The sequence below is a fragment of the Xyrauchen texanus genome, chromosome 28, assembly GCF_025860055.1.
Source record: "Xyrauchen texanus isolate HMW12.3.18 chromosome 28, RBS_HiC_50CHRs, whole genome shotgun sequence".
NCBI classification, from domain to species: Eukaryota; Metazoa; Chordata; class Actinopteri; order Cypriniformes; family Catostomidae; genus Xyrauchen; species Xyrauchen texanus.
The window spans coordinates 24,188,654-24,332,832 of record NC_068303.1 but is presented as its reverse complement, the minus strand read 5'-3'; the positions used below and the strand labels follow the sequence as shown (position 1 = coordinate 24,332,832).

At 38.8% G+C, this 144,179-nt stretch overlaps 2 protein-coding genes across 2 annotated transcripts; both read left to right on the top strand.

The window, feature by feature from the left end:
• The first annotated feature begins 13,516 nt into the window (after nt 1-13,516).
• On the top strand, nt 13,517-22,167 carry LOC127622311 (uncharacterized). The gene is made up of 5 exons (XM_052096378.1): nt 13,517-13,557; nt 18,750-18,822; nt 19,929-20,155; nt 20,341-20,466; nt 20,828-22,167. Exons 3-5 carry the CDS (start codon nt 20,020-20,022, stop codon nt 21,298-21,300), a joined length of 735 nt encoding a protein of 244 aa, XP_051952338.1. The 5' UTR covers nt 13,517-13,557; nt 18,750-18,822; nt 19,929-20,019; the 3' UTR covers nt 21,301-22,167.
• A 39,635-nt stretch (nt 22,168-61,802) lies between these two features.
• nudt14 (nudix (nucleoside diphosphate linked moiety X)-type motif 14) lies at nt 61,803-131,267 on the top strand. The gene is made up of 5 exons (XM_052096033.1): nt 61,803-61,945; nt 104,854-104,897; nt 113,476-113,540; nt 119,407-119,710; nt 127,470-131,267. Exons 1-5 carry the CDS (start codon nt 61,865-61,867, stop codon nt 127,717-127,719), a joined length of 744 nt encoding a protein of 247 aa, XP_051951993.1. The 5' UTR covers nt 61,803-61,864; the 3' UTR covers nt 127,720-131,267.
• The last annotated feature ends 12,912 nt before the right edge of the window (nt 131,268-144,179 follow it).

Sequence of the window (144,179 nt, the reverse complement as noted above, 5' to 3'; positions counted from 1 at the left end):
TCTGCCCATGCCCTCGCCCCTCCCTGTGTTTTCTCCTTCTGTTCTCTCCCCAGGGCCCGTTACTGCCCCGCGCAGGCGTGGAGGCTTCCAGAGACCTGCTCCCCGGCCGTGGGAGAATGCGTCCCCCATTCCCGTCTTTCAGCCACTCTCCTCCTCAGGTGGGGCGCCCGCCAGCACAAGTGCGGCCGCAACGCCTGGGCCGGCCTGTTGGAGGTGCGGAGACCGGGCCACTTCCGGGATCAGTGTCCGCTGATGGAGGTGGGGACGGTGGTGCGGTCTCCGACGTCCGCAGGCTGCCCCTGTCGGGCTGGAGCATACGGATTCGGTAAGGATCAGGGGTATTTACCAAGCTTTGCTGGATACCGGCTGCAATCAGACCACCATCCACCAACGCTTGGTTCATCCCGGGCTTTGGGTTTATCTAAACTGGTGAGGGTGAGGTGTGTGCATGGGGATGTGCACAAATATCCCATGGTGACGTTGGCAATTATATTTAGGGGAAAAAACATAGTCTGGAGGCAGCGGTTAGTTCCGCCTCACCCATCCGCTAATCTTGGGTACTGATTGGTCGAATTTTAAAGATATATTAGAGGGTATTTGTGCGGATGGGTCCTGCATAAAGAGGTGTGCGGTGTGCGATGCTTTGGCAGGGAGGCGGAGCGGGACCGTCCTCGGCTGCCCGGAATGACGAGGAAAGGGGCGAGGTGGCCACCCCTCCTCTCAGGGAATTCCCTGAAGGGACTTTCCTCTAGAGCAGTCGCGGGATCGAAACTCTTAAACATGCTTTTGACCAAGTGAGAGTGATTGATGGTCAACAGCTCCGGCCGGGCGTCGCCATTGCATACCTATACTTTGCGTTGATTAAAGACCGGTTATATAGAGTGACGCAGGACGCTCAAACAAAGGAGGAAGTGACACAATTATTGGTTCCACGAAGCCGCCGGAAATGGTTTTCCAGGCGGCTCACTACAATCCTATGGCCGGTCACCTAGGGGAACGGAAAACACTTCTCCGTCTAATAGCCCGTTTCTATTGGCGGGCATTGGCGGTGACGTCCGCAGGTGGTGTGCGGCGTGCCGTGAATGTCAGCTGGTAAACCCACCGGCCACCCCAAAAGCGCCATTGCGCCCTCTACCATTAATCGAGGTCCCCTTCGAGAGAATTGGGATGGACCTCGTCGGGCCATTAGAACGGTCAGCACGCGGACATCGCTCGTGTTAGTCCTAGTGGATTACGCGACGCGATATCCGGAAGCAGTGCCTCTGAGCAACATCTCTGCACGTAGTGTTGCAGGGGCACTCTTCAAGATAATCTCCCGGTGGGGATTCCGAAGGAAATCCTCACCGATCAAGGCACGACTTTTATGTCACGAACACTTCGCGAACTTTACGAGCTCTTGGGCATCAAATCGATTCGCACTAGCGTTTACCACCCGCAGACAGATGGCCTAGTGGAACGATTTAATAAAACGCTCAAGAACATGATTCAGTAAATTCGTACACGAGGACGCTAGAAATTGGGATAAGTGGCTAGACCCCTGTTGTTTGCAGTACGAGAGGTCCCACAAGCCTCCACCGGGTTCTCCCCATTTGAGCTGCTGTACGGGCGACGCCCCGCGGTGTCCTTGACGTCATCCGTGAAGCGTGGGAGGAGGGACCTTCTAATAGTAAAAATGAAATTCAGTTCGTTCTCGATCTTAGAGCAAAACTCCACACACTGGGGCGATTAACACAGGAAAATTTGCTCCAAGCTCAAGAACGCCAACGCCGGCTGTATGACAGGGGTGCTCGCTACGGAATTTGCACCGGAGATAAGGTACTTGTATTACTCCCAACATCGAGCTCTAAATTACTCGCCAAGTGGCAAGGACCCTTTGAGGTCACACGACGAGTCGGGGATCTCGATTATGAGGTTAAACGTACCGATAGAGGGGGCGCACGTCAAATTTATCACCTCAACCTCCTGAAATTATGGAGGGAGGAGGCAGCCTCTGTGACGTTGGCCACGGTACTTCCGGAGAGGGCGGAGCTCGGGCCGGAGGTAAACAAAAACTACAATCTCAACACTCCGGTTACTTGTGGAGACCAACTCTCACCGCGACAGTTCACAGAGGTTTCTGAATTACAAAAGGAATTTGCGGATGTGTTTTCCCCTCTACCGGGCCGTACAAACATCATACAGCACCACATCGAGACCGAGCCGGGCGCGGTGGTGCGTTGCCGCCCTATCGCTTACCCGAACATAAAAAGAAAATAGTACGGGAAGAATTAGATGCGATGCTTGATATGGGCGTAATAGAGGAATCCCACAGTGATTGGTCCAGCCCGGTTGTTCTTGTTCCCAAGAGTGATGGGTCTATTCGATTCTGTGTGGATTACAGAAAAGTCAACGCGGTGTCTAAATTTGACGCGTACCCAATGCCCCGTGTTGATGAACTGCTCGATCGGTTAGGCACTGCTCGATTTTATTCGACCTTGGATTTAACAAAGGGTTATTGGCAGATCCCCTTGACACCAATGTCCCGTGAGAAAACAGCCTTCACTACGCCGTTTGGGTTACACCAATTTGTGACGCTTCCTTTCGGTTTGTTTGGGGCGCCGGCCACTTTCAGCGACTCATGGATCGGATCCTCAGACCGCACACCGCGTACGCCGCTGCCTATTTAGATGATATTATCATTTATAGCAATGATTGGCAGCGGCACATGCAACATCTGAGGGCCGTCCTGAGGTCGCTGCGGTGGGCGGGGCTCACGGCAAACCCTAAGAAGTGCGCGATTGGGCGTGTGGAGGTACGGTATCTGGGGTTCCACTTGGGTCATGGCCAGGTGCGGCCCCAAATTGATAAGACCGCGGCGATTGCGACTTGCCCTAGACCCAAGACCAAAAAGGGGGTGAGGCAGTTCCTGGGGCTGGCTGGCTATTATAGAAGGTTTGTGCCTAATTATTCGGACGTCACCAGCCCGCTGACTGACCTCACTAAAAAGGGGGCTCCAGATCCGGTTCAATGGTCGGAGCAGTGTCAACAGGCGTTTATGCAGGTTAAAGCCGCACTTTGTGGGGGCCGCTTCTTCATGCACCTGACTTCTCTCTCCTTTTATTTTGCAGACGGACGCTTCAGACAGAGGGCTGGGGGCCGTACTCTCGCAGGTGGTGGAGGGAGGAGCGCCGGTGCTGTACATTAGCCGTAAGCTCTCCTTAAGGGAGACTAAGTACAGCACTGTGGAGAAGGAGTGTTTGGCCATCAAGTGGGCGGTCCTCACCCTCGGTATTACCTGCTGGGGCGGGCCTTCACCCTCTGCTCGGATCACGCCCCACTCCAGTGGCTCCACCGCATGAAGGATACTAGCGCCCGGATCACCCGTTGGTATCTGGCTCTCCAGCCCTTTAAATTCAAGGTGGTCCACAGACCGGGGTGCAGATGGCTGTCGCCGACTTTCTCTCCAGGAATGGGGGAGTGGTAGACAGGCCAGATGGTGCCCCGGCCTGAGTCGGGCGGTGGGGGTATGTGGCAGCGGGGGCGTGGTCAAGCGCCCGTCCGGGAGAGGAAAGCGGTAAGGGCGCTTACACCTGAGCTAAATTATGCCTAACACCTGTCTCTAATTCCAGTGAGCACGAGGAGAGTGGCATAAAAACAGAGCCTCCAGACGGGGAGAGAAGAAAAAAGAGCAGACCCAGCGTTTGTGTGTTCGTGTATTTGTGTATGTAAAACATAATTAAAAAAGACGTACCTTGAGAGGAAGACCTGTTTCCTGTCCTCCTTCACTAGTATAGTGCTACAGTTAGGTTTAGGTTTGGGGTTTAAGTTACAGTTAAAAAAATATGCATTGCACTACACTGGATTACATCCTGTATAGCTGAAAAAGATTTGCATCATAACTAGCTTTTGGCGCTCCTCTGTGGACATTTCACCCAGAAAATGTAGCACACTGTTGCCCATCTGCCAAAAAACACTTACCTCTTTGGCCCCTGGAGTCAGCGTTTAAAATTTTGGTAAGCATAGTCTGATTTACTTACCTCTTTGGCCCCTAAAGAAAAGTCAACCTAGTGTTTCCGATTTATCTGTAAGATAGGTTTGGGGTTTAAGTTGGGGTTACAGTTCAAAAAATATGCATTGTTTTCTAGATTTTATTCATGATTAGAAATTAGTCAATTCTAGAGATTTTGGTATTCCGCCATTGAAGAAAACAGGAGCTGTACTTGTAAATACCTGCTTGTGGGTGTTAAGAATATGGCTACTAAGGGAACTTACTTGCCTTAAAGGAACTTTGGTGTGTACACTCGACTAAGCGTAGCCAATTGCCATCAATACTCTCTGTGTTGTCATAGAGCGGCTATGTACAGTATGTTGCAATTGGTACAATCCCTTGTATCTTTATATAGGACATCACAGATCCCAATGAGATTTTCAGAGATCAGTGTGGTGGTATGGCATTGTAACTATGGTAGAAACAGGGTTGGCTCTCTGTATCTCAGTGGGAGTTATCTCCCACTGCTTAGCACTGGAGGAGGGCAGAGATGCAGGCAGTAGTGGCTCAGTATGAAGCTGTCTCACTGGGAAACATTCAGCTGAAAAGGGCTGCCAGTATCCACTAACTTTACACAACACCCAGACATCCATACTTTTTTTCAACAGTATAATGTCACTGGGTAAGAACTGGGTAAGAACTGATAGATGTTAAAGGCATACTTCACTGCCCAAAATTAAAATTCTGTCATAATTTACCCTCATGTTGTTCTAAACCTGTATGACTTTCTTTCTTCTGTGGAGCACTAGGCAAAATACAAATAAATTCTAGACAAAATTTAGCCTCAGTAACCAATTACTCTCGTATTTTTCTGTACAATAAAAGTAAGTGGTGACTGGGGCTTTCAGTCCCCAACATTAAAAATCTCTCCTTGTGTTCCATGGAAGATAGAAAGTTATATGTGTTTGGTATGACATGAGGGTAAATATAGACAATTAAAAAAATGTAATTACATTTTTTTGGCTGTAGTAACCCTTTAACTTCAGTGTTTCTTTTAATCAATCTAGAAAGATGACATTTCATTGGTTCATTGGTTCATATGTTTAATAAGAACCCACTATTCTTCATCTGGCCTTTTGACCCCATATGCAGATAAGCACCTGCTCTTTGCTCACATGTGACAAAGCCAGTTTTTACACCGCTAATGAATGAGTGTTATGGGGCTGGTGTAGCCTAGTGGATAAAGATCTAGACTGATTATTGAAAAGGTTGGAGGCTCAAATCCAGCAACGGGTGGTCCATGAACTATCAAACATTGTGCCCTTGAGCAAGGTACGTAACCTCAGGTTGCTTTAGGACGGGGCTGTTCCTGTGATAAAATTATAGTAAGTCACTTTGTATAAAAGTGTCTTATAAATGTCCAGTTTGTAAATTATCAAAATAGCTGCTCATGCCTTTACAATTCACCTCTAAATGTACACTAGTTCACCATTCCAGAAACAAAGGGTTTGTCTGTTGCTTTCTCCTGATTTCATGACATGGAAAATTAAATCTTAGTCTTTTAAAATTGGAGAGAAAAATTATGGTCACAGACTAGGGGACTTCCAAGCCACTGACCCAGACAATCTCTGAGGAAGTTTGGTCCATGACCAACACATATTAGTCTCTAAGAAGTTTCACCTTAGGTAAACAGCACCACCTTGTGGTTACAATGAATTTGTTCCTTTTATAAGTGATAAGTTTATGTGAATTCCCATTCAGATATCTAAAATATGGCATAATAATATGTATGTTCCTGCATGGTTTTCACTTTTAAAAATTTCCCATACTTGTGCATCTATGCTACATATATTTCAAACTACAAAAAAAATGGCCAGTTTAATAGGTAACATATATTTTCTAAATACACATACAAATGACACACATACTTGTATATGAATTTCTGCATATCATATGAATAGATACATATATTAAATTAAATTTACAAAAATAATTGTCTGCTTGATGTTTGTACTCTGCTTGATGTTGATGTTTGTACTGTACTTTAAAATTATAAAAAATATAAAGATTTAAAATATGTACATACAGTATATGCACACATACAGTTAGAAAGCCGTCTCGGTTACTGACGTAACCTCTGTTCCCTGATGGAGGGAACGAGACATTGTGTCGATGAGTTGACACTAGGGGTCGCTCCTGCAGAGCCCAGACATCTCTGATCTTGAGAAAAGGCCAATGGAAATTGGGCGGGAGGCCTGCCTCCGAGGTGCCATACCTGCCAGAGAGAGAAAGCGGTGCCCGGTAGTCGTGATAACGACGGGTGAGAATGACTGCTTTTTTTTTTTTTTTTTTTTAAGAATGTGGGTACCGCAGCCCTTGGGGCATGCGGTGAGGTAAGAAAAGGAAATAAAGAACCTCCACCCAGCCCTCCACCGGGGGAAGGAGTGGTGCTCTTACCAGCTCCTGTGCTGCGGGTCTCCTACTTCCTGGACTGCCCATCTCGGGGAACGCTTTGAAGCCTTTCTTGGGTTCTTGGCGACCAGCCATGAGACGGGTGGCATCTGCTTTCTGCGGTTGGCTCGACGGCGGGTCCAGCCTACTGGGGCGGGCTGTGGCGGAGCCAGTGTTGCTGCCGCAGGGGGACGCCCTTGGCGACAAACAGACGGGGATGCGAGACATTGCGTCGCACCGGGCAGGATGTATTGAATGGTCCCCGTCTGCCTTTTAACCACTGAGGATTGCTGGGCGAAATCCTCTACTGTGCCGCCGAATAGGCAAAACTGGTTTGACTAAGTTGGGCCAAAAGTGGCGTTCCTGGACCACTAAGGTGGACATCGCCTGCCCGAAAGACCACGCCGTGACCATCATCGCTCGGAGGGCAAGACCATTCACTGAGCTCAGCTCCTGCATAAATCTCGGGTCAGAACTACCCTCGTGCAGTTCTTTGAGCGCCACGGCTTGGTGCACTCGCAGGAGAGCCATGGGGTGCAGGGCGGAGGCAGCCTGTCCAGCGGCACTGTAGGCTCAGCTCACCGGGCCGCGCTTCCCGGAAGTTCATGATGAGCTCACGCGATCACGGGGGCACCTTTTACTGCCTGGACTCGGTTTGCGGGTTCAGGGCCCGTGGGTTTACCTCGTCATTCTTAAAATAGTGATCTAACTGACCAAGACAGACAATGTTTTCTACGATTAAATGTCAGGAATTGAGTTTAAATGTATTTGGCTAAGTAACCTTCTGACTTCAAATGTATATGAACCTTAATTGTATATATGTTTATATATAGCCATATATCAGATTGTAAGATTTAGAACTTTTAAATATTTTAGTTAGATTTTAATTCAAACTATGTTTGTTAGTGAACAGTCAAAATAGCAGCATCCTTGGAATGCTGCTTGTCCAATAACAATAGTGAACCAGAACTAACTATTGTATACTTATTACGTTTTTTTGCTAATATAATTTTTTTTTTAAATAAAGCACTATTCTTCTGTTATGCATTTTCAGAACAACTGTGATTCTTGCAATATGAAAGCTGGTATGAATTAGTTTCATGCTGAAGGAATCGTAGTATTGTCAGAAACAAAGATATTTTTACAGTAAAGACTATAGGGGTAGATGAGCTCTTTTGTATCTGTAAGTTTTGTTATGTAAGAACATATTTCTTTCAGCATCTCTAAACATCTGTTTGAATAGTAGCTATCTTGTCCTGTTTTTCAGCATCTCTCATTGGTCTGGGAGATAATTATGCTCCAAGGATTTATTGAGATAAACCTCGATTATCCTGCTACACTGACACTTCCCAGACTATACTCTGAGGACCTTGGCATTTGCAAAATAGACGCCATCTAAAATCCACACAGATAAAAATACTCTGATGTGCAAATTACCTCCAACATACACTTGTATTAAACTCTCTTCTAAAAATATGTTTGTCTCAGAGAATTTTAGCAGAGATGGTTTTGGGGATTTTAACTGACTCTTAAACAGCAGCTTACCTGTGGTATTTCAAATTTCAAATTCAAATAAAAAAATATATATATTTTTATTTATTTCAGTCCTCAAATACAATTTTCCATAATAAATTAAAATATACAAAACAACCGAAAAAGGTGTAGGCTGAAGCCTTTGCTTATTGTGCCTACCCTTTTTACATATTTATCTAATGAGCATCACTTTTCTCAGTGAATTTGATTCATAAAAGATGAACAAAACAGTAACATAAGACATTTCACAAATGTGCATACATAATATTTAGACATTAATACAATAGTTTAAATATTATATACAAAAATTATTCATATTGAGGTATGTAGTTATTTATCATACTTTTTTTAAACCTTTTCTTAAATTTACAAAGTGAACTACACATTTTTAATTCCTTGTCACAATTATTCCATAGGTTTACCCCTTTCACAGATATACATCTATTTTTTATATTCGTTCTTGCCCTTATTTTATTAAACGTGTACATTACCCTTAGTTTATACTGGCTTTCTCTTATTTCGAACAACCTCTGAAAACTATTTGGAAGTAAATTATTATATACTTTATACATTATCTGCGCAGTGTAAAAATCAACCCAATCAACAAATTTTAAGACATGTAATTCAATGAATCAGTCGGCCCATTCTCCTCTGACCTCTAGCATCAACAAGGCATTTTCGCCCACAGGACTGCCGCATACTGGATGTTTTTCCCTTTTCACACCATTCTTTGTAAACCCTAGAAATGGTTGTGTGTGAAAATCCCAGTAACTGAGCAGATTGTGAAATACTCAGACCGGCCCGTCTGGCACCAACAACCATGCCACGCTCAAAATTGCTTAAATCACCTTTCTTTCCCATTCTGACATTCAGTTTGGAGTTCAGGAGATTATCTTGACCAGGACCACACCCCTAAATGCATTGAAGCAACTGCCATGTGATTGGTTGATTAGATAATTGCATTAATGAGAAATTGAACAGGTGTTCCTAATAATCCTTTAGGTGAGTGTATATTGGATTTATGTTGGCTTTATATGTATGACCCCATACCTCCACACAGTAAGTAATGTATGGAACTATGAGCGAACAATACAATACATTGTGAAGCTTTTCCACTAAGGAAGACACGGAAACAGCGTCGGCTTCAAAGGTAAGATTCTTTTAATTTTAATTATGTACAAGTCACTATACACTATGGATCTCTTCTTTTGTGTTGGCGTCAGGTTCTCTCTCTCGAGGCTCTGTTGCTGCTGCTTTTTATGCCGCTCTCCTCACGCTACTGCAATTAGACACAGGTGTTAGACATAATTTAGCTCAGGTGTGAGCGCCCTTACCGCTTTTCTCTCCCGGACGGGCGCTTGACCACGCCCCCGCTGCCACATACATTTTATGAGTTTTCATTCAAAATATGTTTTGTTCTATTTAAAAATGCAATGGATATAGACAATTTTTTTTCACATTATTTATATGTGGTTTCCAACTTAATTTATATTTAATCTATTATAACACCCAGAAATGTATTTTCATACCCTCTTTCTATTTCCTCATTATTAATTCTAATTTTAGTTTTAGTAATACATTGCCGATTACTAAATATTATGAACTTTGTTTTACTTAAATTCAATGAAAGTCTATTATCATCAAACCATTTTTTTAAGACTATCAATTTGATTTCCACTGTGTTCAGAAGCTGTTCCAAATTTTTACCGGAACAACATAAATTTGTGTCATCTGCAAACAGGACTATTTTTATAGATTAGACACACATATATCATTTATATAAAGTACAAACAATTTTGGGCCTAGCACCAAACCTTATGGAACCCCAAAAGTGACTTTCATTAATTCTGATTTAACATTATTTATTTGTACAAATTTATATGTAACTTCTTAACCAAGAGGAGGCTTTTCCTCTTATACCATATCTCTCCAGTTTCATCATTTATAAACTGTAATCATTGGTATCAAAAGCTTTTTTTTAAATCTAGGAACACCACCACAGTATAGTCATTATTATCCATAGCAGTGGAAATCTCTCCTACCAGTTCCATCACCGACACTGAGTTTGACCTATTAGCTCTAAAGCCATACCTATGATAGCTCAATAAATTGTGTTTATCTATAAAATTATCAAGCCTATGTACAAATCATTTCTCTAAGATTTTTGAAAACTGGGAAAGCAGAGATATTGGTCTATAATTGGTAAAAATATGTTTTAAAAATAGGAATAACTTTAGCTGTTTTCATATTACTCGGAAATATACCTGTTAAAAAGGACTGATTACAGATATATGTAAATGGTTTTACAATATATTCTATAATGTTTTTTAATAATGACATGTCAATGTCATTACAATCAGTAGAATTTTTATTCTTACAATTAGTAACAGTGTCAAGTATTTCCTTTTCATCAGCTCCCCTAACCTATATTGATTGGATGTTACTAGGAATATTCACTTCATCTAACCTATCCCCAGTTCTGTGCTCTACAATCTCTTTAGATAACTTACATACAATATTTACAAAATACTCATTACATTTATTGACAATATCATTCAGTTTATTTATAATTTTTGTATCATCATTTACAAAATGCTGTTAAGTACTTTCCATGTTGCTTGAGTATTAATCTTAAACCTCTCCAATAGTTTGTGATAATAGTCCTTTTTACAAATCTTATAATACTTATTAATTTATTTTTATATATCTTATATTTGTTTTCAGCTTGTTTTGTTCTTGTTAAGATAAATTTCCTATATAATGCATTCTTCTTTTTCTTGCCTTCTCTATTCCCTTAGTAATCCATGGCTTGTCGTCATTTTTGTGCATCTTTAAAACTTTCTTTGACAAACAATGTTTTTCATATTGCCCAATTAGTATGGCCAAAAAAGCATCATAGGCTCTATTAGGATCTTTATTTACATAAACCTCACTCCAGTTTTGTTTCCTTAAGTCCTCCCCAAGGGCAGCAATGGCTTCTAATGTTCTATGTCGAATCTTTTTATAATTATTTGTCCTATTTTCATATATTTTGTTTTTTAATATTTGAAAGATTGCAAAAACTGGAAGATGATCAGTCATATCATTTATAAATAACCCTCCTACTATTTTTCCTCCAATTTCATTTGTATATATATTATCTATCAATGTAGCAGTGTCTGTTGTTATTCTGTTTGGTTTTGTAATCACAGAAAATAGGCTTTTACTATACATTGTGTTAATAAAATCTGTTGTCCTCTTATGTCTGTTTGGATTTAACAAATCAATGTTAAAATTTCCACATACAATTTGTACCTTGTTCTCATTCCATTTGTCTAACACACCAACTAAGTTATTCATAAATGTGTCAATACAGGTTCCTGGTGTTCTTTACACACAACTAATAATTATATTTTTAGATCTTTCAATGTCGATTTCTATGGTTAAGCATTCCAATATATTTTCTATAGTAATTGACCTACTTTTAATCAAACTGCATCTTAATGCTGTATCAACATACAGAGCAACTCCTCCTCCTTTTTTATTAACTCTGTTAATCGTAAACAACCTATATCCTTCCAATTCTACCTCTTGTTCTTTCTCATTATCAAGCCAAGTCTCTGACACAGCAATCACATTCAACTTGTTAAACTGGCACAAATATATAAGTTTCTATAAAGTTTCTATAAAGACTTCTACTATTAAGATGTATTATTGATAATGCACCCTCCATTTTCACATTTCTTTTAAATTGTTCTTCTGTATAATACTCACAATTATTATTTACATTATTGAAAAAATGGTTTTCCGGGTCAATATCATTTCCAGTCTCATACATTTTATGGTCTGTGTGATTGAAAGTTTTGAAATTCAAATGTTCATACTTTCAGCTGTATCATCACAACAGGAATTCCATGTAGCTTGTATCTTGTTCTGTTTCCTCAGAATGCGTGTGCGTCTAGCAATGTCAGCGTACTTTTTTGTACGATTTTCATTCAGATACATCCCTGAACCCTTCAACTTCTTTGTCTCCCTCAGTAGCTCGGTCTTGTGCTTCCGATTCACAAACCGAACAACTATGGCAGGCTTCGTTCCGCTGTTTTTTCGGGGGAAGGATATAACAGGCCACAACGTTATTGCTCTGAATGTTCATATTCTTACTTTCAAAGAACATTATTACTTGTTTTTCCAGCATTTGTAGATCCTCTGGCAAAACATCTTCACCGACTTTATCTCTAGCCACAGTACTAGCATAAGTTTGGTGTTTTGTTTCCAATCCACTTATAATTCAATCATCCATTCTTGTAGATTGTTCCAGATCATCAATCCTTCTCTCTAATCCTTAAATTTTCTTATAATTTTCTTTCACAAGGTTCTTCAATTGTTTAACTTCATCCATCAGATCAAGTAGCATAGCTTGTTGTTTAGCGACTTTGCTCAACTCATCCGACATGAAGTTTAAGGATTTTCTGATCTCCTCAAACTACGTTGCTAATTTTCTTCGATGGCATTTTGTTTGTTTGTTTTGTAAATCTTAAATATGTCACTTACTTGATTTATATCCATTTATTGAAGATAATAGAAGAGAGAAATGTAGCTTTCTGCCTTTCACTCTCAAAAGCCTAAAGCACCAAGCTACTCTGCTCCTTTTTTAATATAAACAGATGATTCATCTGTGGGAAATAAATTTAAGACAAGCATTAAAAGTCATAGTTTAAAGAAAGTAACTTCAAAGAAATATTTTTTTTTCCCTAGGCAGTCAGGAAAATCAAAACAATGAAACAAACCCATGGGTCCTTCAGGCAGATTGGAATGTGCCAGAGAAGCACTAATTGAGTAAAAGTATAAAATTAAGTTTAAATCTTCCATTAATGAGGTGTTCAAGGTTGCTTACTCCATGCAAAATTAACTCTTGGCTGGAGACCTCGGAGAAATCATCCTGATTTAAAAAAACAGCAGCATGTTAATGAGCAATCAATTTGACCCCTCAGGCATGTGTGTTTGGAGGAGGAATTTGGGGGTGTACAGTACAGGTTTTAGGCACGGGCGAACAGGGCATTCGCCCGGGGCGGCATTTTTTCATGTCACATGGGGGGCGGCACGAGCAGTTTAAAAAAAATAAAAAAAATAAAAATCCTCTGCGCCGCGAAGCGGATTTCTACATAGAGGTTTTCTATTATCTATCATTTCACTGTGTGGGGAATTGGGGAATTGGCAAATTTGCGCCCCTGCGTGCTGAGAAGGTGCCGTGTGTGAGAAGGGGAAAGGGGAGGGGGCGCAGCAGGCAGGGGATAGTTCACCTCTGGGTGACTGATTGGGGGGGAGCAATACTCTAATGAAATTAGTGGGCTAAAGTCAGTCACACTCGACTTTCTTCCAAATAACGCACATTTTATTCATAATATTATAAATACAGGCCTATAGTTCCTGCACATTTTTGTTTTCTGTGTGAAATGGCTAATAAAAATAAGTAATACAAAACGATTATGTGGTCACCTCACCAAGGTGAATTGGTTTAGTCTTGACTTCTGGCCGTGACTCGTAACGTGAGTGACAGTGTTGGGGGGCGGGGGATGGGAAATCTGTTGATTGTCGAGTGCCAAATAAACAGGGATGGATAGGAAAAGGTCAAAGCCAGAATGGAGGTGTTTGAGACTTTTAGCATTCTGTGAGGGTGGCGGTTGGCAACACTGGGCAGTGACTGGAGCGTTAATGGGAGGAAGTGACGGTAGTTCCGGAAGCGATCCGGAGATGGAAGAAGATGCAGGCGGTGGGAGTGAGGGTTATAATCAAAGTAAATGGAACTTAGTAGAAAATCGGAAAAGGAAAAAGAGTGTAAGCCAAATATCGGGTACGGATAGTGAGAGAGAAAACCATCTGACTAGAAGGAGGAAAGAAGATTATAAGGTAATAATAAAATTCATGACAGAAGGTGTAAGATCTGTGAATCCTTTAAAACTGTCAAAAGCGGTAAAAGAAACGATTGGAAACATAGAAAGTGCTAGGATGTTACAGGAAGGTAAACTGTTGCTTTTCTGTAAAGATAGTAATCAACAAAAGAAAGCTCTTGGGCTAAAATCTTTGATGGGACAAAAAGTAAATTGCTCAGCAGTGGGAGATAAAAATGGGTGAGAGGGGTGATCACAGGAATCCCCACTAATGTGTCCGAAGAGGTAATTAAGAAAAGCATATCAGGCGCCTCAGTGATTGAAGCTAGAAGATTAAAGTATACCAATAATAAGGAGAGAATGGACAGCTTATCGGTGATGCTTAATTTTGATGAGGATAGAATGCCAGAAAGAGTGTTTCTAGGATTTATGAGTTATATAGTAAGACCATATATCCCCCTCCATTGAGATGTTTCAAGTGTCAAAAATATGGACATGTGGCATCGGTGTGTAAAGGGAAACAACGGTGCGCAAGATGTAGTGGCAATCATGAGTACGGAAAATGTGAAGAAGGAGTGAAACCAAAGTGCTGCAACTGTGGAGAGGAGCATAGTGCGGCATATGGAGGGTGTCAGGTGAGAAAGAATGCTGTCAAGATACAAAATGTAAAAATAACGGAAGGAATAAGTTACGCTGAGGCCATAAAAAGAGTGAAAGGGACAGAACAGAGAAATGCACAAGAGAGTGCGGATGAACAAAGAATGCAGAGGCAGACCCGAGAGATAATAAGTAATAACACCATCAATATAGACAAACTGGCGTTTACCACCTTTATGGCGGAAGTAATAAATTGCTCAGCACAAACAGAAAGCCGTACAGAAAGAATAAGAATAATAATTAGAGCAGCAGAAAAGTACTTACAGGCAGACGGATTAACAGTTGAACAGGTAAACGAGAAATTAAAGATGCAAATAACAAACTCGCGAGGCTTCATGTGGAGGATTATAATGGTACTGATAATATTGCAATGGAATGCTAGAAGCCTAATAGCAAATGGGCAAGAATTTAAAAAATATATTGATGAATATGAAGAAAAACCACATATTATTTGCATACAAGAATCTTGGCTAAAACCTCATTTAAACTTTGTTGTTCCTCAATATGAAGTATTACTGAAATGATAGGAAAATAAAAAATGGTGGTGGTGTAGTGACTCTAATTAAACAAGGATTAGAATTTCGGGAGATAGATGTGAATGGAGAAGTTGAATCGATAGTGGTGGAGGTAAGCACAAGAAATCAGAAAATTAGAATAATCAACTTTTATAATCCTTGTGATAGGATTAAAGAAGATTTAAAACAAAAAGTTGGTGGTGAGGGTAGCTTCAAATTAGTGTGGTGTGGGGATTTCAACGCACATAGTACAATGTGGGGTAGTGAAATTAATGATCATAATGGAAATATGGTGGAAAGTATATTAGATGATAATGATCTAGTGTGTTTAAATGATGGAAGAGCAACAAGGATAGATGTAACAAGAGGTCATCAGTCAGCAATAGATTTAACTATAGTGTCTCAAAGTCTGGCAAGACAATGCAAGTGGGAAGTGCTTGATCAAACTACAATAGGTAGTGATCATTACCCCATCAGATGTGTAGTAGGTATAGAAGTGGAACAAAATATAAAACAGAAAATCCCCAGGTGGAAATTTAAAACGGCGGACTGGGAAAAGTTTAAAGAAGTAAGTGAGGCTAAATTGTTAGGAATTGTAAATGATAAACAGGAACCTGAGGAATTAAATAATACAATTAATGAGATCATTTGTAGTACCGCTGAGGAGGTAATTGGGAAAAGTTTAGGAGAAAGAAAAGGAAAAAGTGTACCATGGTGGACAGAGAACTGCAGTGAGGTAATCTCAATTAGAAATAAGGCGTTTAAAAAGGTAAAGAAAACATATTCCTTTCAGGATGTGATAATATTCAAAAGATCTCAGGCAGTGGTTAGAAGAGTAATTAGATCTGCTAAAAGAAAATACTGGAGACAATTCTGCGATGAAATTGGTGAGAGTGTAGATATAAGTGAATTATGGGGAATGATTAGGAAAATGGGAGGGAATAAAATGTATAGAAATATACCTGTAATAATAGATGAGGACAAAAATATAATGATTGAAAGTGAAAAAGCAGAGGTGTTAGTAAAAGCATTTGTAAAGATACACAGTAATTGTAACATATCAGAGGATATGAGAAGGCAAAGAGAGCAAGCAATAAGAGATAATCCTAATATCATGGTCCAAAGAAGGCCGTCTGAAAACACTCTGGATGAAGATTTTACTTTATATGAACTCAAACAGGTATTGACAGGTTTAAGAAATACATCTCCAGGAAAGGATGATATATGTAATGAGATGATAAAGAAATTATCAGATATATCGTTGAATATCATATTGCATCTGTTCAATAAAGTATGGAAGGCAGGAAAACTCCCTTCTTCCTGGAAACATGGAGTAGTTGTCCCAATAGCCAAACCTGGGAAAGATCATTCCAGAGCAGTTAACTATAGACCAATTGCACTAACATCAAACTTATGTAAAATAATGGAAAGAATGGTAATAGCTAGACTAAATTACACAATAGAAAATAAAAATATTTTATGCCCACATCAAAGTGGATTTAGAAAGGGTCGCAATACAATGGATTCTATCATATGTCTAGAATCAGAAATCAGGAAAGCATTTATAAATAAAGAAGTGTTAGTTGGAGTGTTTTTTGATGTGGAAAAAGCATACGATATGTTGTGGAAGGAGGGACTATTAATTAAGTTGGATAAAATAGGCATTAAAGGAAGGTTGTATAATTGGATAATGGATTTCCTTTTCAAGCGTACAATACAGGTCAAGATCGGTTCAAGTTACTCAAAAATATACACAATAGATAACGGTACTCCTCAAGGTAGTGTTTGTAGCCCAATATTGTTCAATATAATGATTAATGACATTTTTTCTCAGGTAGGACAAGGAATAGGTAAATCCCTATATGCAGATGATGGAGCCATGTGGAAAAGAGGACGGAATGTTAAATTTGTTGAAAAAAGCATGCAGAGAGCAGTAGAGGAAGTGGAAAAATGGGTAAACATCTGGGGTTTCAAATTGTCAGTAGAAAAACGCAAGTTATCTGTTTCTCAAAAAAGAAGAGTAGCCCACAAATAAAAATAAAATTATATGAACAAACATTAGAACAAGTATCGGAAATTCGATATTTGGGGTTGTGGATGGATTCAAAACTTAAATTTGACAGTCACATAAAGAAAATAATAGATAAGTGTAAAAAGGAATAAATGTTTTAAGATGTCTGGCAGGGGTAGATTGGGGTGCAAGTCGGCAATCACTAAAAAGAATATATTGTGCAATGATCAGACCAATAATAGATTACGGATGCATAATATACAGCTCAGCATCAGCATCCAAGTTAAAGAAAATAAATGGTATTCAGTCACAAGCATTACTGAATATGTTGTGGAACATTCAGAACATCCCCTATTCCAGCAATGCAGGTAGAAATGGCAGAAATGCCTCTGGATGTTAGGAGGTTACAATTAAAAATGTCATATTGGAGTACTCTAAAGGGACACAATGAGAATCACCCAGTGAAAAAGATCCTAGAAAAATGCTGGGAGTATGGAAAAGGAGAAATAAATAGTTTTGGATGGAATGTAGAAAAGAAGCCCAGAACATAGAAATAAATAATATAAATATTAGTCCCACAGTGGTAATACCATCAATACCTCCATGGCTTTTCCCTAAACCGGATGTAGATCTAACATTGCAAGACAAGATACAAACAAAGGAAATAAGCATAACAAAGGATATAGTTGTGAAGCAGCACCTAAGTCAAGAATATTATAACAGTATTCAAATATTCACGGATGGATCTAAGAATCCAGATACTGGACATGCAGCAGCAGCAGTTTACATTCCACATTTTAAATATAGTATTGAAAAGAGAATTACAGATCATGCTTCAGTATATACTGCAGAGATGATTGGAATTTTAATGGCACTACAATGGGTGGAAGATGTTCATCCTATGGATGTAGTGATTTGCTCAGACTCCTATTCAGCTTTACTGAGTATAAATAGTGGAAAGTCAGCGTCCAGGCAGGATATCTTGTATGAGATACTACAAAATATGTACAGAATATACAGAATAGGTGTAAATATTTCATTTTTATGGGTTCCAGCACATGTGGGGGTAGAGGGTAATGAGGAGGTTGATCAGTTGGCAAAGAGATCTCTGAAGCGTAATGTAATAGACATTAATGTAACACTGAGTAAAACTGAAGTCAAAGCAATAATAAAATCTGCCCTAAACAAGATGTGGCAACAGAAATGGGACAAGGAGACAAAAGGAAGACATCTGTATAAAATTCAAAATAAAGTTGGGGGTGAGAGAAATAAATACGGAAGCAGAAAGGAAGATTCCATAATATCTAGGCTTCGAATAGGGCATACATGCCTTAATTTCTCAATGTTCATCATAGGGAAAAGAGAATCTGCAAATTGTGATAAATGTGGCTTGTCAGAAACAGTTGAACACGTGTTGATTCAGTGCACAGAATACGACAGAGAAAGAATCAATTTTGCAGAAACATTAAGCTACATAGGTATTGATACATTGTCAGTCAATAGCATATTTCAAAACGCACAGAAAGAGAAAAGGGTCTATAGCGCTTTAATGAGGTATCTAAAGGAAACAGGATTGGTTAACAGAATATAGGTTGATATATATATATTTTTTTTTTTTTTGATAATTTGCTTCACTCTGTTAATGCTTCACACTCCTGACCAGTTGGTGGCGGTAAATGCACCTTTTAGCTGGTTTGCCAACCGCCATAAAACTTTGAAAGAAGAAGAAGAAGAAGAAGAAGAAGAAGGTCAAAGCCATCAGGTGCACAATTTAGAAAAAAAAAAGAAAAGAAGAAGAGGAGAAACGAGCAAAAGATAATGGTATGCAACTATGTTCTCTCTGTGATATGATTACGGTATCCATGTTGTCATGAATGAAGGGCTAATGTTAATTGTTGGTAACTCTTACGTTTGTTAGCCTATTTGCTATGATGCTTGCTATGCTTATACAACAATAATTCGGTTTTAAGTCAACAAACACGAGATCTAATTTCACCATAATATTGTGCTTTGTAACCAAACTGTTACAAGTTCAGTTATTATTTATTTCCATCAGTTGGGTTACGTTAGGCCCTGTAATTAGCCAACTGAATTTTTTTTTAATCTATAGGTAGTTTCAAAGAGACGACATTTGCTATTTATTTACTACTTATTTGCTACATGACACATGCCATGAATATGAAGGAGGTTTTTATGCATGTTTATGACAACTGTCATTAAGTGTCACTCGCTCAATTCTGACATTTTTAATGCAAATATGACATTATTTGTTTGAGATGCCTTTGTTGACAACTTGACATTACCAAGACATCATAACCTGTCATAAATATGTCATAAAAAACATGACATAGCAGATTAATTATTAAACTTAAGAAACTACTTGGCTTTATGGGTTAACTTTACATTAAACTGCCATGTTGGTTTTGACATTGGCTGTCCTGAAGCCATTATAACTGTGTCATGAATATTTTTCTGACCACTTTTTTCCCAGTAGTACAAATTGAATGTCAGTAAAATGTCATTAAGTGTTAATACTCTGTCAAGTTGTTTTATAACAGTGTCATGTATACTTTTCTTGACCTCAAGTGGTACAATGACATTTTAATTACAAATTCAATGTGTACCACTGTAGTTGAGGTCAAGAAAAATATTCATGACACAGTTATAATGGCTTCATGACAGCCAATGTCAAAACCAACCACATGACAGTTTAATGTAAAGTTAACCCATAAAGCTAAGTGGTTTCTTAAGTTTGATAATTCATCTGCATGTTTATGACATATTTATGACAATTTATGTTGTCTTGGTAATGTCAAGAAGTTGTCATGTTTATGTCTCTCTTATTATGTTTGGGGTCAATTTGACTGGCTGTTTTAGCTGTTATAAAACATCATCATATGGTCTTTTAATTTCAATTTCAATTGCAGTTCAGGGGCACTTCTAAAATATTTTGGAGCATCCTCTGCCACTGGTCAGGATGAGCCACCCACCTCCCCCGCTACACAGGCCTCTTCTGGAATGGTCTCGACTCTTCAGGATGAGCTACCATCTATGTCCTCAGCTACACATATGTCTTCACAAATTTCTCCACAAATATCTGATATTGAGGATGAAGTCAACTTTGCCTCTACTTCTCTCCAGCATGAGCCTTCAGGTGAATTTTGTGTGTGTGTGTGTGTGTGTGTGTGTGTGTGTGGAGGGGGTATGCCTAGGCTACAAGACAACTGAACAACTGCAATTTAATGTAATTTTAATATTTCTGATAATTTCTGAGTAGGCCTATGTGTTATGTTCCACTGCTATGTGCTTTGAGTAATGTGCCAAAATGCTGTGTGATAGAAATGCCTGGAGCTGAACCCCCACTGAGCCCCACTGCTGAGGATGAGCCTCTGTCAACCGACCCTGCTAATTGGCCCTCACATCTGACTGACAGGATTCGGACTGAGCTGGTTCGCAGAGGACCATGTAAGGTGCCACCTGGCTTTGTTTTCCGTAGGAATGAGAGTGATGGGAGAAGTTGCCACCACCAATATTTTAGGAAGACATTAGTAAGTGGTGAAAAGATGGCAAGAAGTTGGCTGATTTATCCAGTGAAGAACAACAGCCTCTTTTGCAAAGTTCTTTTCTGTAATTCTGGACTGCACCCCAGATATGAAAGGCAAAAATAAGGGAGTTCAAGCCAGGCTCTTAGAAAAGAATCCCCGAGCTCTGTTTGTGCCATGTGGAGCGCATACATTGAATTTAGTTGTGTGTGATGCTGCTAAGGGATCTGTTGATGCTATAAGTTACTTTGGTGTCCTTCAAAAGCTCTGCACATTATTTTCAGCCTCCACCCAAAGATGGGCCATACTGAAGAACCATGTGAGCATCACCTTAAAGATGTGGGCAGAAACAAGGTGGGAGAGCAAGGTCAAGAGCGTCGAGCCCATGAGGTACCAGGGAGCTGCCGTGAGAGAGGCTTTAATTGAGGTGAAAGACCACACCAAAGACCCTGCTATAAAGGCTGAGGCCCAGTCTTTGTCTGAGGAGGTGGGGTCATACCGCTTCAGCATCTGCACGGTTGTTTGGTATGACATGCTATCTGCAATACAGCATGCCAGCAAACTCATGCAGTCTCCTAGTATGGATGTGGACCTAGCTATGTGTCTTTTGAAGAAGACTGAGCGAGATCTCCAGAGCTACAGGGCAAGTGGCTTTGTGACTGCACAGATGGCGGCCAAAACCATTTGTGAAGAGATGAATGTGGAGGCTGTTTTAAAAAAAAAAAGGCTGAGGTCCACAAAGCGGCACTTCTCATAGTGACTTCTCACCTTTCAGTGATGCACTTAGGAAGTTGGAGGTTGGATTCTTCAACATTGTCGTTGATGCAGCCATGTCAGCCATCAAGGAGAGATTTTCCACATTGGAAAATGTGGGAAAGAAATTCGGGGTTTTGACAAATTTCCCAAGTCTTGCAGGTGAGGAGCTGGCAGAGCAATGCGAGGCACTAGGCAGCACACTGCACTTTAAGGGGCACTCTGATGTGGACAGTAGAGAGCTTGTGCAGGAAATTAAGAACTTCCCTGAACTGCCATCAAAGACCATGAGCCTCCTTGAGCTTATCACTTTTATGCATGATAAGGATCTATCGGAGATCTACCCCAATTTTTGGACTGCTATCAGGATTGCACTTACACTGCCAGTCACTGTGGCTCAAGCAGAGAGGAGCTTTTCAAAACTAAAGTTGATCAAGTCATACCTGAGATCAACCATGTCCCAGGAACGGCTCACTGGCCTTGCCATCATCAGTATCAATCACTCAATAGGGGAGCAGATTTCATACGATGACATCATTGATGATTTTGCATCAAGGAAAGCCAGAAAAGTCAGGTTTTAGTTTTAGTTTGTGTTTTCTGTTCTTAGTGCAATAGTGTAATAGTGTAATCTCTTTAGTGTGTTTTCACATTTGTGTGTAATATATAATATATATATTCTATTCTATATTTTATTTGTATATTATTCTTAATGTGTTATATTATTGTTGCTCTCTGCACTTGTTACATTTTTTATATATCTGATTGTATATATGTTTGGCACATTTATGTATATAGTGTATATTTAAGTTCTGATAACTGTCATAGTTTGCCAAAAGACAATGAACACAATTCTGCACAATGTCGGATGTTAGGAAGGATATGTGCAATTGAGAAATATAAATTTCTCTTTAAGAGAAATGTTGTTATAAAAAAATATGACTGTTTGTGGATAATTTTGTGTGTGTGTTTTTTTGGGGGGGGGCGCTCAAAGGTGGTCTCGCCCAGGGTGCAATTCAACGTAGAACCGCCACTGGGGGTGTATGCATGATGAAGTCTGCATGATGAAGGGTTAATGCATTCAAATGTACTATAACCCATTATAGTGCCAAAGCAGAAGCGGAAAACAGGAAAATGTCAAAGGGCACAACAGAATTCACATTTGTTACCTCTGTTTCTATGTAAGTGCTCTATTCAGCAAATCTCATCCAGTAAAACTTCTTCTCTTTAAAGTCATTTATGCAGAGCATCCAGTTGTTGCCCTGTAAATACGGCAACAGTAGGTCACTTTCTGCTGAAAGTGGTTTGTGCTTACCAAAATTCAGATCACTGCCCCCCGGTGACTGAAGCTTTAAATGTTATTGAACATTTGGTCACATGTGATCTCCTAGCGATCCTATTTTTAGTTGTAAATTATGTAATACAGTCAACAGGAATGAATATTTTATTAACTCTATGCCCTAAAGGCCTGGTCACACATACCTTCACATGGCGAAATTCCACAGGTGAAGCTGACGTGGGTAGATGATAATCGTGTTAATTAATGCTACAGCTGCACATGATAATCTGTGAGACTTTAGTTTAAAAGAAACTCACCACTAACATAATATCCTTGTTTATTGTAAATATTCATTGTAGCTTTGTACGAAGCACCGGCCACACGGATGTCACTGTTAAATCCACAAGGGGAACCTTTTCCCGCTGAATTTCGCTGAGTGACCGCGCCTTTACTCAAATCGCAACCCTAAACGTGACCGTTAGTACAGTAAAAAAATTATTTTAGAAAAACAATTGCACTCACCATTGTTATAAGAATGCAAGTATGTCCTGGTTCCCACAAGAACAGAGCCCTTTGAATGAGTTTGTGCTTGACAGAAATAGAATCACAACTGAACTGATGCAAAAATGTCAGATGGGGGATAGGGTTGGGGAGTAACGGAATACATGTAATGGGATTACGTATTTAAAATACAAAATATAAGTAACTTTATTCCTCTACAGTTACAATTTAAATAATTGGTAATTAGAATACAGTTACATTCAAAAAGTATGTTTATTACTGAAGCGATTTCTTTGCATTTTATTGTCATTTGTGTCATTTCATATTTAGTCCTTTCAGATGGAAAACATTTATACATATAAATGATGTGATCCAAAGTGCATTTGAACAGTGGTGAAACACTTTCTTATGATGTGTTACATTCATACGAGCAGACAGAGAAGTACGTTTGAAGTAAGTTTGGAGCAAAAGAAATAGAAATAAACTTGTGTAAATTGTCAGCTTTATGCTAAACTAAAATGCTATTTCTAGCCATTTTACATGCAAGTTACAAGGCATGATCATGTTTTTTTTATCAAGAAAATTCACATTGTATCATAATTTCTTTTTTTATAGTAAGACCTTTGATATTAGGGCAAAAATCATATTCTTGATAATAATTTTTGTATTGTTTTCATGTAAACATATCTAAAAATCCTTAAAACAAGATCAGTTTGCTTTATCTTGCTTTAGAAGCAACACTGCATAAGATATTTAGGTTTTTCAGAGAATGTACTTTTAATATGTATTTTGTCTTAATATAGTCAAAACAAGTCAAAAAATTTACCAGCGCTGAAGAAGTAATCCAAAGTATTTAGAATACATTACTGAACTTGTGTAATCTAACGGAATAAGTTACAAATTACATTTTACAGCATGTATTCTGTAATCTGTAGTGGAATACATTTCAAACGTAACCCTGCCAACCCTGATGGGGATACTGCTTTTTAGTAATTTGGTCAAATGGGGTTGATTTCAGGGTAAATCAAATGGTCATTTTGACATACATTTTTTAAGATTGTTAAGATAACAACTAAGCACAAATGTAAGTTTTATTGATAAACACATTTGTGATGTGATTCAATGTGGCACAAGTTGAATGTGGCACAAGTGCATAATTCAAAATCACTGTACATTTTCTGAATATCCAAAGCTGGAACTACAGTTGTGGCTCACTGAATTAGATTGACATCATAACCTAACATCAGTTGCACCTGAACACTGTTCCCCACACCAACCGTACACAAAAGCATATGACCTTGCCCCACTTGTTAGCCTAAATGTGGTTTCTATAGAGGCACCATCATTTTCTGACCTAATAAAAGCTATTCTGTGGTGCCCAAATGCTGCGTAGATAGTCACAAGGAACTCTGTCTGTGTTCCACTAATGTTAGACATGTGTAAGTAGGTGTGCATAAAATCTGCACATCTGTTTACTACTCTCAAGAGGATGCTGGAAAATATAGTTCAATAAGATGGGTGTGACTGGGATCCCATAATTTCATTTATTCTGCTGGGTACAAGGAAGTGCCTCAGGCTTCTAGTGCATTCACATGTTGCTGCTCAGTAGACCGCCCCAGATTCCACTTGATGTAATGAAAGAAGCATGGGAGCAACAGCTATCCCTATTTACCTCTTTTTTACATCTTTTGTAGCACATGCAGGAATGGTTCAACCAAATGATGGACATGTAGCATTCCAAGAGTGCTTATATAAAAAGTAGTATAACAGCGTTGGGACTTCAGACATGATAAGCAGTCAGTCTGTACTTTAAAGCTTCACTATGTGGGGGCCTGGGTAGCTCAACGAGTATTGAAGCTGACTACCATCCCTGGAGTAATGAGTTTGAATCCAGGGTGTGCTGAGTAACTCCAGCTAGGTCTCCAAGGCAACAAAATTGGCCCGGTTGCTAGGGAGGGTAGAGTTACATGGGGTAACCTCCTCATGGTCACTATAATGTGGTTCTCGGAGGGGCACGTGGTAAGGGATAGCCACCCCTCAAGCCTCTCCTGCAGGAAGGAAAGCACTGATCCAACTGTGCATCTCTGTGGGTCTTGATGTCGGGAAGAACCCCACCTAGCAAATGAGCCTCCCAAAAACCTACCAAGATTGTCCGCAACCCACTGCCTTTTTTGGGTACGATGAAGTAGGGGATGTAAAACCCCTTCCTCATCTCAGCTGGAGGACGCGATCTCCGTGCCCATGGCAGCAGAGTTCTCGCCTTTCATCGAAGTGAAGCAGACGTCGTTGAAAGTGAAGTTACAAAGGAAGCATCCAGCATCAGAATCTCATTTCATGAGGCTTTGTTACTTCAACTTTACATATTGCACAGCAATCACTCTTAGGAGGGAGAGTCATAGGTTCTGTACCTGGCCACTTCACACATCCAATTGCATAAGCTCCCTCATATGCCACAGAACAATTAGAGCAAGAGGTATCATTTCTCTCAATGAGCTAGGTTAAATTTTAATACCCAGGGTATGTGTGATATCTGTCCCTGTCGACTCTTTGCACAACTGAGCCAAACGTGTAAACAGGCTAGCATTGGTACCAAGTATCACAGGAGTCTGGTCAGGGCTATTACGGCCAGGACAAATCAGTGCCAAAACAGAAATGCTCTCAGAGCCTCCAGTGATTTTCTCTGGGAATTCAGTATTCACCACAACATATCCATAACCCCATCCAGCCAAACCAGCCTCAGGATAGGACAGGAAAGTAAACAGCACTCTTTTTAGCTGAACAGGAGGTAGTGCTCGTTTCAGACTCACAGGGCAATTCTTACAGATCTTTCGGTTTGATTGAAACTATTTCTGAATGACTTTGTTCTTATACTCTAGATTTTGGCATCTTATTGTTATGTGCCCATCCTCTCCACAATAGTAACAAAAATACTCATCTGGCTCATTAGATTGCTTATTTGGACTGATGGGTGATTTTGTAGTAGTAGAGGCATTCAGTGAAATGGCGGAAGCACCAGCTTTGCGGTTGTCCTTATTGGTGAATTTTTGCTGCAAGCTTTGCACTTGTTTCTATAAAGCAGCAATTTAACCTTCCTGTAGAGCATCACTAAAGGGTCCCTTACAACTTGGGGTAGGCTTGTGATCTATCACTTGCTTCTGTTGGGACTGAGTCACCATAGCAGCAAGCTGAGACTTTAGCTCTTACAGCTCAGCCTTCAAGGACTGAATTTCTTTATGCTTTGTGTCCATCTCCACATTTGTACAGACTTTATGCAATCTTGTGGTTAACTACACAAGAAGATTCATATTCTTCTTCAGCATGAATTACAAGTTTAAAAGCTCCAAGAAATTGGTAGGTTTGATAATTCTTTCCTGAAGTCTCAGATGAAGATGCATCATATCTGCATTTACTGTACCTCTCAGCAGTTGCACAATGCAGACTTTCTCTTTGGCATCAACTGGTATGCTGACTCTCTGTACCACTTTGGTCAGTGCGTGCTCCAGCCTTCTTAGAAAATGTTATAGTTTCTCCACTGCCTGTTGCTGCATCAAACGAAAGGCAAAATACAGATCTTCCCCTGATTCTACAGATCAACAAGCTTGCTCAAGCGCATCCAAGTACGCCATATCAGAATCATGCACAGCTATTTTTTATGATTTCTAATGCAGGCCCTCTTAAGCTTTCAATGATCCTTCTCTTTTTTTCTTTTGCAGGGCAGTCACTTTCTTCCACCATCAGACAAGCTTGCTCCATCCCATGTTCAAACTGTTCCTCACCAGCAGGGGTAAGTATCTGAAAACTGAAACCTGAAAACATTCTCAATCGTCTATAACCTCCACTGTCACTTGAGGTTTTGCCTGTTTTTTCAAGCAGGTCTCCAACGGCACAGATAATAGCATCGGGGAAGAATTTTCAAAAAGGGGTGAGCTAAACAAAGCTTGAATATCTTCCATAGCTTATCCTTCAGTGTGCAGTGGGGTTTGCACTTTTTAAGAGAAGTCCTCAGCACCAGTTGCATCCCTGCTTGGCATAACAGTTTGCCAGAGTTCAGCTCCAGAGGAAAATGTGACTTCAGAGGGCCCTATTTTGGGGTCTATTTTCTCTTTACACTCACAAAGGACCAGAAAGCAATTGAGCTTGTCCTTGTACATCCTGCCTCTTACACTTACAAGACCAAGACATTTTATGGTCTGTATCGTTTCTTCAATTTGGGCTACCTCCAGATCTTCAGGTATGACAACCATCAGAGTGTAGTCTTCTCTCAGTGCCCACCCCCACCAGCCCCTAAGCTCTTCTCTAAGCTGTTGCATTTAGAATTTTTTTCATTTTACTTCTGTCAGCTATAGTTTTCAAAGACCAAAATCTGGAAATTATCAAGAAATGTAACAATAATTTAAATGTACAATCCCAGCGGAGCCTCCATTTTTATGTAGCACCCTATTCCCTAGGATTATGCAGAATGGGCCCTGGGGTTCTTTAAAAGTGGGATCTCTCCAAATAAAGATCTTTGAATGTATTACTGTATGTATGTTACTAAATAAACCCTTGTGACTGTGTATGTATGTTACTAAATAAACCCTTGTGTCTGTGTAATGTATGTCTAAATAACTATTTCCCTATAATATGAAATATTCACAATAGGATAGTATAAAGTAGAAAATTCTAAATCTTGTTTAAATGTTTACAGGTGAAAACTGCAAAACAGTTCAAATTCACATTTAAATCATTAGCAATCAGACCTCAGTTGAGGTGTAAATTGGAATCATATCTTTTCAATAGGGAAAACGTATAAAGGTAAACATTCGAAAATCACTCAGATGTAATAAAACTCTTGGTAAACCCTTGTTAACTCTGTTTAGTGCACTTTATTTTTTTTTTGATATGAGGCACCTTTTGATTAAACTTGAATATCACATTTCACTTTAAACATGAACAAAACCAACTTTTTAAAATAAAAATAAAATGTAGCAGGCCTGAATCGCTGCTTGTGGGAATTGAGGCATTAACAACTGCCACTTCACTCAATGAGTTTGGGCTGCTCCTCCATGCATCGCTTGTGAGCCGAGTTAATAATATGTCTGATTGGCAATGAATGTTGGATCGCCCAAAAATCCAGCGGTGCCAGAGGAACCACAAAGAGTCTCCGGTAGCTCTGGGTGCTATCTGGGTTGTCCCTGCATCTCCAATGTTCTCCGTCTCATTTAAAAACAGCCGAAAATACAAAGACCTCAGCGCTCTGATGGAACATTTCTATCTCCTCATGCTTCACTGACACTTCACCAATTTTTAAACAGTTCTCTTTTTGACAACTTATAAGAATAGCATAACTTTTACCCTGTTAAACCACAGCCATCTCTCCTCGTCTCCCTCGGATTTGCACACACCATTCAACCAATCCTGGACTTCAGCTGCAGGTAAGTATATTAAATAATGCACATATAATAAAATTAGATAATTTTAATGAAACTTTTCTTTCTCTTTACCACAAATAACTTTATATTTACTTTAAAATATTTTTTTACGCAGGGCTACACCTGTATGGAAATACTTTCTTACACCACATGATCTGCTGTTGCTAGTTCTAAAGATGCACCAAGCCTCTGTTACTAATTTGTTATTATCTGCGCCTGTTAGTTTAACTCTGTTTCTTAGCTGTAGTGTGATAGTAATCTGCTCTGATCGTGGGGTGATGCTGCCTTACATGCTATCAGAATTATCCTATGAGTATTTTTGTTGTTGTAGTGAAAACATGGAGGATGCAGTTTTTTGTGGAACTCTTTTTTTGACACAGATACAAAAAGCGTACTCTCCTCTGTCATGATTTAATTTTAAAACGTCTCCGTTCTCCCAACCCTGGAAACTTGGGGATCAAGTAGGTGGCTGAGCATGTTTGATTACTCCGTGTGTCGCGACTTTCAGCTGTGATAGGCAGTAATGCTGAAGCTGTTCTATTTCTCAGCTATAGTGTAGTAGTAATCTGAGTGTTCATTGAGTGAGAGACAATTCCAGATGACTGCAAATAAATTCACTGACTGACGACACACAGTTTGTCAACATCTGTTCAACTCGCTCATAGCACACACAAGACAGTCCTTTGTTGCCACCTGCTGGCTGAAATCTTTAATGTCACAGGGACGAATGAAAACATTCTGCACTGCTCGAACACATTTGGAACACCTCGAACACAGTGCTGATTGTTGGAGTTATCCGCACTCTCAGAATGCCTCTCGCCAATCAGATTTGAGGACCGTAACTAATTATAATGGGCGGCACATAACAGTTGATCCTGCTTTAGCTTAGTTTTGAAACCGTTTTGATAGCGGACCAAAAGTAGACAAAATAACTGCCTTTACTGTGTCTGAAATGTAAGCTTCTCAATATTAACTTCTTGTTTTTAGAACTGTTTTATAAAAGTTTGCGAGCAGTCATGCTTTATACTGAATATAAGAATGCTTTGAATACCTGCCATTCAGTAAAACTGCATGAAAAGCAGTTATTATGCAAAAGTTATTATGCGATTGACATTTCAATGCAACATCAGCTAGGACAGATTAGTGTGTCCTTTAGTGACCCAGGAGCACTGAGGTTCCACTAGTACTGTAGTTTCCCAGACAACTCACAGCAGGAGTCATGATTGGCAGAGCAGATCACTGCAGGGAGACTGATTGGATGCTATGATCGCCATAGGTAACCTGACTGGCTGCTAAGGGTTGATAATTACAGCTCTAAGTCTCTTTGCTGCAGTCCTCTTTCCAGCTCTGCTCATGACCTCTATAATGTTGTACCAAGTCAAGAAAAGCAGAGATCATCATAAAGGTCTAACTCTGAGGCCTCATCAAAGTCATATACTAATTAAAGGTATGTTCTGGGTTCAATACAAGTTAAGCTGAGTCAAAAGCATTTGTGGCATAATGTTGATTACCACAAACATGAATTTAGACTCATTCCTCCTTTTCTTTAATAAAAGCAAAAATCGAGGTTACAATGAGGTACTTTTTTTATATATATATTTTTTTTTACATTAAAATACTAACGTTTTCAAAAGTATAGCCACAAGACATAAAGGATATTCATGTAAACCTGAAACTCTAGAGAGTGTTGTATGACCCGTATCTGACCCGTATTTTATGCATAACACTGCTGCCACACGATTGGCTGATAAGATAATTGCATGAATAAGTAGGTGTAGTGAGTGTAAAATAGAGCCGATACGATATGGAATTTTTTTTAGTCACAATCCCAACTTTAGTGGGGGAAAATGCAAAAATGTTTTAGCTGGAATGAAAACAGACCTTTACTTGTGCACTGATTTTGCCACGATATGACTATAAAAGGTACTCAGCAGGCTGCTTTATAAAACAAATATATTTATCAAAGGATATGCTACAATAATGTTGGCCAACCATTAAATCGTTCAGGCACTACTGTAAATTACTGGTGATTGGTAAGGCAAGGCTGGTTGAATAAAGTTGTGCTATTACTTTTCTAGTGATTAGACTTACCGTTTTTGCTGTGACGAAAGAAAAAAATTGCTTTTAAAAAACATTGAAGGAGAGTCCCCAGGCATAAAGTACTTAAGTTTGGGCTTTTTTTTTTTTACCATCTAGCAAGTACATTTATATTTACATTTAAATTTATGCATTTGGCAGACGCTTTTATCCAAAGCGACTTACAGTGCACTTATTACAGGGACAATCCCCCTGGAGCAACCTGGAGTTAAGTGCCTTGCTCAAGGAAACAATGGTGATGGCCGTGTGGTTCGAACCAGCAACCTTCTGATTAACAGTTATGTGCTTTAGCCCACTTCGCCACCACCACTCTACAGTAGCAAACACCCTAGTAACCACACATCAACCCACAAAAAAACTTTGCAAACACATAGGCCACATTCACACTGTCAGTGATCTACAAACATATTTATTTACAGGTGTAAGTCTCAAAATGTCCTGTTCATACAACAGCTTACAGTAGTGGTTTGAATACAATCTGTATGAATGAATAACTGAAGTCACAGCCGTATTCTACAATCGCAAAATCCCTAAGAAACACCTATAACCATAGTGACAGATTGAAGTATCAAAGATGGTGAAATCCATTACACCAGAAAGTTATGTCAAAATTGATTGCGCGTTATTAAAGAAATGGAAACACTTTATAATAATGGTCCGTCACTAATAGGTAACTATGCAGTAATTAATGCAGGACAAGTGAGTTGTACTACATTAACTCTTAGTTACCACTATTAACACTTTTAACTAATCAGTAAGTAATAGAGGACTGATGACTGAGGTAGTTCGCTGTTAGGTAAACAATAATTACTGAATTTGATTTGCCTCATTGCGAACTATTAACTAACTATTGCTAAATTAAAAAAACTACTAATTAATTACCAATCAAAACATTAACATGTGTCTAAAATGTAAACAATTATGTTTTTATTGTGAACATGATCATGAAATGCACCTCACATGAGTTCTTTGTGGAAATTAATTTATGAACATAACAGCTAGCTAAATCAAGGCGTCTGGTAGAGTAACATAGTTAGCTTACCTTACAGAACTATAGGGATGTATGTGCCCAACCGGTGTATTCCTTGGGATATCTCTTCTTTTCCCAACAAATGATTTACTTCGACATGTTTGAAATTGCTGGAGGTCTTTTTTAATAATTTTGGTAACCCATAAGTAATGAGTATAGTGTTACCACATAAATATGAAGGAATTATTAATGATTTGGACCATTATTTTTAAGTGATGATCATGGAAACACATTATTAATGAATGGACATACACAAAAAAATATTTTGTTTACAATGAATTTTTTAGTCATGATACTGTAGGTTAATCTTACAAGAAGTATTTAATTTTATGTGAAGTAAATGTTTTTTAATATTCTGAATAACTTAATGGATCCAATGAAAAAAAGAAGAAGAATGAGTGTCACATCCATCAAGCTTCTAATCCAATCAGGGTTCGCCATATTCGATACTCGGGGTGAAACTGAAAGAAGAGCGAGTGTGATTTTGCTCTGCCCTCCCGTCGCTCCACCTGCATAGCGGAAGGGGCGGAGTTACTGGCAGCGATGTTGATCTGCCAAAACAATTGTAAATAATGGAGAATATGACATCTAGCAAAACTTCTGTAAAGACAGCACCTTTCAAAAGTGAGTTAAATACTTTACTATCATACTATGCTGTGTGAATATGTATATTATTGAGATATAAGAGCTATTCTGTTCTGTTCAGACCGAACATAGGCAAAGGAGGAAACATGTAAAATTTATTTAATAAAAACTACATATTTACCGAGTGGACTGTCTAGGGTAGAAGTGTACAGATAGGTGGAATCGGCCTCATAGCTACATGCTAGTTTTCTCTCCATTTTCTGTTGAAGCCTTGTGGAGATCAACGCACTTGTCTTTAAGACACATAATTTTAATATTTAACTTGATTCATTATTTTACTTTATGTTAACATGTAAGACTTTTAAAACATGTAGTATCCGTGAGCACCAGGCAATAAAATCATTATCCTGCTAAAGGTTTGCGAAAAGACATTGTGTTTAGTTAAGTATGCAATTGTTTTAAATTCAATGATTCATAATTTAATGCCATAAAATTTTTAATGTGTGTTATCTATCTGTTTCATAAAATGAATAAAATAAAGAAACAAACACTTGAGTATTCATTGCTAACTTACAAGTAACATCTCAGTTACTATTAATGGTTTATAATGTGTTTTTACTTTATAATAATGGTCCATGATAACCTTTAACTCCCAAGGAAGGAAACAGTAAGATCTCATTAATTAATAATGTGTTACCATGACCCTCACTTTAGAATAATGGTCCAGATCATTAGTAATTCCTTCATATTTATGTGGTAATACTTGATTCATTACTTGTGGGTCACCAAAATTATTAAAAAGACCTCCAGCAATATCTAACATGCTGAAGTTAGTAACTTGTGATGAACAGAAGAGATATCCCAAGGAAAACACAGGTTGGGCACATACATCCTTTTTGTAAGGTAAGCAGACAAAAACTCTCTCTCTCTCTCCTCTCCCCCAAACTCCTCCCATCCTCTTTCTGTCCCATCCCCACCCCCAGTAAACAGGGCAGTACCATGTTCAAATCTCTTCCCCCTGCTAACCCAGTCTCTCCCCGCTATCCCTCCCAGGTTGGCGAGCCCAGTCCCATGGGTGTGGTAGGGCAGTAGGACTGAAACAATTAGCCAACGTTATAGACAACGTCGACAATAAAAAATTGTCAACAAAAATGTTTGTGGCGAATAGTTGTTTGATCTCATTTAATGTAAAATGAGATCACATTAAACTCTAATGATGATGCACTGCAGTTTGCGCCTGACTGAGGAGAGTATGAATTACACAACTCACAGTACAGATGCACTATAACCTTTCCAAAGAGCTTTAGGTGATGTAGATCACAAAGTATTAGGGAATTATAATGCAAAAATACAAAATGAATAAATACAGAAGCACTTTCGTTGTGGAATAAGTGGAGCCGGAGCACTTTTATCCTCAATTTGGAATGCCCAATTCATAATGCGCTCTAAGTCCTCATGGTGGTGTAGTGATTCACCTCATTCCGGGTGGCAGAGGATGAATCTCAGTTGCCTCCATGTCTGAGACCGTCAATCCACACATCTTATCACGTGGCTTGTTGAGCACGAAAATGGGTCCTGCCAACTATCCTGAAGCATACATCGATCTTTTCGAGAAGATGGCTGAGGTGTGGAGATGGCCGCCAGACCAGTGGGTCAGTGGGAAGCTTGGGCCGTTCTGTTGGTGCTGCGGGGAGCCAGGGCATTTCCAGGACTGGTGTCCAGTAATAGAGGTGGGCACTCTGGTCCGAGTCCCCGACACTCCACAGGCCACACCCGATTGAGCTGGGGTCGGATTGAGTACCCAGGGGGATACATATCAATCTTTGTGGATTCTGCCATTTCCCAAACCTCAATCCACCAATGCTTGGTACAAGACAGGGCATTGGGCACAATAGTCTGGTAATGGTGTGGTGTGTGCACAGGTATATGCACTAGTATCTGGTGGTTACCACTGAGATACTATTCAGGAGAGTGGAGGCCGCAGTTAATTCCTGACTCACCAATCTGCTGATTTTGGGGAAAAATTGGCCTGATTTTAAGAATTTTATTAAGGGAAAAATGTGTGTATGGGTTCTGTGAAATAATGCCTCGGTGTGTGATGTGTGATGCTATCACACACGAGGTGAGTGAGGTGAGGTGGTGCCAGGGCTGTCTATGTCTGATCAGCATAAAAGTGATGCAAGGGAGGGAGTCCCCACCCACAGGGAATTCCCTGAATGAGATTTACCCCTAGAGCAGTCACATGATGAGTCCCTCAAACATACCATTGACCAAGTGAGAGTAATCGATGGTCAATAGCTCCAGCCTAACGTTGTGCTTGCATACCCATATTTTTCAATTATTAGAGATCGGTTGTATCGAGTGACGCAGGACACTCAAACAAAAGAGAATACAACCCAGTTGTTAGAGCCATTGGGAAAATCTCTTCCAGGCGGCTCACCATAACCTAATAACGGCCACTTAGGACAGGAAAATAAACAACTGAATAATGGCCCATTTTTGGGAGCTGGGCATTCACAGGGACGTTCACAGGTGATGTGCGGCATGCCCTGAATGTCATTTGAGTGAATCCACTGGCCACCCCAAAAGAACCATTGCGCCCCCCACCGCTAATCGAGGTACATGTTGAAAGATTTGGTATGGACTTCATCGGGCCATTAGAATGTATCTCATGTGGGCATCGCTTTGCATTAGTTCTGATGGACTATGCAATGCGATATCCAGAAGTAGTGCCCCTGCTCAACATCTCAGCATGCAGTGTTGCAGAGGCACTCTTCAGAATAATCTCCAAAGTGGGGATTCCAAAAGAAATCCTCACTGATCAGAGCACTACATTTGTCACGAACACTATGAAACTGAACATGAACTGTACAAATTATTAGGTATTAAATTGATTTGAACAAGTGTTTACAACTCACAAACAGAACGATTTCATAAAACCCTGAAAAATATGATTAGTAAGTTCATACACGAGGATGCAAGAAATTGGGATAAATGGCTCAAACCCCTGTTATTTTGCTTCAATATATCCACATAATTGTCCTCCTTATAATGCCATCTATTTTGTGAAGTGCACCAGTCCCTCCTGCAGCAAAGCAACCCCACAAAATTATGCTACCACCCCCATGCACGGTGTCATGGCTTCTGCCGCCTCTATGAAAAATCACTCTCAAAGTCTTGGGGTTTTGATGTTTTATTCTGATTTATTATCAGAGATAAAATAATCTGAGTTGTCTGTAGAGCAACTCTAGCATCTGGGTTTATAGCCGCTTACATACATATGATCTACCAAGGCATGGCTAATACATTTCATACATGTCACTACTATTTATCATATTTAAAAAAGAAAATCTGTGACTCCAGTCTGTTGTTTTTTAAGAAGTGGACAGGAAACCTCTGTGGAGGGGCCTCACCATATATTTTCTCTAGTGTCAAAACAGGAGACTCAGTTAACCATATGTGAGCACATTCCATTCCTACACAGTCACACACATTAAGATAAATGCTTGACCATTATAAATAATTGTAGAATAAAATGGCTATATTTAAATTGATTATACTTGATTAATTTATATTCAACTTTATACAAACATACTACATTACCCCCTTTGGGACTTACTTAAGTCCCACTTTCACTGTCTTTTACCAAGTGGGCAGATTCATAATTCAGTCACCTCAATTATGCTATCTAGTGACTAAGTCACACAGCTTCATTACCAATGATTAGATTATGCAACCGCACTCTGGTGGAGATTTCAGAACCAAACGTCTCCAACCAAGTTTGATTAAGAATGGAGTAAAAGATTCTGTCTCCGTATACCTTCATTAAAAAAAAATATCATATCAGCATGTCATAAGCATGAACATGCAATTGGTTCAGCCTTGCCTGTGGTTGTAACAGTTATTTAGATTATATCAAACATAAAACAAAATATTCATCATAATATAAGAAGTTCTTTTTTGTAGTGTAGATATTTTCAACCTAGATACTTTGTGCATCATAGAGGCTCGCCCATTGGGGAGCGGTTAGGCTAGCACTTACACCCAGTGTATGGCTCATCAATCATTGCCTCATACATATCTTCATTGGAGGAAATAATTTCCTCCCACTTTGGTCATTCTGTCCATCCAGGGTAGTTGTCATTGTATTGCATTGGACCTTTCACATTGATCAGTGTCATTTGCTTTGTTGTTTCTCAGATCAAAATGATTTGATTATTTTTGTAACACAACAGAATATTTTTCCTCCCACAAGGACAGTTTTTCCAATCATTATACCAATTTTAGCCATCCATGCACCCCATTTCTTAAACAATTCTATTTAAATTGTTATAAAGAGACAAGACAAGACAAGCAATCTTAATTTTTAGTCACCACCATGTTTTCTTTTTTCCATTCTTCATTACTATTCAAATGAACATGAGTTCAATAAAAGCAATAAATTATCTTTCAATCTTAATTATTCATCATATAAGCATTCCCACATTTGCTTAATTCTTCTTTAATAAGTTTCTCAAAACTTTATCCCTAAAACCAATCTATATATAATCTTCTACACATAGTATGAACCCCTGATGGCACAGTGATAGAATCCTTGGTATTTCACCCTGTGATAAGCTGTTTTAGTAAAGCGGTAATTAAAATGCATTTGGGTTGAGTGGAACTCACAATTTTTGGGCAGGTTTCTTCTAGACCTCCCTTTTGATGCTTCTGACCAAAGAGCATTCATCCACTTCCTTAAACCCATATCAAACCTTCTTGGGCAGGTTTCCAGGGCAGTGATGCCCTTCCTTAGCCCCCCCCCCCCCCTCTCCCTTTGCCATTATAGAGTCTTACCATCATTGCGTCATCACCTCTTGCCACTGTCTTGATACCGCTCAGACCTACTATCCAATTGATAATAATTTGTTATCAGTAAACAGACATTTCCTTTTGTTTCAGGAAGTATCACAGCCAACTGTTAAATTCACAAAGCATTTTTCAAAATTTAACAATCTATTAAAATTATCAAAATTGTTCTGTTTTACAAGTTGATTAATTTCAGATTATTTTATTTAGGATAGATCAGGGGTGGACTGGCCATCGGGAGAACCGAGCGGGCAGGTGGGTCTGCCGCAAAACAGGCCACGTTATGCAAAACGGACCACACAAAACGGCACCTCGATATTCAGAAAATGTCAGGCAGTTGCTATATAAAATCCCAGGCTGATTTCTCTTCCCAGTCCAGCCCTGATGGGAGGAGAAGACTGAGGTGGTGCTCTGGTGAAAAAAACGAAATATACATGTAAATTTAACAACAGCCGGAAGGAAGAATTTAATTTCATTAAATCCATATCAACGATGCCCAAGTGTGTAGCACTGATTTTAATATAGGACACTGTGGGAAAAATAACATTACTCGGCACATTAAATCACAACGGCACAATTTGTATGAATTTAGCCTGCCCCTTCATCCAGTACCCCCATACACCCCCTTTTTAAGAGAGAAAAACACATTTGAGGAGAAAATACACAATTTTATTAAGCGAGAAAAACAATTTTTTTGGAAAAGGAACGAACTGAGACACAATTTATTTATTTTTTCACCGTTTTTCTATTTTTTACCTTGTGGTTCAGGGCTTCCGTAGACACATACGGTCTAGTCGCACAAATATTTCAACATATCCAAAGCTTTCACTGTCTGCTACATTCACATACGACTTTTGTATTTCTACCCCTCGTGGCAGTCGTGTTGAACTGTCATTTTGCTCGCAATGGATTTTTTTCACTAGGAGATGCTAGGTTTACCTCAAAATGACATTACTGTATGTAATTATGATGAGCAGATGAATTAATTCAGTCAAATTCAGGATTAATATTCACTCAGTATTTAATATTAATAGTATTATTTATCATTATTACTATTTTTATATTTAACATTCAGATAATTAACAGCAAACAACAACCATAATTTATCATACAGGAAACAGAAATTAATAGATGTGTCTTTAAATATGGTTTTTCATGTGTAGAAATAAATTCCATGTTTACTAATTTAATCACACATTTACTGTAATAAAATATATTTACAACATAAACAATAATGTCTGACTTATACATTCATAACTGTCCAGAATACAGGCGTCCATTATAAAGTTTAGTTCAAAATCCATTGATATTTCTCACTTCGCACTGATAGCTTTGCATGAATACATTAATTCAGGTCAGGCAGTCGCATAAGTTCTAGTCATAAGAATTTAAATATTTCAATACAGCCAAAGCTCAAATCGGATCTGAAAATGTCACATCCAGAGACGGTCGGAACCTCACGCAGCCCCTGTTTGACTCTCCATTGGAATTGAATGACGTCTATCATCTGTCTTTTGTCGGATGCAGTGAAAAGGTGGCTTTAGTCCAGTAAGACGAAAGAAAATTATCTTCAAAAATGTACTTTTCAAGTTTAAATAAAATTGCAAGTAGTAAAAAGTTAAATGTTTTGCTCCAAAATGTAATTAAGTAAAAGTACAACTATTCTGTTTAAATTGCACTCGAGTAAAGTACAAATCCCCCCCAAAAAACTTGTATAATACTTAAGTATTTTTACTCAATTACTTTACACCCCTGCAATGCATACTAACATGTTTTTGTGCTGGGTTTTTAAGTGTCTGAATGGGCAGGAATTTGATAGGTCTGTCTCATGTGTTAAGGATGAAAGTCACATGCCTTTGTGGCATTGGGGTTACTAATGTGGCTTCCTGTAGAAGGATGTGGGAAACCAGCACAAAGCCTTTTTGTTTATTCACTCATCTTTATTTAGCTATGTTTAATGTTAGGACTGCACCGGTTCAGAATGATTTTGTGTACTGCATCAGTTCTCATTGATGGCACATATGCACTGACATCATAATTTGGCAGCCATTGTTTAAACAAAATCTCATTTATAAATCATCTTTTTAAATACTGGCTATTTTTCTATGTTTTGGGTCACTTCCATTGTGCTCATTGAAGGTAGAATTTGTCCTGCAGGATATGACACAACAAGATTATATATTACATGTTTTCTAACAAAATATGTGAACGTGATATTTCATATCTGAATGCCATTTCTGGCATCAAAAAGCAGAGTCAAACAAACCTACTTAAGCCTGAAAAAATTATAAAATTGGAGATACATCAGATTTGAACATCACAGCCAGGTGGCACTGTTACCAAACAAAATAAATGCTGTCCACTGACTTCTTTCATTGCATGTTCCTCTTCAGGAACTGAAGAAGGGCACAACAAGTCTTCACCTTGGATCACTCCTTTTTGGTATAAATTAAGTATTAAAAATCTGTGCTATCAATTTTAACAATGACCAAACACCCCCTTATATTCCTAAATTACATCAAGTTGTATGACATGACCGCTCTTAAAAAGAGAGTAATACAGTGTGTTCATTTGAGGAACTGTCTGCACACATGACTAGGGTATTTCATTACTTCATGTTCTTGTTTCTAAATATTTTCTTTTATTAATATTTAAAAACGTTGTTACTCACATAACCCTGGTTCTCTGATAACAGGAGTGAGGTATCTCACTATGGGAATTTGCCTCAGGCGTAACAGACACTGTAAGCAATGACAACACGTCTGTCAGCTGACAGGTCAATCGAAACAGAGACCCAATAGAAGAGGAAAAGTTCAAAGGATTTATTAACAACAATTGTCAACATAAACTGTGTTGGCGATTGTAACAAAGGTTCATAGACAGATAACGGAGGGAGCGGGAACCAGTTTCCACAGTTCACATGAGTCCTTTTATTCACAAATCACCAGCAATCGCTGTATAGCTTCACTCAAAACATAAGACGGCTTTTCAGCGTCACTCAACACAAAGACTCTGGTCTGTCTGTCTTGCTCCTCTCTCTGTGAACTGGCCATCTTTTTATCTCCTCTGACTCTCACTGTGAACATAGAGATGGTAATTAGTCACAATTCATCTCAGGTGGATGTCCTTACCGCTTTCTATCTCCCCAGATGGCCGTTCGACCACGCCCTCACCTCCACATACCCCGACCACCTGATCCGGACTGTCCGGACTGTCCAATTCCCCCCCTTTTCTGGAGAGAAAGTCTGCGATAGCCATCTGTGCAACCGGTCTGTGGACCACCTAGAACTTAAATGGCTGGAGTGCCTGATACCAACATGTGATCCGGGCTTTGGCATCCTTCATGCGGTGGAGCCATTGGAGCAGGGCGTGCTCTGAACAGAGGGTGAATGCTCATCCCAACAAATAGTAGCAGAGAGTGAGGACCGCTCACTTCATGGCCAAACACTCCTTCTCTATGGTGCTGTACTGTATGTATGCTGGACTATATATATATATATATATATATATACATACACACACTTTAAAAGTGTGAGGTGATGCCCAATTTGCAGCTGCATAAATATCCTGGATCGAAATGCCCTTAAAAAGCACCCACGAGGTAGCCATGCCTCTGGTAGAATGAGCTATCAAGCCCTCTGGAGGTAGCAACCCCAAACTATTACAACTTAATATAATAGCTTCCACTACCCAATGAGATAGGTGCTGTCATGATATGGGTCTTCCTTTATGAGAATCAGCCCAAGAAACAAAAAGCTGTTTACTCTTCATCAATTCCTTAGTTCTCTCCAAGTACAAATGTAGAGTATGAACTGGACAGTAACAAAGCTGCCTTTAGTGAAAGGAGCTTCAATCCCAGACTTTCAACCTGCTCAAAAGGAGGCATAGAAACCATGTTCAGAACCACAGACAGATCCCATGACAGAACTAGCTGTTTTGACACCCTGTTCAAATGCAGAGCACCCCTCATAAACCTGCAAACAAGTGGGTGTTGACCTGTTGAGTCAATTTCCAAATGACAGGCTGATATGGCGGCAAGATAAATCTTGACTAGAAAAGGCCCTGTCTTTGTCCAAACGTTCCTGAAGAAAACACAATATGTTTGCCACCAAACATAAAAATTGAACAATGTGTCTGTGCACACCACTGCTCAAACACACTCCATTACTGATTGTACACAAGGAAACATTGAGGTAGCCCTCCTGCTCTGTATCTTTTCAATCACCCTCGAAGAGTAAACCATTGACACTCAAATTTAGCCTATCATGGGCAAAGCCCAAAGAGCTACTCGGTCTGGGTCGGGGTGAAATATTTCCCCCATGCTTGTGACAGCAAGTCCGTGCCCAGCGGGAGGGGCAAAGGCTGGCCGTACAAGAGTTGTATTTTTTCTACCAGACACAGTTTCCCCGGCCATTATGGTGTGATCAATATGACTGAATGACTGTATTCTCTTACTCATCTTAGAGTTGGAATGATTAAACTCAGTGGGGGAAACAGGTAAAGTAGAGCGTATGGCCACGGATGCGCTGGAGCATCCACACTCATAGGATTACCGCCTCTTGCCAGAGAGAAGAACAGAGGGCAATGAGCATTTTCCTGCAATGCAAAGAGATATACGGCAGCTCGCCCGTATCTCTTCCACAGCTGACTCACCTGAGTGTGAAGCTTCCACTGTCCATACAGAGGATTCCCCCTGGACAGGATATCCCCCCCATATTCATCACTCCCAGAAAGTTCACCGTCCACAATGAGAGAAAGCAAGCACCGCACCACACAATCAGCTTGTGTGCCAAGCTCTGAAGTTGCTGTGAACGCATGCCCCCTTGCCTGTTTATGTATGCCACTGTTGTCATTTTGTCAGATCTGAATAGGCCATGGTGGCTTTGAAGGAAAAGCGCAAAGTGCTTCAATGCTAGAGACATTGTCAGTAACTCCAGAATGTTTATGAGCGTGTTGCTTAGTGACATGGGCCAAACCCCACTATGCAGCCACAATAGTCCCAATGGAAAGACTGATGCCATTGAGGCCATCAGACCCAATAGGCAAAGACACAGTCTAAATGAGACTTTTTCTTTGTCTGAAAAAGGGATAAACATCTGTGAATCAATCCAATGCGCTTCTCTGACAGAAATGCTCGATACAGATCGGAGTATAATCTGAGACCCAGATAGATTATGTCCTGTGGGGGCACCAGACAGCTCTTTGTCTCATTTATTTTGAAACCTATGTTCTCTAAATTAGACACTAGCACCCTCGTAACTATCTCTGCTTGCTGCCACGACAGAGCACAGAGCAGTAGATAGTCTAGGTAAGCAGACACTCTGAAACCCATTAATCTCAGCAGCAATAGCACTGCTCTCGGTGCTAATGACAGTCCGAAAGGCACTGCCAAAAAATTGTAGGCTACTCCCTGATAAGCAAACTTTAAGAATTTTATGTAAAAATATCCATCTTTCCGATCGACTGTCATAAACCAGTCTCTGGGACGAACAAATTGAGAGAGTGTTTTGAGTGTGAGCATTATGAATTTGTACCTTCTGAGGTGTTTGTTGAGTTTCTGCAAATCCATAATGGGATGGAGACCTCCCCCTCTCTTGGGGATGATGAAATACCTGGAGTAAAACCCTGCTGGCTGTCCTCTGCACCATCCTTATAGCTCTTTTGCTCAGCAAATTGCCTATTTTTTCATCCAAAACATGAGCTGACTCCCCCTCTGCTGTTGACGTTAACACCTTGTTGAAGAGAGGTGGTTTTACAGTGAATTGCAGTCGAGTTTCCCTCTGGCTGGTGTTGCAGAGCTCTGAGTGCCAGGACATCAAGGCACAATAACAGTTTTTACCCTCAGGCTATTTTCCTCATGAGCAATTAAACTACCTCAGGACTTCCCCTTAGTGCAATAATGTAAATACATATCTCATGTACATATGTAAATTCACATATTTAATTCAATAAATGTGCATAACCATATCTTGCACATACATTACCACTTGCACATATACATACAGCATTCTGTTATATGTCCTATTATTTGTATGCCTATTTATACTCTTACATTATTTTATAATCTGTGCCTCACTGTAATGTTTTGTGTGCACTTGTTTCTCCTATCACCAACAAAAAATCCTTGTGTATGTGAGAACAATTGGTAATAAAGCTCATTCTGATTCTGATAACCCGTTCTATTGCAGATAAAACCCAGGGGTGGACTGCGCATAAGCACCAACTTGGTCTGGGTCCTGAATCCAGATTGTCCACCTCTAAAATGGGTTGGGAACCCAGAACGTCTATGGAGCTCGAGTAGTGACTTCTTGGGGAAGGCAAGTTTCAAATGCCTCCCCATCTTTCTTCCTTGAATCGCACTTCTACCGCATCGTAGAAACCGTAGCCCTGAAAAGGGCTTTTGGTTCCCCCGGGACATCCTGGAATTCCAACTTCTCTCTTTCAGACAAACCCAGCCAAATTGCCCATTCGCTCATGATGGCGAGACCCACGCTGCGGCCGCAGCTCTGGACATCTCTTGACATGCACAGGTTGAGATCCGCAATGATGCAGATCTCCTCCCACAATGCCACGTCCGTTGCACCTGCATCAATTTTCTGTCCCATCTCCTCCATTAGCTCAGCCTGATATGCTGTGAGGAGCGAGATGGCATTAAGATCTTCAAATAATAGAGGCTGACAATCTCTCCATCCATCCAGACAATAAAGGTGGAACCTGGGGCCGCCCAACGAGTGGGTTGGAGGTGATTCGCCACCTATACCTCGAACGGAGGGGGGCTGGACATCCCTAGATCCATCCCGTGCACATCCAGCCTAGAGAAACCTCTAACAGGCACACTGTGCGAAAACGGCTTGACCTAAAAACATTGCATCTCTGCAATGCACGCGGGGATGGCAGGAATCAATTGTTTAACTGGGGCAGCACGAGAAGGCAGCCATTTACCATCATACAGGTATTTCTCTGCTCCCTGGCCTGCCTGCTGTGATGCCCGTCTACACATTTCAATCAGGTCCAGCTCTCAATTAGACATCCATCGTGCTGCTCAGACAAAAATGAGAATAGCATCATCTTCATTCTCCTAGCCATAGTCCTCCAAAAGGCGATCGTCATCATAATCTTCTTCCTCTTCTTCCCTGTCCACTGCCAAAGGGGCCGTTTCAAAGAGGCAGATTGGTGGACACATCATCCATTAATTCAGGGATCCCCTTTATTTGACGCTGCGACCCGCACCCCCTTTCCAAAACTCGCCTTACAAACCGGGAACAGTGAGGGCAACACTCGGGATTAGAGATTGCAGCCTGCACATGTCTGATCCCAAGACAGGTGATACAGAGTGGGTGGGAATCCTTGGGTGAGATCATTGATCCACACGTGCACTTACGGGAGGGAACCTTCCCCTTCGGTCCACCGCTTGGTGAGCTTGCAGTCTCCATTAAAGGAACCTCAGCTCAAGAACACAGAGCCAGTTCACCACTCAATTCTGTGTTTATAACCAGATATCTTCTTATGTGGTAAAACCAGCCGATCTGCCACACCACCGTGACATGCAGGAGAGGGTAGAAGCTATAACTGCTTTTAACTCTACTGAAAAAATACGTAACCCCATCTTAACAAGCTGGTTTATGCCCTGAACGGCTCTTTAACCAAATCCTTTAGTGACCACTCCTTACGAGTCCTGCTGAGGATAACTTCCAATAATCTTCACGGCAAAGAGAACAAGAATGAAGAACCTGTTGTCGGTGTCTTAAATAGGGAGTTGGGGCTCCCTTATCTCCGCTGTGATTGGTCTGTCAGCTAACAGGCATGGTATCATTGCTTCCAGTGTTGGATACACCGGAGGCGAATTCCCATACTGAGATACCGAACGAATGTCAGAAAGAGAACATATTTGTATGTATGGGCCCAAGTTACATTTTTATCTTCCTCACATTCTCTATATCTACATTATTTTTTTGCACAGTGAATTTGTGTCTAGTCTAAATTCTGAACTCATTCAGAGCTCCTGTTTTCATCTGCACCCAGGTTAATCTCCTGTTGTCATGAGGCATCAACTTGAATGGTGTGGTTGATGGATGGTATGGTCTCAGTCAGCCTTGTAATTTACAAGCTTTTGTTGGTGATCTTCTCAGACAGATTAACCAAGGGGTACAAATGATTTCCTAAATGTCTTACTTTGCATTTTCAGTAATGGGTTAAATTTGAGGCAGCATGTTCTAAAACAACTCAGAAGATGCAAATTCTGTGGTCATATGAGGACACGTGTCTCATATCTAAAGGAGTAGGTATTTTAAGACCTCTGTCATCTGTTCCAACATATTTGTTGTTATTACTGTGAACCATAAAACTGACAAGGAGGTATTATGCCCTATAGAAAAGGTTCATAAGAGACAGAAAATCTACAAAAGATACAGTAGCTCTCTAAAAACCTGATAAGCACCTTTAATAAGTTCCTAAACCATGACAATTGACATACATGTGTAGGTGTATATTTTGTGATATATATGGGTCATTAACTCTGTTACGATTAACTATTATAATTTAGAGGAGACATTTAACCCAAAAATTAAAAGTCAGTCTTCATTTTTACTCACCCTCATATTATTCAAAACTGTTATGACTTTCTTCTGAGGAACACAAAAGGACATTTTAGACAGAATTTTAGGTACTTACAGCCTCAGGCACCATTCATTTTCACTGTATGGAAAAAGATGCAATTAAAGTGAATGATTATACAGTGGCAAAGAAAAAGTATGAGAACCTTTTGGAATTACCTGAATTTATATATCTATATCAGATTATATTCTGGTTTGATCTTCATCTAAATTACAATAATGGAAAAACACAATCTGTTTGAACTAATAGCACACATATTATTGTATTCTTCTTGTACAAAACGAATACATCATTCAAACATTCACAGTGTAGGTTGGAAAAAGTATGTGAACTAGGCTAATGATGTCAACAAAAGCTCATTAGAGTCAGTAGTTGGAAAACCTGTCATCTAATTAATAAAATAAGATTGAAAGTTTGGGTTAGAGCTACTTTGACTTATAAAAAGCATTTAAACATTTTGAGTTAGCTATTCACAAGAAGCATCTGCTGAAGTGGAGAAGTTCTTTGAAAAAGAGATCTCAATCAAGAATTGTTTATTTTCAAAATGCTGGAAAGGGTTATAAAATTGTCTTGAAGTGCTTAGATATTCATCTGTCCACAGTTAGACAAACTGTCTATAAATTGAGATGATTTAGTACTGTGGCACACAGCAGAATGCTCAATGATATCAAAAGAACCCTAGAGTGACAGCAAAAGACTTGAAGGAATCATTGGAACTGGTTAACATCACTGTTCATGAGTTTAAAATACGAAAACATTAAGGCATGGTGTCAATGGCAGGACACCACGACGAAAGCCACTGCTTTCCAACAAAAACTTTGCTGAGTGTCTGAAGTCTGCCAAAGACCACCTTGACACTTCACTAACTAAGTTTGAATTGTTTGGGAAGAACATGCAGCACTGTGTATGGCATAAAATGGGCACCACAGACCAACATGAAAACATCATCCCATGGTGAAGTATGGTGGAGGGAGTATCAAGATTTGAGGCTGCTTTGCTGCTTCAGGGCCTGGACCACTTGCCATCATCGAGGGAAAAGTTAATCAAAAGTTTTTCAAGATATCCTACAGGATAATATCAGGGTGGATGTGTGCCAGCTGAAGCTCAGTAGAAGTTGGGTGATGCAGCAGGACAATGACCCTAAACATCGAACTAAATCCACTACAAAACAGCTGGAAAAAGACTGGCAGTGGCCCAGTTAGTGCCCAGACCTTAACCCAATAGAAATGCTTTGTAATGACCTCAAGAGAGCCATTCACACCAAACATCCTAAGAATATGACTGAGCTGAAACAGTTCTGTAAGGAAGAATGGTCCAAATTCCTTCTGAACGTTGTGCAGGTCTACTCCGTAGATACCAGAAACAATTGGTTCAGGTTTTTGCTGCCAAAAGAGGATCGGCCAGTTATTAAATCCAAGGGTTCACTGTGAATATTTAATGGAATGTTTAGAATAAGGTTATGAAAGATTATAATTGTTTGTATTTTGTTTGCTTAAGCACATTGTGTTAGTCTATAATTGTGACTTTGTTGAAGATCAGATAAAATTTGTTTTACAATTAATGCAGAAGACAAGTCAATTCCAAATGGTTTGCATATTTTCTTGCCACTGTATTAACATATCCTTTTGTGTTCCTCAGAAGAAAGTCATACAGGTTTGAAAAAAAATTGTTTGAGTAATTAATGACAGGAGTTTCATTATTGGGTGAACCATACCTTTAAAACCAATTTTCAAACCCTCATTATATTCAGAAAATGTATTTATTTTTAGAAGCACTATAAGTAATCCTGATACATTTTCACCCACCTTTTTTCCACCTTCAGTATATAGGTTGCTGTGATTAACATGTTAATGATTATTCCTTGTTTTCATCAGCATACCTCTGTGAAGTAATAACACTTATAGTTCTCTGAATGTGCCACAATATAGAGGCCTGTTTGCTCCCTTAAGCTAATCCCCTTTAAAAAAGAGTTCTGCTCTAAAGCAAACTGTCCACCTGGCGCCCTCCCGCCTTCTTGCTGCAGGACTGACATGAGGGAACACATCCCATTAGCCACCTATGCTTGCTCTTCTCCTCATGGATAAACCAGCTGCACAGCACCTCTAGTGCACCCCCAAACAGTAGCACCTAGAAGGCAAATTCTTCTCTATTCATGGGTTCTGTCACAATTCCCTTGTTGTCTGCCCTGGGTTTCACTTGTCCTTGTTAAAAAACTACACTTCCCATGAACCCCGGCCCTCATCACTGCCAGCCCTGTGTCATTGTGCTCACCTGATTGTAGTTTGTCATCATCATGTCTCCAAATGTATATAAACCCTGTTTGTTCTCCATTCCCTTGTTGATCGTCGATGTTTATGGATGCTTCTTTCCGTGCTCTCTGTTATGTTAATCCTGCTCGTGAACCCATTTAATGTCTTTCGTGTTTTTGTTTCTATTTTCCCATCGTGGATGTTTCGTTTGTTCCAGTTGTGTTTGTCTTATTAATAATAATAAAACCACTGCAATTAGATCCTCGCCCCTCGTCTGCCTTCCTGCTCATCGTAACAGGTTCTGTAGCCTCATAACCTACTGTATATGTCTCCATTCTCTCTATGATCACAAGGGGGAATCATGATTCACAGAGGAGGTCCTCCATTCTTGGATTGTGGATCATTAGGCTTCCTCTGTAATGCTTCGGAAAATCCTAAAAAAGTCTTGTCATATGATGGCTTTAAGTTAATCAGACATTCTCCCTTCTTTTTTCTGCTTATCATAAAGTACATGTTCCCTCAGACTGTCATGGTTGGTGGAACTGAGAATAGAGCCAAACACCATTGTCAGTAAAGCCAATGGATCCAGGAGAGATTGGGAGGACATTATAAATGAGCTAAGGCTGAGCAGAAATATGATCTCTTCTGTAACACTACCTCCCTAAAGTACAATGCAGCGATATAAGAGATTGTTGTCATCGGGGGAGGCAATTAAACATACAGAGGGAAGAAAAAAAAACTGAAAGAGAGAGAGAGAAGACAAAAGAAAGAGGTAAAATTAACTACAGTATATAGACAACTTTAATGTCAGTTGGTGGAATCAAAGCTCTCAAGGGAGGAAGCCAACTCCACTTCATTTACTGGTGTCAGTTGGTATATGGGACTGGCATTAGTTTCCTCTTAAAGAGAGCAGTGAGAGCTATCCAAGCATGTTGGCAGAATACTGTCAATAGGCCACAGCTACTGACCAAGTCTTTGATGTAGCCACTATGTTGAAGTGAAACGAATTTATGTGTCTTATGTAATTAATTACATTACATTTATTTACAAAATACATATTTACCTTTACAAAAACATATGTCATTATTAAGGCTGTCGATTTAAAGCATTCAGTGTTATTAATTATACAAGAAAGAGCGTGTAAAAAACATAACACAATTCATAATGCTGTTTTGTGTTTTAAATGTACTTCAATTTCATACTAAGGAATTTCTCTTACAAACGGGGCAATTTAAGCTTGAAGTACCACCATGTTTTTGCAAGTCGCAGTCTGCGGGGGACAGTCAGCACAACTCCATCTGTACTGGCAACAAAATTAATTCTGGACAGTGTATCACAGAATGCAGGGGTCTTGAATTCAAACTACATTTAACTTTACACATCATCTTAAAAACATGCCGTATATGGCTAGAGATGCTAACAACCAATGAAATCACAGTGAGATGCTCAAGAAGTGTCCGTCTGATACATATCTATCTATCTATCTATCTACATACTGGGATTTTTATTTCAGATATATATAGGGCTGTTTTAGTCGCATTTCTAATTATTCAGTTTGCACAGTTACACCAGTTTCATACACAAACCTGCAAACTCATCAACATCACTGTTAATTCTAAAAGAAGTACAAAAACCTTCATAACTTTGGACTGCCATCAGCTCGTTATGTGTGACATCTGCCTTGTTCATGCTGCGACCATCAGTAAATGTTATGACGTCCACTTGTGGTCTCCCAAAGCTATTACGTCAGACTACATTAAATGGATCACAACTGGCAGTGAATTGAAAGCACACAAATTAGGATTCTAATTTAAATAACGGCTGATATAATATATCAATGCCTCTAAAATGTCTTTATAAAAAAATACCGATCAATAATCAATATATCAATATATCAATATTATATGACATCCCTAATTATTATATAGTATGACATAAATTTGAGTGTTTCAAATAACTGGGATTTCAAGTAGGCACACACGTGAAATAAGTGCACATGCTTCATTGGAACCATAAGCCCTAAATCTATTTTGATTTAGGGCGATCCCTCCTTTACAAAGCCATTTTCTTCAGGATTATCAGAGCTGTGGCCTGATTGAGAGAAAAATGCTGCATGTATGGGCAGGCTGTCTGACCCCTCACTGATTTCTGGGCACACACAGGTGTGGTGATATACAAGAAACTAACCAATGGAAAACAAAAGTTCTGAATGCAATGCAACCCCATGGTGCAAACACATCAGCATTCAGCAAACAATCTTTAAGGGATAGTTCACCCAAAAATGGTCATAATTTACTCACGCTCATGTTGTTCCAACCCTATGTGCATTTATTTCTTCTGTGGAACACAAAAGGAGATGTAAGACAGATGTTAGCCTCAGTCACCATTCACTGTCATTGCATAGTTTTCCATACAATGAAAGTGAATAGTGACTGATGCTGTCATTCTAACTAAGTCACACAGGTTTGGTACAACATGAGGGTGAGTAAATGACAGTTTTTTTAATTTTTTCATCAAAAACTGCTTTAAATACCATATTTCATTGTTTTTGTGCTTATCTGACAAAACTGTGTAAAGCTTTCAAATAACCATTTAGCATAGAACAGTGCTTACCTAAATACAATTATTAATTCTTATTAAAAAGTCTTCCTCAGTAGTTAGCTATTTCCCAGTGGTCTTTCAAGTAACACTGCAAACAATGAAACAATAAAAAGCACTTCAAAACAGGATGATGATGGTAGTCATATTCTATAGCACTATATAATTAAAATTATCATAATGGGAAACAATCAAACTTGTTGAGAGCTTTTAAAACCCTGTTCTTTGTTGACACTTCCTACTGGTCACCCAAACCCCATGCTGGGACATGTTTGCATGGAGCGCCACCCTTATCAAGGCCTATCTACTAGAACTGACTGAGCCTGAGTGACAACAAGAGCACATACAGTGGGGTGTAGATAAAGGCAGTGCTGTTTAAATAAAGCCCGGCGGCAGTAAAATGGGCTCGGAGGAAGGCCGCATTCTACCTCTAGCACAATGAAATCATTCTTCAGATCTGGGGACAGAATAATATTGCCCTTCTGAAGCGGGTGGCACAGGAAAAGAGGAAGCCTCGAGGGAGTTACCCAAAACTTTCTGGCTTTATTTACAGCCGTCCGGTCACTGGCGTACTTCTGGCACCAATGTGAGGTTTGCAGAATCAAAAGCACAGCATGACAAAACACTCTGGCTTCGGATAATGGGCCTTGACTTTGGAGATCTTTTCTCAAGGCCTCGCAAGTGTGGCTGCCTCAACTAAGGAATTGTTGTATGTTGCCACTGTGCTGCAAATGGATCTGTTTATTCTTTTAAAGGGCTTGATGGATTTATGGCTACAGGACATTTGCTGGCCGAATGATTGATTTAGAGTTTTATTGAGGAGGCAGATATACAATAGCTTAGCATAAGATGTCCTTGTATGTTTGTGTGAGTAGTGCTAATCAGGAGTGAAAATGGCAGTTCAGGACTCTGACCAACGGATGGCGCTTATCCCTCATAAAGGAACAGGCTCATCACAAGAGCTTAAGGAATGTTCAGGGTTCAATACATGTTAAGCTTAATCAACTGTATTTGTTGTATAAATGTTAATTACCACAATATATCTATATATTTTTTTATTGTCCCTCTTTTTTTATTTTTTTATTTTTTTTTATTGCTTACTAAACTTATCTGTGTAAAGTTATATCAAATATAACAACTTCGTTGTCATGATGACATATGCCAAAAACAGATCATAAAACAAGTGATCTGGTAAACATCATAACAACAAGTTGCTCTTTTTATCACACTAAAATTATGTTACTTATGAAACAGCGTATATTTTAATGTTTATGGATGGCCCCATTAACTTCCATTGAAAGTGCCTTGTGGTAACCACAATGTTTGCTTTTTTGAAGAAAGGATGGATAAGTCTAAATTATTTTTGTAGTAATCAACATTATGCCATAAATGCTACATTTCTATAAAGAAACTAGCTGATAAGAATGTACTGTAGCTTTATAATTATGTACTCCTCTGTTGCATAATTCACATTTAATTTACTGTATGTTTACTGTCTATCTTGACTAAGTCAGAGTAAGTTCAGAGGGTGTAGACATCACATGTATTAGTGTGTACGAGTGTGCCCTATCTGATAAAGAGTTTACTGGAAGACCACCTGTGACTGATCAATTTACACAAAATGTTGATGTGCAGCCATACATGAAGAGATAAGCATCAAATTAAACAGATGTGACCAAATGTAATATGGTGAAAAATATGGTGGGGTATCATAAAAAAAGTCATTCTAGACTATATTTACTGTGTGAATTGCCATTTGTACCGTCTAATTCCAAATAGTGACCACCCTTTCCTGTTCCAGATCAGAGATATCTTTTTTTTCTACCATTATATTTTTAAAAAGTGTCTCTCACATTTTTAGATTATGGAGATTTTTTTGCCACCACAGGTGTCTTGCTCTCTCTGAGCCAGAGGTGAAAATTAACACTGATAGTTCAGTGGAGGTGTGAAATTGTTTCTTCACACTGATAATAAATTCTGCCCAATAGTGATTAACAGAGGCTCTGAATGCCCATCTGATCTCTGCATGTGTTTTACACTCAGTTTCGATAATGAACGTGATGATCTAAAGCTGCATCTCTCCCAGAAGAGGAGTCATAACATGCAAGCACAAAGGGAGGAGGGCTGCTCTATTACTTTCCATTTTTGCTTCAGCATATATACATGGCTAAAGCATTGGAATAAGTTCACTGATTCAGCCTGTTTTGGTGTATATTAAGCCATGAGAAATTGTTCTTCATTCATAAAACATATCCCTGCTGAAAAGACAATCTTAGCCAGCATACAATTCCCAAGCTGGTCTAGGTTGTTTTATGATGGATAGTGCACTGGTCTAGCTGATGGACCAACACAGCCATGCTTTTCACCAGCTAAACCTTGGAAGCCTATTGACCAGCATGGTCTTTCTGATGAAGCTGGTTTAGCTAGTTTTAAAGCCTGGTGAGGACACCAGCACACCAGTATTCCATGTTGGGGAACCAGCACCCAAATCACAACATAAGCTGGTGACCAGCAATGTTGGTATTTTCAGCAGGGGTTACTGTTAGGCTAGGCTAAGTGTATATTTTTTTATTTGTTTCTTCATTACGTCTCACGCACATTCGAACGATCTAGCCTTTCAAAGTACACTTGTTTGACCAAGTGTTTGCCACATGCACACTCCGACTGCTTTGTAATACACTTTGGTACAGTCAATGCCAGACAGGAACCGTCTGCATGTCTTGAAAAACTGGGCTGCAAGTGGATCCGCATATACTGTTCTGATTACAGAATTTGCGTCACATGCACTGTGCACAAAACATAGTGGCATGCAGAAAATCGAAGTATACTTATACAAAGTATACTGGCCTTGAAGACTAGGGTCTACTGCATTTTTTACACGTGCCGTTCCATCTAGTGCATGGTCAAACGCTTTAGCCTTTCGGTAACACTTTACAATAAGGTTCCATTTGTAAACATTAGTAAATGCATTAGTTATCATGAATAAACAATTAACAATATATTTGTTACAGCATTTAATAATCTTTGACAATGTTAGTAATAAAATACAATTGTTCATTGTTAGCTCCAGTTAGTTCATAGTGTATTAACTAATGTTAACTAATACAACTTTTGATTATAAAAATTTAATAGTATATTTTGAAATTAACATGAACTAAGATTAATAAATGCTTAATAATTATTGTTCATTGTTTGTTCATGTTATCTAATGTTGTTTACTAATGTTGTTAACTAATGTTAACAAATGGAACCTAATTGTAAAGTGTTACCAGCCTTTCAAAGTATACTCTTTTGAACGCAAGCCTCTATGGACACGTTTGGCACATGCACACTACAACTATTTTTGATACTCTTTTAGCACAGTCAATGGCAGGCACAAGGGCTGACTACACACAAAGATACAAAGATGTTCGTGTGTCTAGAAAAACTATGTCCCATGCAGACAGTCCGTGTGTACAGTGCTGATGAAGAAATTTGCATCAAGTGCACTGTGAGACGTAGTGACACTGAAAGTATTCTTTGGTCTTAAGGCTGGGTTATACTTTGTTTTTCTGCATGCCATCCTATCTCACACACTGTATGGATACGTTCAATGCATGTACACTATGACTGCTGTGTTATACTCTTTTAATACAGTCAATGGCAGGCGCATGCACTGAGGACACTTAAAGACACAGAAAAACTGGGCTGCACACAAACAGTCCCTGTACTGTGATGATGAAATTTGCATCACGCATACTGTGCGCGAGACGTACTGGCATGCAAGAAACTCAAGTATACTTTGCCTTAAGGCTATGATCACAACAGATCAAGCAATGAAGCAAGTAAGATGGGCATGCTGTGGAAGAGGGTGGACTATTGCTAGTATTAACTAGGCTCTAGTTTTGCTTTGGGGCAGTCAATCACCTCTGTCTTCTCAGTTTTTTTAACCTCACTTCCTCATGTACATTTAATGCACCATCACATGTAGTTTAGCGCTGCACTGCTGGTCTCTCACTGTCTCTCACTGTTTAGTGCAGTCTCTCACTGTGCTTACAGTTCTCCAGTTAGCATGGTGACTATGGCACAGCATGTCATTAACATACCTCTGCCGTGACAAAAAGCAGTAATTATTATTCTCTGGCTGTGGTTAATGAACCCAGCTGCAACTTAGGCCCGTCTGCCATAGTGCTTACCCTCCCATCACCACCACATAACTTCAAACACAACAATTATGATCACTACCCTTCCCTCTACCCTCCCCCACCTTCACAGGGCACATGATAGTCTGTGAAATTAGAGATGGAACTGACATACCTCTGCGTTTGCACAGTTGGTTTAGTGTGTCACTTGTGGGTTTCTCTCTGGTCACCTATTCCACTATAGCTCCCCTACCACAATCACCGCCCTCTGTAACCCCTTACTCTATGTCTGCATGCTGCGTCTTCTTTACAGCACCTCAGGTTTTTAAGATCAGGTTACATGTCATTAACAGTGTCTCTGTTGGCCAATGCAAGCAAGTAATTAGCAGGGGAATGTGCATTCCCATGGTGATGTGAGGCACAAGCCATCTCACAAACACACACGGTACATTTACATGCACATTTATATTACAGCGGGCTACAGCGGGTTTTTGCGTAGCTGAGCTAAAGTCTTCATCTGTCTTTGAAGGACATCGGCTGAGGGAATGCCAGTAAAACACGTAGCGCTGCACACTTGCTGAGGCCAGTTGTGGTCTGATTAATGCGTAAACATGCTAGACGAAGCTGAGCTGCAATTGCATTATTCAGGTCTGTTAGTCACGAAAACCTGACTGGTTTGATTTTGGTCTGACTAAAGTGTTTACATGACATTATAGAAAGACTAAATATTGTTTTTGTCCAAATGGAAAATAAGTTCCTGAGCCCTGCATCTAAGGCGAAAATGCCCCACCACTTTGAGCATGTGTAAAGCCTTGTATAAAAACAATAGGATTTGTGTTTCGAGGCATTTAAAATAGTCCCTCTCTGCAGGACAGGGGGTGGTCAGCTGTCCCTTAGAAAATTGAGAGAGATCAAGGCTCAGTTGGCTTGTCAGGCCTGTGGCCCTTTAATCCCCAAAAACGGCTGGCACTTTTGTCTCCTGCCCTTTTACTCCACTTCTAATAATGCCTCTTCAACCCCCAACACCCCTTTAACACTTTACCACCATCTATCCCAGCAGCCAACATCAGAGCCACCAACTGTTAATTTCACTCACCATCTTATTTTATTTGTGACTCTCTAAACATCAAAGGTTCCATCCGTAAACTTTAGTACTCACAAAATGTGGTCTGTGTTAAGTAGCCGCAATTATTGGCCAAAATAAGCAGTAGAACTCGGAAATTCCGCCTGTGCCTGGGTAACACATCCGGGGCCACAAGAACAATAATAGCTCTGCCTAAAATACAAGGGGCAAAATAACAGCAGTGGTTTCCATTACAAAGGCCTTGGATGGGAGAGAGGCCTGCTGCTTTGAAGGACTATTCACAGAGGCGAGTTCCACACAGATCATGTTGCCTTAAATTAGGCCCTACCTGGAAAGGGAGGAGGTATGAAGTCTCATTTGATGTGACAGTCGATGGTCATTCTTATTCCATCTTATATTATATTATCTTTTCTCATCCTTACACCTTCCCGAATGGCATTAAGTATATGACCCCTTATTTTCCAGCCCAGCCTTTTGATTTGTAATGGTCACTGTACATTCACTACATTGCTTTTGTGGAACTCCAACACGGGTTGGGAACTCAGCAACCTACAGCAACCAGATTCTCTATGGGTCTGTTCCAAAACCTAGTGAGGCCTCACAGGAGCTCGTGGAAAAATAAATCCAATATGGCATACAAAGTGAGATAATTCTTTTTATAAATGTACTTATTATAATCCATTAAATTCTTAAATCTATCTATATATTTTTTCTAATAATAGAAAACGGACTGTTTTACCTGAAATTTGTGTATGCTATGTATATATTGTGCCAAATATGGTAGGATAAGCACTGCTTCGCAGCACCCATAGCTGACAGTTATTCTTCACGCCTTATTGCTTAATTAGAGTATTACGTCATTCCTCTCGCATTCCTCCACCTGTATTAAAATCTGTTGTGCATTGTGTCTCTCTTGTATTGGCATAAGGAAAGTCTTTTTTCAAGTCAGTCCACTTGGCGGCCATCTTTGGAACACTCTCGGGCAGGTCGGGCAGCTACTTTTCTATGGAAACAATTGGCATACAAGTGCAGCTCCTATCTACTTGAATGGGCAAAGACCGAAATCTGGTTGGTCAAGATTATGATCGAAGAGCACATTTTAAATAGGTAGTAAAATCTGACAACAGTGGAATCACAAATTGTGTTTCTTTACCTCAGATTATGCTAAAACACATTATTTTCTCAGCTTGTATAGCTAATACACATTTGCATGATTGATTTTAACCTGTAAGGCGGGACTCAAATTTGTCCCATTGATTTTAATAGAATTTTATAGAATTGTGAAAAACTAAAACAAAACTAAGGCACGTTCCATTTTTTTATATTCAAAGAAAACAACAGGAAAGAAGTATGCATGATGTCCAAATGACCTTCAAGACCATAATCTGTTAGGGATGTCGTGTTTGGCTCAACACCCTGTGACCACTAACAGAGAGGTAGAAGGTACCTCAGCTAAGTGCATTCCTAGAAGCCTGACCTTTTTCATCTCCAGCAGCAACAAATCCCTGCTTGACTCTTCCTGATAAACTTACTGTAGCTAGACTCCAATAGGAGCCAGATAGAAAGCCAGTACTGAGAAAAGAAGAGTGTGAGGCTCCATGACCCTGCCATGCTGTTGAGCCAGCAGGGGCCTGGATTGTTGGAGCTGCAAAAAGTCTAATTCAGTGTGATGGGATGGTCCAGACCACAGTGACACCCTGAGGTGTGCACAGTAGTGCAGGATTAGCACTCTGTTGGGGCTCCCAAGCCAGAATGATGGTCTGATAAGATACAGGGGGTTTTACAGGGGGCCTTACGTTGACTGAAAGGAAGAACGGGTGATCTGGTATCAATTTTCCATTCTCCTTTGAGAAAAACATAGGGTAACAAGGCATGTCTCATCTCAAATTATCTTCTGTTCTCAGAATTTACCCACACACTTCTTTGGCTACTTGTTTGGAGACATACTGTACACAGTTCAAAACAAGGGCAGTTCACACAATAGTGTCTGTACTGAATACTGGGCTATACGTACAATGCCTCACAAAAATAACTACAGTTGTTGACATTAACATTAACATTCTTATTTGTCAGCTTCAATCCTGAGAATGTTAAATCTCTTGCTACAAAGCATTTCAACTTTCCACTGGAAAAATAGCTTTGAAAATAAGAAACAATCTTTGCTCTTAAAGGGATAGTTCACCCCAAAATTTAAATTCTGTCATCATTTTCTTATAGTTTTAAACCAATTTTTTTAATTTTTTTAATTTATTTATCAGAATTATAATCAGGATGATGGTGCATACTGTTTCATCAATCACTTCTCCCCACAACAGGCCCCATGCACTCTCTGTGAACCTCTCCTTCAACTCTGAAAGCCACCACTATGAACCTCTGCATCTCCAGAATTATCCACCCTCAGGGCTAATGGTCCCCTCCCATACTGCTTATCATAGAGTGCAGCCTTGTTCAATCAGCCCATATCAACTGGCTGAGTGAAGAAAAAAGGACTGCGTTTCCATTGTAGTTGCACATTGTTTTGTCTAGCAATGTTTATTTAGATGTAAATCGGCCAACAAAAGTGTTATATCCTGCCAGTGTATGGAGGGTGGAACTGCTGGCCCTCTTAGGAGGAAACTGGCTTGAAGAGATTGGGACCCACAGAATGTCTGAGATGGAGTGCCACATTGCAGGTTGGGTGACATCACTCACTTTCACCTGAGTTTAACATCAAATTTGGGATCCTGGGATACACATCTTCCACTCCTCTCAACACCTCCTTGCTTTGCCCTGTATGGTGCTTTTGTGATTGCACTTATTATTGTACAGTATTATTGTGGGCAACCACATACACTGTACCACAGAGTATTACATCTAAAGATGTTTGGAAAGGTGCACACCCCAGGGCCCATAAGGAACATGCAACATTTCCTTGCTACCTTATCAACACATTTCCACCCAGCCTTCATCAAAAGATTTAATTTAGATCAAATTAGAACTTGTATTTATCATACAAGCTCACAGAAAATTGGAAGGCCGGGAAAGAGGAACCAAGGGGCGGAAACTGCTTGTGTGGGAGCGTTCTGAGAACTTTGATTAGAGGTATGAGAAATTTGAGTTAGCTATGATTGAAAAGACAGGGTGTGGAGTATATTGTGCATTGAATTGCCATCACATTAATCACTGTGGTGGTTATACAGAGAAACAGTGATCACATGAGAATAAATCTTTTAAACCAAAACTGATATAGGTAATAATTTTGCTTTCATTATTTTATTATTTCTTACAGGAGAAGAGAAAAAGGTACATGGATATTGCTGATAGTACGGGCTATTATTTTTTTCAGAGAAAGGTGGAAATAATATACATTCTCTCTCTCACGATTCTAGGGACTGCAAGCCATTTTCACACTCTTTATTTCTGTACCCTTGACCTGACAGTCGCAAAGGTCCCTGAGTGAATTCCTCAGAGTAATTAGGAAGTCGCTCCACTTCTGTAGTCTTGGAAATCATGTCAGGCCATTGGTAGACATAATCTCTACCTGTCAATGCCAAATGACTAGATGCTTTCATTCATACCAGTGAAATGTGTGATCATCACAGATATCTAAAACATATAACTGAAAATTGTTATGCTGCAAGGAGGTAATCATTTAGCATGTTCTATGCTTGTAAAAGAAGAGCACTCACAAACTTCACCATCTCACCATCTCATTATAAGTAAGGATGTTTCGAGGAAGAGTGGAAAAGCTTCTTCAGGTGGTTTAGATGAAAAACTAGCAGATGCATAGGTTCAGATAAGAAACAGCATGAACCGCAGCATACCTAAGCAATTCTTGAGACTTTCACATCAAATGCAGCATGCTGTTTCCTCTAAACTACATTAAAACTATGTTTAGACTTTGACTCACACACCACTGATGTTGTAAGGCCTTCAAAAATCAGTAGCAGCGTGTTATTCTGTGGGAGTAAAAAGAGAAAAATATGATGAAATGTGTCTGCTATATGATGGAAGAGTGAGAGAACAGTTGTGTAAGCTGCAAAAGAATAGTTCTTACAAAATATTATAATTTTTCTAATTACAAGGAAGGAAATTGTGTTTTTAGAAGCAAGGGTAAATGGAAATCCCTTGCTCATTTCATTAAACCTTAGAGACTTAAATTGGAAAGTGCTTAACAAGTGCTTTAAAGGAATAGTTCACCCCAAAATTTAAATTTGATGATAATTTACTTTCCCTCAGGCCATCTAAGATTTCTTTCTTCATCAAAACAGAATTTAAGACTATTAGGATTTCATTTCAGGACTCCTTCTCTAAACAATGCAAGTGAATACATTTTTTTGACAGTCCAAAATGCATATTTAGGGTGCATCAAAATAATCCACACGAATCCAGTCGACAAATAAAGTTAATCTGAATGCAAAAGATTGATTATTTTGAGAAACAAAACAATACTTATATACTTTTTAACTACAAATGTTCGCTTCCGTACATCTGTGTGACGTGCGCTCATGAGAGGGATGACGTAAGCTTGTTGGTAAGGTCACGCGTCAGGTGGAGGAGGAGGCACAAACCAAGCACCGTTCACAAACCAAAACAGTACAGAACAGTTTGGGTGAACTACTCCTTTAAGGCAGTGTTTTTAAAAGCAGCCAGACTTATTTCCATAGAATAATTAAAAATTCAAATTTGAATTCAAATGCGTTATGTTTAGTCCAGTCTGTGCACAATTTACTACCATGTGACTTACTCATAGGACCAAATAGGACTAAAGGCACACTGGGCTCTTTTTATGATGATAGAACTCTATAATACCATCCGCAAGGCACTGTCTGCATTAGATATCAGTGCTATGCGAAGATATTATTATGCTGTCTGCTGCTGACGTGATGCAGCTGTCACTCAGGTTATCATTCCCACATTCTGCTGTAGTTATTTTCTTTCAGTTTTATACATACTATCTGTAATAATGTAAGCTGTCCACAATAGATTATATGTGGGCAAGATCTAAGAATTTTGTTGCTAATAATTACAAATTAAAAGACATCTCTTAAAAAAAAAAAAGAATCCTATCTGGAGAGAAAGCCACAATGCTTCCATATGATATTCATGCTATGGACATTCCATAAATAGGAGCTGATGTAATTTTAACATTTAAAATGAGCAGATGAGAGTACTGTACTGTGTATGTTAAAGTAGCATTGTATTCATTACACTTTTAATGTATACTTTAATTAAATTTGTATTCACTTTTTAATTAACTATTAAGCAGTATTAAGAATATTTTTTTGTATTTTAATATTTTTGTAATCAAAAGTGTTGTGGAATGTATTGTCAATGAAATAATGTTCGCTGTCCTTTTCTGCTCCATTTTGTGCTCCGTTCTGCATAACGCGGTGGCTCATTTTTGTTTATCACGGCCCATTCGGCACAATTCACGGCCGACCCACCGGCCCGCTCGGTTCTCCCACTGGCCAGTCTGCCCCTGATCGGCCCCAAAGTGCGTCGGCCCACCGGGAAAATGCCCGGTATGCCAGATTGTCAGTCCAGCCCTGTAGCTATATAAGGTATCTATATGATTCATTTGTGTGTGTGTGTGTGTGTGTGATGTGATGTGTATAATATGTAATTCTTAACAGGTTTCGTGAGATTTATAATTTTACTAATTTGTTATACTGTATGTCAGTAGGCCTACACCTCTACATCGTAAATAGGAATTTCACAGCAACGCATTAAGTTATTTACTTAGTATAATCTATTTTACATAAAGACCTATAAGGTAGGCTACATCAATATATCTAATTTGTAAAGCGTTCCAATACACACTTTACCTGCAGTTCAGGAAGGATCAGATTAATCATTCTGTTCTTTGACCAGTTGACATTTCATGAATGATTCACAGTAAATTGCCTAGATTAAATAAAATACTTGGGTTGGCGGTTTATCTAGGCTCACAACACGAACTCTTTATAAACCTAAGGTTGGCACATCTGCATTCGGGCGTCGGGCGGGCTGCAGTTTTGTGCTTCACATAGTCCCGACACTACAACAACGCAAAGTCTAACAACGTTCTTATTCTGACCTTCGCAGGCTTCCGTAGACATTTCCCCTCATTCTCCTGTAGTCTGCGGATGTGCCATCTGTGGTGAGAAGTAGCAGTGGGCAGCTATATCAAAGCCATGGAGCAGATAAATAATATTCAGGTTGTTCCTTGCACCAACTCTGATTATTTGAGACCGTTTCGGGTGCATTATAACCAGGTGAGTTGCGATAGTTTACTCGCACGTTATGGTCTGTCAGAGATGCGGTAACACCTCATCATTTTGCTGTCAGCAGCCCAACCCCCATTCATTCTGTCATTGCTTCAATCGACCAACATTGTGTCTCATGTTTCAGAATGTGCATGCATTCATAACGTCATACAAACGATGTATTTCAAGGTTAGATTCGAGTATTTTAATCTTAGCTTAACTAGCAAACCGCTATTAAGCTTTAGACGAAAGCAGCCACTTTCCCTCAAGCACATGCTTTACATTACAAGCAGTCCAGCTGGCTAAGAAAGCCAGCAGAAAACAAATAGCCTGATGCACACAATATTGCACAGTTGGTACTGAGGAATGAAATGCTTGCCTTGTCATATGTCACAAGCTAAAACTGAATGGAAAAGGACTGCATATGAATGAAACATGCTAGAATATAAACTCAAATTATTTGTATTATTATTAATAATAATATTGTAATACTGAATTTCAATATTAAATAATTTTACAAATACTGTTCTCAATATTCTGCATTCAATATTATCTATCTATCTATCTATCTATCTATCTATCTATCTATCTAGTCTGTCTGTCTGTCTGACTAATACATATACAGTATGACATTTTTTTTCTTTTGACATTGCATTGCCCTCCTCATTTCTGTGGAATTGTGTAGTGGTAGCAAATATTTCAACACATCCATAACTTTTTCCTGAGTTTACATAATTGTTCCTTCTTTTGTGCTGGCATGTTTTCTTTTTGTTTCTTGTCCTTTGTTTTCTTGCAGGGCACCTGTAGGTGTTTCCTATTTGATTGTTCTCATCAAGCTGTGCATTGCACTCAGTACATATTTCAGAGTGTAGGAATACTTCCTCTGGCTATACTTTGCTAAGCAGTCCCCTAATCTGCCTCACAATGTTGCTTATGAGGTGTCTTAGTCATCCACATCCGCTGCTGTGTGCCTGCATGGATGGAATGTGTAGTGCATTTTGTCCAGATGCTCATGAGATAGTCATTAGGCCCCTCAATGTAAGAGTAAGGAATTTCAAGGTTTTTCACATTACACAACACATGAACTAATACACAAACTAAATCCTGTAACCAGGATTTAAAGCACTCTCATTTCACATTCACTCCATGGGGGGAAGAAAAGACTTGTTAAGTCTTCCTTGGGGGAAAAAAATATGTTACAGCAGGTAAAAAGTTTTAAATTTTGCCTTTAGCATGGCTCTTAAGCCTTAAGTATACTTAAGTCAGACACGCAAATTTCGTAATCAGCAGAGTGCTCAAGCACTGAACGTGCGCAGCCCGAATTAATTTTCAATAAATTTTTTGAACGTGCAGAATGTGCCTGAAATTATTTTCACTAAGGTGCAAGGTGCCAACACTCACATTTGAGCAGTTGCTGTCACAAAGAAGTGCTAGAATATGTAATTGCCAGTAAACAACAGGAGATGAATGTGGAAACAACAACAGTGGATTTGCAGAATGCGTGTGTGAGTAGGTTAGGAGATACCTGCATTTGTTTAATTTGATACAACACTCTCAAGTCAAAGTCAAGTCAAGTGGTTTTTATTGTCGTTTCAACCATATACAGTTAGTACAGTACACAGCAAAATGAGACAACATTCCTCCAGGACCATGGTGCTACATAAAAACAACAAAGGACCAACATAGGACCACATGAGACAACACAACGAAATAAAATACCTATATAAAGTGCACGTGCAAACATGTGCAAAAAGTACAGGACAGTACAACAAATTACTGACAATGAACAGGACAATAGACAGTGCAGCGCCGACCAGTACTCAGTAGTGCAAAAAGATGACAGTTTCTAAAAATGTAAACATAACATACTATGAGATAATGTTCTATGCACATAGCAGTTATTGAGGTAGCAGACAGTTATAAAGTGACAGTAATTAAAGTGCAACTCAGGACACGTGTGTGTCAAACCAGTCTCTGAGTATTGAGGAGTCTGATGGCTTGGGGGAAGAAGCTGTTACACAGTCTGGCCGTGAGGGCCCGAATGCTTCGGTACCTCTTGCCAGACGGGAGGAGGGTAAAGAGTTTGTGTGAGGGATGTGCGGGGTCGTCCACAATGCTGGTTGCTTTGCGGATACAGTGTTTTTTGTAAATGTCTTTGATGGAGGGAAGAGAGACCCCAATGATCTTCTCAGCTGTCCTCACTATCCTCTGCAGGGCTTTGCAGTCCGAAACGGTGCAAGTCCCAAACCAGGCAGTGATGCAGCTGCTCAGGATGCTCTCAATAGTCCCTTTATAGAATGTAGTGAGGATGGGGGTTGGGAGATGTGCTTTCCTCAGCCTTCGAAGAAAGTAGAGACGCTGCTGGGCTTTCTTGGTGATAGAGCTGGTGTTGAGGGACCAGGTGAGGTTCTCCGCCAAGTGAACACCAAGGAATTTGGTGCTTTTGACGATCTCCACAGAGGAGCCGTCGATGTTCAGCGGAGTGTGTTCACCTTGTGCTCTCCTAAAGTCAACAACCATCTCTTTTGTTTTGTCGACATTCAGGGACAGGTTGTTGGCTCTACACCAGTTCGTCAGCCGCTGCACCTCCTCTCTGTATGCTGACTCGTTGTTCTTGCTGATGAGACCCACCACGGTCGTGTCATCGGCGAACTTGATGATGTGATTCGAGCTGTGCATTGCTGCACAGTCGTGAGTCAGCAGAGTGAACAGCAGTGGACTGAGCACACAGCCCTGGGGGGCCCCAGTGCTCAGTGTGGTGGTGGTGGAGATGCTGTTCCCGATCCGGACTGACTGAGGTCTCCCAGTCAGGAAGTCCAGGATCCAGTTGCAGAGGGAGGTGTCCAGGCCCAGCAGGTTCAGCTTTCCAATCAGGTGCTGGGGAATGATTGTGTTGAATGCTGAGCTGAAATTTATGAACAGCATTCGAACGTATGAGTCGTTATTGTCTAGGTGGGTGAGGGCCAGATGGAGGGTTGTGGTGATGGCATCATCCGTTGAATGGTTTGAACGATACGCAAACTGCAGTGGGTCTAGTGAGGGGGGCAGCTGGGTCTTAATCTGCCTCATGACGAGCCTCTCGAAGCACTTCATGATGATGGGTGTAAGTGCGACGGGACGGTAGTCGTTGAGGCAGGACACTGAAGACTTCTTCAGTGAAGACTTCTCTCGATTCAATATCATATGTATCATATGATACATAAATAAATACATAAGTTTGATTAAAACCAAGCAGCACAACATTGAGAGCTGAGAAACAGTCTCCTCTCCGGAGTGGCGACGCTGAGTGATCACAGGAAAACAGAGCAACTAGTCTACAGGTTGTGTTGACAGATCGAAGATGGATGACAAGCGTCAAGTAGAGTGTAGCATTACAGCTTGTAAAATTTGCCAAACAATGGTGTCATGTCCCGGTGATACAGTACATCAAGCAAGTTGTTTTATTTACTCCGAGATCACTGCACAAATTGGTGGATTTGCAAGGCAGAAACAGCAGCAGCAAGTTGCAATTAACAGCCATCCTCTCCCAGCCGACACGGAGCATGATGACATGCATAGCAAGATGCTAATAACTATCAAAAGCCAGCTTATTAAAAAAAACGACTACATAAGAACCCAGTGATTTCATGAGACTTATTATTCTTATTATCGAAAAGTGCTATTCAAATGAAAATTACTTCTTTTCTCAAGAAAAACATGACAATTTTTAGTTTTTCTCTGAACAGTCTGCTGATAAATGTAGTGCTGTTTTTTAAGTTACTTTATCATAGAGCTCTGTTTTATGTTGCCAATCAAACACTGTTGTGTCACTTTAAATGTAAAATACGTTTTCGAATGCGAAATGTCGAATCCTTGAATAAGTTTAATCAGAAAAGAATGTGTGGGCGGTGTTTAAATTAATTTTTTATAATTGTATTGTATCATGAGGCTTCTGCATCGTATCGTATCATGACATTTGTGTATCATTACATGCCTAACTGTGTAGTAAATGTGACAGGATTTTGAGTGTGGATTAAAAGTTTAAGGATGTGCTATTTGTTGTAAAAATGCAGGATGTTGTGGTATAGTTGGTAATAGCAATATAGCCACTTTTGCACTTTGTTAGGAATACTGCACAGGTCAATAAGAATAAAAAAACAGTCCAGTGATGACTGTGTATCCTTTTCAGACTAGTAGAAAAGAATTGGGCCTTAATTGTCCTACTTTTCCCATTATTAATAATAGTAGTAGGTCTTAAATACATTTTAATTGCAGGTCAGAAAACTCCAGACATGCTTTTTTGAGTACAACAGAAGATAAATCTAATCTATACACCCACACCTCTAACCTTTGCCTCAGTGAGATAAGATTTTTCAGCAACCACCGCATCACTGAGTCACAGTCTTCTACCACCCACACATCCCTGCTGGCACTATGGAGCAGTAGATGACTGCTGCCACTCTGTTATGCCACATATACTTTCAAATACTGCCACCACCCTACACACATCTGCCTTGGCACCACCCTTGCTGTAGATTCACCAGCAGGGCCTGGTCTTGATCTACAGTATGAATCAATGGCCTGTCTGGACAGTGGACACCTAAAAAAAAAAAAGAAAGATGCTAAGATTTAGTTTGATTCATCCCTTTCCCCCTGCAAATGTGAGTTGCTCTCTAAATGCATTCTATTTGGTAACAAGCAGGTATGAGAAATGCATTATACCTTAATGATTGCGACCGGGAACATGTAAAGACAAATGACATGTCATCTATAACAGTTTACTTGCGATTTAGGATGATTGTGTTCATATCAGAAGCGAACGGTATCAGAGTCCTCAAGGACTGTATCCCAGAACACCTTTTTTATCAGACTCCGATGTGGTTTGCTGGTGTGCACTAGGCGTGGATGATATGACTAAAATTATTATATCATGATATAAAAAGGTTTTCTGGAAAATCAATAACAATGGGTTTATATATTAAATAACACTTTTGTAATGCCTATTTTTGGAACTTAAGTCAGTGAATTAAATACTTTATAAATTAAAACTACTTTTTCTTTATTTGGAACAAGACAGATAATGTCAAAGTAGCCTAAATAAATAAATATAAATCAGCTTGTTTTCAAAAATCAACCTTACCAAAATGCTGAAAATAACAGTATGCCACATTTCAGTTTAAAATGTTGATCAATATTATTATTATAAACTTTGCTCAAGAAACTTTAGATCTTCTCAAAGCAATGTGTCAAAGAATACCACTTCTTGCAAAATTGATAAATTGATAAATAAATGACAGAATTAATGCAGAGTTCATCTTTGGGCTTTCATAATATTCTTTTGCTTGCTTCATTTTAAGGTGGTAAAACAGATTGCTTGTATTTCAAGTGATTATCGTCATGCAAAACAATTTGCAGACTGCGTTTTTCTGCTCTGTACACCATGTCGCACCTGTTTTAATGACAAACTCCTCTTAATTTTCTTGAACTGTTTGGGAGTAGTCCTGTTCTTTGGAGATTTCTTTCTCCATTTGGAGTTTTCCTGGGTCAAAAAGGATTGAGAAGTGTGAGTGATCTCTAGAGCAAAATACTGCAAAGCCTGCTGGATTCGCACGCACTTCAGAGCTCCAGACACAGTGCGTGCCACAGTCACGTGAAACGGTAGCATGTCAGATGAGAAAAATATATAGCACTTTTAAAGCTCCAAACGCGCAATGAAGGTCATTAAATTTGCTTGAAAGGCCGCAGAAAAATGTTCGATGCCGGATAAACTCCATGTTTCTTCAATTCTCTTAGTCTCACGTGAAGCCCTGCCTACTGATAGATAAGCCCACGCTGTGCACATAGATATTTATATATTGCTATGCACTATAGCAAAATCTCTATCGGTTGACACTTTATATCGGCACCAAAATATGTATCATCATATCGCCCAGTCCTTGTGTGCACCAGATTTTGGTAAACCAAAGAGCTCTAAAATACATAGAGAAAGTTGTGTTAGCATCCCAATAATGTCAATGGCATAGTGCATGACACATCACTCGTCAATGTCAGCAGAAAGGAAAAAGTATAATCCATTGCATGACTTTAAGAGCATTAAAAAAAAACAATATCACTGGAAATATCTTTTACTATAATGTAAAAATAATTGCAAATTCGAATGCACTGCTGCTTTTGAATGGCTGTAAATGGAGAAACATATTTTTTGACCACACAGAGTGTATTTCCAGCACCTACCAGCAGGGTCTAACAGGGGCATGCTCACCAGCCAATTCCTGACCCCTGACATGATCTGCACCATAGATAGGGGTGGGTGATGTGGCCAGAAGTTTGGAATAATGTACAGATTTTGCTCTTATAGAAAGAAATATGTACTTTATTCACCAAAGTGGCATTCAACTGATCACAATGTATAATCAAGACATTAATAACGTGAAAAAAAGTTTTGATCCTTGGCATTCGAGCAGATACTCAGGTGATATTTCACACCACGCTTCCTGTAGTACTTGCCATAGATGTGGCTGTCTCATCGGGCACTTCTCAATCACCTTACAGACTAGCTAATCCCACAAAAGCTCAGTGGGGTTAAGATCCATAACACTCTTTTCCAATTATCTGTTGTCCAATGTCTGTGTTTATTTGCCCACTCTAACCTTTCCTTTTTGATTTCTGTTTCAAAAGTGGCTTTTTCTTGCCAATTCTTCCCATAAGGCTGCACCCCTGAGTCTTCTCTTTACTGTTGTACATGAAAATTGTGTTAAGCTGGTAGCATTCAATGAAGCTGTTAGCTGAGGACATTTGGGGCCTGTCTAGATTTGATCAAAATGACTTTTTTCAAATAGTGATGGTGCTGTTTTTTTTTTACATCAGTAATGTCCTGACTATACTTTGTGATCAGTTGAATGCTACTTTGGTGAATTAAAGTACCATTTTAATTCCAAAACGAAAAATCTGTACATTATTAACCTTTGGCCACCAGCGTGGGTTTTACAGTATATATATACAGTATCTCACAAAAGTGAGTACACCCCTCACATTTTTGTAAATATTTGATTATATCTTTTCATGTGACAACACTGAAGAAATTACACTTTGCTACATTGTAAAGTAGTGAGTGTACAGCTTGTATAACAGTGTACATTTGCTGTCCCCTCAAAATAACTGAACACACAGCCATTAATGTCTGAACATCTGGCAACAAAGTGAGTACACCCCTAAGTGAAAATGTCCAAATTGGGCCCAAATTGTCAATATTTTGTGTGGCCACCATTATTTTCCAGAACTGCTTTAACCCTCTTGGGCATGTAGTTCACCAGAGCCTCACAGGTTGCCACTGGAGTCCTCTTCCATGATGACATCACAGAGCTGGTGGATGTTAGAGACCTTGTGCTCCTCCACCTTCTGTTTGAGGGTGCCCCACAGATGTTCAATAGGGTTTAGGTCTGGAGACATGCTTGGCCAGTCCATCACCTTCACCCTCAGCTTCTTTAGCAAGGCAGTGGTCATCTTGGAGGTGTGTTTGGGGTCGTTATCATGCTGGAATACTGCCCTGCGTCCCAGTCTCCGAAGGGAGGGGATCATGCTCTCCTTCAGTATGTCACAGTACATGTTGGTATTCATGGTTCCCTCAATGAACTGTAGCAGTGCCGGCAGCACTCATGCAGCCCCAGACCATGACACTCCTACCACCATGCTTGACTGTAGGCAAGACACACTTGTCTTTGTACTCCTCTCCTGGTTGCCGCCACACACGCTTGACACCATCTGAACCAAATAAGTTTATCTTGGTCTGATAAGACCACAGGACATGGTTCCAGTGAATCATGTCCTTAGTCTGCTTGTCTTCAGCAAACTGTTTGCGCGCTTTCTTGTGCATCATCTTTAGAAGAGGCTTCCTTCTGGGACGACTGCCATGCAGACCAATTTGATGCAGTGTGCGGCGTATGGTCTGAGCACTGACAGGCTGACCCCCCCACCCCTTCAACCTCTGCAGCAATGCTGGCAGCACTCAGATGTCTATTTCCCAAAGACAACCTCTGGATATGACACTAGGCACGTGCACTCAACTTCTGTGGTCGACCATGGCAAGGCCTGTTCTGAGTGGAACCTGTCCTGGTAAACCGCTGTATGGTCTTGGCCACCGTGCTGCAGTTCAGTGTCAGGGTCTTGGCAATCTTCTTATAGCCTAGGTCATCTTTATGTTGAGCAACAATTCTTTTTTTCAGATCCTCAGAGAGTTCTTTGCCATGAGGTGCAATGTTGAACTTCCAGTGACCAGTATGAGGGAGTGTGAGAGCGATGAAACCAAATTTAACACACCTGCTCCCCATTCACACCTGAGACCTTGTAACACTAATGAGTAGGGTTGCAATGGTATGAGATTAACTGTCTCAGAAAATATCACGGTGTCACTGTATACGGTATTACAGAATTACTATGGTGGAGTGGTGGTGGTGTAGTGGTCTAATGCACATAACTGATAAACTGGTAATCAGAAAGTTGGTGGTTCGATCCCCACAGCCACCACCATTGTGTCCTTGAGCAAGGCACTTAACTCCAGGTTGCTCCGGGGGGATTGTCCCTGTAATAAGTGCACTGTAAGTCGCTTTGGATAAAAGCGTCTGCCAAATGCATAAATGTAAATGTAAATGTACTATTATCAGTGAAAACAGAAGGGTTATTTTATTTATCTATTTATTTTTGAGCAAACACTTTATTATAATTGAAACTTGAAACCATTTATTTTATTGAAGTATGAAGTAAAATAAAATAAATGGAAAAAATAAGAAAGCTAACAGAATTATAATAAACAGAATTATAAACATGATAAAAAAAATAGCATGTAACTACAACATGTTATATAACTAAAGCATGTTAGTTTACATGTTAGCATAGCATGTTAAATTAACTACTAAATGAAAAATAACATCTGCTGTGTGAGCTTTTGAAGTAATGTCCTATGATTATTAACAGTTAATATATACTGTAGACACACGACAGCACAGTCAGACTGCTCCTGCCTGTACCTTGAACTCCGCGCTTATCAACTGGTTTTGCTTCAGGACCAGATTTTACATTGGAAATCAAGTGTCAACCTGCCATAGATTAAACATAACCTGTATTTAATGTATCCTGGGTTGCATTTCCATTTCCTTTTATGTTGTTGTTCATGGTTTTCCAGTACAAGGACATGCATCAAGTGACATTATTTTTGTTGTTGATGTCAAAATCTACAGGAAGTTGTCTCTCCCCTTTTTAAAAATTGAAGAGCATATTTACTTATATGGGCCCATTATTATCCCGTTTGTTACCTAATATTAAATATTTATACACATATTACACATAAGGAAAGGCTCCTCATTACCATGGTTAGTCTTAAATAATAGTAATAATAATAATAAATGAATGTATTTATGAAAAATCTTGAAACTTTAACTACAACTGCCACTGTTGATATAAAATGAGGTCTAATAGATTCTACCTTTAGATCATTTCATATGAAACTATAAGATTTTGTCAAAATATAACAGTTACTTTTACTCATGTAAAATCCTGAAACTTAACTGAAATTTGTAAAGGTGATGGTGTGTAATTTTAATAGCATAGTGTTGCTCTTTTCCTCCTCAGTGCTTTTTGGCATGTCAGGGCTGCTACTGTTTGAGAGGTTCGAATTGACAATCTCTGTAACACTTTAAACTAGAAAACTCTCACTAGAATTGAATTTGGTCACAGTTTTGATGTCTGCTCTCGGCAATATCGAGGGAAGCCCAGTTGTTGAACGCGTGCGCCAGAGAGAAGAGCAGATCATTAGCGTGAGCTCGTTACACTCGCCAAAGTGTAGATGAGAAGTCTGTAGCTGTTTGCAAGATTATCATTAAATCTGCCTCGGCAGTCCGAAATAGTTGATCACTTGGTCGGCTGCCGAAATATCTTCAATGGGAGAAGTTACCATGGCATTGTTATTTCCCTGCTGTCCATGACCCAGTCCGAATAGACCAGTTGAGAAACACTGCTTTAACTCACACACTCATGTCAGACCCCCTCCCCTCGCTTCTCTCTGACATCTGCTGCATGTGTGTGTGTGGTGCAAGTTGACAGACAGTCGAGAAGGAAAGGAGATGCACACGCGCATGTGAGAATCTCCGTCCGGTTGCATTTTTTTCTCAGTACCGTAGATAAGCAAATGTACATGGTATGATAACCGTCAATTTTCAAACCGTGGTATACCGTGAAACCGGTATACCGCTGCCAACCCTTCTAACGAGTCACATGACACTGGGCAGGTAAAATGGCTAATTGGGCCCAATTTGGACATTTTCACTTAGGGGTGTACTCACTTTTGTTGCCACCTTTATATTGTAGCAAAGTGTCATTTCTTCAGTGTTGCCACATGAAAAGATATAATCAAATATTTACAAAAATGTGAGGGGTGTACTCACTTCTGTGAGATACTGTATGTATATATATATATATATATATATATATATATATATATATATATATATATAAAATGTTAATGATTTTAAATGAAGTCCTATGTAGCCTAGTGGGTATATCCATTGAAACAATAATAATACTATTTATTAAAAATAATATTTTATCTTTTTAAAACCACACTGTATGTATTTTTTTAAATCCAAGCAAAACTGTGTTTTTTCTCTATAATATAAAACATATTTGTTTTGGATTCAGCATTCCATTGGATACTGGAAACCTTTTTGGCAACTTTTGGATATAGCCTATTAGACAGAAATGTGCTGTTGACAAAGGTGTTATTTAATAATTCCTTATATAATGTACTCGATCGCTTCTCAACGCGTTTGTGGAAGTATGGATGCTGGTAGGAAAGACGGTGATAGCAACAGTAACTAACAGCAGTAGGGCTTATAGCAGAAGGTCAGTTTCACCACATCGAATGCAGTGTTTTATTAACAAGCTCTTCCTCATATTCTCTCAGAATGTTAATTGATTAGAACCTGAGGTTCTTTCTCTTTCTCTCTCCCTCGCCACACGTGCTGTGCACGTCATCAGAAAGTGCACTCTTATCAAAGAACATGAGAAAACCGCACCTTTTAATGCAAAAATAAATGCCTTCTGCATTTGACTTGTTTCTGAATCGTCTCATGTTCTGTTCATTCATCATTCTCAGTTTTTGTTAGTCTTACTATAAGTCTCATGCCAGCCAGTTGGAATGTTGTGCACACAGATATTTACATACCGCGATATAGAAGATATAGAAAAATCTCTAACAGTTAACACTTTATACCGCTGCCACTATATATCACCATACCACCCAGCCCTAACCACCGACCACCTTGTCAAGCGGACTTAGGTTTAGTTGTGGATGCACATCTGAGTTTGGAAAAGAGCGTTCACACCAACCAAACAAACCAAACATTTACATCAAACACTGGTGTGCACCAAAAGAGCTAGTGCGAAAGCACCCTTAGCCCATGTCTCCATTGCATTTAGAAACCATTGTCAGGTAGATGCCTTTATCAATGTATGCACTGAATGGTGTATCAAATTGTGTATTTGTTTCATAACAAGACCAATAGCACCATGCTTGGTGGATTTAATCTTACAATATGTAACTATTTCCTTTTCTTCTAACCCCATGATCTGCTAATGCACAAATAGTGCAAATTTGATTAAGATTTTTGGACATTGGAGTAGGACTTGCTACTCCCAAATAAATTATTTACCTAAAGAAACCCTACAAATTAAAGAATACTTCACTGTGACAAATGTATTTACCACATCCATTACAAATTAAATCTATTATTGTAGGTGTTTGTGTGTCTCAGATACAGTAATAATCAAATGCTGTCCCAAAGGGCAGCTCCAGTGGATTAAGCCGTAATTAATTAGTAGAGTGGTTGGATAATGAAATTTAGCCTGAGCTGCCTCCCAGTGTTGTTCTTGTGCAGAACTAAGAGACACTCAGGTCTCGTGAACCAGCAGCTGAGCCAACATGGTCAACTGCTCCAGCTGCCATGCTGCTGCTTTAGCAGCAGGGGTCTTTGCTAGGAAAGAGGGGTATCAAAGGAGAGTGTATTGAGGAGAGGAGGGGTGCTGAATTAATGCAGGGGTTGGTGGGCAGACAACAGTGTGCATTGGGTGGGGAAGAACAGATGAGGAACAATAGGGGCAGGGACGCTGGAGTTAGCAGAAGGGTGAGGAGGCCATGGGAAACGTGTGGCGACCATCGCCCCAGCACCAGGCCACTGGCCGCGCTCAATAGACACAGGAAATGGGATTTACTTGAAGCAGATGTGACAGACAGAGAGAGAGAGAGGTAATGAATGCATTAGAGCCCAATGAGCAAGAAAAAGTTGAGAGCAACCAATGTGCGCTTCCCATGAAAGCAGTTAACCCTTCCCTCTGTGTAGTAGACCACCTCTCTTTAGACATCTTTACAGGGACACTCTAAAACGATGAGAGCACAGGGAAATAAAAAAGAAAGGCTCTTGAGAACCCCTTGTCACCCAAGGCTGGTCTCTCATCTTGTATCGGATGGTGTGTCACAGTGTAGCTTACTAATAAACTTTTCCCAAACCAATAAAACAAATGTTTAAAGGAACGCTGTCACTTTCCCAAGGAAAGTGTGTGGAGCTGCATCCTTTCTCTTACAGAGGTTTGTTTTGTATGGTGAGAATCTGTAAGAGACTGCACCCATGTACATTTTCCCACTACATGGCACAGCCTCAATCTTGTGGCGGGAGGTTTTCAGCTGCCATTCAGGGCATTGTATTTGTGTCCTGTGTATCATTTTCCTGTGAGATTGTAGATTGTTTGTTGGAACAATGATGTGTGGTGGTTTGAGAAGTTCATAAATCACTCACGTGGTAAAGAATATAAAGTACAGTACCATCTCCACTTAGATGTTAAAGTTGTTTTCTAAAGCTTGTTTTTTCCCTTGTGAAAGCAATGAGTTGTTACAAATAAAATGTAGTCCAAAATTTTGAAAAGACTGTGATGTATAAAGGTTAATTTATACTTACTATGTGAAAATTAATCACATATATTAATATTTACTGAGAAAGTCCCCCAAGTAAAGATAACTTAACAAAGAACTGGAAATAATAATTATAAATATATAATAAATAATAAATATTATTCAGATATAGTTCAAATACATTACATATGTTGTGGCAGCAGACAAGTTTAGCATTTTTACAAAAGAAAAAGTGGTTTTGAAATCGAAATATTGTTTGTATTATTTCCATAATTTTTAACATAACCCTATCATTGGCCTACGTCTGAGCTACTTTTAATTGTTGGACTATGTACTCATGGGTCAGACAAATGCTTTTGAAGCATCTCACTTTGGCTGTGTCACTTTTCACTAGTTTTTAGCTTCTTTAGTCTTAAGCGCTGTTTTTAGAACACTGTGTCTAATTAAATGTAGTTTAAAGCATAGAAAATGCATCTCTGTATCCCTGCATTCTTTTGTGCTCAGTCCAGCTATCTTTGAGTGCATCTGTGCATCCATCAACTTGCTGTGTAATCTGGGACCTTTATTTGGCTCCAGAACAGTAGGCATTTGCTGTAATGGCAGCAGGAACTTGTTTACTGAGCACTTCTTAAGCCCAGCATGGAGCCAGAAGGGGGCAGGGTTACATGGGGGGGGTTAATTTGGGGAGGTAAGCTCACACCTGTGGGATGGAGGGGAAGAAGAAGAGTGGGGTCGATGAGGGGTGGAGGGTGCAGAGAAAGCAGATGGAGACACAGAGGTTGAGCTCCCTCTGTTCTTCGATCTCTTTCATCCCTACCCCTGTGTTCTGAAGCGTAAGAGTGGGAAAAGAAGAAACAATACCAAGACAATTGACCAGTTTCAATTGGCTGACATGTCAAGCCCAGCCCTTACATTTTCAGATTTTCAGTATTAAAGATAATGGACAAAGGTGAACAAGCAATGATGGTAGCATTGGAGTGTTAAAGATTCATGAGAATTTGGGTGTGTGATAAACAGTTAATGGTATAGAATAGTCTACAGCCTGAATTGGAATAAAATGCCTCTAATAAATGTTTGTTGTGTGTTTGGTAACTTGTTTTTTCCTCTATTGCATTTTATGTTTGTTCCTGAGAGTTGTGTGGATAATCAGCATGTGTTCTTGTCAGAGGGTGGGGTTTTGTTCTTTACACAGAAAGTGTTTTGTTTTGGTGGTTGGTGGGTTCAGTAAAGTGTTTTTTTTTTTTTTTTTTTGGTGTAATGACATCTTAGTGTTTACGTTAGAGAACTGGTTTGTTATTGCTGAAGTAAGGTTGAGAACTCAATTAACCTTTGTATCTAAGTGAGGGGGTTTGTGGGAGTGGCACTGCATAATTGTTCTTTAATAAAATAATTTCTCATTTTGAGCACCAATGTTACATTTGTATTGAATTTATGAGGGCATGTCACTACATTGGAAAAAAAAGAGTCAGTAATAAAGTTAAACAAGTGCAAGTTTTAAAATAATTTAGCTTATGATTTCTTTGGTTCATTATCCCTTGTCTTTTACAAAAAAACACCCTAGAATATTCAGAGAGCATTTTTCTTTCTATTAATATCAGCAAGGCTTGGCACATGAAAGCGTGGTGGGAATGATGTGTGATGAGGGCTTTAAATCTTGGGAAATTGAACAGCACTTGGTGGGAATTAAAGGCCTTGATTGTAAATGGCAGCGTGACGCAATTTAATTCTCAGAAGCTGTCAGGGTCACAGAATTATACACTGAAAATTATGATAATTAGACTTTAAGCATGCAAAGGTACAAGACCTGTTAATTCATCCACATTCAAACATAAGCCTTGATTGCAACCAGTACCAAAGGGGTACAATAATTTCAAGGCTGTGCATCTCCTTCTATTCCCTTTAATCTGTGTTGTAATCCATGTCGTTTGTGATTCCCAGGGTCCCAAAAGGCTTTTCTTGTTGACCTAGAGAGTGGTGCCGATAATGAGGGACCCCCACCATCTGTGTGCTGGGGCAGGGACCCTGCACATGCTTTGCCACACAGAATAGTCCTGCAGGGGGCAAATAACTCTTGAGTCATAAAAACAGCTAGAATCTCAGCAGGGTTTCTGGAGGCAATATAACAGGCTAAAATTTGTTTGTGTTAAAGTAATGTCTATGTTGATTACAAAATGTATTTATTTTTTGCAGACAATTTGTTGTTGATTTTGATGAAGTCAAACAGTTGGACAATTAATCAGTGGCACTTGCAAAGTCAAGAAGTATAGAATTATTATTGCTAATAAAATTCTTTTATTACTTTCATTATTGAGACTTTCGCATGACGGACAATTAAACAGATGAACAGAAACATAAATTACATTTAAAGGAGGCCACAAGCAATGGGATGAGATGAGGATATAATAGAGACCTGGGAATGGGCTCTTTAGACTTGGGCCAGAATGTAGCCAGGTAACTACTACTCAAAACACATGCAGCAAACCATGCAGCAATGCCCTGCAACCACCCATCGGTCTGCAGCATTGTTGTGGTAAATTGTTCAGAGACAAGCACCACTCACTTTTCTTCAGAAAAAGTAAAATTGTGTTAACATTAAAGTAGGAAAAGTTTGTTAGATTTGTCCCTTATCAAAAGAGCTATTAAAGAACATAATACAGTTGTATTGTAGTTACTTCTCAGTATTTTTAAAGAACAAGTGATGTAGAGAGTGCATTGTGTTTTGTCGAGATGGAACCTTAAAATGGGAAGCTCAATTTAATGGGTCAGGGCTCCACACTTGGATCCAGATAATTGTTGATGTACATTCTGGCCAAAACCCAATGTTGACTTGGCATTGGAGGTTGTATGTATTAATATACTTCCTTGTATTTTGACCAAAGATAATAAAATGCTTAACCATGATAACCAAGTGATGCAACAAAACCTGTACCACATTTCTCCTTTGAAGCAAAGCTTATAGCTCTCCATTAAACCAGATTTTCTTGTAACTCTCTGTCATTTATTCTGCTTTCACTCTGCAACTGAGTTTTTCAAATAATTGCACATCAGTGTCTGCGACCAGTAGTACAGCAAGCAGAAGGAATGTCTGTAATTTTGATGTCAAGGAACTAGAACATTTGGTAGCAGCATGTCTACTTCCTATGTGATTATGTTGGAATTGTTAAGAAATAAGATTATTTCATATAAACAACCAACAACAAAGTATTACATACTACTGTGCTTTTGGAAATCTCTTATACTTTCTATTAATAGCCTGGCAAACTTTGCTAAATCTAGTAACTAGGTATTCCTCCGAAGTGCTCCGATTTAATTTGTTAGATTGACAATGTGCTTACCAGTTTTGTGCATCAAACAGTCAGAAAACGGATAGAGTGTGTGCTGTCTGAGGCTGAGAATAGTGTGTAGCATGCGCATATGCACACTAATTGGGAAAAATTTTGGTGAGGAATCATCTACTGTTAAAAAAAGGAGTTATCTGGAGATCATCTTGTGATAACCTCCTACACAATGATTGATCGAACACAACTGCATATGTAATTTGAAGAAAACAAAAACAGTAGTTGTAGATTTTTTAGGAAGGGCTTTGTCTGGTTCTACAGGATTCCTGCCTGCAGAGCAGCAACTTTGATTTAACTTCCTCTGTTTAGATAAGTGTGGCAGAATGATCCAACCAATATGGCTCGTCATCGTTGCCTCGCCTCTTAGATGCTCACAACAGGAGTTGGGCAGAGAGCGAGAAGAGGTGCATAATTAATAAGCCTCATTCTGACAGCGGTAGATGAAGCATACATGATGTGAATAATGCTTCATCATCACTGTCTTTAAAACGCAGAGCACTCACACTCTCCATGTGTGCTCACACTGGCATCCTCGCATGGCCAGAACCAGAGCTGGGAGGGTTTGGATGTGCCAAAATGGATGCGCTGCCGGACCCACTTCTTGGACCCCTGGATGTATTAATGAGTCGCCGGGGGAGAACAGCACACGTCGTGGCCGACGGTCTAGAGGCCGGGCCGCCTTCCCCTCTCACCTGCTGCGGGCCTGGGAAGTCAGCCCCTCGTGCCGTGGACCCTGGAGGGGAGCGTGTGTGGCTGACGGACCCAGCTCATGCCTGGGCCATACCAAATACACTACCACGCCCTTCACGGAGCCCCATCTCACCGTGAGAATGCCAGATTTACATTTACATTATTCATTTGGCAAACGCTTTTATCCAAAGCGACTTACAAAAGAGGAAAACATAGTGGCCATTTTTGAACAAAGTGGTACAAAAATGGCCATATTACAAAGTTTCAATAGCATCGGAATAGTATTCAAAACAGATTAATGTCCAACAAGTTTTTTTAGTGACTGGTTAAGTGCTCATGGTTTTAAGTTGTTTTTTGAAGACAGAGAGTGAGTCAGCTTCACGGATGGAGTTAGGAATGTCATTCCACCAATGTGGTATGATGAAACTAAAAGTCCGGGAAAGTGTTTTGGTGCCTCTGAGTTGGTACGACAAGGCGACGTTCCTTAGCTGACCGCAGGCTTCTGGTGGGTGTGTAGTTCTGCAGAAATGATTTTAGGTATACTGGAGCAGATCCAGTGAATGTTTTGTATGCCAGCATCACAGCCTTGAATTTAATATGTGCATCAACAGGCAGCCAGTGGAGATAGACAAAGAGTGGTGTAACATGTGCTCACTTTGGTTCATTAAAGACCAGATGTGCTGCTGCATTCTGGATCATTTGCAGAGGTCTAATTGCACATGCAGGGAGGCCTGCAATGAGAGAGTTACAGAAGTCCAGTCTAGTTAGGACAAGTGACTGAACAAGCAGTTGTGTGGCATGTTCAGGGAGGAAGGGTCTTATCTTCCTGATTTTGTAGAGTGTAAATCTACATGATCTTGCAGTCTTTGAGATGAGGTCTGTGAAATGTAGCTTGTTATCGATGGTTACCCCTAGATTTCTGACCGTTTCGGAAGGCGGTACTGTAGTTGTACTCAGCTGCACAGTGATGTTGTATTCAACAGCAGGGTTGGCTGAAAGACAAGGAGTTCGGTCTTGGCTGGGTTGAGTTGCAGGTGTTGTTCCTTCATCCAGGCCGAGATGTCTGCCAGGCAGGCAGCGATTTGAGCAGTCACTGTGGTGTCGTTGGGCTGGAAAGAAGAGTAGAATTGCGTGTCATCAAAGTAGCAGTGGTCATAGAAACCATGTGACTGAATGATGGGTTCCAGTGATGTTGTGTATAGAAGAGAAGTGGCCCAAGCACTGATCCCTGAGGTACCCCAGTAAGTAACTGATGTGGCTTTGACACCTCACCTCTCCAGGCTACCTTGAAGGACCTACCTGAGAGATAGGAGTTAAACCAGACAAGCACAGTTCCTATGATGCCCAGAGAAGAAAGGGTGGAGAGTAGGATCTGATGGTTGACTCTGTCAAAGGCTGCAGAAAGGTCCAGCAGAATCAGAATGGATGATCTGGATTCAGCTTTCACCTGTCTCAGTGACTCAGTGACAGACACCAGGGCAGTCTCAGTGGAGTGTCCACTTTTGAAGCCTGACTGATTGTCATCCAGCAGCTTGTTCTGTGAGAGATAGGCAGAGATTTGATTGAAAACTGCCCTTTCAAGTGTTTTTGCCATGAATGGGATGAGAGAGATTGGTCTGTAGTGTTCTATCTGTGTGGGGTAAAGTGCAGTTTTTTTCAGCAGCTGGGTTACTCGAGCCTGCTTAAATGTAGTGGGAAAAGTGCCTGTAAGTAGAGACGTGTTAATTATGTGTGTGAGTCCAGGTAAGATGGACAGAGAGATGGCCTAGAGAAGGTGACAAGGACTGGGGTCAAGGGAACAAGTGGTGGGGTGGTTACAGTGGAGGAGTTTAGAGACCTCAGTGTTAGTCAGATGAGAGAACATAGAGAAAGAAGAGTTTCATATAGGACACCGGTGTTTTATAGGGTGTGGTGCTGTGAATGTGTTGCTGATGGTTGTAACCTTATTAGTAAAAAATGTGTAGAAGATATCTGCTGTCAGTGATGTGTCAGGTGGTGGAGGGGGAATGGCAGAGAAGTGAGTTGAATGTTCTAAACAATCTACGAGTGTCTGTGGTGCTGTTGAGCTTTGTCTGGTAATATGAGGTTTTTGCAGCTTTAACGTTATCTGAGAAAGTTGCAAGCAGAAGCTGATACTTACCTAGATCTGCTGGATCTTTAGATATCCGCCATCTCCTCTCAGCTGCCCTAAGGTCAGTCCGATGTTCACAAAGGCCGTCAGACAGCCAGGTCTAGAGGAGAGAGGACAGACGTTGTCTAGACAGGTTGTTAAAGTAGAGCCAAGTGTGTCTGTGGCAGTGTTTACATCAAGCGTGGAAAATACATTTATTGTGGGAAGAGAGGTAGAGACATCAGTAGAAAGGTGAGAGAGTGAAAGGGAACTGAGGTTATGGCAAAAAGGATACCAAAGGTGGAGTCTGTTTTAATGTTGATGGGAGAGTCATATTGAATTGAACAAAGTAGTGAACAGAGACTAGGGTTGCAACGGTATGAGATTTTCACGGTATGATAACAGTCTCAGAAAATATCACGGTGTCACTGTATCACGGTATACGGTATTACACAATTACTATTATCAGTGAAAACAGAAGGGTTATTTTATTTATCGATTTATTTTTGAGCAAACACTTTATTATAATTGAAACTTGAAACCATTTATTTTATTGAAGTATGAAGTAAAATAAAATAAATGGAAAAAATAAGAAAGCTAACAGAATTATAATAAACAGAATTATAAACATGATAAAAAAAATAGCATGTAAATACAACATGTTATATAACTAAAGCATGTTAGTTTACATGTTAGCATAGCATGTTAAATTAACTACTAAATGAAAAATAACATCAACTGTGTGAGCTTTTAAAGTAATGTCCTATGATTATTAACAGTTAACATATACTGTAGGTGCACGACAGCACAGGCAGACTGCTCCTGTCTGTAACTTTAACTCCGCAGTTCTCAAATGGTTTTGCTTCAGGACCAGATTTTACATTGGAAATCAAGCGTCGACCTACCATAGATTAATCATAACCTGTATTTAATGTATCCTGGGTTGCATTTCCCTTTATGTTGCATAGTTTTGTTCATGGTTTTCCAGTACAAGGACATGCATCAAGTGACATTATTTTTGTTGTTGATGTCAACAACAAAATCTACAGGAAGTTGTCTCTCCCCCTTTTAAAAATTGAAGAACATATTTACATATATGAGCCCATTATTATCCCGTTTGCTATCTAATATTACATATATTTATACACATATTACACAGAAGGAAAGGCTCCTCATTACCATGGTTATGTCAGTGTGCTAGACTTAAATAGTAGTAATAATAAATTAATGTATTTATGAAAAATAAATACTTGCTGAAACTCATAGATTATTTCATATGAAACTATACACATTTTGTCAAAATATAACAGTTAATTTTACTCATGTAAAATCCTGAAACAAATTTGTAAAGGTGATGGTGTGTAATTATTAATAATTAATTACATTATTAATAATCATGTCAATGATTACCCATCCGTGTGTCAATGATGCCAAGATGTATCTGAGAATCACTGAGGTTTACCTGCAAAATTAGTAGCACCAAACATCACAAGCAGCCTCAAGAATGGACACGGAGTAGCTGTATAACACTTTTCCTTGAGTAGAATATTGCACTACAGATTGCTACATTTGTTCAAAGGGGAAAGCAAGAGACAGAAAAAGTGCACTCGCGTGCATGGTTGCCAGATTGCACAAAATAAGTATAACATTAGGTGGAATATTTCCAATTTGCGCAAGTATAAATCTCAAACTGGGGGTGTTGTGTCTCTTATCTGGCAACCCTGAGCATGTTAAACGCCTGTGGAGACGCGTTACGTCCCAATGCAAGTTAACTGAAATATCCAATGAAAAAAAAAAGCTTTTACGATAAATGAGCCACGGGCCACATAATACCATGTGGAGGGCCTGATCCAGCCCACGGGCCTTAAATTGCCCATGTCTGCTTTAGCTGTTTGCAAGATTATCATTAAATCTTCCTCGGCAGTCTTACATAGTCTATCACTTGGGCGGCCGCCGAAATATCTTCAACGGGAGAACCATGGCGTTGTTCTTTCCCTACTCCCTTTCCCAGTCCAAATAGACCAGTTGAGAAACACTGCTGTAACTCTCACACACACACTCATGTCAGATCCCATCACCTCGCTTCTCTCTGACATTTTCTCCGCTGTATATGTGTGTGTGTGTGTCGCAAGTTGACGCGTCTGACAAGCAGACAAGGAGGAAAGGAGATGCGCACGCGCATGTGAGAATCTTCGTCCAGTTGCATCTCGATACCGTAGATAAGCAAATGTACATGGTATGATAACTGTCAATTTTCAAACCGTGGTATACCGTGAAACAGGTATACCGCTGCAACCCTATCAGAGATATGTACAGGTGTAACAAGAATATTTGAGGTGGTACAGTTACATGTAAAAATTAGGTCCAGCTGGTTGCCTGATCTGTGAGTAGTCTTTCCAAGTCAAATGAGGCCAGATGAGTATTCAGTTCAGTGACCTGGGGCTTGTCTTGGTGTATGTTGAATTCACCAAGAACCACACGTTCCCCCTTTGTTATGCACACTATTCCCCCTGGACACTTTATTATCCCCCTTTATGGACATTTTACTTGTATTATTATTTCCATTAAATGCCTCTTCGGTGCTTGGCGCCACACCCACTGTGTCTGTTTCTTTCTCACCCCGCCACAATTAGATAGTCAGCTTTTAGGAACACTGGTTGAGAAATTGTTCTTGTCTTTTCTCCATCAATCATTGCAAACATGTTCACAAACTACCTACTTGATGGTAGACTGGAAAAAGTGTCTTGACTTTTCTTTAGCTAAAATCCAGTTGCGCACAGTCAGCCCATTCAAACCATTCAGAGAAGGGGTAACATAAACAGGTTTAAAGGTGGGATCTTCCACGCTGCTGAGGTAACATGCTTCCGGTTGTGCCACAAGGAAAGGTAAACATGCTGGAGCCGATGCAAAAATGTCTGGTGGGAGATGGCACTTCTCAGTGAGTCGGCATAATGTGGCCTGAAACATCACTCTGAAACTCAAAATGTTGACTTCACATGCGATCATGTTGCTGGTCAGCTAGATCACGTTGCTCCTTGTTGTCTGTTTCAAGCTGGCTGAAACTTAGTAGGCCTATATGCCTTATCGTTATAACATTAGGGGTGTAACGATTTATCGTTGCATGATACTTTGCGGTTGAAAAATGTGATGATGCACATCATGGAGATGTGACTTTTTTATCCAATACAAAGTTTTGAGCCTTCATAACACAGGCATACAAATGGAAATTGCAAAAAGAATATTTAGATGTAATCAGAGACGAGATAATATTTTCGAAAAGTACGATTTTCATTTAAAATATTTAAAATATATGTAATCAATGACCGTATGTAAACCACATATCTAACATTATTCTGTATTTCAGAAGGTAGAATTATTAGCTAATATTTCCATTTGGTGTGACCATTGCCCTATTCTAGGCTGATTTTAGTCGCAGTACATCTCTGATGGATCATTTAGCACCTTTAAGAACAGTAGCCTACTTTTAGCAACATTTTAAAGGAAAGGAACTTTAAAGTAACACACACACACACACACACACACACACACACACACACACACACACACACACACACACACACACACTATATATATATATATATATATATATATCTTTCTATCTTTGCTTTTCGTGATTTAGGCTTAGTTTAAAGAATTGTGAAACGAACTGTATCATGAGATGAGTGAACCGTTACACCCCTACTTAACTTACATTGGCAGCTGTATGCTATGTATGTATCTTAAAAATGGATTGCTTGTATATCTCACATGGTATGTGAAGGCTCATGATATTTAGATGTTTTAATGTCTCAACTGCTGAGTTTGGCTCGGCACACTCGGTACAAGCCCAGTTGAATTTCTATCAATGCCTTGAAAATCCCATCAGTTTTCACAGTGTGGTGGCATGAATGAATTTAGAGATCCTTGTTTCAAATGCCCTTTTTCTGTTTCTAGACTGTTTCACACAAATCTACACAACCTGCATCATTCAGGGTTTTTTTTTTTTCCAGAGTGCATGACTAAGTTTAAGCTTAACCTGTTGGATGAGTTTGTCTGCCTCAAATGCTGATTGCTCTAAAGGCACATACTCAATGTGGAGCAGGTACATGCCATGGGGCTTTGAGACTGGGCAAGCATCAAAGATTTTTAATACACATTATTAAACGCTGTGCCCAAACAGATTGTAGGAGCGAGAGTAATGTCGCACAACTGTTATTGGTGTAAATTGTTGCTAGAACACACCAGTCAATGGAAACTATTGTTACAGTGGTGAATTTCATGACCAAATTGTTTTAAATTCAGGACAGTAATATTGCTCATATCAAAGCAAATGAAAGTTTGTCATATATTGAGCCAAGCATGTTTATGTCTATTAAATCTTACAATGAACCACAGTGCCAGAAGAGTTTGTTTTGACATACAACAAAAGAAAAGGAAATATTGCCAGTTAATAGCTGGCAATATATTTACATCATAGTCCTCTCACGTTTCTCTTCCCACATTTCAGAAACACTGGAATGGACAGCAGCAATTAACTAATCTGACCACCAAAGTCAATAATCTTCACCTGAATGGAAAGATAGGACAGTCTACATACCTCAATAAATCTTTTTTAACAGACACTGCGCCCTAATGTTTGAACTATATAACAGAGAGATTATAACACAAGAAGGACATTGCCATATCACCACATCAGAGCCTCAGACTAATCATAAACTATGACCTAGTATTTATGACCTAGTATCAATAACACAGATTTTTAATAACTACATTAATTTACCTTTACTTGAACACAAAATCCATGCATCTCTCCTTAAGAGTGAACATCTTGTTCTTGAGACGCTTGTTGAAGTTTTGATAGCCTCTCAGCTTTGCGAGGTCCTCGATAGGTCCTCGATGCTTACACTTCGATTTTACCGCTTAATAACGCATAAGTTACATTAACTTTAACGTGTTGACACAAAGCAAATCTATCCTATCAGACAGTGTGACTGAAGGAAGGAGCTTCTAATTGGCTAACTCATTTTGGCAATCATACTTACCTTGGCCATTTGTAGTGGGCGTGATTCAATTTGAATGAGTACAGTGTTGAATGAAAGGGCGGGTAACAATGCTTTTAATCAGAGATAGCATAACCGTGCGTTCACACCAGAGGCGGCGAGAGCATCAAAATTCACTCTAGCTGCCCTGCCAACAACGCTATCGAAAATCCGTGGATGCTCTGACGTAGTTGAAATAGGCGGCAACATTCGTTGAGAATGCTTGGTCTTGTGAACTATATTTAAAGGGGCCACAAAACATCCAGAAATGTCGACCGGTATCTTTTTGATGACATATCACAAGTATATCCTCATGAAATATTTTAATATATTGTTATATAATATTATATAAACCATAATATCCACTTGTGCCTCACCTGGCACACCAACAATTTCAGACACCTTTGTCCACGCATCTTTTTTTAATTTTATTTATATCCCTGTAAGCAAACAGGGACAGATCAAATAATACGGGAAAATCCACCATGGCAATAATCAGTTTCTCTTCCATTTTGTCTTCGGAGCTATTGTTTGGTGGAACTAAAGTTTACCCAGTTGTGTTCTCTAGACTTCGCTAGAGCGGAGCACTTCTATATTCCAACAGGTTACCGCCGAACCGCGTCAAAGCTCATTACCATAATGTTGGCTGCACTTGAACTTTCCTCTGACGCCCACACCGCCCAAGACTCGCCGCGCCGCTTCTCGTCACCGAGAGACGCTGGCTGTCATAGAAAATGAATGACTTCCAGTCAATTTGACGCTCTCGCCGCCTCTGGTGTGAACGCACGGTAAGAATGTGCTTACAACTGAGGGTGACGCCAAATTGAATAAATTAAAAACTGCCTGTGCTGCTCAACTGAGATGAAAAATAAAGAATTTGAATGAAAACAGTAGTTTATATTAACAATTATATTTAAATATTTCATAGAGTCATTTTTAATTTCACCCGTATATTAGGTAAGCACTGCTTACCTTGCTTATATGGACGACACGTCCCTGATGTGAAGGTTACAGTAGTTGGATACACACAATGATCTCGGAATGATGTTACAGAATTTTCTTTGAAACTGATACAGTCATCTTGTCGAAACCCCCTCATGAAGCTTTTTGAGGTAATGCAAGTTGCTGACTCTGTGATTAGCATTCTTGTTTGATGTTGACTGTTTGGTTTAAAGAAAGTGGAAATGTTTTATCATATATTTATTTCAGAAATATTTGGTATTCCCTACAGCTGCAGCAGGTTTGGGAGTGTTACTTTTGAAATGTATTCCACTTCAGATTACAGAATACATGTTGTAAAATGTAATTTTTTAACATATTCCATAAGATTACTCCAGGTCAGTAACGTATTCTAAATACTTTTGATTACTTCTTCAGCACTGGTAGATATTTTCACTTGTTTTGACTATAAAAACTCTGCCAGTACAGTAAGACCAAATACACATGTTAAAAATACATTATCTGAAAAACCTAAATATCTTATGCAGTGTTGTTTCTAAAACAAGATATATCAAATTGATCTTGTTTTAAGGATTTTTAGATATTTTTACAGGAAAACAATTACAAAATATATTTTCAAGAATAAGAGTTTTGCCCTAAATTCAAAGGTTTTACTAGAAAAAAAGAAATTATGATCCAACGTGAATTTTCTTGATTAAAAATATATGATTGTGCCTGCTAACATGTGCATGTAAAATGGCTAGAAATAGCATTTTAGCTTAGCATAATGTTTTATTTCTATTTCTTCTGCTCCAAACTTACTTCAAACTCACTTTTCTGTCTGCTCAGATGAATGTAACACATCATAAGAAAATGTTTCACCGCTGTTTAAATGCACTTTGGATCTCATCATTTATATGTATAAATGTTTTTATCTGAAAGTTCGAAATATTAAATGAAACAAATGACAATAAAATGTAAATAATCTTCAGCAATCAAAATACTTTTTGAATGTAACTGTATTCTAATAAACAATGATTTAAATTGTAACTGTAGTGGAATACAGTTACTTAAGGCTGCACGATTGTAGCAAAAATCATAATTGTCGATTATTGCCCTTGATATTGTAATTACGATTATTTATGTTGATTAAAATATTAAATTACCATGACGTCACAGAGTAAGCAACTGTGCGGTTCTTCAGCATAGCAGATTTCAATGGTGGATATGAGCTGCGCTCCAGTATCTTTTAAGCATCTTTTAAGCATTATATTGTATTGTATTTTAGATTGTAATAATGTTTGTTATGGTAAGGCAAATAAAAATGATTTTAAATGTATATCTATGGTATATAATAAATACAATTATTGCTAAATTACTGCTTAAATTATTAGTCCACGTACAGTAAATAATATGGCATATTCAATATTCAAACTTATTAACAGCCGATTTAAATTTACCAAGTTACTCTGTTCAGTAAGACCTTTCATGGAGAGACAGGGGACCATTTGTCCCGTTAGATAATTTTTTGCCTCAGTGGTTGTACTTTGGAAATAAAAAACAGTCATTTGCGATGAGTTTGTGTGATTCATGAACATGTTAAATCTACCAATACCAGCTGCGTGGCAAATGGGTCTTATAAGAGCAGACACGATAACTGTGACGGTGATTCCTGAAATATGCTATTCATGTCATATTCTTTATGTTGGCTTTACCTCCAAATCATACTTAGAACAGTGAATTACATTATTGTTATTTTGTACAAGTCACATTCACATTGGTCTATTTACACGACAAAACAAAACTGTTATTAAATTTTTTTAATAAATTTTACACAGAAATTGTGCAACACAACAAACTGTCCCATTACAATGACCGCGATCACTCACTTCAGGTTTACACTGAAATCTGCATTTCGACACGAGCGCAGTGACGCTCTGCACTCTCGCGAATGCTCTTATTAAAAACGAAGATGTCTAATCGGCATAATAAATCAATTATTTACACTGCGTCTCTTGTTTCTTGATTAGAACGGGAGCGTTTTAGTTTTGTACTGTTGCTCATTTGCAGTGTATTTAACATCTACGTTTCAGCGGTGCAATGAATCCAAAATAATTACAAAATTTTCACTCTTGTTTTACAGCTTCTTTTCAAGTGTTAGCTGATGTTTCTTCAGTATTAATTTTCGTGTGCCACGTGAACAGAGCTAGGATATAAACAAGCATCTAGGCATTAAGACGTGTTAAAGCTTGTGCATTAGGATCAGTTGTCTTTACTGATAAGACGGAGGACTCTGATTGGCCATTGCCGTTTAATTCCTCAACGGACACGTTAATGATTGGTTAGAACACTCAACCGCTGCAAAAACACGTTGTAAATAGAAACCATTGATGCAACAGTAGCAGACTTAAATGGAACGCTGTAATCGTCAGTTTTCACAATTACATAATCATGGCAGCCATAATCGCAATTAGTTTTTCAATTAATTGTGCAGCCCTACAGTTACTTATATTTAGTATTTTAAATATGTAATCCTGTTACATTTTATTCCATTACTCCCCAACCCTGTGCTGCAGTGTATAGGAAAAAGCTAAAATCCTTCCTCATCTTGAAAAATTCATCCAATTAGGCAGATGTCTTAAAATGTTAATTATGTCTGCTCTTGGTCCCATATGAAGTGATGCAAAGGGCAGACGTGTGAGAGACAGCTCTGCACACTTTGCTAATTTTTGTAATTATTTTCATGACATAATCCGGTGAAATTCAATACACCCAGTTACACATTTGCTGTTTGAGGTCAATATGGCAAAGAAGTAAAAATCCTCGGGTTCTGGAGACATTAAAAGACACTAACGTGTTCAAGATGAAAGCCCAGACAGGCCTGTGGACCGGGGACTCGATTTGGATGGCGCGCAGCAGGAGGAATGCAGCATCAACTGAACATGTCTGTGATGTCGAAGATGGTAATTGCAGACTTAGAGGATCTTGCTGTAATACGTCTTTCGATTAACAGCGATGGAAAACAAATTCTCCAAATTAGTCACAAGAGAGGCAGGTGTTGAGAAAAATCATGATTATCCAGAGTTATCGGAGAGGGAATTATCCGCCTCCGACCAAGATAGACGTGGAAATTTTTTTGGAAGATTTGGAAAATTGGAGCCGAAGGAACAATTTACGAATTGTTGGAATTCCTGAACTTGAGGAAGGCAGAGATATGGTGAATGTTCTGGAAGAGCTCTTCCCGACTCTGCTCGACATAACAGGTCATAAGCTGGAAATCAAGCTGGAAATCAAGAAGAACGAACAAAATGAGGGTGAGTAAATGATAACATTTTCATTTTTGGAAATCAAGCTTGCAGCCACATTTCTGAGATCATCCGATAAAGATCTTGTGTTGTGCCAGGCGAGGAGCAAAGGAAAGCTTTCTTGGAAGATTCACAATATTTTCTTATTCCTGGGCTTTGCGAACTCAATAAGAGAGAAACGCGATCTGTTCAAGGAATGCATCAACGTAAGATCGCTTTTGCACTGATGTTTCCAGCAAAACTGAGAATATACACCAAGGACGCCAGCAAAGTATTTACATGTCCCAATCAGGCATTGTCTTTTATAAAACAAAATGGGTGAGTAACCATTGGGTGTTTCTCTTGTGAGTGGATTGACTCTCTGTACTTACTCTGGGTTTCGTAGGAAGCTGGGTGCCATTTTTGTTTCTTTTTTGCATTGGCTTTGCCGAGCGGCTAGAGTTTGTTTTGTGGATTAACACATTTCCTTAAAGAAACTTTTGCACTGATGGAAGATCACTTAATCAATTAAGTTCCCAGACAGATTGAGAATAGACACTACGGATGACCGCAAAATATGTACATGCCCACACAAAGGATGTCTTTTCTAAAGTTGACGGACTGTGTAAATCATGGTATATGCTTTTATGCGGTCTCCAAGTGAATTGACTCTTGACCATCTGAGGAACCGGGATGCGTGTTTTGTTTCCTTTTGAGCTGGTTCCGCCTAATGGTTGCAGCTTTTTTTGTTAAATAAAACTGCTTCGGGACAGTTATGGATGAATCTGATCGGTCCTTGTGCTTATGCCTCCTATTGGCTGGAGTATGATATGTGGAGTATTTTCGTGGGACATTGGAATGATTACGTCATCTGCTTCACTCATCACCTGGCTCACTGAAGATTTGTTTGTCTGTCCGAGGAAACTGAATGGCTATATATCGGCTGGAGTTTGTTTTGTGAAGGAACACACCTTTGAGACAGTTCTGTGACTACATGTTCTTTGTGTTTTTTCTGCCTATTGGCTGGGGTTTGTTTTACAAAATATTTTATGTTATGTAATTTTGCCTTTCAAATTTTTGAGGCAAAATTTAGCAATCCGATAGCAAAGTTGTCGTGGGGGCTGTCGTAGGCATACATTGAATTTAGAGGGTTGACGCCGGTTGGCGCATTCGTGTGCGGGGTTAATGCGCACGTTTTTCTTTAATCTGTTTTTTTTCTTTTATTTGTTTGTTATCTGTCTCTCTCCACATGGAATGTAAATGGGTTGGGGCACCCCATAAAATAAAGAAGGTTATTTCTTTTCTTAAACGGAAGAAATATGATTTAGTGTTTCTTCAAGAAACGTACCTTTTCCCGCAGGAAGCTGAAAAATTTGGGAAGATATGGGTTGAATGTGTTTTCTTTAGTGCTGGCTTAAGTAAGAGCAAGGGAGTCATTATATTGGTAAATAATAATTTACAATTCAAATGTCTCAAACGGTCTAAAAATAAATTAGGGAGAGTAATTATTGTTTTAGATGAATTTCAGGGGCAAAGACTGATTTTGGCTAATATTTACGCACCTAATGCTGGCTTTTTTTATAGAAATATGAAATAATAATTTATTATAATAATAATTATATGAAATAATATTGGGGGGTGACTCAGTCCTTGATCACAGTGAAGCAAAAGTTTGTAAGCCCCCTAGAGCAACATGGACACTTCATAGGATGTGTTAAAATCATGGTTTTACAGTAATTTGGAGACTTTTGAACCTATGTGGTAGGACTATATATTTTTATCATCAGTCCAAAAGGTTTATTTTAGAATAGATTTTTTTTATATCCAAATCCTTTATTTCATCTCTTGTTGGTTGCTCAATTGGAAACATTCTCAAATCAACCCCTGGTGGTTTTAGAGGTGTAGTCACATATAGAAAAAGAGAAATCATATAGTTATTGGGACACCCCTTAATGTACCCCTTTTGCAAAATCCTGAATTCCAACAAATGTTAAAGACTGAAAATAAATGTTTATATGGAGACCAACTGGTTCACAGTATCCTCTGTGGGCGTGGCTTGGGAGGGACTTAAGGCGGTTCTTAGGGGTCGGATCATTCATCAAAAATGAGAACTTGTGGAGTTGGAAGGAAATATTAAAGAGGCAGAGCTGAAGCGTCGTATGTCGTCTAATGGCCTCAGAGAATTGACCCGATTGAAATATAGATATAATGCTATTTTGTTGCGGAAAGTGGAGTTTTGGTTATTCAGGGCAAGACAGTTATACTTTGAGTGGGGGAAAAAGCAGGGAAACTTCTAGCTAGATATGTAAAGCAGAGAGAGTCTCTTTCTACCATTCCCTCGGTGATATCTGCCAGTTGGTGAAATGTTTACCTCGGCCATTGCTATTAATTATGCATTTAAAGAGTTCTATCTTGATCTTTATAGCTCCATATCTTCGTCTACTGATGAGGATATTAGACAATTTGTGGAAACAGAACTCTCTAAATTGACAACTGAGTAAAACAATTATCTTGATTCTTAGATAAACTTGGAGGAGCTGGATGAGGTAGTTAAGTCCCTACCTCCTGGCAAGGCTCTGGGGCCAGAGGTTTTTGCCGCAGAATTTTTTAGATCCTATACTACAGAACTGGCTCCACTTTTGTTAGAAGTTTATACTGAATCATAAAAGAATGGAAATCTTCCCCCAACCATAACACAAGCCTGGATCAGTCGGATTCTTAAAAAGGACAAAGAGCCAAGCGAGTGTAAAAGTTCCGATCCTATCTCCCTTATCAAACTAGATGTAAAAATGTTGTCAAAATGTGGGCATGTGGGCTTCATTACATTTATCAATGATTGGGAAGGTTAATGCAATTAAAATGAATTGTATTCCAAAATGTAACTACCTGCTACAATCTCTCCCTGTAGATGTCCCCCTCTCTTATTTCAAGCAATTTGATAGCATAGCAAAGTCCTTCATTTGGAATGGTAAACATTCCAGATTGCATTTTAATAAGTTACATAGGCCGATTGACAAAGGTGGGCTAGGCCTACCCAAGATTTAGTTTTATTACTATGCGTTCGGTCTCAGACATTTGGCTCATTGGTCACTTCCACCTGAGAGAGCCCTTCCCTGATTTCTTATTGAACATGCAGTTCTTGCCCTTATTTCGCCATTACAAAGCCTTTCTATCGAACTAATCGGAAAAACTCAAGTTACTCCCCGTTATTTTGAATTTACACTTGGTATGGACTAAAGTGTCCAGATTGTTTAAATCAGACACTTATTTAAGTGTTGCCTTAAGAATATGACAGAACACAAGATTGTGTTTTGGCAAGTCCCCTTTCTGCTGGCCAGAGTGGATTGTGAGGGGGGTTGCTACACTCGGTGACCTATATGAAAGTGGAGTGTTGAGAATTTGGTCCAACACTTTGGGATCCACAGACCTTAGTTTTATAGGTATTTACAACTGTGCCACCTGCTTTGTACTATTTTTGAGAGTAGCACACCTATGGAGGCAGATGCTTTGGAAGAGGTGATTGTGGCTTTTGGAATAGGTCATGAGGCATCAGTGTACTACTCAGTGTTAATTCAGAGTCTGGGTAGGGCTGGGCGATAAAACCATATCGATATACATCACGATAAGGAAAATCCACGATAAGTTTTTGAGGAATTTTCGATATGTACTGCGTGCCACTAAAACGCAAGCAGTTCGTCTTTCTCAGGCTGCATTTACACTGGGGTGGACGAAATCCGCTCAAAGGCGCTCACAGCGCTAGGAAAGAGCTTGCTCCACACCGCTGCCAATCAGCTTCGCTCTCAGCTTCGCTCACAACGCGCCAGTGGTCAGACTGGATGAACTTGCTAATTCTTGCTGCCTTGCTAATGACTAGGCTACTTCAGACACAGATTGATTCCATTCGCACCTTAATACTTCATGACAACTGTTGTGCCTTCTCATCGTCTCTAGTGAAGAGCGCGACAGAACAACGGTGATGTGGACAACAGCTCCGATCTTTCTGTGCTGTAATCCTGAATCTTGAAACACGTTGCCTCTTTTCCCTGCATGTGTGTAGACATGAAGCCTGCATGAGTTAACTTGATTTCAAGCACCTTTTAGACCATAATGTTTTTCCCTTCTAAATTTTCTTTATTAATCAGCATGTTACGAGCCTTTAATAATAAACAAATCAAATAAACAAATCGATTTCTGTTCTAATTTTGTGAAAATGAATTAGATAACTGGAATGGATAAGGAAAGTCTAAAATTACTAGTTGGTAGACTAGTCTCTCACTTTAATGAAAATATACAAATGTTTTAAAAAAATAAAATAAAAAACGTTTTCTAAATTTTCTTTCAGGACACCCCTGAATCCACATTCAGTATCATTCCACAGTCACAAGGGCTTCTATGCCCCATACTTGGGTATCTGAATCTAAAGAAATATAAAAAATATTTCATTTTAATGTAAAAATATTCCAACAAATACTGGACTGCTGTGTATATGCTTCAGAACAAACAAACAGATGATCTTTTAACATTAATTGTCAATTGATAAACTATAAAATATTTTTATATTTTGGTAAAAGATCCTGCAGACCCCACTGCTTTGGCCGTCTCTGGACCCCCTGTGCAGTTTTGTAGAGACTATTTTTACTGTTTAGAATTTATTTTTTCTTCTTTTCTTCCATGAACTTTGAAATAAAAAAAAAAGAAAATGAAATGTGTAAATGTATATCATGATAAATATCGATGTCGAACAATATGAAAAAGATTATCGGGATAACAATTTTGGCTTTATCGCCCAGCCCTAAGTCTGGGGGACAGAGCCTTAACTTCTCTCAAGAGAGTATGGGAGAAAGATTTCTACTTGGCATTGGAGGAAGGAGTGTGGACTATGATTCTTAAAAACATTAAGTGTGCATCTAGAGATGCAAGGGTGCGTCTTATACAATTCAAAATTTTGCACAGATTTTATTGGACCCCCTCTGGACTGTATAGGCCTGGTCTTAAAGGCACACCCACCTGCTGGAGATGCCAAACGGAGGATGGAGACATGGCCCATGTTTTTTGGTGGTGTGTCGAGATCCAGAAATTCTGGTCGAAGGTGCAGAATTTTGTGTGTGACATGATGGGCACTTGTGTTTCGTTTTGCCCCAGACTTTGTGTTATGGGCAATGGGATGGTCATAGATGTGGGGGATAGCCATATAGAGAACTGGGTTCTGACTTGTGTGATGATCACCAGGCAGGTTATTTTGAGGGGTTGAAGGTCAGCTGGTGTGCCCCATATCCGGAGTGGTTCACGGAGATGGGGAGAGTAGCTGCTTATAAGGAGGTGTCATTGGGAAGACAGGGTGATTTCGATTTTTTTTGTCCGGAAATGGGGCAGGTATTTGTAATGTTTTGGGGGCTCTCGGGTGGGGTGTGGAGAGAGTACTGTAGTAACGTTTTAAGTGAGTATGATTATAATGTGTATATAATATGTATGTATGTATGTTTGTATATATATGTATGTATGTATGTATATATTTATTTATGTGTGACCACAGGATTGTTTTTCTTTTCTTGTTATTATAAGATGCACTATAGATCGGGAGTATGTGGTGTGTGAATGTGCATACCTGACTGTTTAACAACAAATATTGCATCTAATCTGCTTTGTCGTTGCCTTAAATCCCTTGCTCAGTCTCTTTCTATCCTGTAAGATCTTGTGCTCTTGGGGGGCACTTTCACTTTCCAGGCGTGTCATTGCTGTGCATATTTCATCCTTGCACATCTGCTGAGTATGAACTTGCATGGCCTCTCCCTTACTGTGCTCTCTCAAGTTGCTACAGCAGTGGTGGTTGAGATGTTAATACTTGTGTTCAGATTAAGACTTTTGGGTTTACATTCCATTAAATCCTAAAGCCTCTCTGCAAACTCCAGGTCATCTCTACTTAAGCTGGTTGGTATCATCACCTATGGAAAAAAATTAAATATAATCCTCAGTTATAGAATTGCTCAAATTATTTAGTGTTAAGTGTTTCCTTCTAGCAGTGTCCATTTAAAAAAAAAGCACATTACATCCCCTTCCACTCAATTAAACACCCACTTGCGCCTCTGCATGTATTAACTCAAGTATACACTTGCCATGGAAAGACACTTTATATCCCTGCTCTTCTTTATTCCTGTGGTTAAAATGAAGAATTTAACACTTACACAAATATGTTTGGATCACTTTGACATGATTAGGAACCAGGTGAACACCTCCTTGGCACCCTGAACAGAATCTTCTCAACAGTATGGATAGTTTGTTGGTAGGGCAATGAAAATCTATCGTTTTTACTGGCCCAACCAAAATAAAATAACATTTTCAAAAATACAATTTAAATGTGCAATAATATTGTATTTAATATAATTTGTTTGTATTTTAATAACAGTAATAATATAACACAATGACATATAATGGAACATGAATGGCATAGGATATAAAACATTTCTGAATGGTTTATAATTTTCAAAATGTCTTACTGATGCTTCGAAGACACTATCAAAATTTTGACAACCTCTGTTACCCAGCTAAATAACGTTACCTTGCTGACAACTTTAAATCAGCAGAATTCCCAACTACTCACACTGTCCCTTATTATTGAATCCTTAATGGTTTTCAAATATTGATTATTTTGTATGTTCACCTAAACTCATCCTTGTTCTTTTGTCATAGCATCTGTATACTTAACTTGAATTAACTGTAGCAGAAATGCTTGAAGTATGAAGATTATAAGGACCCTTTCAAGCATTCAACTAGGTCGTCTTCTCTTAATGGAGCAACTCTGACACCATACAGATACATGAGACTGAAGTTTGTTCCACTTTTTCAGTCTTCCCTCCAAAACAGCCACATTTTGGAGCCAAAAGACACAGGTCATTAGCACAAAAAGCGGCATTTCTCAAAGCAGGCGTGACCCCGTTGGATCCACTGACCACGCTTGGTATGCAGGTTCACTTTCCACACTCTCATTTTACACTGGCGCCTCAGGTAACCGATGACTATTTCCATTAATGGAGCCTTGCTTCATATTAACAGATCAGGTCTGCAAACATGATTAGGTAGGTCACACTTAAGCTGTTCAACTGGAAAAAGGTGCTGCATTTTTTAAATAGCACAGTGTCTGTTTGTGAGAGTGTAATGAGGCCTTTAATTATTTGACTTACTAATGTACATCCAGCTCATCCACCAATCAGCTAATTCTTTTAATTTTCTTATTCCTTATTGATGTATTTCCTGTTTTTTATTCAAATAAAACTGCTGAGATTGCAGAGTTTCCTATATGACTGTTTACAGTCTGGGTGGTACAAATTAGGATGGGCAATGCACACCTACTCATGGCATTTGAGATTTTCAGTTGATATTGTTCTGAATAGTGAGCTTGGCTGGACTTAGAGGAACCTTGGTGGTTAGTGCAGTGTAAGAGGAGGTCAGATCATTGTATTCTCTGAAAAACATACATGACCCTTACAAGTTACTGCGTGGCGACAGTAGTATTGTGGTAACTAAGCCTCAAAATACAGGTGTTGCCACAATGTTCTTCAAATGATAGAATTAGTTCTTCAAAATTATATGGTAGGCCTAAATACGGTACTGCCATAACTACCATTGCACATACGTTACTAATAGTATTTGCTCTGCCAAAATTATTTGGTAGGTCTAAATATGGTACAGCCATAACTAAAGTTGCACGTATGATACTAATTATTTGCTCTGCCAAAATTATCCTGTAGGCCGGAATATGGTACTGCTGTTAATATTATACTAGTGTTATTCGCTCTGACAAAATTATTTAGGCCTAAATACGGTCCTTCTGTAACTATTGCATGTACGATACTAAAATTATTTTCTCTTCTAAAATTATACGGTAGGGTTAAATATGGTACGCCGTAACTACCATTGCATGTGCAATACTAATAGTATGTGCTCTGCCAAAATTATATGGAAGGCCTTTATATGGTACTTCCTTTACTACCATTGCACCTACAAAACCAAAATTATTTGCTTTGCCAAAAATATATGGTAGGCCTTAATACGGTACTGCTGTTACTATCGTCATATGTACAATACTAATATTATTTTCTCTGGACAGAATTTTATGGTAGGCTTAAATATGGTATTGCCATAACTACCGTTGCATGCACAATACTAAAATGATTTGCTCTGCCAAAATGTGGTGTTTGGTGGGCTTAAAGATGGTGCTGCAATAACTGTAAGTATGTGTGATACTAAAGTTATTTACTCTGCAACTTGGAATCGTGAAACTTTGGCTTGTTTCGTAATACTGTAATTAAGGTATCGTGACAACCATATAAGATACATCCTAAGGTATGTTGTGCAGATGCGTCGTATGATGGGCTAATTCACTCTTTTGTGGTGAATGAATAGCTATCGTGGGTGTAAGCACAAAGAGCGCCCATAAAAAGAAAATTACAAATTTCTGAAACCTCTTTATTATCAAAGTAATACCTGTTCATTACTATGACGCATGATCATGATCTGATATCTGTTGAGACAGATTATGGGCATGTAAGTCTTCAAGATAAACAAATATTTAACACACGTGTATAATGCCAAGCCTCTTACTGGGCATGTAACTTTACCTCAGCTCAGTTGATTGAATTGTTGACATCTGGGTGTCAGTGTTAATTAGCATGCTGAATACTGAGTGATCAATCAGTTGTCCTCCAACACTACAAGTTGAACTCTTGCTGTGAGTTGCTTGTAAGACATGAGGATGTTTTTCAAATAAAATAAAAAAATGCAAAGTCTAAACACTGTTCTTGCATTCAAATGAAGAGTTTTATAATAATCATAACATGAAACTGTAATAAGTCCATTTAACTGAACTCATATAGTCCGCATTTTAGGCAATTTACAAAAGTACTGGAAGTGGCATATATTATTTGCAGTATATGCTGTGCTAAGATGTAGTGAAAAGACATTAGCCTGCAAATACTTTATTTTTTATATATAAATTAGTTGGTCTTACTTAGCCTCGCATTTGATATCTACAATGCCTCCTTTGCACATCTTTAAAATTTTCCACACCTCTGTTAAGAGCAGGTTATGAAACAAATTTTACCAGCCACTTACATTTTTACAGCCACCTGTATCCGATGCAAATATATTGTATTTATTGGCTATTCACAATCCATGTACAGTAAAATGCTAAACTGCTGCATTTAAAGTGATTTTAAATTCTGAGCACCTCCTGAGATTGCATGAGATAATTTGCAGTGCTCACAAGAAGAGCAAAACAGAGAAGAAATGCTCACACTGCTCTCATAGGCGACAGAGTCCCATTGAACATCTCGTCAAACAGTGAATCAGACACATGCACGGCTGCTTTTTTTTTTTTGTCTGTTCTTCAAAATAATAAAAAGTGTGTTCCTTCAAGCATGCCTGTTCAGACGTACTGTAGTATAAACATCTGTTTCAGGAGATGTGGGGAAAAAAAAGTGGAACGCGCTAAATACAGGTGCAAATGTGTCGGAAACATTCAGGTAAGTGAAAAGATGAGCAAAATTGCCTGCCACTGTTCACGGTTAATTTCATACCCTGGTTGAGAGTAAAAGAAGTGCACACAATATTGACAGCTTTATCTTGACATATGCTCTGGTAGATGGAGGTTTGTCATTTTACACATTACTTCAGTTTTGCAGTATTTGGATATCGTGGCTTTGGACTTCCAACTGCCGGGTTTTTTACAAAAAGCCAACATGCATATACATTTGAGATTTTGTTCACATGATTTTCATCCAATTTAAATGTGGTGGTCTACTACTGCTCAGGTGATTGAAACAGCCAACTTGCTTTGGGAGATAGAAGTGATTGGCTACACTCAAACTTTCAGAGTGCTGCATAATATCGATACAGATGCAATTGTATTGCTATGCTCATCAGCAAGGACACCATGACGATGTATGGTTGTATAGATATTTTGATACAGCCCCATACGTCATCATCTTGAACTACAACACCAACAGCATGCTGAACTACATGCCTGCTCTTGTGAAGTTCATGTATCTTAGAATCCCTGTCTTGAGACATTACAGTGATCAAAGGTGCCAGAGGTTTATGTAAAAGAGGGAGACATTAGTGTTAAAGTGTACACTATGTGCACTAGATAAACCTTGGCTACATTACTACTGACCATTGAAGAGCTGCACAGCCTTCGGTATAAATGCTATAGTGTTCTGACAGTTCAAACTTCTATCTATTTCTAAGTCTGAGCTGAACACAGCGTGATAATAAAAAAAAACATAAAACTCAGATAAACAAAGATACAGCATTGGTAATCTAGCTTGAATCATAAAGCCTAATGTGACTTCATTGATTAAATGGAAACCCATACTGTGGTATATTTTACTTTTATCCACCTTTATCTTGTCCAGGGGTCCCCAAACTTTTTTCTATGAGGGCCACATCATTTTTCCTTTCTATAATGGAGGGCCGTAGTCTAACAGAAAATGGCATGGGCCGGAGTGATTTATTGTGGAGATTTTATTATGATTTTAAATGGATTTACAGTATTATGCCTCCTAATGCTAGATTAATTTATTATTTATGCACCATACATATCAAGTGATATATAGCCTATTAAAAGAGCATTATTACTATCGTAATGACATTTTTTCATATTCATTGCTATTGAAATCAAATTATTTACTTACTCATGCGTATTAGGCTAATCAGTGTGAACTATGGGCTTGTTTCTGGCTGGTGAGAAGCCCAATGTCAGGTTCCATTCCTGTCACAGCCAGTCTCAAAGACTGATGCAAATGTTCATCAGTGAGTCTTGATCTCATCGGATTTTTTATCAGTTTCATGCGTGAAAAGGTTTGCTCACAGATATACGTGCTGCCAAAATGTGTGGACATCTTCATTGCATTCCTTCTGATGTTTGGGTAGGTCTCGTTAGGGAGGGCAGTATAGAATTCAATGAGACTGTTGGGCTTAAACGCGTCTTTCAGAACATCGCAGTTCTGTAACTCAGCCAACTCAAACTGATAAGAAGGCAGGGCTTCGTCAATGTCAGCAGCAAAAGGGTTCTGAAAAAAGAGGATTTCTTTAGCGTGGACATGTAGCTCACGGAATCGCACATCAAACTCCGCCTCCAGCATTTCCAGCGCTTCCACTGACTTTTCAGCTGGGAATGGGAGCACTGGTTTCTCAGCTGAGAGGCTTTGGGTAACAGGGAGATGGGTGAAGTCTTGCTTTTGCACTTGTCCCACAAGCAGTGCTAGTTTCACCTCAAATGCTTTTATGTGGGAATACATGTCACATATTAGTTTCCCCTTGCCTTGGAGCTGCACGTTGAGGCCATTCAACATTTCTGTCACATCTGTTAAAAAGGCGAGGTCCCATTTCCATTTTGTGTCGATCAGTTCTGGGACAGTTTTGCCCTTTGTCAGAAGAAAAACATTGATTTCGGGTAGCAGCTCGTAAAAACGCCTCAAAACTCTGCCCCGGCTTAACCATTGGACTTCTGTGTGGTAAAGCACATCTCCGTGAGAAGACTCTAGCTCGGACAGAAAGACTTGGAACTGCCTTTGTTTAAGTCCGTTTGCTCTGATGAAGTTTATACATGATACCACCACTTTCATAATCGATTCCCACTTCAGAACTTTGCAGCACAGTGCTTGCTGGTGAATTAGGCAGTGTACTTGTAAAGGGGGCATGAGACCTCTTTCCTCCATTTCTCTATTCATGCGTCCTATCAGTCCCCTTGACGCGCCAACCATACTAGGAGCTCCGTCAGTCGTGATGCTGGCCAGCTTAGACCAGTCTAGATCCAACTCTTCTATCGTTTGGCACACTTTACCAAAAATATCCTCCCTGTCGTAGTACCTTTGAGACTTTTTAGGGCTGCCAGCTCCTCGGACACTTCAAAGTTTGAGCTAACTCCGCGAAGAAAAATGAGCAGCTGTGCCATGTCCTGCACATCATTACTTTCATCCAGCGCTAATGCAAAAAAATCTAATTCTTTCACTTTTTCCTTCAGCTGGGCATATACATTATACCCCATTTCTTCAATTCGTCTGGTGATTGTACTTGCGGACAGACTCACCGCATTTAAGACGTCTTTCTTATCGGCTCACACCTCCTCCGCAACAGCATTCATACATTTCTTTACGAACTCACCATCACTGAATGGCCTACCGCAGGTTGCAATCAGTTTAGCTACCTGAAAGCTAGCTCGAATGGATGACTGGTTCAACTGGGTTTGCCGTACAGACGTATTTTGCTGAGCAGATAGTCCACTTTTTAGCTTCGACACTTTGTTTGCTCTCATTTGGCCTTGTAAACTCGCATACTTGTCTCTGTGGCGGGTTTCATAGTGTCGGCGCAGATTGTATTCTTTGAACACGGAGACTGTTTCTTGACAGATGAGGCAAACAGCCATTTCTTTGCATTGAACAAAAAAATAATCACTTGTCCACTTTTGGTTAAATACCCTGCATTCTGAATCAACTTTTCTCTTTCCCAACCTTTTGGCCATTTTGTTGTCACTTTAAATTTTCTTGCTGGATCGCGTGCACCGCTTCGATCACGATGTAACGTTAATCGGGTGAATCTAACAAATAATTTGGCTACTTTAATAATTATAACTAAGGGAAATTTTATTTTGAAAGCCAATATGTATTATCAAATACAAATATGATATGATTAAAACATATTTAAAATTAAATTGTAAAAATATTTCTCTGCATGGCATTGTTCAGAGGGCCGGTCCAAATATGGGGCCGTAGTTTGGGGACCCCTGATCTTGTCCCTATAAACACTTAAATTGACTTTTAAAAGACACTTATTTAAAACCTTTTTTCATTTACACATCTATAATTACACATCTCTTCGAATAGCTATAGCTTAATTTTGTGGTTAATTGCATTTTATGTAATTTTGGGTTGGATGGGTTGCCAAGCAACTAAAGTCAGCAAAAAAACGAAAACGTCCTCTCAATTTAAACTGCTTTTATTTTCAGCTAGCCCTAGCCCTAGCCCTAGCCCAATGCTCAATAGGATTGATATCTGGGCTCTTCGCTGGCCACGGCAGAACACTGTCATTCCTGTTTTACAGAACAAACAGTATGGCTGGTGGCATTGTCATGCTGAAGGGTCATGTCAGGTTGAGCCCACAGGAAGGGTACAACATGAGGGAGGAGCTGCAGGAAGGGTAGAACATGAGGGAGGGGGATATCTTCCCTGTAACGCACTGCATTGAGATTGCCTGCAATGACAAAAAGCTCAGTCCGATGATGCTGTGACACACAGACACACCCAGACCATGACGGCTCCTCCACCTCCAAAAAGATCTCGCTCCAGAGTACAGGCCTCGGTGTAATGCTCATTCCTTCCACGATAAACGTGTGTCTGACCATCACCCATGGTGAGATAAAACTGCGACTCGTCAGTGAAGAGCACTTTTGGCCAGTCCTGTCTGGTCCAGCGAAGGTGGTTTTGTGCCAATAGGCGATGTTGTTGCCGGTGATGTCTGGTAAGGACCTGCCGTACAACAGGCCTACAAGCCCTCAGTCCAGCCTCTCTCATCCTATTGTGAACAGTCTGAGCACCGATGGAGGGATTGTGCGTTCCTGGTGTAACTCGGGTAGTTGTTGTTGCCATCCTGTACATGTCCCGCAGGTGTGATATTTGAATGCACCGATCCTGTGCGGGTGATGTTGCACGTGGTCTGCCTCTGCGAGGATGATCAGTTGTCCTTCTTGTCTCCCTGTAGCACTGTCTTGGCTTCTTACAGTACGGACATAGCAATGTATTGCCCTGGCCACATTTGCAGTCCTCATGCCTCCATACAGCATGCTTAAGGCACGTTCACGCAGATGAACATGGACCCTGGGCATCTTTCTTTTGATGTTTTTCAGAGTCAGTAGAAAGGTCTCTTTCGTGTCCTAGGTTTTTATAACTGTGACCTTAATTGCCTACTGTCTATAAGCTGTTAGTGTCTTAACGACCGTTCTACAGGTGCATGTTCATTAATTGTTTATGGTTCATTGAACAAGCATGGAAAACATTCTTTAAACCTTTACAATTAAGATCTGTAAAGTTATTTGGATTTTTACAAAATTATATTTAATATACTGTGTCCTGAAATAGTCCCTTTCTTTTTTGCTGAGTTAGTTGAAAACTTACAGTAGCTATTCTAAAAGGCCACCACACTACCCTGGTTGAGTTATAAAGATAAAAAAAAAAAAGTCACAATAAATTTGAAAAAGACTATGTTCAACCATGATTAAAAATGTTTTTTTTTTTTACTTTACATTTTTTAATAAATAAATAAATAAATCGTTCATTTGTCAGTTTTCATTTCATCTACTTTAGCTTAGCCTCCAATAACTGCCAGATTCTTCTACTGCTGCTTGCAACTACATTTCAATGTTTTTGTTTGTTTGTTTTAAGTTGGCATGTGCTTTATCATATCAAAAAGTTTCGGTCTCATTTGTTTGTTGCTGTTTTTGTATATAATGTTGACATATTTTCCTAAATTATCTGATGATGATGATGTTATTTCAAATATGATAGGATATTTTATTTTTGCTGTTTTTCACAGAATGGAACAAAGAAGTCCTGGGACTTTATGCAAACCCATGATAGGTAAGACTGTCTTAATATAAATCAAATAAAAACTATTATATGTTTATATATATATATTAGTATAATATCAGCTTACCAATAACAGAATCCTCTCAGATTTTGAATATGATTCCTTGGATTATCTCTTATTTTTCTCTCTCTCTCTCTCTCTCTCTCTTGTATTTTTGTATTTTTACATTATACTGAAGTGACAATGCATTGAATAACCTACTACAAACTACCTCTCAGATGTGAATTCATGAATATCTTGCTTATGGTTGTGCACAAGCAAATGACACCGAAGTACTATGGATGCTTGATAGTTGACGTGGGCTGAAGGAGACTTAATTCATTTATTAATTGAGTATGCAGCTCACCTTCAAGACCTCATAGCAATCCAAAAGAGTTTGTTGCATCTTTTCAGCCTTTAGGTAGGGAGAAAGGAAGAATTGGGTTTCCTGTTTGCTTATTTGCCATATTCTCAGAGCAATGTCTCCTGTATTGTTTTGAGTGTAAATCAGTTGCCGACCTTAAGGCAACTATAAACCTGGGAGGATTAAGGGCCCATGGGCCTGGAATGTCTCACCATGGTGCTACAATAGGAAGCTCTCCCTTGCCCTGGGAGTTTTTGTGTATGCATCTTGATCTCTGTTCATATCTGTCTTTTACACGCACAGGCCTGCATTGATCTTTGTCAAAATAAATCTAACTCTCTTGCTCTCTCGCGCTCTCTCTCTCTCTCTCTCGCTCTCTCTCGCTCTCTCACTGTTATACCCAGTACTGTTGTTATTTGGGTTCCGGTAAGTGAGAAAGCCTTGCAAAGTAATCCTGCGACCCTCCACCTGTCTTCAGTGCAGTCGCTGATACCTGATCAGACTTGAAGCTTGTTCAAGAGTAAAACCAGTTCCACTTTAGACTCTTTTCCCACAAAACAGCTTACAAAGTTATACTTGAGTCATTACACCTAAGAGCAGCCTCTTTGTACCTCTGCAGTTTTTCACTGCTACCCTGAGACCATAGTTAACCTCTCATAAAGGGGTCATTTAAACAATTTTATGAATCCATGTAAATTGAGTACCTCTGTGGGAAATGTGTCAATATTTCCAGACCATTTTACTTTCACATAGAGCTGTCTGGAGATTCAGTCATTCTCAACAACAAAGTATCTGACCAATATGTAGAAAGAGTTACAGCATGTCCATATACACTCACCTAAAGGATTATTAGGAACACCTGTTCAATTTCTCATTAATGCAATTATCTAATCAACCAATCACATGGCAGTTGCTTCAATGCATTTAGGGGTGTGGTCCTGGTCAAGAACTCCAAACTGAATGTCAGAATGGGAAAGCAATTTTGAGCGTGGCATGGTTGTTGGTGCCAGACGGGCCGGTCTGAGTATTTCACAATCTGCTCAGTTACTGGGATTTTCATGCACAACCATTTCTAGGGTTTACAAAGAATGGTGTGAAAAGGGAAAAACATCCAGTATGCGGCAGTCCTGTGGGCGAAAATGCCTTGTTGATGCTAGAGGTCAGAGGAGAATGGGCTGACTGATTCAAGCTGATGGAAGAGCAACTTTGCCTGAAATAACCACTCGTTACAACCGAGGTATGCAGCAAAGCATTTGTGAAGCCACAACATGCACAACCTTGAGGCGGATGGGCTACAACAGCAGAAGACCCCACTGGGTACCACTCATCTCCACTACAAATAGGAAAAAGAGGCTACAATTTGCAAGAGCTCACCAAAATTGGACAGTTGAATACTGGAAAAATGTTGCCTGGTCTGATGAGTCTCGATTTCTGTTGAGACATTCAGATGTTAGAGTCAGAATTTGGCGTAAACAGAATGAGAACATGGATCCATCATGCCTTGTTACCACTGTGCAGGCTGGTGGTGGTGGTGTAATGGTGTGGGGAATGTTTTCTTGGCACACTTTAGGCCCCTTAGTGCCAATTGGGCATCGTTTAAATGCCACGGTCTACCTGAGCATTGTTTCTGACCATGTCCATCCCTTTATGGCCACCATGTACCCATCCTCTGATGGCTACTTCCAGCAGGATAATGCACCATGTCACAAAGCTCGAATCATTCACAATAATGCACCATGTCACAAAACTCGAGTTCACTGTATTAAAATGGCCCCCACGGTCACCAGATCTCAACCCAATAGAGCATCTTTGGGATGTGGTGGAATGGGAGCTTCGTGCCCTGAATGTGCATCCCACAAATCTCCAACAACTGCAAGATGCTATCCTATCAATATGGGCCAACATTTCTAAAGAATGCTTTCAGCACCTTGTTGAATCAATGCCACGTAGAATTAAGGCAGTTCTGAAGGCGAAAGGGGGTCAAACAGATTATTAGTATGGTGTTCCTAATAATCCTTTAGGTGAGTGTATACATTTTCTTAAGAAGGCCTTGGTTCTTTAGTGAGGAGCATTTGGACCATGTCTGTGAGAAAGGGATCCACAAACCAAAACATAGTCCCTGTGGGTTTGTGTAAACCATGTCCTAATAATGAAAGATGTGACAATTTTGCGGCGAGTAATTTTTCTGTCCCTCCTGAAAGCAACATGTGATGAAATCACAGACAATCAGAACATATACCAATGACATAGTGGCCATGGGTTCCCAGCGCAACTGGACTAAAACGGAGCCAAGCGAGTGACAACATTTTTTGCTGGTAAATCTCAGATTGACATGGAAGCAATGTGAACTTGATGCTTTATCATGTTAACTCTGGTTTGGACAAGGTGAAAAGCTGGAGGAAGCTTAAAAAGAAAAGCAAGACAATCGTTCTTTTACAATTAAAACCAAACTAGCTAAAAAAAATAGCTAGTAACAAAAAGGTCCTTCGTTTTGCCTGGGTTGAACAATTTTTGTAATGTGAGTCTGTGCATGTGCTTAATATACTGACAAACTGTTTGTGCATGTTAAAATATCTGACATCACCATTTGATGTGACTTGTTATTTTGTTGGACTGTTCAGTGTATTTATACAGTAAATTAGTTAGTTTTAATGTGTCTGTGTAGATGAGATGGTGGGGGGATTCTAGAGTTGAAAGGTAAAGCCATTAAGAGGAGCATCTGCTCAGGTCATTAGTGCCACTGATGCAGTCTTTTGTAAGCTCTCTTAGTCCTTGGGTGGTAAGAATTTGGTGTCAACCGTCTTTTGTGAAGACCCGGGGGTCATGTAGAGTATTGATGGGTATGTGTGTTTGTGCATCCTCATGTTCATTGATTTGCAAAGCTCTGTGTAGATGATTGACTTGGGACTAGTGGTCGACCGATTATGGGTATTTTTTTAATGGCCGATATGATAAAGATATCTGGAAAACAGTGTGGCTAATTACCAATATAATGCAGTTTTACATTTGTAATGCAATTGAATTATATCCAATAAATGTTCAAATTCTCTAAATGGTTGTGCCGCTTTTGTGCTTTGTATCTCAATGCAGAAAGCTGCATCTTATTCACTAACTACCCACAATCGAGTTTAAGCAGGCACAATCAATGCTGAAATAATGCTGCGTCTTGAGGGTATAAATTAAGTCATTGTGTTCCGCACAAACATGCCTTCTTTTTATATAAACGAAGCTTATTATAGATTGCACTTTATTCACAAAACGTATTTGCCCGGTGAAATTGAGATCATGTGATTTAACTCCTGAGGAAAGCAGGCGGTAAACTGAATTTTATTTAAAAGAGATGTTTGAATAAGTTTTCATCAATCATGGTATTAGTAATTAATCAAATAATGATGTTAATGATATGATTCAGGTATCTGAATCACAGTAGTCAAGTTTTGCTGTACAGTACTGTCCAGATTGCGGTGGTCTGATTCATCCTCTGCAATATCTCCACAGATTGGAATTGCTTTTAATTCATTTAGTGAATCACCCTCTAAACCAGTGCAAAAAGAAGAAAGTGACTCAATTAACAAGGCTGTTTATAGATTTTGAAGCTGGCACTTGGTGAAATTACTATTTCCATTAATTGGCTAATCGGGCAAAGATATTGGTTATTAATCGACATACTTCACTACTTGTGACATTGTTACACCAGGACACTTCTCCCCTCACTGTACCTCCTATCATATCCTGCAATGAAAACCATACAGCCTTAATGAAAAGCATGCCTAATTGTGTACAACGCATTCTGTGTGACTTAAAAGCCCTATTCGGACGGCAATTCTTTCTCAGGGTAACGTCTGTAAAAGTATGTTTTCATGGCTCCTCTGTGATAAAACTGATCACGGGGGACAAGCGAGACTTTTTGTCAATTACATGATTGCAGTTGCACTTGTTATAATATGGAAAATATATAAATCCACAAACTTTGCATTTAAATACAGTATGTTTGGAATTACGCTAAAGTGAAAATACAATTTTTAAAGCATGAAGGAACCGCGCTGCGGACATTTACAGTGTACATTTGCACATACGGAGCAAGCCAACATTCTTGTGAAGAGCAATTAAACAATCAAGAAACTGTAGGGCCTAGACTGTTTATCAATGCACCCAATTAAATCTGTCAATTGGGGTATGCATGTTTTGTCACCCACATCACCTCAGTTGCACCACTTGCATGCTCTCTCCTAAGCACATGCAAGGAGATAAAGAAGCTGCACATATCAAGGACAGTAAAGAGTTCAAATGAAAATTTGAGCGGCTAAGGTTAAAATGGTTTTCTTAAGTTTATCTATCAAAATGATGGACATCATTTGGAATTATCTGTCAGTGTTTAAAAAGTGGAGGTAGAAAATTAAAACTTTTAAAAAGATAGACATTGAACCTTTTAAAAAGATAGAAATTAGCAACTTTTCTGGGACTACTCAACCTGTATAAATGAGAAGTCATGCAATCCCTATGTATAAATGTATTTAGTTTACGTTTCTATGTTAAAATATGATATATTACAATTGTATTATATTGCTGTCATAATAATGGACTATTTCAAAAGTTTACTTGATCTGGCTCTCGTTTTTCTTTCCCTTCTACTTAGGAGATCCCACTTACTGTGGTGGAGTGGCGACATAATTGTATTATTGCGAATTATTTCAAAAATTTCTGTTACACAATCCTCCAACTTTCACAACTTTCCCTTACTGCCAGAGCTGTTACCACGCGCAGCGCAAACTTACGGTACTTAGCAGTGGTCAAAAAGTATTTCCAAAACAACTTTTGGATTATAAACTCAGGAATGTGGATTTGGACAGTAATTAAATTACCACACGACCTTGGTGTTTTTAAAAAAAACTAATGTAATTTGGCCAGGAATCTTCTCACGGCAGGTGAGCGAATAACACTGGCATTTCGCATTCGGACAGTAATAAAATCACTGACTGCCCCCTGTAAATACTGGAATGACCTCACGTCCCCATATAAAATAATTGCCATCCGAATAGGGCTTTTGACAGTATTGTCAGGGTGTAGAGGTGAAGCAGTGAGGATCACAACACTTGGACATGCCGAGGCTCGCTGGAGCATTGGGCCATCAGGTGCACTGTTTCAAAGTGTTGACCCAGACTGCACTCCCCATATTCAATAGCTCATCAGAATGAAGAAAGGAGGCGGTGCGGGGACAGACAGACAATGAGAGTGAGCCTCGAACGCTACTTCCTCCTGATGAAAGGGAGAACAGGAGAGAAGGTGGAGCTAAGAGTTAGATTTGGACCCTTAAAATGGAAAAGGACTCGCTTATTCAGGTCCCAGGCACAGAAATCATGATGTTTCTAGATAATGAGGTTTGCTGATATAATGTATAATTTTAGTCATGTCATGGAGAAACTCTGCTGTTCTTTTGTGAACAAATAAAGGTGTGTTTTTGCTAAGATCAATGTACTTTTACTTGTTTGTTGTTGCCATGTCAAAAAGTTTGGTGCATAAACAAGTACATGGAACTTTAAGGCACTTAATATAATGTGGGTCCAGCACAGAACAAGCGGTTGTAGAATTCTGAATGCATATTGTGGGTAAGATTCTAGTTTTTGTGTGTGTGTGTGTGTGTGTGTGTGTGTGTGTGTGTGTGTGTGTGTGTGTGTGTGTGTGTGTGTGTGTGTATATAGATTTGCTGTCAGAATGGTGTGGCTGTTTCTCTAACATACTTTCACCATGGGAAAGACAGGGTAGGGCTTCTACAGACATATCTGCTTTCCCCACTCAAGAGAGCAGTCTCCCTCCACTGCCATTAAAACAATTACACATGTACCCTCACCAAGCTATTGCAATGCATTGTAGAAAATCTGATCACTCAAACCACATTCAGAGGTAGTCAGAAACTGCATCACATTTGTATGCAACCCAGATAACAATAATGGCACTTTTCCACTGCATGTTACGCTTCGACTCGCCTCAACTCTACTCGCTTTACTTTTCTGAGCTTGCATTTCCATTGCAGTTTAGTGCCACCTCAACGTGGGTGGGATTATAGGCTGATCGTCATTGTTACACCACCTCTACTGCCATGACATCATCTTAAACACGACACAAACTGACCAAACAATAACACGACTACTAGCTGTTAGCTACTAGCTCATTGTGCTGCATTAAGCAGTTGTTGCATGGTGATTTTACACAAGTCTAACAGTTAAATTGGCCTGTTTTTTTTAGAAGCAAGCTTCCAGTAGCTGGTCAACTAAATAATGTGAAGCTTTCAAGCAGAGTATAGAGTTAACTTAACAAAACGTACCATCCTACATCGTGGATCAACGCCAGTCCAGGGCACTCTCCCTCCCATTGCTCGCCGGTTTAGATAGCGTCCATTTGGTCGAACCTCTTCCACTTTTCCTTGATGGTTCTGTAGTCACTTTTAAGTCTTTAACTTTTCCCTACACTTTTGGTAGGTCCGGTGGTAGCTGTGTGCTGCCAACAGCTGAGACACTTCCTGAGAGTCTTTTTCGCTTCGTTCATCACTAACCGCTAACGAGTGGACAGTCTGCACCTCGTTTATTGACCACGGCATGGGTTTGCACACAGCCATTTATTTTTTCACAATTCGAAATTCACGTGAACAAATAATACTGTTATCGCTGTTGCTAAATTCAGTGACGCTGGTTGTGACGATTCTCCCTGACCAATCAGTGATCTGCAGGATTTTGACGTCACGTTTAGTATCGGCTCAGCTTGCTTAGAACCTCGACTGAGGTGGTACTAAAAAAGTATCAGGTACCATGTAATATCCACAGTGGAAAACCCCAAAAAAGCAAGCAGAGTCGAGCTGAGTAGAGTTGTTCTGTGCAGTGGAAAAGCCCCTTAAATGACCACTTACTCATCTGAGAATCAATCATTGTAGTCAAACAAGGGTTTGAAACTTTGCAGATGACTTGCAATTTTAAAAAACAACAACCATCCAGGTGAATATACATGTTCAAGAATTAACAGTATATCTAAGGATGGCCAAAAAAATACAACATTTGAACTCAAACATAGACAAGCTATACAATTACTTTAAATAATGACACATTTTTCTTTTGTGGTGAGTTGTTCATTTTAACATGTCATTCATCCACAACGTCAACCAATGCATTGAGTTGAAATGGCAAGATTTAGGTGAGAGAAGCAGTTTCATTGTTGCCCATGGTAGGCAAAGGCACAAAGGAAAATCATCTTGCAATATTCAAGTAGTTTTTTACTAGTCACAAATCTACAGTTGAATGAGTACTTGATTAATCAATTATTCTTGCATATCCCTAATCTTTGGGATGCCTGATATCAGCCTGCATTGACACGATAACTCACTTTGGATGAATGGATGTATTTTTATTTTGCTCCTTTGCTTAGTTTGGCTTTGTTTGTCTGGCTTTGTTGTTGTTTGTTTTTTGGTCTTTGTTTTGTTTAGTTTGATTTGCTTTGCTTGGTTTTATTCTTACTAAGTGATACACATGTCAAAATCCCCTCTACAAAATCTAATCACAAGTGTTTACATGCATTTAAGATACATGATAATACCAGGTGTAAAAGGTGATCTACTATATCTCACCTGAGACAGATGTTAATACCAGGTGTAAACAGGGCCATACATGTTGTCCTGGTTGGAGAGTGGGGGAAAAAGATGTTTCTTGTGTGAAAGTATTGGAGGGAGACACTCTGTCCTCTGACCTCCTGCCATACCGAGCGATTAGCTTGCTTTCAGTCTACCAAGGTCTGTCTATCTCAGTATGCTTCAGTGAATAAATCCTATTATACAGAGATCCTTAAGAAACAGGGATTTATTCTCCCCTTCTTAAGGCATTAGGTTTAGTCTTAAACAGAGATAAAGTGAAAAGCCAAGACAACAGCCAAGGTGTAAATCCTGGGTGATTGTTGTGGCTTGATGGAGCGTGGGTGTCCATTGGCTTGCTGAATATCTCTCTCTCTCTCTCTCTCTCTCTCTCAGTTCACAATCAAATCTCCTTATCACTTAGCCTAAGGAAGCCAGTGAGTGTAGTTATCCTATCATTGCCTATCACCTTTCGTTTATTGTTACTCTGGCAGGACTGGATGCATCCAAGGGAATGAAAGATATCCAATGTCAAGTACTGATCAAACTGGAAGTGCATCTCTAAATTCTAACTCATTTTCTAAATTCTCTTCCCTTTTTCCCCTCTTTCCAGTGTCTCTGTGCTGATTTTCAACACCACCTCACACTGTTTCATCCTGGTCAAGCAGTTCCGCCCAGGTAACACTAAGCAGTTTTTTTTTTTTCCCTCCCATGGGTCTTTGATTTTGAATTATCTTCTTTTAGTGCCTGACCTCAATTTGTAGGCCAACCCGGAAGGCTAATTTGGCATGGGTTCCCTCTGGAATTTCGAATGGGTTTTTGAATGAGTAAAATAAAAATACACTTCATTTGTCCAGCATCATTCTAAAAATACCTGCTAAAACCCTTTGAAAATATTTGAGCTTGGCTCTTGGTTTGAAAATTCTAATTATCTTCTGAGTTTTAGGAGTGTAAACTCAACAAGAAGGTGGGCATATGTGTGAGGCTTGCCACACATAAACCGAAGGGGCCATTCAGCCCAAACATGTTTATGTAAAAAAATAAATAAAAATTGCGAGATGTGGCGCAATGGTAAAAAAAAAAAATGTCCATCTATTGCATTGTAAAACAATTGCAAACCTGGTCCTTTTGCGTCTGTCAGAGTTGTTTTACTAATTTAATCTTTCTCATCCTACACACACACAGGACCCTCCTGACCCAACTTTCTTACATGTGTTATTCTCACTTTGATTTTGTAGCATGACTTGACAGCATTAAAACATCTGACACATTGTAATGTGATTTTACAAAGGCTAACATGCACACATACATGTCTTTTCACAAAGTGACGCACAACACCCAAATCCCTCTCTTATCTCTCCCTGAAAGAAAATTAAGAATGCTTTTTTTCTTTATTCCTTTTAATAAAAAAATACAAGCTTTAAAATCATGGTCCTCTTTTGACCAGCTGATTTTATCAGCATCACATTATTCTGGTAGAGAGTGTTGCCACACTGAGATGTTTGCTGGGGAATAACATGGATGATAAGCCAGAACAATTGTGTGTTTCCTCTATAGAGTAGCAGATTTGTTCTTACAAAAAAAAAACTGTTTAGAAGTTTATAGACTTTAGTCAGAGTAGACACCTATATTTAATCTTTAGCAAATAGTAACGAGGCTGTGAGGGAAAGCCATACAGTCTATTCAATGGGTTGCACTGTTTAATATCTCAGTGTGGATTGGACAGCTGAGGAAACATTACAAATATGTCATGCCAAAATAATTCCAGTGGACCAAAAACAACTGAAAAAAAATGGATGTGATCACAGGCGATTCTGGGGGATATAGGGAGATGTAACCCCCTCAATAATCAAAAAAAGCAAGTACAATTTTATACCATGATCAATGGAAACAGATGTAGAATAATGTTTTATTTGTTTGGTAACATTATTGGTATTTGTAAATGTGTTTTTTGTAAGTGTTCAGAATTCTTTAACTATGTGGAGGAACACAAAAAAATCGCTACTCAGAGCCCTTTAAGAATAGTGCAGCACAGAGCAGTACGCAATATGAGTTGCTCCGTAAACTATCCGTCTATGGCAGAAATAGTAATAGTATGGTTATATGCCAATCTGAACTCGGCCTGAGTAGTTGGTGAATAGGCGTCGCTTCTAGGAGTATAATAGTTCTCGGTAAGCATTTGCACCGCGGTTCACCAAGTTTAGAATTTGTAGGCACAGTTACAACATCCGCCAATATATCTGAATGGATCTGTAGATGGATACGATCTGCCTGTATTTCACGTGGGTCAACTTGATTACATCACTGTTCTGCAACGTTTGTGTATAGTTGCAAATGGCAAGCGGAGAAAACGAGCCACTGATCGAGAAGCCCCCTGCGTTATTCAGGTCTCCTGTCTGGAAACATTTCCTTTTTGCAGTCAATTACAACAGCGATGGTCAAAACGTTTAAAAAAACAGGCAATGTTTGCAGACATCACTCAGCACGATTGCTGTATACTGGTAATATATGTCAATAATGTGCGTGAGGGTTTAATATGCACGTGTAAGTTCTTCTTGTTTCCTCGCTTGGCTGTAATCTACCGTGAGCGTCAATAATGCACTTTGATTAATGGCATTAGGATGCTGTTATAGTAATACATTGATACATGATTAGTCATTTACGCCGACATCACCCAGGGAAAGAGACACAGATGAGCTGAAACTGCACACACTCCCTTCATTTTTTTAAGCGGGCACTCAGTGCTAATTTGGACAGACATGTAACAATAACTAAAGTGCTTGGGGTGTTCACGTGGGATTTCCATGTATTATTAAAATACTCGAGCAGCATTATCACAACATCCCTTCTCGTATGCATTTTAGGAGAAAGGATAGTCCTTTTATAGTGATGTATACAGCTTCCGAATATTAAATATATGAGATTAATTTTAAATGCACTTTGTTGATGCATGTAGCGTATTAGTGCATGTATTAAGTTAAAATGTTGATTTAGTAATTGTAGTAAAATTGTAGTAACCATGACTGCTGTCACCATGGTTTTGATTCAATTTACCATGGTATTATAACAGTAATACTGTAGTTTCTATATACTGTAGTAACCATAATTTTACTCTATATTGTAACCATGACAGTAACCATGTTTATATTGTGGTTTCTATGATTTTACTACAAATGCCATGGTTAAACTATTGTTACTGTTGTAAAACAATGATTGTTATTTAAGGACAAACCTATTGAACCAAACAGATTATTCTTTGGATTTGGCAGTAATACTTTTTTTTTCTTTCTTTTTTTTTTTTTTTCTGAACAAAGCAAATACAGAACCATACCAAATCCATGACCCTAAAACTGTGATACAAACAGAACTGTGAGAAATTTGAATCATAACACCGCTAGTAGCCTGTGCGGTGCACACTAACACTATTGAAGTTTGTTCATGATTGCTCAAGTTTATATGGACTGTAAGTAAAAAAAAAATAAAACATTTGAAAGATGATTTTTTTTAAATAATTATTGTTTGATTATATTAGTGCTTTGAATGTTTGCATGTAATAATTTATTATGTTAAATAAGATGGTGTTGATATTTGTTTGTGATTCTGAGAATGTATGTGTAAAACAGGTCATGTGTTCAAAGGAGATGTTAAAGGTGTATGTAGAAATTATTATTTTTCTGGCAAATGAGGATATTTCACAGTGAGGGTCAGGGTGATGATAGCAGTCAGGCAGGCATTTCAGATGAGCAGGTAAGAATGAAAACTTTCTGATAGCGAAGAATGTGTAATATGAATCGCAATAGTCAAATATTTAGTTGGATTTTTTTTATTTATCTGTGCATTAATTTGAACTGTTATTATGCACTGTTTAATGTATTGTAATGAAACAAATAATTTTTGACACAGCCATTGACCAGGAAAATAAAAAAATGGCACTCCATTTTTAAAAAGGTTGCCGACCCCTGTAGTAGACTGTGAAAACACTAAGGTCTGTTACCATGCCACATCCATCATGTTTGTGCATGACTTTTCCATTTTTAAATCTTTTTTACCACTTCAGGGTTTCCCAAACGGGGCTTTGCGAACAACTGGGGGTTCGTGAGGGAGTATAAAAATAATTCCGTCATTTACCAATTTTTAAAAACATTGACCAATGAAACCAAATGTTGTCCATCATTTGACAAATAATAAAAAAATAGAAAGGCCGCAACTTAATCCAAGCATACATTTTTTCTTTTAACCATCATTGTATCTATGGCTTCAGTGCCCTTTTCTCACCTTCAGTCATTTATATGAGAGCACACACACACACTCTCTCTCTCTCTCTCTCTCTCTCTCTCTCTCTCTCTCGCTACGTATATCAGTGAGAAAGAGAGCAAGAGTGTGCGCTCTCATGCAACTTGCTGATGATGAAAAAATTGCTCTTTTTTTAATACAAAGCTATTTACTTCATTATCAACAACGCAATCATGTTTTAAACGTATCCTTCATTAACCTGATATTATTTGCCCTGTAGACCTGAAAAGCAATAGGTGATGGCTGCACATTCTTAGCCTATACTGTTACCGCTTGTGTGCTGGTTCTGTTCACTGCTGAATGCACTTTGACATAGGCTTTTAATGGGTCTTAAAGGTGTCATTTTATAAAATATTTAATATGTTCCATTTCATGAAAATATTTCTAGAAGTAAAGAGGACATTTCCCACCACCCCAGATTATAATAGTTGTTGCAGCCCTGGCTTTGTTACTTAAATGAAAATGTTTTTTCGTTGACTGTAGTGAAATCTCTGATTGGGATAGGAATGAATCAAATAAAATTAAATGTATACATTATATAAGAAGAATAGATGTAATAAAGGTTTATTAAAATATTAGAATAATAAGTATAGCGTGTGTTACAACAGGTGCTACCCGGCCAAATGATAACTCACCAGGGAAACCTAGTTAATCCTGCTCAGTCTAGGGTTAGTTTTTAAATAACTATCTAGTTTGGGCCCACTTGTAACTATTCCTGGGGTGTATGCATTTGTCGTGGACGTAAGTCTAAATTAGTGTGTGTGAAGTGATTGATGCATACAGAAAGAGACCGCGAGGGACACTCAGCATACCGGTTTGTCCGCAGATGATATCCCGTTCTTGCTTTCTCTCGAAGCGGCGAGCTCCTGTGTTGTCCGTCAGTTCAAAGTTTGAATAAAAATGTTCCAAGGTAACGTGGATATCAAATAAACAAAAGAATGAACAGAACCAAACACATTTCCAAACAGCGAGGTGCATGTCGCTTGCTCATGTCACACAGGATTTTCTTGTTCTCACCAGAAACTCCAAGCAATCAGCGGGCTCCTCCCCTGCAGTAGATCATTTCAGTGTGTTAGTTATCCCTATCAAAACCCTAACAAAGTGCAAATATGTAAGATTAATTATATTTCAAAGGTTAACATTACTTTAAATATCATGGGGTACTTAAAATATGTCATTCAGTTCAAGGTGGTTCGGCAGACAAAAAAGTTTGGGAACCCCTCCCCCACTTAATGATGTTGGTAGCAGTATATTGACCTTCATCTCTGAGTGACTCCATCCTTTAGTCTGATGTTTAGATTACATGTCAAGAAAAAAAAAAACGTAAAGCAATAATGCATATATTGGCCTATTGCAGTACAGAAAGCTAACTGTGTTGTCCAGAGCCTCTAAAACAATAACTTTCTCATAATGGAACATTTTTCATGTCAATGGGCCGTCGTGCAAACAGAGCATTTGTCAGTGCTTTCTGTGAAGCCTAAGCCCTCGCAATCCACTGTTACACTATTGTTTTATACATGCTCGCCAGGGTCAGCGCCCAGCCTTTCAGAATGGAAGGAAAGCCTTGCATTGTAAGAGAGACATCATTCTTCAGTTTTCTTTTTTCTTTTTCTATAGTCTTCAAACAATGCTTCAAATATAAAAGGCAGGCCTTGTTTAGGGAAACATAAGAACTTCTCAAGAATGGTTGTTCTTTAAGTTCACTCACAATCAGTTCCTTATGTACTATACATTTGTCTGATGTATCTAGGTCAGTAACAAAAAGGTTGTAGGATCCAACACAAATATGGTGATCTATGAGCATCACTATTTTGCCTGGCATTCTAATGCTAATCTTGCAGCTTTGAAATGTGTATTCTTTGTATTGAACCAAGAGTAAAATCTGTGAGGTTTAGATACTGTATTGGTCAGACATCTTTCGATATGCAAATTTACAGGTCAGAGTTCACCAATATTGAATGTTGGTATGCATTGAAAACTTCTCTTTACATGCGTGCATTTCCATTTTACACAAAGTGTTGTGTGACTGCACCATAAGGCTATGTGTTCCAGAACATATAAAAATGATTGGCCTACATGATCTGACACAGTATATGTTGAGGCCTTGCAAAGACAGTACTGTATGTTTGAGACCTCATCAATCAAATTAGGTTTTCTCTCAGATGTTTCCTCATTTATCATTTTGCTAAAGTCTTCTTACATTTGACATATAGTGACATATTATGATGTGACATATCTTACCATTCCACAGCCGTATACATGAGTGAATGGGAGCGGAGCAAACCTAAGCCCTTGCAGCTGACCGAGGAAGGGTCTTCAGAAACTACACCACCAGAACCAAAAGTTCCAGAAGAGGACCAAGCAGGTGAGACAAGTGAGGAGACGTCAAACAACGATAACCAGCCTCCTGCTTCAGCAGGCGTGACCTTCGAGCTGTGTGCTGGCTTGGTGGACAAACCCGACCTCTCTCTGGAGGAGATCGCCAGGCAGGAAATACTGGAAGAATGCGGCTATGATGTGCCAGTCACCAAGCTGAGAAGGATCACGTCATACAGGTAGATACCCATGTAAACATTCAGTAATATTTCAGAACTTATGCTAAGTTCATGCTTTTACACATCACGCGGACAGCCTTAAATTCCTTTAACATACACAGCCTTGAATTAAACAATATTTTTTTATTTAATGGTCTTGTGTGACCAATCATTGAAATGCCGGAAAAATTAAATCAACTACAGTTGCTAGTTTAAAGAGCTGTAGCATTACCAGATAAGATATTTATTGGTAATATATGTAAACAAATCCTTAAAATTCAGTTCATGCTAGTATAAGTTTGATATGCTCTAATGTAATATGTCTGCTGTTAAATAGTTTGAATAAATCTAAAAAATTTAAAGGCACTGATTAACAGTGTTAACTAAGTGTTCGTTAGCAATTACTCTACTTAGGTTACTTGTAGACCTAAGTAATGCAGGAGTAGAAATCTATTAGCATGATGTAGCTAGTTAACTAGCTAACTACCCTGCTAAAATAAACAGCTTTATCCAACCTAGCTGGTGTTTTCTAGTATGCCAGCCTGGACTGGTTTGCTGGTTTATATGGCTTTTGGGCACTTTTCAGCTGATTACTCTAGAAGACCCGCTTTAATGGATAGTTAACCCAAAAATAAAAATCCTCTCATCATTTTCTCACCCTTATGCCATCCCAGATGTGTATGAGTTTCTTTCTTCTGCTGAACACAAATTAAGATTTTTAGAAGAATATTTCAGGTCTGTTGGTTAACAGTGGCCAGAACTTTGAAGGTCCAAAAAGCATATAAAGGCAGAATAAAAGTAATCCATAAAACTCCAGTGGTTAATTCAATATCGTCAAAAGTGAGATGATAGTTGTTTAAGTCCTTTTTTACCATAAATTCTCCTCCCTGCTCAGTAGATGGCGATATGCACAAAGAATGTGATTTGCCCAAAACAAAAGAAGAAGAATGTAAAATTCAAAGTGGAGAATTTATAGTCAAAAAGGCCTTATATATTGATCTGTTTCTCACCCACGCTTATCATATCACTTCAGAAATTAAACCACTTGAGTTGTATGGATTACTTTTACACTGCCTTTATATGCTTTTTGGACCTTCAAAGATATCATCACCATTCACTTGCATTATATGGACCTACAGAGCTGAGATATTCTTCAAGGAATCTTTGTTTGTGTTCAGCAGAAACAAGAAAGTCAAACACATCTTGGATGGCATGAGGGTGTGTAAATGATGAGAGAACTTTCATTTTTGGGTGAACTATCCATCAGCTGAAGACCAGCTTGGTCTGGCAGGCAGACCAGCTAGACCGGTTTAAACTTTGTAAAACACACATCTTAGGCTGGTTTATGATGCTTTTTATTTCAGCAGTAAAGAAAAGTAATTTTAATAAATGAATGGTTAAATGTAATTTCTTGCAAATTACATCAAAGATTTAGCTGATTTTATTGGTGACATTAAGTATGAAACGTTGCAAGCTGTTGTTTGTGTGAACAGATGTGAAAAAAGTTAATCAAGCAATTTACCAAGTGTGAAAGTGGCTAATAATAACACAAGCAGCATCATCACTGATACTGATAATGACAAAAAGGCTTGAGGTTTATACAGCTGTATTTGTTGTATGTATTAGGGATTGCAGTGAAAGAAAATCCAAAGATTACAATAAATGTTTTTACTTGTAGAAGAATACACCTTAAGATGTGGTTATATACATTTGTCTGGTAATATGCACTCTGTCTGACTGATATACTTTTTTATCTTAATGGATTCTTGTCTCCCAATTTAATATTTAACCTTCACAGTAATCCTCCATAATTACCAGCTCTAGAGTAAATAAACTCAGATAAAGAATTCAGGGGTTAAATGTGTCCCAATCTCATCTATAAAGAAAGAAGAAACCATGCTGTTTTATATTCTTATCAGTCTTCAGTGTGGAGACCATCGTAAACCACTACCATCTCACCCCTGCCAGAGTCCATGTGAGCATGCAACATCTGCTTATTGCTGTTTATTGTGAGCTGTACTACTGCCATCTCTGATTTGCTAAGAGTCACAAACCACACAAATGCACATACGCAGACACAGTGAGGCACACCTGCTTAGTGTGCCATCAGAAGCACCTGTGGGCCTCATGCTGCACCTGCTGCTTTTATGGGCTGGTTAGGGACAATAAGGAATGCAGAATGAGTGGATGGCCTAATTCTAGTTGCTTGTGTTAAATTGTGGAAAAGATTTTTCCTTTTTTTTACATGTATTACTGTACTGTGTATGGTAGCGAGAAGGCACAGAGTAGATGAGGATTCGCTAACAATCTCAACCACTCAACCGACTATATGGTGAAAGCAGTCAAAGTTATATAGCATGTTGCATCTCAGAGTTCTTATAACTTTCTAGACTCTGTCTGACAGGACTCTTAGATGCTCAAATCTATTTCTGGCTAAAGCCAGTCAGAGTAATTTTCTAGGGATTAAGTCATCCTCTACAACTGAGGCATTTAAAGTTTAAAGTTAATGTTTTTCTATCCCAGTTTATTATGCAGAGAAACTGTGAAAATGATAATTATTTAGCAATTCTACTTGATGACGCTAGTGCCATAGAAATTACACTCTGCAGCTTTAAATCATGTCTCAAAGCTCATCTTTTCTTTTTGGCCTTTGGCTTTTTGTTATCATTCTGAATGGTAGTATTATGTCAGACGTCATAATACTTTGGTCAACATGTTTTGAAATAAATAAATTGGACGTGTCTTGACTTGACCTGACTGTATCAATATTCATCAGTTTGCATGCCATTTTTGAATGCATTCTTCCTATTAATAGTACATAGAGTAGTAACACTGCTCCAAATATTGTTTGCAAATATAAGCCTCAGGAGGACTTCAGTTTTTGTTCATTTGTCATATCTTGTCTTTGCTCTTCATGAGTGTGAGTACATTAGAGTCCAGTAGATTCTTTTGAAATTCAGACTCTTAGATGGAAAGTAGTGTTTTGCAACACATTGTGGTTAGTTTAAACTCATCCTAAAAACTGATCGTCATGGCTTGTTCCATTTTCCCCCCTCAGGCAGTCATCCATCACTAAGGCATTAGGGCCTTGTTATTGTCTTCCATATTTTATTAGCTCTTTTCACAAATTAGTTTCATAATACTTGGGCTACATAATACTAGGGAAAGGAAGGGCTTATGGAAGCTTCCCATATATGTAATGTACTCTCGGTGTCAGGGAGATCTCCAAGGGGATATTTCCATGACAGGGTCTCAGATGAAGTAACGCCTCATTGGCACATACTAGATGCTGCCGTATGAAAGGACTTTCTCATGCCTGCTGGCCCTAACAGTAGAACCCCTTGCCCTCACCCTCATGTTGTTCCAAACCCATATGGCTTTGTTTATGCAGAACACAAAAGGAAAACCAGTTCATGAATATTCCAGCCCGTCTTCAATGCTATGGCAGATGATAGTGACTCACTTAAAGCTTAAAAAGGTCTCAAAAGGATCATAAAACACACACATATATATATATATATATATATATATATATATATGTATATGTATATGTGTGTGTGTGTACACGGTTGGAATAATGTACAGATTTTTCTGTTTTGGAAGGAAATTGGTACTTTAATTCACCAAAGTGGCATTCAACTGATCACAAAGTATAGTCAGGACATTACTGATGTAAAAAACAGCACCATCACTATTTGAAAAATTTCATTTTTGATCAAATCTAGACAAGCCCCATTTCCAGGAGCCATCACTCCAACACATTATCCTTGAGTAATCATGCTAAATTGCTAATTTGTTACTAGAAAATCACTTGCTATTATATCAAACACAGTTGAAAGCTATTTGGTTTGTTAAATGAAGCTTAAGATTGTCTTTGTGTTTGTTTTTCATTTGCCACAGTATGCAAACAACTAGCATGTCTTAAGGTCAATATTGGGTAAAAAATGGCAAAAAGAAACAGTCAATCTGTCAATCATTGTTGGGGGAATGAAGGCTATACAATGCTAGAAACTGCCAAAAATACTGAAGATTTTATACAAAGGACAACAGACTCTAACAAGCACAGAAAGAGATGTGGAAGGCCAGATGTACAACTAAACAAGAGGATAAGTACATCAGAGTCTCTAGTTTGAGAAATAGATGCCTCACATGTCCTCAGCTGACAGCTTCATTGAATTATACCGATGTAACACAAGTTTCATGTACAACAGTAAAGATTAAGACTCGGGGTGCAGGCCTTATGGGAAGATTTAAAAAAAAAAAAAAATGCCACTTTTGAAAAGGTTAGAGTGGGCAAAGAAACACAGACATTGGACAACAGATAATTGGAAAAGAGTGTTATGGATCTGAACCCCATTGAGCTTTTGTGGGATCAGCTAGACTGTAAGATGCGTGAGAAGTGCCTGACAAGACAGACACATCTATGGAAAGTGCTACAAGAAGCGTGGGGTGAAATGTCACCTGAGTATCAGGACACACTGATAGCTAGAATGCCAAATGATCTGCAGAGCTGTCATTGCTGTACGTGGAGGAATTTCTTTTTTTGATTATTTTTTTCTCCCCTTTTCTCCCCAATTTGGTATGCCCAATTCCTAATGCGCTCTTTCCTCATGGTGGCATAGTGACTCGCTTCAATCTGGGTGGCAGAGGATGAATCTCAGATGCCTCCGTGTCTAAAACGGTCAATTCAAGCATCTTATCACATGGCTTGTTGAGCGTGTTAACGTGGAGAACTACCGTGTGTGGAGGCTCACACTATTCTCCGCGGCATCCACGCACAACTCACCACGTGCCCCACCTAGAGCGAGAGCCACATTATAGAGACCACGAGGAGTTTAACCCAACGTGACTATACCCACCCAAGAAACCGGGCCAATTGGTTGCTTAGGAAGCCTGACTGGAGTCACTCTGCACGACAGATTATTTTTTGATTATAACTCTTTGAAGTAGTTTTAGAAGTTCTGATTTTTAAAAATTGATATTAATTGTTTCTGTATAGTAATGTTTCACATTATTAATATCCTGATTATACATTATGATCAGTTGAATGCCACTTTGGTGAATAAAAGTACCAATTTCTTTCCATAAGGGCAAAATCTGTACATTATTCCAAACTTTTGGCCACTGTATATATATTAGGGCTGTCAATCGATTAAAATGTTTAATTGAATTAATGACATGGTGTCCCGATTAATTAATCGCGATTAATTTCATATACAAATATTTGCTGAGAAAGCCCCTCATAACAATAATTCAGTAATGATGATTATACATATTTATATCAATATATAATTTCACATAGTTATCTTTAAATATTTAAAAATTATATATATAAAATATTCAGATAATTAAAATGCATTACATTCTTAATCATTGATAAGACAATACAAAAAGCGGCTTTAGAATACAATGTATTGTTTACTACCATATTATTGATCATAAGTCAATCATTGGCACACAGTTCTCAGATATCCATTTCACAAGTGAATTTGTCAATCAGTTGGAGATTTATTATGAGGGCTTGTTTAAGGACCCGTCAATTTACACCTGTGTCAGACTTTTATTTTTTATGTTTTTATTAATGCTTACAAAACTTTTACATCTACAGTTGAATAAAAATAGCAAAATGTTTACATATTTCAATACACTTTACAGCTTTCTGGTTACTCAAATTGGAAATTGTTCTTAGGTATTGCTGAACCTCTGAATTAAAAATTAAAACTTATGGTTTATAACCACCATACTTACATTTATGAATACTAAACTTTGCCAACAAAAACAGAACATTAATCAAATAATATTCCTTATGAAGAGACATGTCGTAGCTAAAAAATAACATTTTCAAAACAAAGTTGAAAGCTGGGAATAATATGATCTCTGACAATCTTGCAGAAATCAGACCAAAAACAAGTCGAGTAGGGACAACTCGAAAATAAATGATTTTTTTTTTTTTTTCACATCTTGATATCCCTTAGTTTGCATTTGCGCTCCTTCAAGTGTTTTGAACGCAAGAATGTAAAGCATGTTTGTGTTGTTGTACCTACTGAAGTGTTTTCTTCACTGTATAAACTGCGTGTTGCTCATACAGCTGAAATTTCACTTACTGCCCTCTGGAGTAAACAGGTGGTACTACAAGCTTGCATTTCTCAGGAATCTTCCTTATTATGGTTCGGGGAAGTGTTTTTTTTAACGTGTTATTTTTTTGTCAATTTAATCGCACTGCCCTAATATATATATATATATATATATATATATATATATATATATATATACATTTTTTTTCTTTAATTAAATAAGAAAAACTGAAATATCACATTGACAAAAGTATTAAGACCCTCAACTCAGTACTTTGTTGAAGCACCTTTAGCAGCTATTACAGCCTCAAATCTATCGGGTATGATGCGACAAGCTTTGCACACCTGGATTTGGGGATTTTCTGCCATTCTTCTCTGCAGATCTTCTCAAGCCTGCAGGTTGGATGGGGACCATCGGTGGAGAGCCATTTTTAGGTCACAGCCAAGACAACGTAAGAGTGGCTTAGGGACAACTCTGTGAATGCCCTTGAGTGGCCTAGCCAGAGCCCGGACTTGAACCCAATTGAACATCTCTTGAGAGACCTGAAAATGGCTCACAAAGCTTGAGAGAATTTGCAGTGAAGGAATGTAGAATATACCTAAATCCAGGTGTGCAAAGCTTGTTGCATCATACACAAAAAGCCAGCTCCAGTATACCAATTAGTTGGTCCAACTTAAAAGGCAGTGTAGGTGAAGTACTTCAAATGCTTAGAAGTTAAAGAAACTTGATCAAAGCAAACAAATCACCCTCATAATGACTTTAAACAAATTTTGACAAAACAAAACATGAATTTTAAAGACCTTTCCATGACTTAAACATATGTTTATGACTTCTGGTTAACATCCTTAAAGATATAAGTTGAAAAAACACAGATATTAACTGATTTTCCATGTTAGAGCCTAGCTTTATAGACTTACAACAGTAAAATTTAAGTTTCCATTTCACAAAGTTTCCACAGAAAATCCACTAAATAGAAAATCATATGCAGTTGTTTTTTGCGCACACACACACACACACACACACACACACACACACACACACACACACACACATTTTGTCAACTAGTAAGGTAAGGTTAATATATAAGAATTTACTACACCACCAAATTTGACTTTGTATGTGCTCACTGTTTAAAAATATAAGTTTCTCTGACTTAAATGGCATTGAAGTTGACTTTATTGATTGTTTTAAGTAATCTATAATGTATCAACATTAGGTCAACTTTTAAAAATGTTGTTTATCTGACTTAAGTTGAAGTTAGATTTTTTTACAGTGTTGAATGACTAATGTTTACTCTTTGAAATTAAATTATTTCCTATTAAGTCAGTAGGCAAACTGGAATGTTTAAGCATGCAAATCTGGTGGCAAATATATTGGCTTCAATGTTATGATGTCATCAGTGCTGTTCTATATTATAGATCAGTGGAACCAACGGCTAATTTTTTATTAAAATCCTGACATTTGTTGTATGTCAATGAGTGTTTTGCGTGTTCTCATGTGAATACATTCCACTATGAACAAGCTTCTAACAGACATCAAGATTTTCATTTTCAAAAAATCACTGGAGATTTTGGGTGTTCATTCATAGAGGCAGTGTCTTGTGAAGGAGATTTGAGGCCTCCCCAGGTTTCTGCATTCTGGTTTTGCTCTTTTTGCCATGTCATAATCCAGTGGCCTGAGTCCTGTGTGCCTTCCGCCCCCACAGGTCGGGAGTTGGAGTAACAGGATCCAAGCAGACCATGTTCTACGCTGAGGTATCGGACGAGAATTGCGTTGGAGAGGGCGGGGGTAAACCTCAAGAGGGTGAATTGATTGAGGTGGTCAGAGTTCCCCTACACGAAGCAATGACCTTTGCCTTTGACGAGAGCATCCCGAAAACGATGGGCGTCATTTTCAGCTTCATGTGGTTCAACAGCAACATGTCGCCGAAATACAAGATCTCCACCAATGTGTAATGTAAACGTTCCAAGCCATCCTTTGAAATACCAGTCATTATATACAGTACATTTTTTATATATTGTATTCAAAATAGTCACTAATAGTGTAGCTTTTTTTTCAGTTGTTTCTTACACTTTTATCAGTTTGTTGTGGTTATAGCTATTGTCTTATTTCAGATTCTGGTGTAAGCAGCACTTACGTGTAGCTGCTAATGTGTTATCCGCTTTCTATGGGAGCCGACACATCCCAATAGGTTGCCATAGAACTGAAGAGGTTCATTGTGAGTTTGTTTGGTGTAATTGAATTCTTTGTTTTTACCATGTCAGAAATTTCAAACAGCCATTTGATGCATCTTTTTGAAACCACACCAAGTCCCTTTAAGACTTTGTAACAGTATTCTGTTTTTCTCAAACTTTAGAGAGCAAGATTTAAAAAGACCATGTTGATACCATCTCACTTCGGGAGTATTAAGAGAAAGATTGTTTACAATTAAAGCTGTACTTTGTGGCCAGAAAGTGAGACCTCTAGACATTTTCCCACACATTTTGCAGACAAATAATATTAATTTAGAAAAATAATAAAGCAAGTAAAACAATAATAAAGCCACAAAACTGTATGTGAGTATATGTGGACAATACACCGGCAGCTACCCAACTGAGAAAACTTGATAGCCATGCTCTACTGTAAACAATCATTGAATCGTTTCTTTACCAAGCGAAGAATATAAAAAAATAAGCTCTTGCATTTTTCTCAGGTCCAAAGCTGACTTTAGGACTTTCAGGGTTAGTGAAAATGCTGAAATTTATTGGAGTATTTTTTATTGAAGCTAACATTGCAGCTAAGTTGATTGTTTTGAGTGTGTTTTGCACCGAATTTATGGAATACATATTGAATAGTCCTAAAGAAGTACGAGTACCATTCTTGTCCTACAAGTCTAAAGCTGCTTTGCCATTATCACATAACTTTATAACAATGTTCTGAAATCTTTCAGAACAACTTATAATATATATATGTAATCAAGAATGCATGAGTTTGCATGTTGAGGTTTAAAAAAAATGACATTAATATTTTCCAAAAATGATATAGTGTTGGAAAGGTTAGATTTACTGGACCTTCTAGAGCAGGGCTCTTTAACTACTTTCATGCAAAACTTTTCTGCATTTATCTTAGCTAACACTTTCATTGCAAGTAACATGTTAATTAAAAAACACAACTTAATACTGTGCATTTATCATATTAAAATTGTCACAGGGTATATACTGTATATTGAATTGAAGGTTTGGATATAAATTCCTTCATAAGATCTGGCTGAAGAACAAACATGACTTATACTCTTAACTAACAAATCATTTTTGATCATCTTAATTAGAAAAAACAATAATACTCATTTTAACATTTTGGGGCTGTTGTTTGAAAATTATTAAAACTGAGGAGAAACAGTTAGACCTGCTAAAGCCCACACACAATATCAACCCACATTTGACTGTTTACTTAAGAATGCATTTAAATGTAATTTTCTTTTTGGAAAAAAATTATAAAATGCCCGTTCTTCCATTTTCTCTATAAAGTATCATCCTATTCCATTAGAAAAAAATGAGTCCTGCATATATTGTGAATTTGCACACAGTAGCCAGTGCAGGAGCCAGATAGGTGTGTAGGTAATCATTGGCAAAAGAACAATCTGAGTTGATGCTGTTCGTGATTGACAGGGCTGATTCAGCTTTATAGAACCAAATATTATCAGGATATTTGTAGGTTCAGTTTCACATTGTCATATTTTTCCAAGCCCTACAGACCTTGAACAGATGAGACACGATCGTTTGACACTTCCAGAATAGTGAATAAAAACAGCACATTTTCTTTGAACATTCAGTTTTCCTAATTGATTGCTTTTGATGCCTGAGATGTGCATATGTGCTGACAATTTCTGCCACAACTGTGTTGATAATTATTTACATTTGTAGATTTTGCGCACTCACACAATCAAGCAATTTTTAAAAAAAAAGACTCTATCAAGCGCTCACCTTAAACGGTGTGATCCATGTTTAGCAAAGGAGTGTAACTAAACTATCGCCAGAAAAGCTTAAGCGTGCACTCTGGTCCGCACAACTGATGATGGCTGAATACTGTTGCGCATGCCAATGAGCGTTGTTAAACTCACCGATGATTGCTGAGGCTTGTGTCTATGAATGCTGTTTTGCACAGAGAATGCTCTAGTATTTCAGATGGCCAGACAATTTGGACAGTTTGGCCAGATTTGGCCTGTAGGCTGCCAGTTGACTAGCCCTGCTCTAAAGTCACAAGAAAAATACATTGAATACCATACTTGGAGATAATTCTACTCAACATACATGAATATAAGCAATATACTCTCAATATCTTACTCCAATATTTGACTTGCAAACATTTTATTAGGATGATTGAATTTAGCTTTCGTTTTCCATCAACTGAACACAAAAATATGTTTTGCAGAAATCTTGAGCTCACCAAAAGCCTGAGTACACAGAAGCTTTCTGAATCAAAGTCTTGCTCTGTTTCAGTTCAGTTTTGATTCTCTTATGCACAGAGCTCTTTCGCTGGTTTTCTTGAGGGCTTGTTTATTAAGTGAAGGATATTGTTATCAAAGATAATAACACACCTTATTTAGCATTTGTTAATAATCTGTCTTTGTTTCTAACATGACAAATTATCACCAACACTTCAAATAAATGCAGTATTGTAAGCTGATTGGATCTTACTGTAAAACATTCCTTCTGTCCTGTCATTGCCCTCTGTAGCCTATATTCTGTTGTTTTTGAGTGTTATAACTTATATTATCAATACATACGATAATGCACAAGTTACAATCATCATATAATCATAAAAAAACATAATGTTGTGGGGGGAAAAGACAAGCAGATTTGTTTTGGTCCAAAACAGAGGGGCTAGAGTGTGTTTTTAATCTTAAAGATTAAACTTTCCTGCCAGACAGGAGTGGGTGGAAGACATTTGTAGGTAACTGATGATTTCTACACTTTTAATATTGTGATTGGTGGATTCAAGTGAACATTCTTCATTTAAAGAATGCAAATGTGACATTTAGGAATTATGCATTGTTTTGAGGGCACTGTCGAGCATTATTTCATATCGTAATTGCTCATATATCGTTTCTTTTTCTTATAAAACCTTTCTAAAAAATAAAATCATGTTTCTGAACGTTGAAATTGTTTGAGGGGTTTTGGACGTTTATCTCAGGATTGGGCTTCTTTTTTTCTTTCTTTGAAATGATGAAATATTGTTGATTTATTGTCATGTGCCACTGTTACTAATGCTTGACTTTTAGTATTTCAACAGAGGTGTTGTTCTATTCATGTCTTTTTATCTCTTATTTTTTAAACATTTGTATATTTGTTTTAATTTATGGCACCTTGTGCAAACATATATTTCAAATATGTATGTATGTATGTATATATATATATATATATATATATATATATATATATATATATATATATATACTCAGAAATGAAATATCGCATGTGCACTGTATTACATTTGATCTGCATTCAGTTGAAATGAATAAAAAAGTTTGATGACTAAGGCCATTGAGTCTCTATTTTCATCTGTCAATTTTAGGCAGTGTTAGTCAAAAATCAACCTCACTAATAATTCTATTAAAGGTAAAGTTAAAACTAAATGACTTGACAGATTCCTGTCATTTGTATAAAATCTATTGCAGTAGTACTCTTCAATGGTATGACCCGATAAACAATAAATTCAAACAGTGAGAGGATACAGTGAGGTGTTGTGATGAGATGCTCACCACTTGTCCCCATGTCACACTCTTTTGACCTGTCCTTTCCCTATTTTCTAACCTTTTGGTTACATTCTGCCATTCATGTTCAAAACAACCATGATGTTTTTATTTAAGTTGAGTGAATATTCGCCAAGGCCTTCTCATCCAGAAATCTCTAGGGGTCAGAGATAGCTCTTCATTATGTAGCCATCACCAGAAGAGCTTTGAGAGGAGTTGAGTTGTCAAGGTAATGTTTGTTTTCGTCTGCTTTTTTTAGGCATATTGGTAATCATTAGACAGCCACACTGACGGATGTCCGGGGCGAGGGATTGTGGAGGAGGGACAGGTGGTTGGGTGAGGGGGTCACAAATAATAGCATTAAGTAACTGAGTGCAACTACCACGACTTTGCTATAGCAACCGCACGCCTCACAACAAGGCACACAATGAGTGTGATTTGTGAGGCAGGGTAGAGGCGAAGGCATGACAAGTGCGATTAAGCATGTTTTTATGCTTCTTGATTTACTTATGGCTTATTGATGGCTTGTGCACTGTACATACACTGAAGACATAATATATAACAATTGTTCTTTTGTCAGCTAGTACAATTTCTTTTATTTTGTCCTTTTAGTGTAGTCCATTTAGCATAATAGACACATGAACCAGCAACTGTACTAGAGAAAAATGCTTAGATTGTTACATACCTTAGAGTATTAGCCTGTAAATAGAAATTAATATGGCGGGGGTGTGAACATTTTATAATTGGGGATGGATTATTACTACTATTGCATGTCTAGGTCATATTTAACCCAAAATCACTGCAATTGTATTTTATTTTTTATTATATCTTGCATAAAAAGAATGAGGCCTACATTTAGATTATTTGCATTGTCACATTATTGTCAGGACACTTAAGCACATTTTATGCCCAATTCCCAATACTGTACCACATTCTGGAATTTTTACTTTTCCCATTGTTTTCAATGATGATGATTCTCTTTACCATAACTGCAGTATTCAGTAAGTAGATATTGCATTCTGAACACAGCCACTGTTCACCCAAAAATGAGAATTCATTATTTACTCACCCCTATGTCATCTCAAACTCATTTGACTTACTTTTTTTCTGTGGAATACAAATTATTTTGATGGAGATATGATGTGAATATATACACTGTTGTGCCAAAACATTATGACCACTCACAGCTGAAGTGACTAACATTGATCATTTCCTAACAAGGTCACATGTCAAGGTCTGGGTAGATTAGATGGTTAGCGAACAATAAGTTCTCCTTGTCAACGTTTTGAATGCAGTAGAAACGGGCAGGAGTAAAGACCTGAGTGACTTTGACAAGGACCAAAGTGTTATGGCCAGATGACTGGGTCAGAGCATCTCTGAAACTGCAAGGCTTGTGGGCTGCTCCCAGTCAGCAGTGGCGAGTACCTACTGACACTGGTCCAAGCAGGGTGCCCAAGGTTCATCTATGTGCAAGGGCAACAAAGGCTATCCTGTCTGGTCTGAAAAGTTCCTTCTGGTCGTAAGAAGTCACAGAAAATTGTAATGATGGTTGTGGGAGGAATTTCATCGCACCCTGCTGCGTGTGGGGCTGTATAGCCGCAGACCGCTCAGAGTGCCCATGATGACCTTGTCCACCATCAAAAGCAGTTACAATGCAAACGTGAGCATCGGAACTAGACCTTGGAGCAGTGGAAGAAGGTCACCTGGTCCAATGAGTCCGTTTTCTTTGACATCACATGGACTGTTGTGTACGTGTGTGTCGTTTACCTGGGGAAGTGATGGCACCAGAATGCACTGTGGGAAGATGGCAAGCAGGTGGAGGTAGTGTGATGCTCTGCAATGTTCTGCTGGGAATCCCTAAACATTGTTGCAGACCAGGTACACCCCTTCATGGCATTGGTATTCCTTGATGGCAGTGGCCTGTTTCAGAAGGATAATGCGCCCTGCCACACTGCACACATTGTTCATGAATGGTTTGAGTAACATGATGAAGAGTTCAATGTGTTGCCCTGGCCTCCCCATTTCCCCAGATCTCAATTCGATTGAGCATCTGTGGGATGTGCTGGACCAACAAGTCCGATCCACAGAAGCTCCACCTCGCAACTTACAGGACTTGAAGGATCTGCTGCTAATGTCTTGGTGCAATATACCACAGGACACCTTTAGGGGTTTTATAGAATACATGTCTCGTCGGCACTCTTTTGGCAGCACATGGAGGACCAACAGCATTTTAGCCAGGTGGTCATAAGGTTGTCTCAACAGTGTACATACAATGCAAGTCAATGGGGTCCAACACTTTCTAGCTCCAAAAAGGACATAACGGCAACATAAAGGTTATCCATAAAAATGTGCCATCTGCAGTCTACTAGGTGTGATCATGATTTGAAACTTTGATTACACGTCCTAGTACAACCTAGCAGAACGCTGTACACACAGACCGCAAGAATTATAGTGTAAAAGGAGTTACACTTTGGTCTGTTCTCTTCAGTCATATCACTTCAGAAGACATGGATTAAACCACATGTGTCATATGGATTACCTTTATACTTCCTTTATTGTATGTCCTTTTTGCAGCTTGGATGTTTCGGACCCCATTGGCATGCATTGTATGGATATACTGTATATACCCACATCATATCTCCATCAGAATATATTTGTTTGTGTTTTGCAGCAGCAAGAAAGTCATACAAGTTTGAGACAGAATAAGGGTGAGTAAATCATGAGAGAATTACTTTCCCTTTAAGTTTGTGCTGTGTGACGGTTTCTCGCTTTACCTTCACAGCCAAGGAGAAAGGTTGCCCTGTACAGTGATAGCCATTCTAACTATCAGCCCTAAATTCTGAAGTGGTTTCTAGATTTACCCTGTGTCTGTGTGGCGTTGGTTTACCACCACTAGCACCAGAGTAACAGGTCTGTATTTGGTGGCTTGAATATTCCAGATGTTGTTCTTTTTGAAGAAGTTTTTACCATTTAATTGGAAACATACTTATTCCACCTTTTAACATATGGGCTAAGGCCTGATCTTCACTCTTATTGTTATTCGTATGTGTCAATGCTCTCATAAATCGTCTAAGCAGAGGAAAATGTAACATAATAAAATGTTCTTGATGAGGTCAGTATCTCAGCTAATTTTGAGCAGCAGATATTCAATTTCATGCTGGTTCTGATTGTGGTTGGATCTTTCCCTCCCCTAAAGGAAAGGGCACTTCCATTTCCCTGAAGCCCTGATCTACCATTACTCCCCCATCCTGCTTCTCACACCAAGTGCAGCTGATAAGATTCACTGTAGATAATATGATTGGTATGCATTTATGGCACAGTTGTGCATATTTATGTGAACTTGCCCCATCTTGATGTCAACTACTGGCTCCCTCTAATGTGCAGTCTAATTGCAAGCCAATAAAATTATCTTGCTTTTGCCAGAAAAGGGAAGAAGTACTCATTTGTGGTGTGGTTTGAAAGAGATGTACTCTTTCAGTGGGGAATACCCATACATTCTCTGGAGAGATTTGTCACGCCAGGCAGAATGGTGATTAATTAAGGCCTGTTGTATTCTCTTTTTGCCCTGAATGGTAGAACAGTTGTCTCCGACACATTGTACCTTATAAGCCACAGAAATGAACAGTATTTAATTTGAACCTACAGCCCAGTCAGTGTGCAGATAATTTGCAGAGCTGATGCAATCTTCTGGCTGCCTAATGTATCACATGTATCACAGTTGCACATGTATCACCTTTGAAATTCTCCTTGGAACATTTTCTGTGTGAAAATAGTTTTTTCAACTGTTCAGTGTGAATCTAACTATCTGATTTGGTTCTGCTACATTATCATATCTTATTCACTATATTTAACTTTCTTGTCAATGCAAGACAAGATGTACTAATTTGTTTGGTCTCCTTCATAAGAATTAAGAAAAATTCCCACCAGCAATTAAGTGCCTTGTAGTCACAACATGATTTTGTTTAAATATTTTATATTTAGTGTGAAGTTTATTGCAGTTCAGCATTCATTTTCTTGCTTGATAATTGCATAAATATGTGTAGAAATGTTTGAAACAAAGTCACTTACAGTAGAAGTAGTGAAGTAGGCTAATTGCAAGAGCAAAATACTTGAAATCTGTGCACAGTGAGACTGTAGGTGTCAAGGGATTGTACTACCAGCCTGTTATTTCCTTGCAAGGCTAACCACTCAAACATAGCCTGTGGCATGAAATCTGAAAGTATTATTTTTAGTTATAGAGGCTCTTACCAGCTGTCAGTTTTTTCAAAGCATTATTATCTAACCATATATTCATTATTATTTTTCATCTGTGCATTAAAACTGCTTTTTTATAAATAAAAAACATATTTGGAATTATTATTAGTTATTTATTTTACTGTTGGACTAATAATCATATTTTCAGTTGTATGATTGTTTATACATAATTTTTGCCTAGTGTGAAGTTACATTTTCCATATTGTCCTGCTGTGAACTGGCCTCCAGTAACTCATGCTTTCATTTTCACTCGTTTGTGAGTGGCTTCCAAAGCCTCAGAGCAGGACACCTTGAATTTGACATGTAAGTAATTATTTGTTTCCTTTTCAAGCTACACCTGCTTTTGAGCTTCTCTTGATTAGCATGTGGGTTTGTGTTACAGATAAGGGCTTCTTTTTCCACCACCTCTGGCTATGGAATACCCACACTGAAGTGCTTGTGTTAGGCTATTCCTTAAAGGGATAGTTCACCCAAAAATGTAATTTCTTTCATCAATTACTCACCCTCAGTTTGTTCCAAACCTGTATGACTTTCTGAATGATATACAGAATATTAGTCACCATTCATTTTGTATGGAAAAAAAAAAAAAAGATTCTACCAAACAACTTTTTTGTGTTCTATGGAAGAAAGAAAGTCATACAGTTTTGAACATTGACAACATTAAAGTGAGTTAATCAAAGTATTTTTGGGATTTATCCTCACTGTAAGCAAACTATACCTTAAAATATATAACATGTGTTGGGGTTATGCATGAAATAGATGCTGTCAGCTTGTTGTGAGTTCCTGGACAGAGGTACATACGGAAGTTATAATTCCAGACCTGAAGGAAGAGTTTCTTGGAAGAGGTGTATTTTGTGAATCATGATTTGATTTACAACCCACCTACTACATTCCAGAAAAATTCTACAGCACAACTAGAGCTGCTGGTAAGAACTTGTTGCTAGGGAACGAGATGGCAACAGGTTATGGAACACTCCCTCAGGGTTTTATTCAATGAGATGCAAGTCTTCCTGTCTGCCTGATTGCCTTTGTGCTTCTCAGAGCATCTGCGAACCTTCAAAGTATCTTCCAAGGTGCTGAAAGAGAGTTGAACTGTTCATCAACTGAACATCAATTATTCACTTTCCACACTCTCAATTTTTCTCCGGTTGCTTTTACCAATGCAGTAAACATAGTATGTTTGCAGGTAAGGAACAACCCTACAATATCTTACAATACCACAAAAGCCAGTCACAACATCTGTTATTTCCACTATGTCACTACTTGTGATGAAATAGTGATGAGCTCTTCGCACGCATCATAGCTCCCAAATATTGCTGAGCACTTTCACATGTAATCCAACACATCGACCTCTTACAGCTTCTCTCCTCCTACAGACCTCTTATGGGTGCTTTTTCCCTTTCTCAGGACACTCCCAGGTGTGACCAGCCCTTTGAAGAACAGGGAGCATTGTGCCCACCTCTAGAGTTATGTCTGACCAACAAAGAGAAGGACACACAATATGATTCCAATATACTGTCCATCTGTATGCAAATGAGAAATGGTGTGCACACTGAGGGCAAAGAAATTGGATATGGCTGCCAACTCTGTGTCCTGAGATCCTTTTGCCTGGGAAATGATGGATAACAAATATGGCTGGTCAACAGGTGTCATATTGTGCATCTTAAATTATGTACCATACATCATATTATGTTCTTGCACTATACGTTATGTACTAGGCTATGTAGGGTTGTATCATCTCAAATGGAACACTACTGATTTGTTTTTACTACACTGTTTTTCAGTTGAGGGAAATTACATTTCAAATGCTTTTGTTGCCGCTAGAATTAGCATGTTGATGCATACTCTGCAAAAATCGAGAGTTCTGGCAAACTTGTTGCAAATTCACAGAAAATTTGACTCTCATTATTTTCACATGCAAATGAGCATTGCCGCAAACTCTTCATTGTTTGTGAGTGGGAAATTTGTGGCAAGTTTGTCAGAACTGTAGATATTTTGTAAGGGGGTGAAGGTAAATTATTCAACTCACATTTGTAAGGAACTGTGTTCTCCAAAGAAGTTTTGGGTAGATACCACATTCATCAACTGTGTTCTCCAAAGAAGTTTTGGGTAGATACCACATTCATCAACTGTGTTCTCCAAAGAAGTTTTGGGTAGATACCACATTCATCAACTGTGTTCTCCAAAGAAGTTTTGGGTAGATACCACATTCATCAACTGTGTTCTCCAAAGAAGTTTTGGTAGATACCACATTCATCAACTGTGATCTCCAAAGAAGTTTTGGTAGATACCACATTCATCAACTGTGATCTCCAAAGAAGTTTTGGTAGATACCACATTCATCAACTGTGATCTCCAAAGAAGTTTTGGTAGATACCACATTCATCAACTGTGTTCTCCAAAGAAGTTTTGGTAGATACCATTCATCAACTGTGTTCTCCAAAGAAGTTTTGGTAGATACCACATTCATCAACTGTGATCTCCAAAGAAGTTTTGGTAGATACCACATTCATCAACTGTGTTCTCCAAAGAAGTTTTGGTAGATACCACATTCATCAACTGTGATCTCCAAAGAAGTTTTGGGTAGATACCACATTCATCAACTGTGTTCTCCAAAGAAGTTTTGGTAGATACCACATTCATCAACTGTGATCTCCAAAGAAGTTTTGGTAGATACCACATTCATCAACTGTGATCTCCAAAGAAGTTTTGGTAGATACCACATTCATCAACTGTGTTCTCCAAAGAAGTTTTGGTAGATACCACATTCATCAACTGTGTTCTCCAAAGAAGTTTTGGTAGATACCACATTCATCAACTGTGTTCTCCAAAGAACTTTTGGTAGATACCACATTCATCAACCGTGTTCTCCAAAGAAGTTTTGGTAGATACCACATTCATCACCTTGACAATGTTTTGTCTGACTATCATTGCAGTATGGTACCCCTTCTGCTATGAATGGTAAGCTGCAATTGTTGAGAGCATAAATTGTCCAACATTCCACACTTTATTTTTTCGGTTGAAAGAGTACATCATCTTACAGTAGTACACTACATCTTGTTGAATTTTTTAGTGAAAACATACTACTCACTCTACTTGTACTACAGAATGGCATAGAATAGTTCAGATATATGCAAAATTGGTCAGACCTATAGTTTTGGTTTGTCTGTGGTGCGCTCCCTTGAATGGGAACTGAGAGCACAAAAATTTTTGGATGATGACATCATAATAAAATCATAGTATTTTCCAGTTAAGCATTAGTTTCCTTTTCACTGTAAAAAAAGTCTTAAGTTTTATCCAGCTTATGGGTTTTTTGAGTCTCGGATACTATGAAATGCAAATTACTTTACATCTACATACAAAACTCATGTTAGACACAGAATCCACCCGAATGTTGTCCCAACTAGCCTAACAGTGTTGTCTGAATGAACAATTTCATATTAAACAATTTTGCTGATTTGCGTAGTTCCCAGCATGCACTGCAACATGAATAAATTATGTGGTTAGTGTTATAGGCTTATTTTTTTGCTGTTTGCTGAATTTATGCTGTTATTGTTATTTTTGTTGCCACTGTTAGTCAGTTGTTGTGTGGTGATGTTAGGTGCTCATTTTTTAAACTTCATGAGGTTTGTTGATTGTCACCGTTATTGAGGTTTGTGTGTTAAGTGTTGAGGTCTATTGTGTGTCTGCAATATGCCAAAGAGATTGTGTGAAATTGCTATGCAAGACATTATTTTCTTCAGAGGTTAAGGTTGCAGTTAACTTAAAGTAATTTAAAATCTTATTTAAGTTTGAAATTGTGACAAAATGAAAGTTCTTGTATTGGGAATTTATAGATGGCTGATTAACAAATTAGAAATTCCCATTTACTACACAAAGCAATGTTACTGAGGACAATTAAGACTAAAACAGAGAGAACTAAAAAATCTTAATGCATCATTATTCCTTGATTTTTTTAAGCTTGCTCAACAATTGTTTTTTTAAAGGGTACTTAAATACTTTTAAAGTATGTTTTTTGTTTTTTTTTTGTTAGTTAATGGTGAAAATATTTGTGGTGCAATCGTTCTATTCAAATACAATTATTTATTAAAGTGATAGCTTACCCAAAAATTAAAATTATCTCATCATTTACTCACCCTCATGCCATTCCAGATGTGTATGACTTTATTTCTTCTGCTGAATACAAACAAAGATATTTAGAAGAATAGATCAGCTCTGTAGGTCCATACTATGTTAGTGAATGGTGATCAGCATTTTGAAGGTCCAAAAAGGCAGCAATAAAGTAATCCATATGACTCCAGTAGTTAAATTCATGTCTTCAGAAGCAATATGATAGGCGTGGGTGAGAAACAGAACAAAATGTAATTTTATTTTCTATAAATCTTCACATTCACTTCTTTTTTTGGCGATTTGCATTCTTTGTGCATATCACCACCTACTGGGCAGGGAAGTGAATTTATAGTAAAAAGGTACTTAAATATTGAACTGTTTCTCACTCAAACCTATCATATCACTTCTGAAGATATAGATTTAACCATTGGGGTCAAATGGATTACTTTTATGCTGCCTTTATGTGCTTTTTCTCCCTTCAAAGTTCTGGCCACCATTCACTTGCATTGTACAGACCTACATAGCTGAAATATTCTTCTTTTGTGTTCAGCAGAAGAAAGAAAGTCATACACATCTGGGATGCAATAAGCGTGTGTAAATTATGAGATAGATCATTTAAATTTTGGATTGGGCTATAACTTTAAATGATGAAATATTGTCATGATTTACTGTCATGAATTTTCACAACTAAAAATGGATCAAAAATTGTCTTTTGGATAAGATACTTATTGTATATTGGGTATTATTATAGCAGTTATAATTGGTTTAAGACATTTAATGCATTTAACAACTATCGTGACGCATGTCTTTGCCATTATAAATCATGAAAGGGTCACTCTCCTTGCCTTTTGGGTGATGGGTATGATCTTAGATTTTGATTTAGAGTGAAGCAGTGGACCCGCTGTGAGAACACGAGGTCCTCTTTGCTTATCTGTAGACATTGTAGATATTTATGAGGCTTTACCGACTTCACTCCCCTGCTGTGCTGTCTCCTACAAAATCTGCTTCTTTCTCTCTTTTTTCTCTGTCTTTTTCTATAGAGATAGGCAAGAGAGAGCAAAGGAGTTTTGACTATCTTAGACTCCGTGAACCCTCTTTGAACCAATGGATGGATGTGGGGCTTGGAATGGACTAGAATAATAAAAAAAGCAAACAGGGGAGTCACCATTCCAACTCTGTTGTAGGATATCCTGGATGAGTGCTGCTGTTTTCGGGAAGCCAAAACATGTAGAGTTTGATATGCTCAGCTCTTATGAGATTCTGAAGCCACTCTAGGCTACTGTGAGATGTCATAAACTGGACGGACATCCTGGTCTACTCTAGCCTATCTATCTGTCTGTCCGTCCTTAATTCCTAAGGAAAGATTGTTCTTCATCTGATTTCAATAATTACAGGCTGCAGCCTCAGTAAACCTAGTTCCCTTTCCAAGGCAAAGTGTGTCAAGGTTGATTGAGCCCATTGTAAATTGTCTAATGGGAAAAATGTTTGAGTAGAGCAATCTGCACCTGCTCCGATGGAGGGAATCAGTCAGGGTGTGTCAGGCATTCTCAAGGGCAGACACAAGACATCCAGTTCTCCTCGACAACCTATTTGTTCCATTATCTTCAAATATATGAAGCACTGATTAATCATAACTTTAAATAATACGTATAACTGTACATGCAGAGCAGCAAATGCAGAGGGATCAGACTGTCCTAAGATGTATCCATTGCATTTGTTCAAGTGGCAGGGCAGGAGAAAGTAATGTTTCCTCTGAGACAAGAAGACTAAGCAGAGATCACTGATCGGGGTGTTGGGATTCCGAGATCTGTCAGGTGTCGGATGCCCTCATGTTCTGCACCACTGCAAATATGCACACCACTTTTACCATGCAAGAGGTCACAGAGTGCTTGACAGGGATGTGAACTCTCAAAATAGACATTATTTTTCTATTAACTGTTGTATTAACTGTAAATAATTGACTCTTTGCACTCATTCAGTTATTTCCATCAATGCATATTTTATTATTTGGACATTCTTATAAGTGTCTTTTCCTGGTTAAAAATTTTAAACCATATATCAGAAGAATAAAGTGTTTAGTACAGATTATTAATATAATTATTATTAATATACATATTCATATATATTGGGATATAATTTTGTCTTATGAAAGGTAGGGTTGATGGTAAAAGGGTTGACAGTTTCACAAGCCTTGTGCTTTAGGTCATGACTCAACAGTATTAGATAAGAGAGAATTTAATGCTGATTTGTCAACAAATATCCTGTTATTTATCAGTTGTTACCTGTACCCAATGATTTTAACAGGGTTACCATTTTAAGATCATTCCCTACTGACAAGAATAGCAGAACATAAGATAAACTGATAAACAAACTTTAACTTGTTTTTGAATTCATTTTTAAGTCATTATGACTTCAAACATTTATGTATTCTGTAACCTGCCCAACCCTGTATGTATATATATATATATATGTTCATTTGTTTACAAAACAAATGCCTTTACAGTAAAAGTTGGCATCAGCTATTCATTGTTAGAATAAATTGTATGCATGTGTATGTAAGGGACACGAATGGCAAGAATTTACCATTTCTAAAAAGCTTTTAAGATTGACACATTTATCACAAGGAGAAATTCTCGTTATGTAATGTGACACACTTCACTACCAGAGTTGTCAATCATGTCTCCATGAATGAGGCTTTGGTGGCCAACGGCTTACTATGAACATCATTTATAGAATGTGAAAAGTGAGATTCCATTGAGGACAACTAATGGAAATTATTGTGTTCAGCCTTTAAACATTATAGGAGGATTTAAAGTAGTTTACTTTAGATGCCATGTGTTTCTTCAATCAACTAATGGCCACTTATCACTCGTTTTTCTTTGCTATGCCCCATTGAAGCCCATTTGTGCTTGATTAGACAATTGTTGTGTGGCAATGGTCTAAAAGAAACACAACTAAAAACTTGATATCCATTGACTAATAGCACTCATGCAGGGTATCAAACACCTCCATGGTTAAGAGTTGAGCCAGCAAGGTTTGCTTTTTGCATGAATTTCTGTAGTCATGCTTTGTAAGGGTTCTTTCTTAATCTCTTAAACTCAATCTCTAAAGGCATTTTTTGGCTCACCATTACACTGTGGACTAATTGCCAAAAATTGGTCTAATTTTTTCAGAAACCTCCTAAATAAAAAAAGACTCCAATAATTAATAAATAATATTGTTTATTTTTACAATTTTATGATATTATATAAATAATATTGTTTATTCTACTAAATGGCAGCAAGTACTAGAATGTTTTTTCCTTTATCACCTTCCATTACAAAATGCCAATCTAAAATGTAGGTATTGCTCTAGAACATTTTAGCCCTCACCAATGTGCTTGTCCATAGACATTCAGTCTAATTTTCAGTTCATGCACCACCCCTATTGTTTCATCAAAAATCACAGCTTCTGAGTAGACTAGGCTCAGTCTCCCCTTTGCGATGATGTATAAGTATAACATTTTATCATCAACAGTCAATAACATATATTTCTGATGATTTGTTTAGCATGCTTTTACTGCTGGACTGCATATTTTGTTCTGGACATCTAAAATATAACATTGGATTATTCACACAAGTAAACAAGTAAAAATTGGCTCTTTTTTCCGTTACCCTAACTGCCTAAGGAAAAAGTAGATACAAAGTTTAAGCTATTTGGGGCTTACAGTAGAAGTGATCAGCATATAAAAGAGACATTTGTATTTGATGTCTGCAGAAATCATATTTCACTTTTTGATTATTTTGAAAATCTTTAGAATTGTGGAATTAGAGACGATAATTAGTAACAAAATAAACTATTCAATCACATTCCCGAGAATGAGAGCTTTCATTTGATATATGATTTGTCTATTTACGTGTTATTGTAAAAGACCTTTACTGTATATTCCTATTAATGTTAGATTATCTTTATTGTACACTGCTTTTAGCCTTACAGCTCTGATTTGCGAAGACATCTGGTAGGTGGTGGGGGCATCCATGATGTACAGCCCTTTAAAGATAATTTCTGGAAGATGCTGTGGATGATCAATAACTGTATAAAAAGGGTGTGTAACCTGAAACAAAGAACACAGGACCTAGCAGCCATGTATCTCTGTTATGTGGGATTTTTAATCAACAATTTCTCACCTTTAGGAAATCTCCTTATCACATTTAATTTCCTGTGCTTGCTTTACGGTAAAAGCGTAATCCTATCGCTATGGAAACAAGCTTCTGTAATAAGGTCATGCATCAAATATAGGGATGAGAACTGAGCACATGAATACAAAAGCAAATAGATCAC

Coding starts and splice junctions, on each gene's coding strand:
- LOC127622311 (XM_052096378.1), top strand. CDS start 20,020: ATGGTCTCGACTCTTCAGGATGAGCTACCATCTATGTCCTCAGCTACA. Junction 20,156..20,340: donor TCTCCAGCATGAGCCTTCAG/GTGAATTTTGTG, acceptor GCTGTGTGATAG/AAATGCCTGGAGCTGAACCC. Junction 20,467..20,827: donor GCTGGTTCGCAGAGGACCAT/GTAAGGTGCCAC, acceptor CATTATTTTCAG/CCTCCACCCAAAGATGGGCC.
- nudt14 (XM_052096033.1), top strand. CDS start 61,865: ATGGAGCAGATAAATAATATTCAGGTTGTTCCTTGCACCAACTCTGAT. Junction 104,898..113,475: donor TTTATGCAAACCCATGATAG/GTAAGACTGTCT, acceptor CCCTCTTTCCAG/TGTCTCTGTGCTGATTTTCA. Junction 113,541..119,406: donor GGTCAAGCAGTTCCGCCCAG/GTAACACTAAGC, acceptor ACCATTCCACAG/CCGTATACATGAGTGAATGG.